Below are 120,576 nucleotides of genomic sequence, written 5' to 3'. Positions count from 1 at the left end.
CCATTCTTTTGTGCTCTAACATGGAAAGGGTATTACAGCTTTGGCTCTATGTTGGCAACTACTTTCAAGGAAAGAGTTATCGTGATTCAAAGCGGCATCGGATGTATCGGCAGCTGTCGTATAAACCCTTTTTCTGGTCGGGCATGAAGGATATATGAACTTCGACTTGTCTTCGATTCCTTTTTTCGTTTTTATTTTTGTTTTTTGTAACTGGCCGGTAAATAAATCCACTCGAAAACCAAATCTAACCGCAACAACAAAGCGAAAATAACAAAAAATTGACTTTATTGGTAACATTTCCCCCCTTTTTTTCGGTTTCCCAGCGTATGTCAAAATACTTTGACTCTCTCTCTTTCTCTGTCTGTCTCTGCATCATTCGATGGCATTGTTCGGGAAGCAGAACAGCAACACTTGCAACAACAGCATCAACAGTGCCACATTCTGCATCAGCACCTGCAGCACCATCAGCATCTGTGGCCGTGTCTGCCTCCCACTGGATCTGTGTACGTTTTGGCATTTGCTTTGTGTGTGCCACATTTTGGATTGTGGCCAAAGCCAGGCAGTGTACGGAATTGAGAATCTCATTAAGATGGAAGCTCTTACCAGACAAAATTTCATGCACATTCGTGTGCTCATGGGTTACACTTTAACAACAAATATGTAGATTAGTGGTGAGGTTTAAGACATTCAAAATTCGGAGCATACGTATGAGTGCTCTTCGAATAAATAATGCTCAAAAGGCAAGAGGATACTCTTAATTGCGTTCTCTGCCACAATGTTCTCAGTGGGATTCAATGCGAAGAGAAACTCGTAAGACACACAATTTGTGACATGGATAGTTCCTCTATGATTGCTATGCTCAAATTTGTATACATGTATCTAATGCTTAAGATTGATATGCACATCCACAACCCCATTAAAAGCTCATCTTCAATAGCTGCCACATTGTCCCGCAACATCGCCTCTCCGACATGTATCCAGTGGTTCATTCGATTCATTCAAAATTCCTACTCCGAGTAATTCCACAAATCATTCTCTCCTAAGTCAACATAATCCAGTGCCAAACAATTTGTCACTTCGAAAAGGCTTAGCTGATAATTTATGCTGTCCAGGGCTGGTCACCACCATTCAAAAAAAAAAAATAATAATGATATTAATAGAGATTTATATATTTATGTGTTTTTTATTTGTTTGCTTGTTTTTGTTCTTTTGGGTTCCGCTTCGCTTGTCAAACATTTTCCGTTTGTTTTCATGTTTCCACAGAGTTTAATTTGATTTTTATGCTGATGACGTAAGGCTCTTACAGTTCCAGCCAACAGAAATCCGTTGATCTATTTTAATTCAATTGAAATGGACTAACATTTACTTTGGGCCAGAGCTTCGCGCTGCCCTGTCCGTCTGTTTGCCGCCAGAAAGCCATTGAAAATCAATTAAAAATTTACATTTATGTAAAAGAGCAGACATTCCGCCTGTTATTTTCTTCTGACCACAAATTATAGAATTTTAATTAGGTTGCTAGTGCCCTGGTAAATGCATTTGCTATTTGGCGGTAATTATGCGGCGATTGCAATTTAAGCGATTTTAATTGTCAGTTGGTGGGTTTGGCCATCGGTTTGATTCAATTATGTTTTGCACACGGCACAATTATGGAGCGAACAGAGCGCAAAGGAAAGTGCCTGCCCTGCAGTCATCGATGTAACGAAGATATTGGTCGGCCTCTAATTTAATTTCGAATTCATTTTGGAATGCTGTTTGGAAATGGGACGATTGCATGTAGACCATACCCATGAATTCCTCAATTTGGTTATTAATTTTGCAGGATATTCAGAAAGTGTATCGAAAAATATTCCATCGATCGTTTTTGTTCAAGAGCATTCTTTTGGCATGCCTCACCTTTACACAGAATGCACCTTGAGCAGCAAGTCACGCTCACCAAAAACAACAATCGCAGCTTCAGTCTCCCGAAGCAGAAACAACAACAACAACAACAACAGGAGCAGCGCTCTCACCCGCAGGGCTGCGACAACGTGCTCCGAGTATAATAAGCGAAACCGCAAATGAGCGGCTAAAGAGCGCACTAATGGCATCGCGCTGCGGAGAGGAGAATTGAAAGAGAGGGAGGCTTTGTTTTGACAGGGGGCCTCGCCTTGCATTTCTTGCATTTCTGTGTGGGCGTGCACTCTCCCATCTATCTTGTTCCACTTGAGGCCACTTCTAGCTCTCTCTCTCGTTCGCTCGGGCTGAGCTTAATTAAAGCGTAGGGTCACGTAGCCACGTAGTCGTTGTCTAATCCAATCCCGGGTCCTCCACCCGCTAATGTTGTTGTTTTTGCCGCTGCTGCTACTGAGTCTGCTTCCTCTTTTGCCTGTCACTCTTTGGCAATTCTTTGGCTTATGCCCGATGGCATTTGACTACTTTGTGCGGGCAAAAAAGCCAAAAATAAAAGCGGAGAAGGAACACACACAAAGAGAGAGATTGCTTCGACACGTGTGATACCCGCTACTTGATCCGAAGAACAACAAATGCTACTTGTGGATTTTCTACGTACATACATATATCGAGTATTAACAGCAGGCCTTTTCTATAAGAGTTCTAAAATATCAAATGTAAAATAATGTCGAAACGCATCCTCCTGGCATCGAATAGAACATACCCTCGTTCTTTGCAAAAGGAGTCAACGAAAAGCTAATTTTCGTTTTCTTATTGCTCTTTGCATTTCCTTTGGCCCGACTGTCGGTGGCAGACCAGACCACGCCGCTCCGTGACGTTCCACTTCCCGCTGTCGACTGTGTCAAAGTGCATGCCAAATGGAGAGAATTGCATTTCCAAACATTTGCGCAACATTAATTGCATAAATTTTGGAACGTTCTCTCTCCGTGGCGGAGGTGCACACCAAATTAAAGAGCTGCCAGGCAAAAAGGAAAAGTCATTAAAATGTTGTCACAGCACGCACCCTTGACGGCGCCACCATCGTCTGTCTGTCTCTTCCTTCCCTGCCGTCTTCCCTCAATCTGTGGCATCCGACTGTCTGCAGCTCTGTTATAATTTTATGCCTAACTGTGTCAACTTCTGGCTTTCTGCTCCCCAGCACTCGGCAAGTGCTCATGCATAACGCATTTTGCGCAGCTAAAAAGTATGCTATGAAAGTGTAACTCATACCTGTTGCCCCGCCCCCTGCCCCACCCACAAGGCACCCGCCCAAAAGCTTACATTCCACCCAGGCTTTAAATCAGTCGTCATTTCATTAAAATGCACGCACAGCACAGCAGGAGGGGGCCATGGAACAGCGGCAGCGGCAGCGGCAGCTTTTACCGTAATTTTTAATGCAGTGCAGCATTTGGCCCGAGCGGATATTAAATTTACCGTTATTAAAACATTTTTCATGCTCATCATTTCACGGGGAGCGGCGCAGAGCGGGGATTTCTGAATATAATGTAATGTTTTTGCGGTTCAAAAGGCGCTTTTTGTGCACTTTTTTTTTTATGTGAGAGAAGCATTAGCGGTGCGGTAACATATGAATGGAGTATGTACATAAAAGTATCATATATATAGGGTAAAGAACCTAAAGAACAGATGGGAAAATATCAATATATCATGCTGCTTTCATAGTTCCTATGAGCAATGAACTATACTATTCTCTACAATCCAAATACCCTATATGCTGGATCGGGTTCCATTTCCCACCACCAGGTGGATGGCTCCACGACTCATTGTGGATTCCCAGCCAGTCCGCTCATCCATTTACGCGCTTCGTTGGAACATTCGATTGAAATCATTTTGGAAACCAAAGTAAAACTGTTTTTCCTTTCTGTTATTATATTCTTGTGACATTTTCGCAAACAATTCCCCCCCACCCATCAGCCTGTCTGCTCAAGAGTTTCCCTCATTTTCTTTCGATACGCACACACACACACACACACACACACACACCATTAGACCATAATTTTCAATAAATAGTTCTTCTTGTGGAGCTGTTGGGGAAATCATATCGCGGGCGCTAGTTTTGAAATCATCTTACGAACATGGGGCACCGGCACCGGCACCGCCTGCCACTGATGTCCGGAACGTGACTGCGACTCCGCATGAGGCGCTTACGGGAGGTAGCACGGAAGTCAGCGACAATAAAAAGGAGATTCGGGTAGCATTTTGCAGTTCCTTATGCTCTCCTTCTTGACTCTCCTCCTCCTTTTTTTTACTCGTATGCCACTTGTCGTTGACACAGCAAATGGATGGCAAAACAACATTTATTATTAGAGCAGCGATTTGGCTGGTTCTTCTAGAGAGTACTGTGGGCTATGACAGATGTTTTGAACCATCGTATTTTAAAGATCTAATGGGAATGTTCTATCGTTCGACAAATCTTTATGCTATGGATAATGCTTTAATTATGGAGCGATGGTTCTGGAAAGGGTATAAACAGTTTCGACCCTCAAACCCCAAAAGGACAGCTTCTTCTTTCTGTTTATTCCCTGTTTTTTTTTATCGAAGAAACACACTAAGTGAATAGGAAAAAATACTGGTATTGCTAGGCTTAAGCCTTGAACTGCTTGGAAAACAGTGAAAGAAACTGACACAGGAATAAACACAAAACTACGAAACTACGACAGCCATTAGCCCGTCAGGCAATTAAAATGCAGAGGTCAGAGGTCGAGGACGATGAGAAAAACTCGTGGAAAGGCAAAGGCAAAATAAAGAACAAAAGTCAGAGATCAGAAGTGCACATTGGTTGAACATCAAGCGGAAAGACATTTCAGCAGCAATCGGATGAGTTCATTCATCGTTTATTTGATTGAAACACCATTGAATCAGGACATCAATTAGCCCTCGTTCGCTGTGTATCCAAACTTATTCCATTACATTTGGAGCCCACTGTGCAATGAAGACGGAGACATGTCCCAGGTAGCAGAAGCCCAGAAAATCCCCGATATACGGGAAGGAACGGAAGCCGTGTCGAAGGGGGGACGGCCTGTGTCGCCCTCCACATAATTCCAAGAAATTCCGTACCATCCAAGGAACGCTGTGTCAGGCAGCTGGGGGAGCGTGAATTCAGCTAAATATAAACTGCATACACAAAAATTATTTAGGAAAAAGGTGGCGGCATAGTGGGGGGGGGAAAGCGAGCATGGAAAATTGCTAATTACGCGATGGCCGTGATTCTCGCTCGTCGGGCATTGCATATTTCAAGATGCTGCCTGCAGTTGTCGCCTGCCATTCGTGCCACATTCAGCTGCTTATGGGGAGGGGGATCTCCACTAAATGGGGAATATTGCAAATATTTAATAAACATTGCAGCTACAAATTAAGCACAAATATTTGAACGCTCGAATGGCGGGTGAGTGGCGGACTGACGGACTGACGGAGGCGGCACTCAAATATCAAATTTATTATTAAATTTTTGTCTTACGTTTTATTGCTTGTTCATGTTCCACGAGGGAACATTGAGGGAAAACATTTTCACTATGAATATACTCGCCCGTACAGTTAATATTCGTTTTGTTGTTCATTTTCATTAAAATATTATATTTTCTGTCCAAAAAGAGTGCTAATTCGCTTTCAACATGTTTTTTATCTAATCGATTATTCAATTAAATTTATTTTATTATTAAGAATGTGGGTTTTCTGATTCTACAAGCCGCTTTTGGACCAATCCTTTCCAAGGCTCAGCAGGAAATTGGTAACCGATTTGTGTCCCTTTAAAAGTCAGAAAAACCCTTAAATATTAAGTATTTTTAAGTAAGAGAAACCCTTAAATATTAAATATTTTTAAGTAAGAGAAACCCTTAAAGATTATAAGATGTAAAGAGTGGATTTAATACAATTGGATTAAAATTAGGACTTGCATATTTATGTATTATTTTTCATTGAATAATTTAATGTTCTTATATGATAAAATATATAAAATTTGTAAGTTTAAGAGATCACCAAAGAGATGCAAGTAATTCTTGATCTCTGTCCGCATCATCGGATCTTCACTGTGGCTTGCGCTGCAGAGCACGAGACAGCGCCATTCACATTCACCCTCTCGGAAACAAAAATATAATAAAAATATAAGCATAATAAAAACGACAACTCATTTAGTTGTATAGAATCATGCCTCAGTTGACGTGAATCACTCACTCAGCAGAGCCGTGGCAGCGGCAGGGGGGCTACAAGGGGGTGAGGGCTGGGGAAAAACTATTTTTGCTGCTGCTCCGCTCCGCTCCACCAAGACCAAGGCCTATTAGCCAAGTGGGTGCCACGGTGGCAGGGAGGGCAAACTCTTCTGTCCCTCTTCCTTCGCCCGACTCTCAAGCTGTCACTTAAGACGGTCTAAGTGGGGGTTCTTCTGTGCGGTGAAGGCAAAGGCAAAGTGTGCATAACAACCAGAGAGCGGAGAAAATGAAAATGAAAATGAAAACTTTTCTGAATTGCTCATTAGACACTCTAGTGCGGGGGAGGGGGAGGGGGAGGGAGGGAAGGGCAGTTGTCGGGTGTTGGGGAGCAGGAAAATGCCATTATGGGCGGATTTCTGTCATGTCGAGGGTCTGACGCATACGATCTAATGAGGCTACAGCATGTCAGAAATCGGGGGAAAAAACATCGAGAAGCCAACAACATAATCAATTGCAACTTCTGGCTAATAAATCAAGCCATCAAAATGCCCAAAAACCCACAGAAAGCGAAACTATTTTCCTTTCACCGACAATATTGGCAACATGGCTGAAGGGGAAAAAAAAGCATTCTCTGCTTTGTTGCATTTCATGTCAAGGTTTTTGCAGAATCACCCCCCCCCCCCCTTCCCCCCTCCCCCCCACAATTTATTTTGTATGCCACTGTTTTCTGTTCCACTCGACAGACGAGTATTTGTTTTTTCCAATGCCCTTTCTGTGGCATCGTTGGGTATGGCGGATATGTGAGGCGGAAGGGTTCCGGCAAATCCCATTCTAAAGGAGTTGTGGGGGCTAGGGGGTATTCTATAGTCGCATTGGCATATCATATCATAATTCCTATTTTTGTACGAGTTTATACGATTCCACTGTCCGCACAATTGTGTGATACACTCGAGAACTTTTCTGTTGCATGGCGGCCAATGCCGAGGGCCCTTGGGAGTAGAATGCATTGATGGTGTCGCCACGGCGAGGGATTTTCGAGTGCCCCCCTTATCGTGGGCAGTCGTCAGCTTTGCCGCTCCGATGCTTTGATGTTGCAAGTACAAAACTCGTGCCAGCAACTGGGTTAATGGCACAAACGTTGCTTCTGCCTCTACCTCTGATATTGCCTCTGTTGTTGTCGTGTTGAACAAATCCCCGTGCCAGGTCCCAGCAGGAAAACGACACCCACGTGGCAGCCTCAGCTCAGGGATGGAGAGCGGCGTCGGGGCAACAGCAGCGGAAGGAGCCGTGAAAGTTCTCTGGGTCCCCCAAATAAAACACATTTATCATGTTCAAATTTTCAGTGTTGTTCTTGTTTTTCGTTGACAGGAAATATTAAATTCCATGTTCCATGAGGCGCAACAGAGAAAGTGACAGAATGTGCCACAGACACGAGGGACAGGGAGGCACAGAGGAGGACTGTCGTCCCATCACCAGCAGGCGACACATACGAGTCTGAGAATCAAGCTCTTGCTCTGGCAGTACCTGTGTACCTTGTCAGGATCTAGGATCTACGAGGAACAACATCTAAAGTAGCCAGCAAATAAATGAAAAACAAATTGTGGCCTTGTGGCAAGAGGAAATTCAAATACTCTACAAGAAGGCGGAAAAGGAAGATCACAACTTGGCGAAAACTTTACAATAATCCGCGAAATAAACTCTTAAGCCGGAGAAAAACTAAGGCGAAGCAAGCATACATTTATTGTCTATCAAATCTCTGTAGGGCAGGATTTTCTTCGACAACAAACACGACCACCTAATACAGACTCCCTATCTTTGGAAGAGTATTACATTTTTTGGATTTCCAGCTCAGGAAAGCACAAAAAAATGCCAACCAGATTGACAGTTAATAAAGTGGCGACAAGTTGCCACCTGCGTGGCTCCTGTTACCTCCCCTCCTCGGACCCCGGGGGTGGGTTAACAACAAAAAAAAATAATAATCCGTGGGAGGGAAAAAGGCAAGGGCAAAGGCAAAGGCAAAGGCACGAGGAAACATGGCAACAGTGCCGTTGACAACTTGACTCCCAAATGTGTGTGACAACTGGTCGGCGGCAAAAAGTTTCAAATTCCAGGGGCAGAAATTAAAAAGATCAAAGTTGTCAATATATTTCACCCGCCCCACACTTTCCGGGGGGGGATGGGGGGGTCATCAATCAGAAAGGTAAGCGGAGCGGGAATCGGAAGAGCTCTTTGATTGGTTTCCAAATTCCGATTAGTGCCAAGAAAGGAATAAAAAGAGAGAATGACTAATCACACCCAAGTAAAATATCAATAAAGGACTTACTTGCCTCTGAGAGAGACTCGCATCGAAGATTTATTTCCATTTTCTCAGATTTTCCTGTATTATCCACCGCTCCCAATTTGAGTGGACTGGAAGTAAAAGAGAAAAAAAGGTGAAATGTCAAACTTTGACATGGTCCTTCAGAGCACCTATGTAGTCGATCCTCGCCAGCTCCAGCTTTAGCTCCAGCTCCTTCTAGATACTTTAAAATACTCCAAATTTGGCAGCATTAAACACAGCTAATGTATTGGCCAAATTGCTAGAGAAGCACAACATAAAAATTAGCATTAAATGTGCATAAATAATGTCATATTAGGGTGAATAATTACCGTTTGTCAGCTTACAGTCCACAAAAAGGGGCAATTAAAGCTGAAAAGGCAGCCAACAAAACAGCAGAAAGGACGCAGAAGTGGCAGGACATGGGGCGGTGGGCGGGGGGCGTGGCGAATGTGAATGAATCCTTGATAATTACAGCATGCAAAAGTGTTTCCTCCAGTGTGTCGGCCAAGTGTAACCCAATATAAATGCCATTTATCATGGTGCGTGTGTAGGACCAGTGCCCGGACAGGGGGGGTGGGTGGGTGGACCACTGCCGCTAATAAATTACAGCGTTTTGTGGACATGTGCCGCCGCCAGCAGCAGTCGACCCACACCCACAAGCGGGAGCCCCCAGGCCCCCAGAATGTCGGGTGCTGCCCGGTGCTGCCTGTCGTTGACAGTTTCAAATGGCCAAAGCGTTGGCGGTTTCAAGTTCTCCTGCTGCTGCTGCTGCTGGCCCCCTTGGCCAAGCTAATTAAGCCCGAAACTAACACTTGGCAAATGCATCTGTGGGCTGCTGTCATAATTTCCACTACTTATGGGCTTTTTAATTGGCCGAGACTATTGCGGCAGAGAGGATCCTTCGCTCCAACAAATGGTACCCTAAAAATCGAATTTCTACTCTCTGTGACCCAATCGACACTTGACATCACCTTTGAGCTATTTATTTATTTATTTGCACATTCGGGCGGCCCCAAACTGGGCTCATTTTTCATTTGCCAGCCTCTCGAGTTACGCCAATTACAGCCCCCACTCAAGGGGGAAGCGGATGTGAACGCACTGAGAGAAAAAAGGTATAGTACAAAGAACAGAGACCTTTTAAAATTAAATATTCCCAGAATAGCCTTTACTATAAATAGAATCGGAAACGTTGAGCTTTCCAGGGCTATCAAACAATTAATCTCCTGAGAATCGCGACGCGATGATTCTTTCGTTCGCAGGAAACAGCAACAGAGAATAATCGAGCAGTCGGCTTTCGAATAAGTATGCCTGAGAGCGGGCTTCCTTACGAGTGAGTAATACTACACTCAGCATCAAGAGGCGTAACGGGAGACGGAAATGGTGGGAGTTAGGCAACGGAACGGAACGGAACGGAACATTGCGTGGTTCCGTGTCGGCAAGCCAAAAAAAATTGTGTACCCAAATTACAAATTAAACTGTGTACAAATTAAACTTGTATGAAATGTTTGCGTTTCTTTGTTCCTCATTTCTTATCCCTGAAACCACAATGTATGCGAAACGGGGCAGGTTACAGCTAGTGTGAATAAATTTAAATCAAATTGTCGCATTTCCCAGCCTAATATTCCCCAGCCCCACGTAAGTCCCATTTATTGTTCACTGTTTGCCCTACCCACTGTACATATGTAAATAGTACTGTTGTTGCACTGCATACATATGTACATATGTTTACGCACTGCAGCGGCCGCTCTTTCGTCTCTTTATAACGCCTTCTTCGTTTCGTTACGGCAGCGCAGCATCTAAGCTGCTATTCGTGTTCGTGCTCTAACTCTCTCTCTTTCTTTCGCCCTCTAGGGCATGGGTAAGTCATAAGGTGACGTCGGCCGCTTTCAGCGCGCTCTCTCGGCTCTCGGAGAAACAAACACTAGAAAGAGACAACAAACGTTCTGCCACCTTGGTTTCGCTTGCTGTTAGTTAGTTTTGAGCTGATCGTGATTTTCGCACTCATTTCTTTGGTCTTGCTTCGTACTGAGTTATCTTTTTTGTCTTCACACAGACTGAGTTTATCCAACATCGATGTATAAATTCATTATGTGTCTCAGGTGCAATCGGCAACAGATTGTGCAAGATAAACCAAAGCAGCTTCCGATTTAACTGTCATTGGGGTATAGCCCTATCTATATCACTCTGGTCCACACAACAAGTGCTAAGGTGTGCTTCCTACATTTCTATATTCACACAACCCACAAAAAAAGGATCTGAGCTTCGAGAAGGTTCTGTTGATACAAGATGATCGCGACGGTCCATCGGCGATGGGCGAAGACCCATTGCTCGATGTACGGTCTGGTTCTGGGGTCACTTATATTGCTTGTGCTGGCTCAGGAGCCCGATGGAAATGAAGGTCCAAGCGAAGCCACAACGAATGTGGAAGGCGATGATGAAGAAGGAACCCCATCCTGGTGGCGCGCAGGATACGCGGGCGATGGCACGACGCACGAACAGGTTGGACAGCTGCACTGGCCTTCTGCCGAGTACACGCAGTACAAAAGGCGTACCAACTACACCGGGGAACTGACCGCACCAACCAAAACCCTGGGTTTCTTCGTCAATATTACCCATAGTCTCTTCCAGCTGGTGTTAACCGACGATCCGCCACTGCCAGAGAGTGAGTATCAACCACGAACAACCTCCACCATCCGAGGCTATAACCATCCTGTCCTATAGAATACATTGTGTTGTTGGGCGATGACTTGGTGGCTCTGGGCCCCAAGGTGGAGCGGAACGATTGGACCGATCTGTTGGCTCGCTACTGGTTGCTGCTTTTCTTTGTGATATTCCTCTTGGCCGGCATCATTCTCATCCCGTGTATTGGGTAAGTAAGGACTCATTCTCTGAGAGGAAGACCCAGCATTTGCATCCTATTGGCATCCTATCCTACTTGCAGTGTATGCTATTGCTGCCTCTGCTGCTGTCGACGGTGCAAGCAGGGATGTCCGACATGCACTGTCGCAAGGGACTTCAAGCGGCGCATCTGTTGCGGCATATGCCTAGCGATACTTATCTTGGGCCTATGGTGAGTCTTGGTCTGGGTCTGGGTCTGGATCTGAGTGTAATCGCCCTAGTAATGTGTTCGGAATGTCCGCAGCCTTGGCGCCTATATTGCGATTGCGTCGAACAAGTTTTTGGAGCAGGGATTTGATGATACCGCAATGACAATGCGGAGCGGCAGCGAGGACACCTGCGTCTTTTTGAAGGATGTGGCTGATCACATCACGCATCTTTTTTTGAAAAACTTTATGGAATTGGAGACGCACGTAACCGATTTATTGGAGAGTAAGTTCATTCAAATTGTGCGCCTTCCGCATTTGAGACCTGCTTTCCGCCGTCTGTAGAAGCGGATACCCACATCTTTCTGGATCTCATGGATACATCCGACAGTAATGCGTTGACTGAATTGGAGCGCATCTTAGACAACATGCCAGAGGCTCTAATCATCATGCGTAATCTGGATACGTTGGAGAAGGAATTACGCTATGAAGGGTCCCAATATCGAGACTGTAACTATGCAAATAACCCGTTGCCTAATTAGGACTCGAATGTATCCGCTCCTTTCAGGTCTTCGAGGATTGAAGCGGGACCTATACCATGCAACCGGTGTTTTATGTCAAACGAGTCATAGCAAAAACTTCCACTATATGCACATGATTTCTATCCTTGGCTATGCGAAATGCCTGCACTACGATCAGGTATTATATTACCATTGAGTACGTGACACACTACCGCTATTTACTACGTTTACTTTAGATCCCCAATACAACTGTCTATGTGGAGGGTATCGAGCAGATTATTGAGGAGAAGTATTTTGAAATACCAAAGAGGGCCTTTGCTCGTCTAGAAACAGTTAGTGACAAAATCCGGAAACAGATGTCACTCATCATCCCGCCATTGCAGCGAGAAATCGACAAGGGACGTGATGTGCTTTCGAAATATGCCTCAAAAATACGCAGCATAATTGAGGCTGTGATTACTGACATCCACGCCAATACCACACGTGCGACAAAGACGTACGGCGATGTCTACGACCAGTTTGGCCAAGACCGCGATCATATTTTCAAATTCACATACGTCTTAATCGTCATAGTAAGTAAACTTGCCTGTCCTTGGCTTTATCCCTCGCTTATGCTTCCATCGCAGCTTATTATAGTCCTGATATCGGGCCTTGTGTGCGGCTGCTTCGGGCCAAGTCGGACGGCAGCTGGTGGACTTGGATTCTGCAGCAAGTCAACGGGCGCCTCCTGTCTGCTAATGTGAGTGCGCGGCCATAAAGACCCGTCATTATATTTCATGTTTCTGCATTTTACAGGGCCATGATTATAGTATTTTGTATTTACTCGTTCGTTACGCTGGTTGGACTGTTCTACTTGTTCATCGGTCTGGTTACTTATGAGGGTGCCTGCTCCCCGACGAGCGACAACGATAGGAATTCACTCTTTCGGAAGCTGGACGCCGAGCTCGATGTAAACAGATTGTTGTCGCCCGCAGGTGGTGATCTCGTATTGGCTCCCATGCGTATGTCGAATGCCATCAGGAACTGCCAGGCAAATGAGTCCATCTTTCACATGCTGCGAGCGAATAATCTTTTCAATGTCGATGACTTGACACGGCTGCCTATGTTCCTCAATGAACCCGACAAAGCGACAAAGTTTACCGACGATCTATCTAGGATCTACCTCTTGACTGAGGAGGAAAAAACACTGCTTCGTGAGATGCGTGACGGCAATCTCTCGACCTACCACGCCAGCTCATACCTACCATTTCTGTGCCAACAATATACGTCCAACAGCATGTTAGATAAAATTCAGGGTATGAAGGAAGTCGCCGAAAAAGCCCTTGACAGTGACTTTAATTATTGGACGTACGAAGATGGCGCAACGCCCGACTCTGCAGGTACCACCAAAGGCACCTACCATTATTACTACTGGAATTGCCACGTGGCCTTTCATAACTGTCGCGTTGATGCCGAAGCATATTACAACCAATTTAACGACAAACTAACTGAAACAACGCTTAAAATGAAAAACGACGTTAAGAAGATCAGTGAGCTTATTTTGTACGAAAACTTAGATTTTGGCGAATCGATTAATGTCTTGCTCAACGGGCTACTAAGGGCTGAGAAGTTTATCCAAAGACGAGGCAAGGAGTATATCAACAATCTTGCCCAGAACCTTACCGACGCCATCAACAGCCAGATCCGCGACTACATAGATATGATAATTAGTGAATCCAACAAGAATGTCGGACATTGCCAGCCGCTCGCCTACATTTACTATCGGGGCATTAATTACGTTTGTGAGCGCCTGGTGAATCCCCTAGTGAGTACAGACATCCCAGCCAATACTCTGATCGAGCTGATCTTCTTGTTGTCCTATGTTTATCTTTGCAGAATAGCGCCTGGTTGGGCTTGCTGCTGTGCTCCTTGCTCTTCCTGCCGATACTCTACGTATGCCATCGTCTGATGTGCTTGTACCTTGTAATATACCCTGCGGCCACAGTGGAAGATGCTGACGATGGCCACAAATGTCCAGTCTTCACAGCTCGATCAGAGTACACCCCACGTCCGCCTGGTTCTGATTTCCCCGTGGGCCTTGACCGCCCCCCAAGGCATTTGCAGCAGCACCCGCCAGCACTGGCGGAGATGCATGTGGAGAACAGCAAGCAGAAGAGAGAGTAGAAGGATCGCTCACCCCCTGTTGTTGTTGTTGAATTTTAAAGGAAATTTATAAAATATATTTAAGATAGAGCAAATATTCGGGGCTCTGGGTGTGGCTGTATCCTTGAGGGCGAACGCATGGCGCAAAAGAATATGAAAAGCTGCTGTGTTGCCTAGGACCCCCAATAATCTATGACCCAGAACCATCAAAGTGCGCCTCTCCCTGCCAAAAGTCCTGAAGTCCTTTTCCCCTATAGAGGGGATAGGGGGAGTGATACTTCAATTGGACATATGTATTCATACAATATACATATCGAATCATACTCGAATGTGTGTGTGTGTTTGGCATCTGTTTAGGGGATTACTATGGAAAATACACACATTAAAAATTCATTGCTGTGGTAGGTAATCGCATTATTTTTGCCCCCAGCCACTACCTCGATGGCTATACGTATGCGTATCAGATCCCATCAGAAATAAATTAGCGTCTGATGTACGGGATTTACAAATTTCCCGGAATGTTCTTCAAATATTTGAACGTCGGCAAAAGCTTGGACAGAAACCATTCCCAGATTCTTTCTGTTCACATTTTTGTTTGTTCAACTCAAGAAATTCCATTATTACTCGACGAGTTTATCCACTTATTGCATTTTTAATATAACAATTTCCTAAGGATGGAAAGCGGCCAAGCGGATTGCATTTTCCGTTGGCAGGGGGGGAGTACGATACCATTCTTCCAGGCCCCTTCTTCCAATCAAAGCAACTCTGTGTTGACCCCTCCTGAGAAAGGAAATCTCTTATGGCATTTCTCAGCAAATAAATTATACAAATTTGTTGCCAGCCGAAAGGAGCAGAATTTCTGTCACTTTTTTAGCAAGAAATGTGTACTTGGAGATTATTTGAACGAGCTTAGTACCAGAAGTCGACTATGAATGGCAAAATGTTGTAAAAAAGCAGTGGCTGAAGACAAATGGCCATTTGATAGACTTCGAAGGTAATTAAATTTACATTTGAGATGCGCGTTTGGCCGCGAATCCGCTGACAGACGAGCGGACACGATGTATAGAATGTCAGCCACACAACACACAACATATGAATAAATTATTCAAATTCATGACTAGCTTCCACTTCCACTCCCCGGGACGTGGGGGACACGCACACAGGCACACAGGCACACCGCACACAGGCAGACAGCGCACACAGTTGCCGCGAAAAGTTTGCGCATTAGCCAAACTGTCGAGTGAACTTTGTCGTCGGCAAATGTAATTTATCAGAGCGGAAATAAGTAAATCAAAAACAATTTAAAGCCCGTCTCTGCCATCATCATTAGCAGAAGCTGCTGAATCGGTGGGGGTCCCGAGTGCTGAGTCGTCCTCAGTCGTGAGGGAGTCTCCCGGCTCGAAAGTGTGGGGCGGGGGGTGCAGCTGTCAGGCAGTATGCTTTAACTTAATTAGCCTGGCGTCTCAGCCAAATAGAAATGCTTGCCTACAAAAGTCACTCACAAACAGACGATGGATCCACCCCAATCCGAAGCCCCCTTCCACACACACACACGCCACCCCCGACCCACCCACAAAACACTGAAGCTCAAAGCTCAGAAAACTTCTACACAAGAGTTAATGAAATTTTCGAAAATTTCCAACACGCAGCGGACCAGCGAACCTCAAAAGCAATTAATCACCTGCATTAAAGCGTGTTAGGTGCCGACATCCGAGACACTCCTCCCTGCCCCACCGCCGCTCCCTTTCTCACTGTAGCAGTGTGTGTTATATAATGATGTTTGAGGAAAAGGACAGAAGGAACCACCCGCAGAGGCAGAGCCCTCCTGCCTCCAAAAAGGCTCCAGAAAGCTGAGTGCTTTGTGTTATTGTTTGCGTAGGAGACCAGCAGCAGCCACAGCCAATTGTGTTTGCTTTTTTGGTACTTAATCCTATTAATTACCTGGTCTCTCGTTCTCTCCCTGTCCGTGTCCCTGTCCCTTACTCTTTTATTTCCCATACTTTCTTGTTAATATTAGTGCCAGGTGAAAAAGTACTTGATGGATGAGACCTTGAGACCGCATTCACAAAATAGTATGTATATTCGAAAATATGGAAAACTACAGCAGAGATACGTATGCAATACGTCCTGTATATAGCGGATACCATTTGTGATTGGTCTTACATCTACTACTACAAATTCTATCATACAAATTGCTTATTTTGAAGACCGCACCTTTGTTAAAATCCTAATACAATCGTTTAACAAAATCCCAAAACTAAAAAGAGCTCCACATATTGTGCAACCTTTGAAAATTTCAGAAAACTGGGCTAGTACTTCCAAGTGGTTCCCCCTTTAATCGGAGTGGAGATTAACTATTTGCTTATCACTAATCAAAAACAAGCCCTCGACTCGACCATTATACCCGATACTCAGTCACTATGTGGGCTGCTATACCGCTCTGCTCTGCCAGAGCGCGCACACTGCACGAGGTAGAGTGTGTGAAAGAGAGAGGGAAAGATTGAGTAATCTCGTCGGAGGCGGTTGGGTAGCCACTGCAATTTCATTTGATCCGATTTGGTAATCTGGTAGATATGGTCATTATCTATCATTTTGCGTTTTCGGTTTTCTTGTATCTTTAAATATTTATGCACCTCTATATTCCTCGAGTACCGCTGTAAAACTATCAAAAATGTACGAGAAAATCGGGAAAAACCCGTATAAACTGTACATCCAAGCAAAAAGACCCACCTGTTCCTATGTGTAATACGATAGTGTAGCGTTGAATATTACTTGCTGTTTCCTTTTGTTGCTGTCTGCTTTCCGCTCTTCATATGTGTAGTTCCTGCAATCCTTTTTTTTTCTTTTATTTGCCAATCACTTTCACTCACTTTTCGCCCCCTTGTTGCATCTTCTTCGCCTGCTTTCCACTTAAATGAGTGCTGGAAGCCCCGGCGATTCATTGACTTTTTTCGATCCTTTTTCACACATTGCAATTTTTTCAATTGTTCCTTATATTTTGGTTGTCCGCACAAATGCACTTTCATTTTCCGGGCTTTTTTCACAACTTTTCATCACTTCTCCGTATTTTTACAACATTTTTCTTCACTTTTCCGGCAAATTTTCCTTCTAAACACTTTTACAATAATTTTCCGAACTTAATCCTCTATTTTTCAAGACCCTTTACACCATGACAGAAAAAACATGCGCCTCCGCTGGGATCTTAGTGTACATGTAGATATGTGAAGGTTAGATCAAAATATGTAAGCTCATTATGTCATTTACTGTCTTTCACAGTATGACCATTTTTTCTCTCCTTTACATCTAATGTTATCGAAGCGCTTAAATTCACAAAACAACACAATGTCTTCCATACCCAAATCCTTCCTGCGATGACAGATCCTCCAGGCACAGATAGACATCCATCTCTCCAAATTGCCAAACACTTGAGCCCCAGTTGAGTAAGTATGAATGTTCAAATTAAATTGTATTGGAATTCGGATCTGTTTGCATTGCGACACGTCAAACAGCAAATTACTCCGCGGGGAAACTGTGTGGGCAGGACTCCAATTAATTACATGGCGACTACAGGGCAACTACACATTTGCTACAAAATGGGACAACAGGCAAAACGGCCCAGAAAATGCAACGCCTACAAGGTAAAATCCACCTCTTGCTCTTATATACCTTGAGTACCTTTGAGTGTTGTCCATACCCCTTTCAATAGCCCATTCAAATTGATGCTCTCCCAAAGACACGCTCTTTCCCTTTCTAACCCACGCACATTGCCGCAGAGGAACGCTCTTCTTCTTCTTGTCGCTTTTGATCCTCTCTGAGCGAGTTTTCTTTCTCCCTAAGCACTCTCCCACACCTATAGGACAGACAGTGGACAACAACCAACGGTAAATCGTAAAAAAAGCACATGCAGCGCGCTGCATCGTTTACAACGAACTTTAAACATTTTAAGAGAAAAACAACATGAGCGATGCCGAAAGTAAATACAATTTAAGATCTCTCATGCTCTCTTTTGCACCCTTCACATTTACTCATTCCATTTCACTCAGCAAATTCTGCTCCAGCTTGCCTTTACTCGGTGAATCCTTTGCTGTTTACAGTACAAACACACACTACGACGAGAAGCGCACGAAAACAAATTAGTTGCGTGTAATTTAATTTGAAAAAGCGAGTGCGTTTTTCAAACAAAATGAAAACTGTGAATTTGTGAATTAAAGCAAACAGCGGAAACTCCGACTAAGCGCAAGGGCTTCCCGGTTGACTCCGAGATACCCTTTCACGCAACCCACGAAACCCGACCCATAGAACATTTGATTAGCCTATAGCTTAAAGGAGCATAGATTTCCAGACCTTCTAACTGCGCTATTTTCTAATGGCAGCTTTCTTCTCATCTGATTAAAGCCAATATACCTACCGTCTGTAAGTGTATACAGAAGAACGAGCAACAACAAAGCGTGCCACCGCACAAGTGGAGAAAATACGCTAATTGGATTCCATTGAAGCATTCAGAGCATCTCGCGCTGTTCCTGCGTACCCCGTAGCGTGCTCCTTTAACCCTTCCCTCCAGCCACCACCCACCCCCATCGTTTGATGGCCCAGTTAATAAACATTATACGCAATTATGATTCGTGGTTAAGATGTCATTGTAGTCGCTGGTGCTTTGTTCCTGTTGGTGCCGTTGTTTTGCTCGAATCTTGTGTTATTTTGTTTATTTGGGGAATAATTACGGATTACGGGTTTTAATTACAATGGGACCAGGATTACGTGGCAGTAAGGCTAGACCTATTTGAGTGAGAATTTTTTAAGTTTTTACAGGCCAAATACTTGAGAAGTCATTATGAGAAAACTATAGAACAGAGTCTATTCTAAACTAGTTCTAGGCTTTAAATCTGTTTACCTTTACTCTGAATACTTGCAACTACTCCTAAGATATTCCTGGCTTTGCCCGTACCTTTGCCGTCCTTAGGGCACTTTTCCTTAAACTGGCACAAAACTTCTGCTCGCCCGTTGCCCCATGGCCAGCTTAATTATAACTTTTGTAAGCGCCAAAGTCAAAGTTGGTCAAAGGTGTTCCGGCTCCTATAAAGTGAGGGCGCTAAAAAGTGGTCTAGCATTTCCCAACATACTATTATGCATACATATTTACATAGTATATACGCGCATATACCCTCTCTCTGCCTGTGTTTCTGTGTGTGTGTTTTACCGTGTTTGTTGCGGTCATGCCAGCCAGCGAGAGTCAGACCACCACAGAATCCCAAGCATCTGCCGCATAATTGCATACACATAGCATATGCCACGCGGATGCAGAGTGGGTGGAGGGGGCAGGGGTATGGGCATGGGATCGTTTCCCGAACGACAGCATAAATCCTGGGCTTCTGTCTTCCTGGTTATTGTTTATCATGCACACACCGTATGTGGCCCGCAACAGAGGCAGCAGCCGCATACAATAACGCATACGCCATGTGTGCTCTGCTCCTCCTAACCATCCACCTCCATGGCAGCAAATATAAATATTTTAAAGTGCCGACCCAAGCAGACTCAAGCTCTAATTTAGCCAAGTGAACAGCCAGGTGCCGGTGAGCCAGCCATCCATCTAATTACCCAATTCAATGGCTAATTTCAAACTCATTTGCGGGCTTCACTCAGGAAACAATCACGAACAATATATATGAGTACTTATGGCTTTCGTTGAGGCATAACTGAATAGGGAGTGGCTTGAAGCGATAACAAGATTATGTCGTTTGCTGTTCAACTTGTTCGGCATCCATAAGGCAACTTTAAACCAACCTTAACCACTATCAGCGGTTAAATATATTCCACGTAGCTCTGATTAACTATAGATCATTCTCAATGCCTTCCATTCTTATTCGGAAATGGCCTGGGAAAATAGTTAGATGGACACTATATTCAACAAACTATTCTTTGAAGCTTGTCTATGGCAGTTAAACGAACTGTTAAATAGCGCCAAAAATACACAAAAAATAAATTAAATTTGTGGATTCACCCCTTTTGCCGGATCCAGACCCAGTGGGGCCGTGGTCCAAATTGAAATGCAAGCTGTCGCCGGCTCCATTTCACGTTCCAGTGTCTTTCGCCACTCGGTTGTAGCTTCTGGTGGTGGTGCTGCTTTTCCCGCTGCTGTTGACAAATGCAAAACCATTTGCCAAATAAATAAGCAGCTCAACGTAAATAAATATGCTTTCGCCACGCGCATTTACACTCAATAAAGATGCTCCAAAGCTGGCCCCCAGACGACGCTACGTCGTGGATGCGAGTACGGATGCGGATGCGGATGATGATGATGATGATGCCAGTGGAAGTGGCAATGGCAATGGCAATGGGATTGGGATTGGAAATGGAGGTGGAGATGGCAGTGGCAGTGGCGGTGGCGATGCGGGAGTCAAAGGATAAGTCTGGCATAAAAATTGTATTTTAATGCCATCGCATAAATAACACAAACAGGACACTGGTCCCACGCTCTCAGACATGGACACGGACGCGGACGCGGACGCAGGACGTGGCTGACAGCATTGGTATTTTATCAAAAGGAAAAATCCCAGCAGTTTAGCCCAGCCCCACCCCCAACCACCCAACCCACTGGCACTAATTTAGGTGCCGAAAAATCAACAGGAAACAAACATGCCAAGGAAGAGGAATAGCCAGGGATCCATCCTGGACGAAGGACAACCGGGCACGCCTCGCTGCACAGGCGACATCAGGAGAGCAGGAGGCAAAAGGACCAGGAAATGAAGGAGGGTTGGGAGAAGCATCTTCATCATCTGGGGCGAAGGCGGCGGCATATGTTAGCGTTAGGCGCTGGGGCCAGACGCTGGCGCTCATCAATAAAATCATCGGGGTCATTAAGTGGATTAACTGCAGCCATCAGAAGCATGTGGTGCCCAGGACTCAAAACGCAAAACGCCAAACGCGCACACACACACAGACAAACAGATATACACACACACACAAAAGGGAAGGGGGGAAGGGGGGAAGGGGGGAAGGGAGGGAGGTTCACACAGTCAGTTTTATCATTATCCCTGCTTTACACTTCATAACAGAGCGGCAGAGGCACAGTGGAAGGCAGAAGTCAGACAAGTGGCATAAACAAAAGGAAGCACTGGTCTAGTCCCAAAACATATTAAGCCCACTGTGCGGTGTCCCCATCACGTCTGGGCAATGGCAAAATGTTTTTGTACGAGTATGTGCTTCCTTCGGCGTCTCCTTCATCTTGGGAACATTCTTTCGAGCAGAAGCAAAGCAAAAGGCAGAAGGCAGAAGGCAGAAGGCAGCAGACAGAAGGCGGCAAGGGATGGCATCTCTTGTCCTGATGTGCTGTTGTTATTGACATGTACGAATTAGGTTAAATTTATTTACTGTCAGTTCAGTGAACTGCAAATGGTTTTAGTTTATTAAATTTACCATCCCACACTCGCCAGACTCAGACACAATCTGTTTTAAGTTGGTTAAATGCAAGATGGCAGAGAAATCAAGATTGAGCCATCTCGAGAGCATCACTCGGAGCTCAACTTTTAATTTGCACAGTTGTAAAGACCGATTGCCGTTTGATTAATCACCTCTGCACAGTTCTGTGGAGGCAGGAGTGGAGGCAGCAACTCGAACTGTATTAATCAGCGCACGTTGAACGCTGCTCATTTATTTGAAAATGCGCAAAAAACGATAGCCAAAGAGGGGTATGGCCTGGTTCGGTTCGGTTTGCATGGGATCAAATCATTTAGGAAGGGATTTCTAGTCGTTTCATACACGATATTCTTAGCTTGCAAGGGTATACCCTACTGGTGGCATCAACATTTTCAAAGCGATTCAATAAATCCCCCATTTGGGTGGGTATGCGTTCTGCCTCTTAGCTGCCTTTCCCTATTAAATGCTGCTCTTAAATGAGAGTCTATTGTTCTCTCTCTCTAAAAGCAGAGTACAGGGCACCTTCAAGTCGAAATATTCCTTCATATTCGCTGCTTTCTATTTATTTTTTTTTTTGGTTAAAACCACTTCAACAAATGGCTGTGGCAGTCAAAGTTAAGCTGGCAAAGCGGCAAATAAAAAATGACTGAGCGCGTCCTTCCTAAAAGCTTTTCGCAAAAGTTTGCTTGGCATTGGGCGGAGGAATGGAAAGGGGAAACGGAAGGCTGCCACATCGAGCGTTTGCGCTGGAAATCAATTAAATTGAAATTACGCATACGACATGTGTGCCAATCGCAAACAGCTTTCGCTTTTGCGCTGAGGCGACTTTTCCCCGGAATTATCGCTGGCAAATTGAATTCGAAATTCGTTCTGCTCCACCCGCCCCATAAGCGCCACCCCCCCACCACGCCTTTGTACAGTCAAAATCTGCAGAACGTGATGTTTGAAACTGGAACAAAGTTGTTTCAATATTTGCCAGAGTTCTTAGTGGGGAGAGTAGTTTATACGACTACGAATATGCTTGGGAAACGAAATTCGCTGGCCATAAATTGTATTTAAGCAGTTGAAAATTGAATTCAATCACAAACTCCTTCTCCAGTCTTATCCGTTTCATTTAGAAGCATTTCAAGCAGCTAAATGTATTAAGATATTATGTAACATATAAAGTATAAATCAAAAGCTTGAGGTGCTTTTCAAATTGGTTATCTTAGAGAGCTCCTTAAGCTCCTTCTTTGATATATTATAAATAATATCAATTACTACCTATAAACAGATTGAACAGATTAACACCATGCACGGCAGTTTCTTCCACTGGTTGATTCTTGAAGAGCTGCCAATGGTGCTAATTAATGGAGGGCTTTAAAGAATTAACGTTAATATTGCCCATGCCACACAGCTTACCACAGACACACCCACTCTACCACTGGACATTGTCACACTTGGTGCATTAATTAAATTTGTCGATAATTGCAGGCACCGAAGAGTCCGGACAAAGACAAGGCCCAGCCTCAGGGCCGGGCAACAAAAAATACCCGCTTTCCCCAATAAAAATATGAACAGTTCAAGCCAAAGAACTAAGTAGGTAATAACAAATTAAAATAAATAAGTACAGACACTTTCCTGCTAAAAGACCCGAAATCTAGGTATTGTGTGCATCCCTGGCTTCAGGCAGAAGGCACATTTAAGTGTCGTTTTTAAATTGATTAAAAAACTGCAGTTCCTCTGCTCCCTATATACCCTGTACTCAAAGCGTTTCCGACCTGAAGATCAAGGAAAATATGTTGAAAAAATGGAACTTGGCCACGATACAGAGTACTTTAATGGAACATGGAACCAATCCAGGAATTAAGCATCAACAAATTAAGAAACCGAAGAAAAAGTGCGACTCTTGTTTTTAATATTTTCTTGTGGAAAGATTTCTCGATTTTTGGTTATGGGAAATGTCGACTATAGCCTTTTTGTTTGGCGCTGGACAGTATTTAATTAACAAGGCGTAGGCGTCGTTTTGGCTGGGCGACATTTTTAATTTCCTTTTTTCGGAAGCACAGGAAGTGCCGTCACATAAACCGGAAGTGGGGAGCGCCACACACACACACAGCGTCAGTCGAAAAGCGTCAAAGAGGCGCATAATTAACTTGTTGCCACGCCCACGAGCAGCACTTGTAAAGAAAGGGAAAAAAACGCCGGAACACTCGGAAAACTGTGGAAAGCGGAAGGAGGAAGGACTCAACTTTCACTGCGGCCCGGCCAAAGCTTGCCAAAGAAATGAACAGACATTGACTGCGAGACGGAGTCGAAGTCCTAGTCCGAGACGTGGCTGAAACTTTTGCCATTGCTCGAACATAATTATAAAAGTTTCGACAAGTATTTGGCCAGGTGGGCAAGGAGCAGTTCCATACAGAAACAAAACGAAACGGATGCCGCAGGAGAGAGAAGGAAACCAAAACTGGACCAAGGTTTGGCGGAGGGACCTGCGCCATCGTCGCCAAGTGGCAATTGCCAAGTGCCACGAGCGGCGGCAACTTTGTTCGCACTCTGCACCAAAGTACTCACCTCGAGCCAGCCACCATCTACCGTCCATGAATCCTTCCATTCGGTTTCCAACTAATTAGCCTGCTATTGGCATTTTTGCTTAAACGCTTAATGAGCTCGTTGAAATCGGTAGGCAGCCTTGGCCGTGGCACCTTAAGCCACCTTCTGGACTTCATTCCGTTATGATGTGTCCTGCGGAAGAGGTATCAAAAGTTGGTACAAACAGTGGATATGACTTAGAAGCTATCTGGAGATAGCGCCCAGAGAAAAAAGCCTTGAGGCCCGAATAGTTACACTTAGATTTACGAGTATATATGTGCTTTTTGAACAAAGGTTGGAAATATCTACTGTCAAGACCTTAAAGAAAAGTCTAGACAGGGACAATTATGTCTTCTATTATTATGGCTAGACCCACGAAAAGGATACATCGTCACATGATTGCATGCCTACATAAGTGATATTTTGCGACTACATATATTGTATAAGTGTTTTCTACCCTTTGTAGTCGTACTTTTATGGGCTTACAGATATTTTCTCCGCCCACATCCGGGCATTCATAAATATCTTCAGTTAAATTTAGGGATCGGTAAGTGAACGTGCATAGAATCTTGTTCTGTGTTCATGTTTGAACATTACAATAAACATTTGCATATTTAATAAATATATTTAAATCAAACCGAATTCTATTTAACTTCTGTATAATCTGCCACTTTTCATCTCAGTGTAAGAGATCGTCTATGATGATCGATTGCGAAACTCAATATCCATTTAAAGAGAGATCTCGACAAATATGATGAGACTGTTCTACGGTTCTCGAATGACACGAATGACGTTCGTACCCATACTGATTCCGATTTTATGATACATACTCGTATGTCTGGACACATTCGGTATTTGATCTTTTTTATGGCTAATGTGAAAACATTGTGTATTTTGGGAAGCATAACAAATTATCAAATTGGATCAGAATTGTCCACAATTCCTTTAGAATTCAACAGCAACCACATGGGGGAAGCGATCCTTCTACGCTTTCTTCCGCTTGCGCTTCTCCACATTCATCTGCACCACTGCTGGCTGCTGGTTCAGCAAACGTCTTGGGGGGTGGGGAATGCCAACGGGGAAATCAGTACCAAGCGGACGTGGGGTATATGCTCGAGCTCTGCACCTTGGACAATCGTGGCCATCTGTCACTGGGCCCCCAGGATATATTACCAGGTACAAGCACATCAGACGATGGCATACGTAGAGTATCGGCAGGAAGAGAAAGGAGCACAGCAGCAACCCCACCCAGGCACTATTCTGCATGGATAAACATGAGACAACAAGAAGATCAGCTCGAAACTAGTATGTGGGATGTGATGTGATGTGATGTCTGTACTCACTAGAGGATTCACTAGGCGCTCACAAACGAAACGAACGCCACGATAGTAAATGTAGGCGAGGTGCTGGCAATGTCCGACATTCTTGTTGGATTCACTAATTATCATATCTATGTAATCGTGGATCTGGCTGTTGATGGCGTCGGTAAGATTCTGGGCAAGATTGTTGATAAACTCCTTGCCTCGTTCTTGGATAAACTTCTCAGCCCTTAATATCCTAGAGAGCAAGATATCAATTGAATCGCCAAAATCTAAGTTTTCGTACAAAATAAGTTCACTGATCTTCTTAACCTCGCGCTTCATCGTATTCGTTGTCTGTACTAGTCTGTCGTTATATGTGTTATACATTTTTTCGACATCAATGCGACTGTTATGGAAAGACACGTGAGCATTCCAGTAGTAATAATGGTAGGTGCTATATCCCTTATAGTCGGGCGGGTCCGCATCATGGTACGTATAATAATTTAATTTACTGACAAGGACTGCTTCGGCGATTTCTCGCAACTGATTCGCAATATTGGGTACCAAAGGGTAAGTTGAATAACGAGTGCACAGATGTGGTAGGTATGAGCTGCCGTGGTAGGTGGAGAGATTGCCGTCACGCATCTCACGAAGTTGCTTTTTTTCCTCGGCAGTCAAGAGGTACAGCATTGACAGATCGTCGGTAAACTGCTTAGTTTCTTTGGGGTCATCGAGTGACAGCTGCAGGCGTGTCAAGTCGTCGACATTGAACAGATTATTCGCTTGCAGCAGGTGAAAGATGGACTCATTTGCCTGGCAGTTCCTGATGGCATTCGACATACGCATGGGAGGCAAAACGAAATCTTCACCTGTGAGCGACAACAATCCGCTTACACCTAGCTTTGCGTCCAGCACCCGAAAGAGTGTATTCCTATCGCCTTCGCTCGTCGGGGCGCAGGCTCCCTCATAGGTAACCACCCCGATGAGCAAGTAGAACAGTCCAACCAGCGTAACGAACGAGTAAATACAAAATATTAGAATCATGGCCCTGAAATATGCACAAGCATAAAAGATAACGATAGAGATAAACCTCTAAAGGCAGCGCACTCACATTAGCAGACAGGAGGCGCCCGTTGACTTGCTGCAGAATCCAAGTCCACCAGCTGCCGTCCGACTTGGCCCGATGCAGCCGCACAAGAGTGCCAATATCAGGATTATAATAAGCTGCAATGCAAGCACTTTGCTCGTATAAGCGAGGTATGAGGCCAAGGAAGGGCAAGTTTACTTACTATGAAGGTTAAGATGCATGTTATTTCGTAAATATTATCGCGATCTTGGCCAAGCTTTTCGTAGACATCGTCGTAAGTCTTTGTGGAACGCATGATATTGAGGTGAATATCACTGATCACTGCCTCAATTATGTTGCGTATTTTTGAGGCATATCCAAAAAGGGTACCATGCCCCCTGCCGATATCTCGCTTCAATGGCGGGATGATGAGTTCCATCTGTTTCCGGATTTTGTCACTTACTTCTTTCAGGCGAACCAAGGCCCTCTTCGGTATTTCAAAATATTTCTCTTTTATAATCGTTTCGATACCCTCCACATAGACAGTTGTATTGGGAATCTGCAAAAAACGTAGTCAGTAGCGGTAGGGTGTCACGTATTTCTCAATAGAAGATAATACCTGATCAAAGTGTAGGCATTTCGCATAGCCTAATTCCGGAATTTCGTTATAGCGGTTGAAAGACCAGGTGTCGGTTCTTTGGCATAAAACGGCGCATGCATGGTTAATGTCTCGTTTCACTCCTCGAAGACCTGAAAGGAGAGGATAAATTCGAGTTGGCCAACATGTTATTTGCATAGTTACAGTCTCGATATTGGGACCCATACAAGCGTAATTCCTTCTCCAACCTATCCAGATTACGCATGATGATTAGAGCTTCTGGCATGTTGTCTAAGATGCGCTCTAATTCAGCCAGCGCATTGCTGTCGGAAGTATCCGCGAGGTCAAGGAAGATGTGTTTATCCGCATCTACAGAAGGGGGAAAGGAGGCGTCAAATGCGAAGGGCGCAACAAGGCACAAAGAGATGGCAATTCTGAATGAACTTACTTTCCAATACATCGATAATGTGCGTCTCCAATTCCATAAAGTTTTTCAAAAAAAGATGCGTGAGGTGATTAGCCACATCCTTCAGAAAGGAGCAAGTGTCCTCGCTGCCGCGCCGCATTGTCATTGCAGTATCATTAAATCCCCGATCCAAAAACTTGTTCGAAACAAACGCAATATAGACGCCAAAGCTGCGGACATTCCGAACACATTACTAGGGCGATTACACTCAGATCCAGACCCAGACCCAGACCAAGACTCACCATAGGCCCAAGATAAGTATCGCTAGGCATATGCCGCAACAGATGCGCCGCTTGAAGTCCCTTGCGACAGTGCATGTCGGACATCCCTGCTTGCACCGTCGACAGCAGCAGAGGCAGCAATAGCATACACTGCAGGAAATGGCAATAGGATCCAAATGTCGTATCTTCCTCATAGCGAATGAGTCTTCACTTACCCAATACACGGGATGAGAATGATGCCGGCCATGAAGAATATCACGAAGAACAGCAGCAACCAGTAGCGAGCCAACAGATCGGTCCAATCGTTCCGCTCCACCTTGGGGCCCAGGGCCAGCACGTCATCGCCCAACACCATAATATATTCTATAGCACAGGAGCCCAATTGAAGCATCGGATGGTGGAGTCAGTTCGTGGGTGATACTCACTCTGTGGCAGCGGCGGATCGTCGGTGAACACCAGCCGGAAGAGACTTTTCGTAAAGTTGTAGACAAAATTCAGGGATGTGGTTGGTGAGGTAAAATCCCGGGTGTAGTTGGGACGTCCCTTGTACTTTGTGTACTCGATAGGAGGCCAGTGCAGCTGTCCAAGCTGTTCGTGCGTCGTGCCATCGCCCTCGTAGCCCGGGCGCCACCAGGCTGACTCATCTGTGCCATTATCCGCCTCATCACCACCACCCGCCTCATCCCCACCAGCCGCCGCGGTTGTGTCTTGTCTTGGATATCGTCTACCAAACGCTTCGTTTCTATCGGGCAGCTGAGCCAGGACTGGCATCATTAGTAATGCCAGAACCAGAACGTACACCGGGTTACGGGGCTTCCATCGCCGATGTACCTCTGATGTCATCTTGTGTCAACGAAACCTCAGTTTCGAATACTTCTTGTAGCGCAGATCCTTGTCTTTTTGGTTGTGTGGTCGTGGTAAATATACAAATGTAGGAAGCACACATGAGTACTTGTTTTGTGTTGAGCAGTGTGATATACATAGGGACACTTAAATGACACCAATGACACTTAAATCTGATGCTGGTTTGGTTTTCTTTTCTACAATCGGTTGCTTATTGCTACTGAGACACATAAGAATGTCCTTATCCATGGAAGCCTTTGGTTAAAAGTTCTCAGATTCTGAGATTACATTTCTGATCAAATATTATTACTGCTACACCAGTAAGAAGCCCCAACATCCATAGGAATGATCGCAATATGTGATTCTATCCAGTCTTCGCAATTTTTCAGTCCTTAAGGAATATCCTTTTGAGCGCATCGTCAAGCAAAATCCTCTCTAAGGGTATTAAAAGACAACGAGCGTCCCGGAAAAGTTCACGGCACCCACTTAAGCGATGACTGAGTGGTGGGTCCCTGTGCCTTAGCCTACACCTGACTCGGGTTCTTTACCTGCACCTGGAGCAGGACCTGCGCCTGGGCCTGAACCTGACTCTCGGGGCCACTTGGAAATTGCTTTGAAGAGCTCCTGCTTGCTTTCTTATCTCACTAAAATAGGCATTGTTCCGCCGTTCTCGTGTGCCCGCTGCCCCTTTCTTTTGATTTTTCCCAGGCACGCATGAAAATTGTTTTCTTTTTGTTTGGGCACCAGCAGACAGAAAACAACAACAGCAAAGGTGAAAGGTTGTTGGCAGCAACAGGAACTATAAGAGAGCTAAGTGCGTGCTGAGGGAACGGAATGCGCAGGAAGCCTATATGGTATAGGCACAGACACAAAAAGGCCCCTAATGACAATGATAATGGAGTTCACCGTCGCATGGACCAATTCTGGCAGGTCGAGATTGAAAATTGGCAAAAATGGCGAGCAAAGCGGAAGGGGTGTTGTGTTGAATGAATGGCAGCCGGAAACTGTGCCAGTGGTTGATGCTGTCATGAGTGCTTTGTGCCACTTTAAGGGTAGCCTCAAATCGTGATAAAGCTCTACCCTTTATCCAGAGCCAGAGAGCCCGAGATCTTCAGAGCCTCGATTGTTCCACCACTAGCCACACGATAGATTAACAAATCTATAAATATAATCGCATTGAATGCATGCCAGGCCAATTCCAAAGTGGCTAAAGGATGCTGCTTGGCATCATGACAGAAGACGATTTATAATCGCATTAAAATTTGTGTAAATCTTGGGACACATACATATATCTATGTATAATCGTGCATATCTATTACCATACGGAATCAGAGGTATATATCTACTTATCCAAAGCAATCTAGCGCGAGAGACAAACGGCAGCCACTTAAATGCTGTCGCATGTGAAAAACCGCAAGCTGCATTCTTCACCAGGATTGGGGATGGGGAAATGGCATAGGGTATAGGTTAGAGGGTGTGGGATTTAGGGAGATTGAAAACGAATGGGATGGCGAAAGTAGAGACAGCTAAGAAAGACATTATGCGACGGCATGGAACCACAAGCACACACACACACACACAACAATTTCACAGACAATGAATACATTGGCAAAATGAGCAGAACGCGGGTGGGGGGGGGGGGGGGGGGGGATTGGTAGCAAAGGGCAAGATGCAGTAATACAAGGTGAGGCAGGGAGTAAACAAGCTTCTCCAAGCGCTGGAATGCCGCACCTAATATTAACACACCTTGGACAGCAGGACAAAGAAATTTAAATAAATGCATGTACACGAATTGCACAGAAAAAAATCACAACAATTGGCCACACGAGTGGTTGGGTGGAGAAGGAGACGCAGAAGGCAGCATAAAGAGATTTGGAGAGGGTTGGGGGCGGTATAAGCACTCGAGGACAACGGGCGAGCGATGACTTTGCATTTTGCATTACATTTTGCTTGTTGCAACAAAGCAGTTTGTAAATTATTGCTGAATCCCTCCACCTACCAGGAAGGCTAACACCAGGCTCCTTCTTGCTGTTTTTGTTTTCTTCCTCTTGGGTTTGGCAAGCACATTTGCAATAGCGGTATTCCCATAGAAGAGTTTGATGCTCCGAATGCAGGAACAAGCAGAGCGGAGCGTGTAACAACAGAAAGCCTACTTTTCCCTGTCTACTCCTATCTGATTGATCCCACCGCACTCCTAATCTAGGCACTTTCAAATCTTGGCCATCGGCCAGCTTACTCGCGGGTCCAACGACGCGACGTGGCGTCTGTGTCGACTGTGTGTTTGTCGTTGCACTCCTCGATCTCCCGGTCCTGGTCCTCTGCTGCCGCTGCACCGAGAATTCGACTCTTCGTTCTCGCCAAGCTGGCGTTCGAAGTCGTCTTTTCGGCTCAACGGTACTTCTTCGAAAGAGAGTCATATCGGTGCTTGGGCTCGCCGCTGATCTCTCTGTATGGGTGGCTGAGCACTTAATGCATCGTGTTCGTGAGTTTCGGTGTTGGTGTTCGGCTGCTCTTCGCTCTCTGCTGTTGTCCACTCCTTTGCTTGTTGCTTTATTCCGCTGCTGCTTTTGTTCTATGGGTGAGCTGTTCATTTAGCGGATTTTGGGTATTATTTCTCCTTTCCCAGTAAGGTTCCTCACAACGTATATATTTTACATTTTATACATCATTGGAATGGTCATTGGGATGCCTGTCACCTAGCAGCACCTTAGGGAAAACATCACAGAAGCCGGATTCGCTTTGATCTGATGGTAAGAAATATTAAAATTTTACTCAGGAATACGAGTACCACTAATGTTGAGTGCTGGAGTTATTTTAAGCCATCCTTGTTGTTGCTGCTTACACACGCAAATGTCTTATTTATGCTCAGCACTTTTTACCACTAGTTCCCTCTCTTTCACCCTTTCTAGAGAGATACATAGTTGCACCCGCACATGCTAGCGTCAACTTTTTGCGGCTGAATGTCTTCGACTTTGCTGGCTGCTTCTTGCTTCAAACTCTCTCTCTCTCTCTCTCTCTCCTCTTTTTCTCTCAAGTCTGCGTACTCTTATTCTCCTTTTTCCCTGGGTCTGGGTCTTCTTCTTCCTTTAACGGTGCCCTCGCCCTCGCCGCATGTTCATTGTGGCTTCACTTGCAAATGTTGCAAAATAAACTGTAGATGGGTGGAGGAGTGCGTTTGCCCTGCGAAATGCAACTACAGTGGAACCTCCATGGATGGACAGCATATACACACAAAATCTGTGACTGGGAGACAAATATCACTTAGTATAGATATTCAAGGTACCTCTGATCCCTAAATAACACATCCTTAGGGTGTATGTCTTTCCGACCTGCAATAGATAATTCGAAAGAGCTCTTGCTAGACTTTTCACTGTTTCATTTTCTATATTCTCCGACTTGGTCCTTTCTGGTGTGTCCGCAGAAGTTAGTTTCCCGTCTGCTTGTGGACCGTTAGTCGGTGAGTTAGGGGTTTATCAGGGCACTTAGGATTATGAACGCTGTGCAGAATTAAGGGACAGTGCATATGCTGGCATCTCCAAAAGGAATCCCGTTTATTATTCATTTTTAAAGGAGCCAAGGAGCCCAAAAATCCATACACTACCTCATTTTGTAATCCTCCAATCAAATGGCAATCCCAGGCAGAGCGCTTGTTCAGTGCAACACAAAGATCAGATAGCGTTGGCTTCTGCCTCTGCTTCTTCTTCTTCTATTCCTTCGTTTGGTGGCGCTTCCTTGGCAGGACTTCTCTCCGCCCCCGCCCCCGCCCCCGCCCCCGCCCCCGCCCCTGTCTCTGGGCCATACTTCAACTTCAGCTGCGGCTTTCTTATGCAAAAATGCATTGTTGCCGCTTGTTATTTTTGCATAAAAGAAAATTGTTTATTTAGCTTTATATATCTGTATATCTGTATGTAGGTATGTAGCAGCCTATGTACATTTGACTAGGACTGACAATGGAGTGGGGTCCATGAGGATGACTTGCCCCTGCACCGCACATTTTTCGTTCTCTTTTGGTAAATAGAGTGGGGGACCAAAGAGCTGCTTGCCCCGGACTCTAATAGACCCTTGCCCAAGCCTTTTTTATGCTGCTTATTATGGCTGGAGAGGATTCACAGTGGCAGACCACCATTCATCCGCCCTGTATATCCTTCTTATTTATTGTCAGGGAATTTCGAGTCGAGTTTTCATTTTAATATGGTTATAATATACAATAATAACGTTAACTGCGGACTCATCTTCGTCCTTGTCGTCCTCGTCCTCGTCGTCGTGGTTGCCTCTAACTTATTAAGCAGCAAGTTAAAGTTTTTCCAGGGTGGGGAAAAGAGGTCTGCTGGACACGTTATGCAATTTAACACAATTATTTAAAATTCAGCAAACTTCTGTGGAAGTGGGGCATGAAAAGTGTGCGAGAGAAACTTTCCAACCGGGCAACCTGCCCCCAACTGCAGCCCCCCAACTACTACTTGAAACGACGCGATGGGTCAGTCCGTGTAGCACTGGCAACTTTTAAATTAACCCTAATTCAGAATGCAACAGCAGCAGTAGCAACAAAATAAATACAAAAGGAACTAAATACAAAAAAAAAAAATGAATGGGTAGAGGGCAGATCCAGGGAAGGGGAAGGGGAAAGAATAGGGAGAGCGAGCAACTTTGCAATATTCTTGCACATTTTTCAACTTTAACAATTTATTAAATGGGTCAAAAGCCACTAAAACTTCATTTATCATTGCATGAGCAGGCAATGCACCACGCCCCCCCCCCCCCCCGTGCCAACAGAACCACCCACCCACACCCACCCTCAATCCCACAGCCGCCCCCCTTCGAGGCCAACCGGCCAGCACGTCAGCCCGTTGAAATGCCAACAAATCGCAGAGACGAATGAGCTTGGCCAAACTTGAAGCGCTTCCGGAATGCCACAACTATTTTTTTCCACCTACCACTTAGTTGTAGGACCAGAGGTATGCTGGCACTTTGGATACACACGTCATCATGTGCAGGTTGCAGAAAAAACCATCCATTGATCCAGAATGAATCGTAAGTATCTTTTTTATTGAGTCCTTTGGATATAGGATGATGATGAATACACAGTATTTCCTGAGGCATGTACTTATCTCCTTCATTTTTTATTTATATGACTTTTCCAGTCCACTTTTAAAAGAGAATGAAATGAAAAGTTACAGTCATGTGTCGGGGCTTGAAAAGTTACTAAGAATTCCACATCGCGTGATGACCCAGTATATATGTATGTAGATACCAGAATTCCCACTCTGGAAGCGAAGCATGGTTCTAAATTTACACGAAGAAGGCTTTAAGATGACATATCCTTATATCCCTTGAGTCCAGAACATCTACTGGCTTTCATTAGCTTATCCAATCAATCGATTGCCTTTTGAAATGCCAGTTGTTGGACGGTGCGTGGGTGGCCTTGGGGTATTGCCTGTGCTGGGTGTTCGGTCGGGGAACAAAAATACAAGAGTCCTTGTGGGTCGCGTTGTTCCTGGAACAAGTGAGCTTGTGGAAGCTCTTGAGGGCGCAACTGTCGGTTCCTTGAATATGAATTCTAAACGCCTTGTTGTGGACTTCAGAGGAGATCGGGCCCTTGCTGGAGTTGTTGGCTGGGATGGACGCACTTTCGGAACCGATGGCACCCGTGGACGGATCGGTGATCTGGTCCTCAAGGTGGGTCGGATTGTAGGTCGTACGTGCGGTCGCGTCGGTAAGAGTCTTGTGGGCATTCGGGACCAAATCAGAAACGTCCGCGTTGTCCGTATGGCAGTTGTGGAAGACCTTGTCGTTCTGATGCTGGGAATCGCCCGTCTTGTGGTGGTGGCTACTGGGGATCTTCTGGTTGTGCGCACTGGTTGAGATCTTGGTTTTGGTGTCGTCCGTCTAAGGGTCGGTCTTTGGTTAACTGGTAAACGTCTCGTTGGTTTCAGTGGAACTGGGGGTCTTCTAGTGGGTCTTGGAGCCGGTCTGAATGGCGCTGGAGCTCGCCCAAGTGAATCGGGAAGAGATATGGATGGTGCTGCTGGGGGCTTGGGTGGTGAGGAGGCCGTTCCATTTCCCTGAACAGCCAAGCAGACTCCCAAGAACACGATCCCCAACGCGTGGCGCATTGTCAGTGTTCTGTGCGACGGGATTACGGATTTATTTATACTCGTAGGGGAATCTGGCGACGAGTCTGGAAAGGAAGAAGAGTCTTTCAGTTCGAGTAAACACAGCTGGGGAAAGGTAAGACAATAGGTGTCCGATTTGGCTGTTGTTTTCTGTGACTTATTTTCTTCACTCGGTTGTTAAACGTTTATTAAACATACATAAATACATACTCGTAGTTACATGATTTCTTGTGTTTGTTCGGTTCGATTTTGGGGATCGGTATGTATATATTTTTAATTATATAGTATAGTATAGTATAGTATATCGTATCTATGTATATAGAAAGAGGTTTAGCTCAACAAACATAACGCGAGTGCCATTGTACAGTATGCATAATACTAAAGTTCATTTACCCGAAAATCTGGTGCTGTACACAAGAACTAGCATAGGTATCTTTATAATGTAATAATCATAACTCGAAAATAACAATATCTTTTATGTATACAGTATTTATATAGATAGCTATAGATGAAATCAGTAAAAATATCTCCTAGGTACAGATACAGTGTAGTTTCCTCTTCGATTTTGGTGCATCAACTTCCATATACTATATATATGTATATATATATGTATATTTCATATAATTATCTTTTGCATTCTGGTTGCTTTCGTAGGTATTTGAAAATATGTACGTCTGTCTCCTCAACATTCTTGTCTATCATTTTTGTTCCTATATCTTGTTGTGTGTAAAAATTAAAATATTCAACAGTTGATTGCAATGAGGCGGATTTTCATAATATCATTCGTTACAATATCCTTGGGTCTCCTTCACTTCTTCACTTTTGTTTTTCTACTTTGGTTATTCGTTTTAGTTGCCTTTTTTTTAGTTTTAGTTGTGTTTAATGCTTTCTTTCGTTTAATTAGTAAATATTCCTTTATGGAGCTATGATTTTAATTTTGGTTATTTAAGTGTTTCCTACTCTCGTTTTGTTTGTTTGTGTTACACGATTTATAGGTACTTTATGTGTGATTTTATGAGTGATTTGATTGGTGATTTCATGCGTGATTTGATTGGTGATCGCCCAACAAAAAGGTTGCACTGGCTGGTGGCGGCTAGAGCTTCCAGTGCGTTGCAAATGAAATATAACAGGCCTATAAATATTATAGATTGCACAGAGCTGTTTCTATATATTTTGTATAGTATTGTATTACTTATGTATTTGTATTGCCAGCAGCTATGAGAAAATTCTTTCAAAATTTCATCTGTTTTATCAACTGCAATCACGGTGTCATTATAAATTAAGTATTATAGAATATATTCTATATTTTAACTAAGAAATACATCAAAACTACAGGAAAATGTACCTAAATATTTGTATTTTTTAAAGAAACTATTGAATTACCAATCGGAAATGTTTGCAACCGTAACCGCCCACCGTTTAGTCGTACAATATCCATATTTATACCCGATGTGGATGCTTCCCTTCCTGCCCTGCCTATATGGTATTTCCTATATAAAATATATGTGTATGTGTGGTTTTTGTTGTATATTGTATTCTATGCTATTTGCAGATCGTATATTGATTGCACAACAAATCAAAATAAAGCGTTATGCGTTATGCAATTTATATTGCAGGCCAATGTCCAAGATATGTTTGCGGTTATATTTGTTGTTGTTCTTTCGTTCATTCATTTTCGGATTACATGAGTGACTGTGACTGTACTGGGGGGACTGCACTGTACTGTGTGTCCTTACTGCGCGAATGGATTGTGCGGATTGGCGCCGGGAATGTCCAGATTGCCGCCAGTGGTCTGATAGGTGCCGTAGGGTCCGCCATTGGGATTCATCTCGTTCAGACGGGAGTTGGAGAGGGCCCGTGGTATGGGATTGCTGGGCACCCCATGCGGCGCCAGATGCGAGGTTTCTTCGGCCACCTGGAGGCAAGACAAGATTAGCGGATTGGTAGCTCATTGGCATTGGGTAAACTCACCTGATGCGGATCCTCGGTGACGGGTATGTCTGAGATGAAGCCCTGCTCCTTGCGATAGAAGTTGACGAAAATAAAGAGGCCGAGCACCAGGAGGCAGGCAATACCATACCAACGGAAGGTAGCAGTAGTACCGTAGTAGGTGACGAACATTCCCCCAATAATGGCGCCACAGCCGCGACCGAGCCCATGGTGGATGCCCTGGAGCACGCCCTGGCCGGAGGCACGCAGGTGCTTGGGCGTGTTGTGGGCAATGTACGAGCAGCAGGCAGCCCAGACGGCGGCATGGGTGATGCCCTGCATCAGCTCGAAGGGGAGCACCATCCAGGGATTGGTCAGGTACGAGATGTACAGGAATCGCAGGACATTGCCGATCAGGCCCAGGCAAAGGACCTTGACGTGGCCGATCTGGGTGATCAGACGGAAGCTGAAGAAGTAGGCAAAGATCTCGGACACGTGATTGATCACGGACGCCACACCGAAGAGGGTGGGCGTGCCGCCATAGTCCTGCAGGTGCCAGAACAGAAAGGTGAAGATCAGGCCGATCCCGAAGCCCATGAACCAGGCAACGAACAGAAACGAGGCCGTCTTCACGTCCTTGAAGTGCGTGAGCACCGTCATCCACTCGGGCAGCTCCTTGGCCGTCTGCGCGAACACCTTGGACTCGGCCCCAATGTGCGGCTGTGGCTGATGGCCGCCGGCCGGGAAACTACTGGCGCCCCCTGAGGCGGCGCTGCCGCTACCCACTGCCAGTGATGGTAGATTGAGCTGAGCGGCCAGCTGGTTCATCGACTCATCCTCGGCGGCCTTCTTGCTGGGGTCCACAAACTGTGCGGAGGCCTGCTGCTGCTGCTCGTCCAGCGGATCGTACTTGAAGGTGATCTTCGAGGCCGAGATGATGGCGCAGGTCATCAGCACCGAGAAGATGGAGAAGCAGATGTTGTAGTTCTTCTCCTTGTTGCCCGCACCGCAGGGATGGTTGGAGAACGAGGTAGAGTGGTCGAGGGCAATGCCCACCAGGAACATGGAGATGCCCCAGCCCAGCGAGCCGAACATGCGCTGGTGTCCATACTTGTCCGCATCCTCGCCCAGCAGCGTTATCACCGCCGAGTCCGCCAGAGTGATGGCCGGGGCACTGAAGAACTCCCCAATGAGGATCACCAGCAGCAGCAGAAAGAAGGCCTTTTGGATATCCTAAAAGAAGCGAAGATCAAGAGGTCAGTAATCATCGTGGCAGATTGTCTCTTCCTGTCTCTGTCCCCACCGGCGTCCTGTAGACCATGGAACTGAAGATGGGCGTCACATAGTCGCGATGGTACTTGTCGTCGTAGTTGCTCACAAAGTTGATGTGCACCGGCGAGATGCCCGCATCGATTCTGGGCAACAGCAGGGATCTCTTGCTCCGGCTGTGAGCGGCCTCGGCCTCCTCCAGGGCCTCCTCCGCGGGCATAGTGCCCTGATCTGTGGAAAATCATTCGATATTATCAAAGTACTAATATTATGCTCTGATATTGCAGGAAACTAGAGATCACTAGAACTAGAGAACGAAATACATTTGGCAGGAAAGATGTAGATCTACCTACCCTGATCCCAGTCGTACATGGCCGAGAGATCGCGCTTGGTACGCGTGTAGGTCAGGACAAAGTCCGTGGCATTCCGGCGCTCGATGCAGTTGATGGCCTCCGGCCGGATGAAGCTCAGCGGAATGGTGAAGAGCACCCAGCAGGCCAGCGAGCCCAGCAGCAGCTTCTTGCCCTGGCGACAGCGATCTGCGTAGGATCCCCAGAAGGGGGCCGACAGGAACTCGACGAACGGCCGCATGCCCACCAGGATGCCGCACTGGCCCGGATTCATGCCCATCTGCTTGAAGTAGACGCCCATCAGCGGGAAGAGCGAGCCGAAGGCCGCGTAGAAGAAAAAGTAGAAGCTCTTAACCGGTATCAACTCCCGTTCGGTGCTCGCCCCGAAGAACATTTCCAGAATGTCCGAGTGGCCGCGTATTTTGTGCGTTGATTCCTTGGCCTCCGGATATCTGCAAATGGGGAAAGTATCTTGTTCAGTATCTCGCGGAGCCGCTCTGTGGGGGGGTTACTTACAAATTGGGATCCACCTCGCCGGTCGCCTCCACATCCACGCGAGGCCTGGCCCCTGCGGGACCGTATCCAGCTGCCTGCTGCTCCACCCCGTAGTTGCCCTGGTCGTAGCCACCTGTTGACTGCTGCTCATAGCCGTAGCCCGCACCCTGCTGGCCATAGCCAGGTGCTGCCGCTGATGGCGCCCCAAAGGGATTGGGTGCAGCTCCGCCTCCTCCTCCAGCATTGTAGGGATTCATTGTGGTGTTTAGTTCCTTGGTATAGCCCTCGCTCTTTCCTCCCCTTCAACCGCTTTCCTTCAGTGCTCTCTCTTGGTTATTTGGCTCTCGGTTCCACTTCCTTCGTCCCAGTGGGTTCGTTCTTTGCTTTTTTTCCCCCACTTACAGTCTCATCATCACTTTCATTATCATTCGGCAGCTGTGGAATACAGAATACAATAGAGGAGGATGTCAAACGTTTTGTCTCTTTGCCGAACCCTGCTCCTCCCGCTAGCCCCCACAGATCAAAGAGAGCATCCTTTTCCCATACTAAAGTACACCGGTGGGCAAAATAGGGGGCATGGTGTGCAGATTAAACATTCACAGATAGACAATTAGACTCAAAGAGATACAGGATCTATCCTGTGAGCCATTCCCGACACTCTTCTTTGTTTTGTTAAGCAGTGCAATTATGGTCTCTCCAATTTGGGATTAGAGGAACCCAAAACGGAAATAGCTCATGTCCTACCGACTTCCTTTGTCCTTTGTATGCAGAAGATGTCTGTAATTACAATTGTCAGCTGCTTCCTTTTCACATTTCTCCCACTCTTTCGCTTTTCGCCTTTCTCTTTTCGCTTCTCCTTCCGCTTCAAATGCGAGCAAAAGACTCGGAGAATGGCTGAACCTGCAGCTACACGATAGGTTTTTCCACCAGGTCATATTTTAAATGGGAAAATGTGGGCATTCTGGCAGACTCATTTAAAGTCAGCCATTTAATAAGGAAAACGTGCTTGTTTTTCCTCTATTTCCAGAACCATTTAATCACCATAGTGCCTTGAATATTTCCCTCTCCTCTAGTCTTGTCGGTGCAAAACACATCGTGCAAGCACAGGTTGAGACTCGGAGAGAGCTAAACAAACCGCGCTCTCCCTCTGCCAAGAGAGAGCTCAATTCAGTTGAGTGGATTGCATTAGCTTTGAGCTTTTCCTGCGACATGAGCGAATGAGTAATTTCTATTCAATTTTTTTCGTTCACTTGGCACGCTGCAAATGTGGGTGAATGGTGTCTGTATATACATACATACATACATATGTATCTGCCACCATCCATATATAGAACAGACTTGTTGTTGCTCTATGTACCATTCATACATACATACATCTAAATATGTATGTATTTATAAAGAAAAGGGCCTTTGAAACATACATAATGTGATGAAATTAAAGCCTTAAAATCCCAAGTCGAAAGCTTTGTAGATTCAAAACAGTAATCAGAAAAAGCAGTTTTTTTAAATATGTTAAGGAGTATTGCGTAGATTAAAAGTCCTTGGTAACTTGTACAACAATTTACAAGGGATCTGGCGATATTCTAAATCTGTAATCCATTTTCTATGGCACACACGTGAGGATGTATCTCTGTCTATATACTCGTACATACACAATATATTTTTTCACACACTTCTTTGAAGGCCAAAGCCAGAGACAGAGACACTTGAGACGAGCCTTGTTCCACAGATAATTATGTAAACTTTAAATCTTTAATTCAAGTAAATATCATAGGATTACACACACCCAAAATACTGTTTTTAATTGTTTGTAACTTTTGCACGACGACGACACTGGCCTTTCGGTTGAGGGGAAAATGTGTGTTACGTGCGTAATCGATAAGCAGAGTTTTCCTCGCGTCTGGCCTCTACACGAACGTTTGACGAGCTGCCCAAGAATTTTCCAAAAGAGCCCCCAAAAAGAAAATGTTGCGCTCAAAGCGGAAAAGCTCGCTCAAGCGCGTTTCGTTTCGTTTTCGGTCTCTGGTGCGTGCGTGTGTGTATGTGTCTGCTCCGTCTAATGAGATTTGACGCGGCTGGTGTTCCACACAGGAAGGACCTCAAACAGAGAGAATTTGAAAGAGAGAGAGAGAGAACACCCAAGTGAAAGTGACAGCTAGGCGCCAAAATTAGTTGTATTTAAAAAAGACCTGGATGTACCTGTTGGAAAACCGCTTCAGAGAACTAAAGAAACGGTACATCGTACATCGATCGAGATGATTACTGATGGGAATCACTTACCAGACCACTATCTCGTCTACATCATTGACATTGTCGCAATATGAGACGATTTGCGCTGATAAACTTGTAGAATCCCCGTCGCGGAGGCGCCCAGCAGCGCTATATAAAGTGAAGCATTTCCATCGATCGGCATTCAGTTCGATCTGTTCGGACCTGCCAAAATGAAGTTCAGTCTCGTTTTCCTGCTGCTCGCCTGCATTTGGGCCCTGGCCGCTGCCACTCCTGGAAAGCCGCGCCCCAGCAATCCACGGCCCACCTCCCATCCACGCCCCATCCGAGTGCGCCGCGAGGCACTGCACATCGCCGATCGTTTGGGACTAATCCAGCCCGCTGTCGCTGCCATGAGTCCCCCAATTCGGTCGGCTTGATGGTATGCCGCTAATCTCAAGAGGGGAAAAACCCAACCAAACATTTGTTTTGTTTGAATAAATTGTCTCCCGAAATATACAAATTTTTGTAAAATAAAAATAAACAAAAAATTATAATAAAGAAGTACAAACAAATTTCTAGGGGATTTCTGTGCGTTATCTCCCAAAAGGCGCTGATAAGAGCCGGGCCTGTGGATGCTCAGACCCTCAAAGGGCCACGTCTGAGGCATCAAAGCAAATCACAATTGAATGTAAGATCATTATGGATTTACTAGACTTTTCTACTCGTAATACGTATACACTCTAGGAATTTTAAGATCAATTAATAATTATCAGGCTATCAGCAAACAAAATCCTCATTTCTAAGAAGAGACAAAATAAACGTGACTTTTTATGCTAAAAACACTTAACAAACTATTCCCAACTATTCCACTTTGTATACTCCGTTTGTATATCTCCCATTAATCAAGGGAATTTTTCTCAGTGCAAACTTTTCGTTGACATCCAAGGCGCCAAAGTTTCACACGCCGCGCTCTCGGCTGGCATCCTTTCAGCCTGCTCCTGCGCACAGAATTCAATTAGGACTTGGCCGAAACTTCACTCAAGCGAGTACGCGTCCTACGACTCTCTTTCACTCATTATGAAACACCACCCACCACCACCCATCGCCTGCGATAAGAGCTCCTATATATTGATAAAACGGGACATCAATTGAGGAATGTGTTATGATATCGCTTATAACTGTCAGAATCTGTCGTGCGCAAGATAAAGCACTTCTCCTCCATTAAGCCCACAAAGGCAGTCACTTGAAGCTGTCAAGTCGGCCAAAGGGCCTGGGGGCTGAGATCGACACAAAAGGAGCAACAAGTGGCGTCGATGATGCGACCAGGAAGGAGGAGGTGTAGCGTGGAGAGGTCAGAACAGGCCACACAGAAATAATATGTAAAAGTAAATCACCAAAGAGACCTGAGGCGGGGAATTTCTAGCTGATAAGACAGATGGAGGCAGATGAGTCTTGTGAATCACAAGACGAGTGATTCCCCACTCGCGCCAGGGGTTTGCTTTTACGTTTGGAAAAACTTTTCGCTATAAAAGCGAAAGGTGAGCCGCGATCAGGCATCAGTCAGCGTTCGTTCGTTCCAAAGCCAATACAAGACAACATGCAGAAGGGAAGCATTTTCATCGTGGCAATCGTTGCCCTGGCAGCCATAGCAGAGGCTGTGCCTCAGTATTATCAGACCTTGCCCTACTATCCACCTCCGTCACCACCACCACGTCTCATGCGTGCCCGCCGTCAGGTTCTCGGAGGTTCGTTGGCCTCCAATCCGGCTGGGGGCTCTGATGCCCGCCTTGATCTGACCAAAGGCATTGGCAATCCCGATCACAATGTGGTGGGTCAGGTCTTTGCCGCCGGCAACACGAAATCGGGTCCAGTCACCACAGGTGGAACTGTGGCCTACAACAAGTAAGTCAATCGGAAGAAGAACGTATTAGTAGAAAAGTGACTAAACGAAATTCTCTCATTCTATACAGCCACGGACATGGTGCCTCTCTAACCAGGACCCACACTCCCGGCGTGAAGGACGTCTTCCAGCAGGAGGTGCATGCCAATCTCTTCAACAACGGCGTACACAATCTCGATGCCAAGGCCTTCGCCTCGCAGAACAAGCTGGCCAATGGCTTCGAGTTCCAACGCAATGGCGCCGCCCTAGATTACTCACACGTCAAAGGTCATGGCGCCAGCCTGACGCACAGCAATTTCCCCGGCATTGGTCGTCAGCTGGGGGCCGAGGCACGAGCCAACCTCTGGTCCTCGGCCGATCGGAATACGCACTTGGACCTGTCTGGATCAGCCAACAAGTGGATGAGTGGCCCATTCGCCAATCAGAGGACGGACTTTGGCGCTGGTCTGGGTCTTACCCATCACTTCCGTGGTTAGGGCTGCCTTCAACATTATTCAAATATTTATTTCTTAAATTAATAAAATTTTAAATTGTTTTAAAATATTTAAAATGGTTGATCTCCAACGAGAACAATGGGAGGCCTGATTGAAGCAAGGACCATCAAAGGAATCAACATTACAAAATAGTGCGAGTACGTAGATCCCTATGAGGCCTAGTAGAACGATCAGGATCGAAATACACCCTCATCTAACCGATTGGAAATTGACTTTACATATTTATCGAGCTGCCTGTTAGATTTGTTTTATTAAGTAGTTAATTGAATATTTTTGCTTAGTATACCGCACGCGCGCAAACAATTCGATTCCATAAAATGATTAATAATTTGTCTTATGTTAGATAATGGTTTCCGCTTTGTGTTCTGGTTGAGGTTGGGGTTGGGGTTTGCTGTTGCTATTTTTGCCAATTGATTGATTTATATTGTTTGCGCAGAAACTAAAAAGTTGTTTGGCTTGGAATCGGCATGAGAATTGTTAATTTGTTGTAACAGAAAAAGAAAGCCAAAAGAAACTATGAAATGTCTGCTAGTTATGCTGATATCATGTTGAATTTGAATAATGTCTCCTCCACTACCAGCCAGTTTACGAAAGCTTCTTGGCCTTCTGATAGAGTGTGTCCACCACCTTGCCCATGCTCTGAATGGTCGCCAGCACACGCTCGTAGGTCTTGTCCACGGCCGTCTCCTCGAACACAATCAGTACACCTTCTCCCTGATCGAGAATGCCACTGAACTTCTTGTCGAGTATCATTTGAGACAACTTCTTCTCCACCTGCGCCTTGGGCAGATGAATGCTCTCAGCGACGTGGGCAACCTGCACACGGGAATAGGGCTCAATGATGCGGCACAGATTCTGCTCCAGCATGGTGTCATAGAGCGTTCCCAAATGCGCCTGCACAATCACATCCTCGGCCAGTTCCTTTTTGTACTCCTTGAGGGCGTTTTGGAAGTCGGCGAGGGAGCGTTTGTGTGAGGCTTCTGCTACCGCTTTCATGGCATCCACATCGCGGCCCGAATAGGTAATGGCCTGGTTTACAGAAGAACATTTATTTAACGATTATTCTTAATTATTTCAACTCAATTTACTTACCAGCTTGCCGCTGACAATCTGATTTACATCATCCGAGTGTCCCAGCATAATCTTGCACAGCAACATGTACTTTAAAGAGGTCAGGGCCTTGACGCTGTCAACGCTGTCGAAGCCTTCGAAGGCTTCATAGAAATAGGAGAAGGCGGTTTTGAAGTCACGCTCATCGGCCGCATGCAGAATGCCAGACTGGAGATCGAGGGCACCCTGTACCTTGGGGGGACAGTAGATGGCATTGGCCGTGGTCCGAGCCGAGGTGAGGGCAGCTCTGGCCTTGGGCAGATTACTCAATGCATGGTAGGTTTTGCTCTCTAGCAGCTGAACTTCCACCAGCAAATTCTTGTCGTCCAACTTTTTGAGCTCCTTTAGCAGTTGCGAGCCTAATGCCAGAGCCTCTGTGTACAAAGCGGTGTCGAAGTACAAAGCAATCAGACGGGCCTCCAGAGATTGCCGCAGAAAGGTCCGCTTCTCCTGCTTGGCCCACTCAATGCAGTCTTTGCAAAGTTGCACCTTTGGGTAAATGGGATCTTGTGTAAAGGCAATGTTTTGCTAATAGAGAAACCCAAGACTCACCTCAATTCCAGTGCCCGCATCCATGTCGAGGAACATGTCTACCAATGAGCGCACCAGTTTCGCTGCCTTGGCCTTGCTAATCGAGCTCAAGAACGGACGCGTCACTTTGATGAGGTCGGCCAACTCTTTTGCCTTCCCCTCCTGTTTGTAGAGCTCACCCTGCTGCATGATGCCCTGCTCCTTGATGCGTATGCGTTCTTCATCGTTCTCAGCACCTTCCTGATCCCGCACTATTTTATTCAGCAGTGAGCTGTCCTCTTCGCGATTCACACTGGACAAGGCCTGTGCACGCTCGAAAAGTGTAGCTCCGGCCATTTTGCGACTTTGAATATGGATAACGCTCGACTTTACGACAAAATTTTGTAAGCAATCAAACAGCAAACTGTGTTACAACTACAGCACTATACGTATTCCTTTTTCTCTTTGTGTATTATATGTATATTCAGTATTTAATGCGTACTAGGTGTTTTATTCTGACTTTTTTCACCTTTTCGTCGTTGTTATTAAGCGCCAGTCACGATTAGAGTTGGCCCGACTTCGATAAGTGTTATCGCAATGTTGAAAATATACTATCGATGTATCTTTATAAAAATATCGCAAACTATCGCGTGTGAAGTACTGGAAAACGCCATCACACTCGAACAGCTGTTCCAATCAAATTCAATAAATTAAACAATGCCAGCCGAAGAAACAATCAATTCCACTCAAAACAAAACGCGGACGAAGACTACGCGTCCCAAGGCCGTTTACCAGTGGACGGTAAGCGACGTGCTGAAATGGTATCGTCGCCACTGTGGCGAATACTCGCAATACGACCAGCTATTCGTCCAGGTAAAAAGTGCTTCCTGAGACTTACCAAGGTTTTCCTTGTTCATATTCTCTTTCTCTCTGTAGCACCTCCGCGTTAAAATAACTTCCTACTGATCTTGTATCTTTTTACATTCCAGCACGACATCACTGGGCGAGCTCTGCTACGCATTACGGACACCTCGCTGCAGCGCATGGGTGTGACGGACAATCGGGATCGTGAGGCCATTTGGCGCGAGATTGTCAAGCAGCGCCTCAAAACAGATATAATGGAGATCCGCGATATGGAACGTCTCAACATACGCTAGGACACCTGAAGTAGCAGCTCCTGGCGTTCGAATCAGTATTTAGTTCAAGCTTTATTATATAGAAGTCTTATTGTTAGAATAAACTACATTTAAGATGAGATATGGACTTTTAATGGAATATCATCGTTTCTTAAAGTCAGAGATCGCTCTTACTATATCAATTAGACCTCCTTCTCCTGCTTTGGCGTGACTAGTTGAACATCACCGTCCGCTGCAGGTTTTGGTGCCGGGCCTCCCCCGACGATGGCAGTGCTGCTGCTGCTGGTACTGCAGTTGACTGGCGTGGAGGATGGGGCCGTAATCACCTTTGGCAAGGAATTGGTTGTGAGTATATGTGGCATGGTGACGGTACCATTGCCCATGGGCAGAGCTGTGGTGAACAGCAGCTTAGGCGGCTGCAGGCGCTGGGCAGTAGTTGATGGAGTAGCCACTGGGGCAGGCTGCACCAGGTTTGGGAGCAACGACAGCAGGCGATCCCCCATCGACCGCTCCCAGTCCAGACGCTCGCGCTCCAGTGACAGGCGATTATGCTGGATCTCATTCGCCTCGTTCTGGGAATTAAGCAGCTGCCGGAGTAGGATTCTCATAGCTGTAATGGTGGATGGTAGGTTTATAAATAGCTGAATGGAGTTGGATGGAATTATTTTATACTGACTTGTCATGTGTCGCCTGGACTGCGATTCCTCTCTCTGCCTCTCTCGGCGGTTCTCGTCCTTCTCCTGTTGAATTCTCTTTTCCTTCTGTCGCTGCTGGCGCTGCTGCAGCTGTTGCTCCTGCTGGAGGTTTTGCTGTTGCAGTTTCTGTTGTTGCTGCTGCTGTTGTTGGTGTTGCTGTTGTTGGTGTTGCTGCTGCTGCTGCTGTGCTATGGCCTGAGCCTGGGCCGTGGCCAGTGGTAGCGTTGCTGCTGATTTCCCCACAGCAGCCACGGCTGCCGCTGCCTTGGCCTGCTCGGTATTCACTAGGACAAACTTAACACCGCCGGGAGCAGTGGCCACCAGCCCGGCATTGCTTGGCTGTGCCGGTGCAGAGGCCGATCCGCTAATCATCAAACGGGCTCCCTGGTTGATGGCGCTCTGCAGCAGCTGTAGCTGTGGAGCAGATCCGTTGGCTGCCACGGGACTAGGTCCCACAGTGGCTGGCAGCTTGGACTGCATCAGGAAATTGGTGGGCACCAAGGAGATCTTGCCCGGCTGCAGCATGCCCGCATTGCTGCAAAGTGTGCTAGTGCTTTGAATGGGCACCGAGCAACTGGTCGAAGTGGTGCCGCTCGCTGAGATGATGACATTGCCTGTCGCGTACGACATGAGATTGCCTGGGTTCCTCGGCCGCTGCAAAATATTCGCCAGAGTGGACATGACGGGACTAGGAGACTTCTCGCTGGGTGAATCATCGCCAGCATCCACATCGATGGGCTCCTCCTTGGTCTGGGGCAGCAGCATGCAATCGTCGTCGTCGTCGTCGTCCTCCTGTTCGGACTCCACCGGTGCAGCAACGGGAGCAGGTCCTGGCTCATGGCCCGGCTCAGTCTTGATGCTAGGGGAGGCCAAGACCGACTGACCGATATCCACATCCGGCTCGGTTGAGCGTTTGCGTCGCTTGGAGGCGATGGCATCAAGGGTCTGCTCATTCAAATCTGTGTCCACCCCAAGGCAGGCGGCCTCCACTTCCTTACGGGGCGTGTCTTCCTTGCCTTTGGACACCAGAGAGGAGAGCAACATGTCGTCCTCCTCGTTATCGCTCTCGGACAACTCCTCGCCGTTGGCCAGCCGCCGGCTGCGCTGCTCCGCATGCTCCTCCAGGGCCTGCTCCAGTTGATATTTCAGCGATGGGGCTGGCACCTCATTGGGCCGTACACTGAAGATGGGCCGCGTCATGATGGCATCCATTTCGGCGAAATGCTTCCAGCTGGGCTCCGAATCGGAGGTGGCGCCGCACTCCTTGTCCTTCTTAAGGCGATTGTAGAAGCACTTGAGATTCTTGATCCGAGTGGTTATCTCCTCCGGGGACCGGTGGTAGCCGTACTCTTGCATCTTGGCCGCCAGTTGGCAGATCACAGCGTGCTTCTTGTGCGTGGTGATGAGGGTGCGCTGCAGCTTGGGATCGCCCCACAGCTGAATCAGCAGCTTCGTCTCGTCCGTATCAAAGTTGGGATTGCGTCCCGCGTAGCTGTGCTTCTTGTGCTTTTCGGAGCTGCACAGGCTCTGGTTGCAGTTGTAGTTACTTGTTGGGGGGACGGTACTGCCATTTCCATTCCCATTACCATGACTGTTGCCACTGCCACTGCCATTCGCATTGCCACTTCCACTACCATTCCCACTTCCACTTCCATTCCCGGTTGCAGCAGCAGCTCCAGTTGAAAAGGTAGCGGCGGCCGCGTCCGAGCGGCGCTTCTTGATTCGGGCACTGGACTTGAGACTCATGCTGGGGCTGTTTAACAAATTGAAAATTTAAATGCACTTTTAGCAACAGAAAATCAATATTTCCTCAGCGTCTGTAAACTAATTCAATCGAGGCTCTGCCTCCCTCTGCTCTGTCGTCGTGTCCAGGTCCGTTCGCCACTGCAAAGCGTCTGCCAGTGAAAACGAAAGGTAAGCCACTGCGCAACTCCGCGGGCAACCATCGAAAGCAACCCCTAACAACCCTCCACACCCCCGGGCACGGGCCAGAGAAGAGGCTAAGCCAAGTGCATTACCACCCAACGAAGCAGCCACATGCGCAGTGCAATCACTCTCTCCCTCAACTCCAATTGTCATGCGCACTATGTATATAGATGGCTTTCTCATTGATTTGTGCACCTTTTGAGCCTCTATCCCTACGGACAGTCCAATAAAATAGGATGTCAGGCTCCTTCTGCCTGCAAGTGCCTCCTACTGGGATATAAATATTTCCTTTTTTTTAACCAGAAAATGGCACATAGTCGGCGTACAAGAGATACATATGCGCAGAAAACTTTACAGGACATGCGCCATGGTGGAGAGTGTGGTAGACAGGGCAACGGGGGTAGTGAGTCTGTGTATGGATATATGTATAACCCTGTATTGGCGGGGGTGGAAAACCACCAACGAAGCAGCAGACTTTGCGGCAAGGACGAGAAACTAAAAAATAATAACAAAGTAGACTGACAACCTACCAGACCTGTAGGTGTACACATAAGTACATTTATAGTAACCGGGTTGGATAAATCCATGGCAAGTGCAAATTGCGGCTTAAAGCACCAGCAGGTTAGTCACGCGATCTGCGCACTTTGCTGGACATGCGCAGTGGGGGAGGGCGGGAGAATGTGATGAGGCCGGCGCATAGACGTTAGCTTATCGATATAGTGATTAGGTACTTTTGGAAAGCGCCAACCAGGAACAACCAAAGTTTAAATCTATTTTCTGTTTAGGGCCGCTGGTCCATATACATATGTAAATATACACACATGTCCGACTTCTTTTGGTTAAAGACGTCTTAGCAATATATATTTAGAAAATCAACAAATTTATATCGATTTCAATTTCAAGCCAATGTCACAGCATTGAGAAAAATTGCGATTGCTATTTCATTGTGAAAGGAACTAAAGCGTAAAACGAACATTTTGAAAATATCGAGAAACAAAGATGAAATGTTGATTTGTCCATTCGATGCGAGTCATACCATCCGTCGAATTCGCATGGCCGTACACCTGCAGCGCTGCGAAAGGAATCATGCTGGCTCCAAGATGGTTCGCTGTCCTTTCAATAGCACTCACTTAATGGAGGCCGATGAAATTAAGGTAAGTGGTGCCATTCATCATTCAATTATAAAATATTTCAGAAGTGCTTGCATTTCACCTAAAAACATTGCGAAAACTGTCCAGACAAATTGATGTATGAAGATTTTTTAAGCCCGGACAAAAAGCCGAAAGTCGCACTACTCATAATCGATATCAGACCAATGTGCTACATTCAATCATCTATCTATGTCCTCTCTCCTCTCTTATGCTACTTAAAACAATCAATAAAGTCGGCTTTATTAATAGAGGATTTTATGGTGCTATTTCCTGTTTGATTTTGGCAAATGATTTTATCGTTATCAAATTCAGATCGATATATCGAAACTCGCTGTCTATCTAGTGATGGTTAAGTAGTCAAGGTTTCGATAACATCGAAAAGCGAACTTGAATCGGGTAAGGACCTCCTTTAACCGGTTGACAACTTGTAAACCGTGATTTAGTCAAAATACAATACATACAAATACTTAAAAGTAGTTCATCTTGTAGAAAATGTAAAATTATGAGGGCATGTTCTATCTAGCAAATAATATTCCACGGAATATCGAACTTGAATTCGTCAGTATATTTGCGGTATATTTTTAAAATTAAACTGTTTATTTGGTATATTTCTAAGGGTCGGACGGTATATTTAGCGATAAATCCGCAGTCACAGCTGTTGCAGCTAAAATTTTAGTTTGCAAATAAAATGGTTTTAACCAAGGAAGAGGAGGCATTTATCCGCCGCAAGCATGATCATACTCTAAAACTGCGCAATGAGTATTTGAAACAGAGCTCGAATCCCTTCCGCCATGCCACAGGCGAAGGCGGCACTGTGGTATGTAAAAACCAATCTCCTTTCAATGATTATGTCATCAGGCTGGGATAAATATTAATTTCCTCGTTTTGCAGTTCGATGCCGGCCTAGCCCGCTTCCAGGCTATGCGTGTGTCCAACTACGAGCACTTCAAGCCAACCGGAAAGTCTTTCCGCACGGGTCTCTTTGCCGTGGTACTGCCCATTGCCATTTACGCTTGGGCCCTAAAGAGCGAACGCGATGGTCGCGAGGAGAAATACCGAACCGGGCAGGTGGCCTACAAGGATCGCCAGTTCAAGTTTATTTAAGTAATTTCTCTGGTGATGTCGGATTTGTAGTGAAACTAAACAAAACACAAAATCTATTGTTAACTAAATGTAATTGTTTATATTTATAAGTTTGTTGGGTGCTACGACTATTTCTCCTCCATTTGCTTGTCGCGTGCTATGACAAAGTCCTCAAACTTGACCATGTAGGTGGTGCCCTTGTGCCAGTGGGCGGTGACCTTGCAGGGCTATAATAATGATCAAATTAGTGAGAAAGTCTATTCATCATTGGTTTCCCTTACAAATCCGCAGTTTGTAAGCACAGCCTCCACAATTCCAGCCGTAAAGTTGGCACAGTTTAAGGAGCTCTTGTCTTTGGGCACACTTATGAATGTGTTCACCAGCGGCTCCTTCTCTATAATGTAATAGGTGCGCTCATCATCGTTGGCATGTTCCAGCTTCTCCGCCTCCTTGCCAAACAGATTCTTCCACACTGTCGTCTTGACGAAGAGCAGCATTTGTGTCAGCTTAGTCTCTCTCTTGGAGCTCCGCTCGCGCACAAAGTACAAGTCGATAATGCGGGTCCCCACATCCTGGCCGAGGTCGTGGAGCCTGCAAACATATCCACATTAGCTGATGCATTAAGTAGGAGTAGACTAGAGTGGCAGCTACGCGCACCTGGTCTGTAGTTCGGGCACTGTGAAGACACGACTCTGGGAGTACTGGACAATCTCGCTGAAGAGCATAGCCACAATGCTTAGGGAGACCTCTGTTTTTCCCTTGGAGAGCGGCCGATCTAGAATATTACTGCGTGGCCGCATTGAGGATTTTTTAAGAGCTTCCAGTTTTTCCATGCAATAAGTCAAACAAAAAACAGATAAACATATGTTGAGTGTGACGCGGATTTATCGCTAAAATATACCGTCAGAAATATACCAAAATATACCGTCTATATATAAGTATACTGACGGATTCAAGTTCTACATTCCTCGTTTTTGATATTCCGTCGAATATTATTAGATAAAAAGAACCCTCAGCCCTGAACACATAATTTCATCCGAATAATGAATCAATTTTATAGTCGACTGGCTAAGTTTGCGTACTCCTTTTTGTTGATTGTGTCTAAAATAATGTTAAAACAAAAAAACCATTAAAAAAATAGATGCAAAGTATCGATTCAAAAACGAAACAGCTGCTGTTTTAGTGGGTCTGGCAGCACTGTAAGCATTTTAGTACTGTAAATACCGTTTTATTTTAAACTATTTAGAAACACTAAAAAATCTACCTCATGCAGTGACAAGGTCCGACAGTATTAAATTCAACGGACTTAAAAGTGGTCCAATGATCAACCGGCTTTTGCTGCAGCTTCCACATGTAGGCCTGAAAGTGCTCGTATCGGATCTCAAGGCTATTGGGACATCCAATCAGATGATGATAATCACAGGATTGGTCGTGAATCCACTTGCGCTCATGCGGAGTGTCCTTATGAGTCGAATTGGTCCCAAAGATCTGGTCGTCGTACATGGAAGATGTGATGTTGGTGATGGCCTCAGTCATCTTCCCGTTGACTTCGTTGAGGTTCAAAAACTGCAACAGCAGCTCATGGGTTTCTTCGCGGCGCACGAAAAGCATATACCAGAGTGGCATACAATTGAATCGAATGCATTCCACAATCTTCAGGGCGTACGCACGCCGAGTGCTCCAGTCGTGACTCATCCAACGCACCACCATATAGAGCACCTGCAGTGGGAGCAAGGAAATATATGTTTCTTAGATATATACTTGTAAAAGTGTTCAGATTTCCAGGCTAACCTCACATTCCGTATTCAAAGCGATGCTGCTCGAGCTGAGCAAGTAAATCAAGTGATTGTGTGGTAGTTCCAAAAAATCCCTTGTGGCCGCAAAGATGAGGACAAACTTTTGTATACGCGTGAGCATCACATTGCGGACAATATCCAGGGACGGGTGGTACCGCGTCTCTACATACAGAATGCACGCCGTGACCTCATTGAAACATTGAACATCGTCAAAACAAATCCAGCAATGGGCTAGAAGTTGTTTGATCCTCAGGTAAGACGCCGCAATGAACAATTCGACAATGTGCGTGCGATCCAAATAGGGCTCAGCGGTGAGCATCCACTTGTAAATGATCATAAAAGCCTTCGGCGTTACCAGATCCTCAGGCAGCGTCACCATCATCGGTATCTCTTCCAGCTCCATGAAGAACTGCGAGTACACCTGCAGCACCGGCAAGTGACAGTTGAAGTACGAGTTCCTAATTTTAATCACGAGGGTTGTCTTCAGGTGCAACTCCACCGTGTACTGCAGAATGGTGGCCAATTTATCCTTGGGCCACTGTTTCATCTTCGACCAGCCCTGCACATCCTCGAAATTGTAACCAAACTCGATGAGCGACCGATTCTTGCACTCTGCGGAACTCGGTGTATCCTCGTTGCTGAATGCATCCTCGTTGAACCTAGGACTGGCGGAGGCTCCGGTTAATAGCTTTTAAGGATATGATGTGGAAGAGCAAGATAACCCACTTGGTAAAGTTCATGGTGAAGGTGGACCGGCTCTTCGCGGACTGTGCCGACAGCCGCATTAGTTCGTCCATTCCTATGGTTTGTTCTCCTTTTTCTGGAATTATGAGTATAATGGTTTAGTGGTGTTAGATCTGTTTGGAGATATTGAATGAACAGGCAAAGCCCTATGATCCCCCAAACTCACCAGATAAAAAACACCAACGTTTATTTTACATTGTTTATTAAATTGTGTTTTATTTGTTGGTATTTTTCTTGATTTGTTCACATTTTCAAATACATTTACATGAATAAATATATCGTTTATTTTACTTTGACTTTCTCTTCGCCATACCATCCCTTCATAGATTCGTTCTTTTTTAAAATATGAGTATGCATGTATATGCGGATAATTGGGCAAACGTCGTCGATGAATTCTGAAATAGCGGGGTGGTGGTGGTTGTGGTTGTGGTGGTAGTGGGCGCGGCATGGCATCTGTTTAATTCAACTTCAAATACAGAGAAGTTGGCAAAGGGCATTCAATCTCGATATGAGATAATGATTGAATAAATTGTGTGTGTGTTTGCAACAGTTGACACCTGCTATGATCGATCTGTCGATCAGTTCGTTTCGGTTGAGCTACATACAGATTTGTGTAAGTATTGAAAGAGTTTTGGAGAGTATTGGTGGCCAGCAATAACATTCAGAGGTTACCAATTTTGGAAGTAAATTACAGTATATGTACACAAGGTAAGGTAATCGTAAAGTATATATATTCAACAGTTTGTACTTCTTGTTCTGTGTTTTGTATATTTCCTTTAAGTTATTAGTTTTTTTAGTTTTCCTTTCGTTTCGTCAAGTTGCGTAAATATTTTAAATTTTTCAAAGTTTTCACACATAGGTTTCGTAAACGTTTTAAATGTTGTACATACATGGATACATACATACATACTTACAATTTTCCATTTATAGATTAATTTCTTTGTTTTTGTTTTAATATAATATTCTGTTGCTTTTCTTTAATGTGATTTTTTGCACAACCTTTGCTTATTTTTTTTGAATAAATATGCGTTTTTTGTTTTGTTTTGTTTTTCCATTCAAATAGTTTTTTGTTTTTTGTATGAAGTTCTCTTTTGTTTTTCGTCACTGACTTAGTACAACAATATTTATATAGTAAGAAATAAATTAAGTTTTCTTCTTATCATATTATACATTTACATATATAGCTGCATAAAGAGTTTCCTCAATTCTTGTTGTTTTTGTTGTTGAAAACACTTACAATTGTTTATCGTTTATGTTGTTATGTTAGTGTGCGTCCGTTCGTCCAGCCTTTCCACAAAATGCCTTTGCTTTTGGCCATTTTATAAACGGCACAAAAGCGCTCAGCGTTTCCTTCAAAATTACAAATTGTTTTTCGTTCTACAACTATTAATATTAGATTTCAAAAGATTTCACATAGTTCAATGCTGCGGTTCTCGTGTTCCCATACTCATTTTTCATTGATTTGGGTTTGTTTTATTCTGTTTTTTGTTTTCAACATAAACTTTTGGAAATCATATTTTTTGTTTTTTAGCAAAAGAAATATTTTGAATCTTCATGAGCCCTAGAAAGAGTCAAAATCATTCTTTTTCGAAGGCAAACAATTGGGTTAATGCTTTTTTATACAACTTAAGGCTTGTTTAAGTGAACATTTAGTCGAGCAGCCAGGGGACACGAGGGTTGAGCATTGAGCGTTGGGTCTTTTCACAGAGTCAAAAACAATTTGTAACTCCCGCTTAGATGGTGGAAAGGGTTTAAGAACGGGTTATGTTAATGTGTCGTGTCGTGTAAGACGCATCAGGTTGAATTTTTCATGCTTATCGTGCGATTTGAGCGATGGACATTGTGAAAGTCTCATTCACCAATCAAAATATTTGTAAGTCCTTGTTTTTGCCGCTGCCTCGGCGTTAATACTGTTCTCCAAGTTCTCGAATTGTGCACAAATGTGAGTTCCTGTAATCCCTAATCAACTAAAACTAAAATGAAAAAACTTAAGGTATTGTATGGTAGAAAAAAACACGATTCGATACGGATACGGTATACGATATAAATGATACAATTACGATTAAAGTAAATTAAAAAGAATAGCCCGTTTTTACAAAAGTATAATTAAGCGAGAGCGCACTAATAATAAATTACAATTACAATTACAAAATATATATAATATATAAAATACATGCGTCAATTCGCTTGCTATTGTATGTACAATAAATTATGGCAAATCAAATGGAGTACAGTGTATACAGGGATTCGCCAGATTCGCAACTCCCAAAATCGCACAAAAAGCGATACTTCTCATTTAGAACAGCAGGCGGCCGTAGTCGTTTTGGGCCGCCTTGCTGGTACGCGGCTGCATCAGGTACGCCGGCTGCTGCTCCTGCTGTGGGGCACCCAGGCTGTGCGACAGTTCCCAGTTGTAAAAGTGGCGCTGCGATTGAGAGTGCGCCTGGGGCTGGGACTGGCGCGGCCTGGGGCGCCACAGCGTCTGACTTTTGGTGTCTCTGGTCTGCTCGTCTGTCTGACAGCGGTGGTGGTGCTGCTGGTTGTTTAGCTGGTTTTTGCTTTGGTTTGCGTGGTTCGGCTGCTGGTTTTTGTGCTGGAGTTCGCTTCTGGGCCTGGGGTCGTCATCGTACTGTCCCTGCAATCTGGCCTCCAAGTGTCAGACATGCGGTTTGTGCTGGGCGCCGCAGAGACCGCACTGGATACCCATCCAGTGGCAGGCTCGCAGCGGCGGATAACACCAGAGGCAGGGCACGAACAGAGAGAGCACCGCCAGGCCCAGCCAGCGCTTGGTGCAACCGGCCTCGGTGGCGCTGCATTCGCACGGATGCTGGGCCGTCTCGCCCTCGGCATCGCTCATGCAGTGATAGATCATGCACCTGGCACAGCCCATGCCCGAGATGCACTCGTAGCCGGCGCGAAAGGTGTCCGGGGCATATTCGCAGGCCCCGCGCCGATTGAACTCTTCGCTGTACAGCTCGTGACAGTAGCGACACCGCAAGCGCGTCTCCTTCTTGAGTATTTCCGATACGTTTTGCTTCTGCAGCGACTTCCCGCCACCGCCTGTGCCTACAGTTTGGGCTGCCGCCATTGCCTGGGCCGCCTCCAACGCGTTGCGCTTTTTCAGTGCACTGATCGACTCGCGGCGTGCATTGAGCACCTGTGCCCCCACTGGCTGGTCCACCACTGGATAGTTGTAGTCGTGGTGGACCGCTGTCAGCGTCACATACGAGTAATTCTCGCTGGCCGCAATCTGGGCGGCGCCCGGTGCCGGTGCAGCAGACGACGGTGGTCCATCCTGGGTCGTGGTTGTGGTTGATGTCTTGTCCGTGGATATGTAGTGGATTGGTGCCGCTGGCAGCTTCTCCGAATCGGAATTGTTGCTGTAGCTGTCCTTGCTCTCTGCGAATGGAAGGTTTAGCACTCGCCTCGAAATGGCAGACCGCGTCAGCGGAATATTGACGGGGAAGTACGTACTGTGACTTTTCTCGCTGCCCTCGGGGCTTGAATGTATCTTTTGTAAACTCTCGCTCTCCACAGGTAAATCCAGGGTCATGAATACATCATCTTCACCAACCGAATCATATTTGGTCAATGGTGGGCATATAATAGTGGGATTCGATTTGGCCAGTCCTAAACGAAACAAAAAAACTTTAGCAGATGCCAAAAAATCCAAATCCAAAAACAACCACAAGCACATATGTATCTTATACGAGTATATTGGCATAAAGCAACGATTAGTTGAAGCATTTTTAGGTGAAAATTTCAGTTTATATGTAGAAGAAGATAATAGTTGAGATAGAGAGAGCATAGAGCATAGAGCATAGAGAGATCTGGAAATTAAGAAGCTAGCAAATTGACAGACAGGTCCCCAAGAGTGGGGACCTATTTATCTACATATGTATATCCGTGAATGAAGCAAATATTTAAAATAATTTCGAGTATAGCCTCATTAAACACTTACCAATTCGTTTGAATGAGACATTTAAATGATTAGATTGTCGATTTGTTTTGGTTTTTGAAACAAATCGATCAAATTCCAATGATTTGTGTGTTGTTTTACAAATTTTGGTTTGTTTGTTTGGCAAAAAATAGAGCATAAGACATACGAAAAAACGTTATATATTAGTAAACGAAAGCAAATTCGAAAGCAAATTCGAAAGCAGAGGTAAAGAGGGGAAAAGGCATAGGAATCGCAGGCAAAGCTTAAGTTTAAATTAGGATTTCAGAGAGCATAAGATAGCGTGATAGAAAGCAGAGAGGCGGGAGCGTGGCATGGCGTGTGTCGGTTGAGGCATGCAACTACAAGTGTGTCCGGCTCAGTGTCGAGGGACTGGATTTTACCATCAATTAGTTCATTATAGGCGCGCAGCACACCCTTATCGAAGGCTCGCGCATCGGCGGCCGTTTGAAATGTAAGGCCGTTGCGCTGCTTGCCGGCGCGCCAATGATGAAATGTTGGCATTACTTTGTAATACTTTAGATCACGATTGATGATACAGCTCAAGATGACCTGCAGTGAAGAGAAAAATGATTTAAATTTTGAGATCCTTCGATTATTTCAGTGTGCTCGAGAGTACTCACACTTTGATCGGAGATCCTCTGCCCATAGATGATGTAGTCATGACCCGATGCCAGTGGGGATAGTCTAGCCCGTTTCCGTATGGACACATTGGCCAGACCACCCCCGGCCAGCGGTAGCCAGCCCTCGGTACTCTCGTCTCTGGTCATTACCTGTGCGCGTACTGTAACTAAGAATTCGCTGCAAAAAGATACAAGAAGAAAAGAAGAAGAATATTAGTTAGTTAAATCCAATCATTAAAACATACAAATGGAAAGATCCCATAATTATGGATATTCTACCTGCTGGACCTGCGCTTCAAGCTCAATTTGGTGTACGAAACCGTAGCCATTGTGGTAGCCACCAATGTCTGGCAACGAATGTTGTCCAGCAGACCCTCAAGGCTGCCTCTATATCTGCATATATCCCTGACTGTATGGATGATGACCTAAAAGTGTCTCTAATTCGGCTAATTGAATTTTTCGGCCAGCAAAGGAAGCCAAAGCGAGACGGCGCACCTGCTTGCAGGACTGATTCATCAATGGACATGGGCATGGACAAGGACAAGGGAAAGGGCAAGGGCAAGGGCAAGAGCAAACTCATGAGCACCGAAAAAAAAGAGACCAACTAGAGCCCACGGAAACTAAAAATAACTGCAAGTCCTTCGGTTTAAAAATAAACTGCACAGAGCAGAGCAGAGCTGAGAAGAGAAAAGCAACGGCGGGATGCAAAAGAGTGTAAATTAAGGGTAGCTAAAGTGCAAAACAATATTCGATAGTGGATTGGGGCGTACTGGTTCTTGTTATGGTTACGGTCCAGGCATGCATGCATGTACATATTAAGGCTTCCGGTTTGGAATTGAGATTTATTCTCAGCATTCATTCGCAGCACCAGCACCAGCACCAACTCCAATTCGAGTCTTATGAATGACTCCAACGGAAGGGGCCGACAAAACCCCGTCCAGCGACCTGCGCACAAGTTTGAATCCATTTTGTTGTTGAATCGAATCGAGTTCTACTTCTGGAGTTACTCAATGAAAAAAGCTTCAACGAAGTTTCAGCTCCTGAGTGTTTGTGTGTGTGTTCGTTTTCGTGTCTGTGCGCGCGTTGATGTGTCGCCATGCATACACATACTTGTCCTAGTTTCGTTAGTTCTACAGAATGAATTGAATAGAGTCCCCGGAATAGAGTGGACGTCACGGCACCCAGGGACATGTCAAGGACTGGCTGGCAGTGCAGTAGCTTTCATTCAGACTGCACTCCCATGGTAATGCGGAGGCGGGCAACGACGTCAGCAGACCCAAGGATGCCCGAGAGTGTGAATGAATTGGGCTGCAGCCAGTGTTGCATAGCAGCACAGAAACGAATTCTTCGAACGAAAGAAAGCCCTGAAAAATACATAATAGGAGTTGCCACCAAGGGTGTAGCGAAAAAACAGTTAAAACTCCCCCCACCCAAGCCCATAAAATACATAGATATGTACGTATGCAGGCAGACATGTACACACATACGCACACCCATGTAGAAGAGCCTGCCTCAAGCTGAAACTACAAGTCCATCAATATTTGGAAGCTCTCCCCTCTAGTTGGCGCATGCGTAGAAAATAGAGCAAGCGAGATAGACACAGAATGTGGGGGCAGCTCCAGTTGCATGCGTGTGTGTGTGCGCATTGAGGCTGCGGGGGTTGTCGCCCACAAATGTTCTAGTCGAAATAAATTGGACAAGATGCAATTCTATTCACCATTTTCATAGTCTATTCCAAATTTGCATTAATAAACATCTATTTTAGTTCATTTCCAAGCAAAAAAGCTTGTCCCGAACAGTGTTGCCAACTGCGTTTACTGCGTCGACACCCACACAACGGCGCACACACACACAGGTACAGGGCTGCAGCAGGAGCAGCTAAAGATGAATGAACAACGACGCAAGTGTGCGTGTGTGCATGTATTCGAGTTGCGGGGAAGGGGGGGCAGTTGGCCAGTATGTTTGTGTGCTTTGACCACCCACTCAGTCAGTCTCAGTCTCATAGCTCGACGACAATAATAGAACCTTCCAATACACCAATACACAATACACAATACAGTTTACAGCTAAATAGTTGTTCGACAGACAACAACAACTGCGTCAGCATCAATTTGCATGGTGTTGTTGTCGCGTGGTTGTCGTCGGTCATAGGTGCTCTGTGCTGCTCCTCCGACACCGATACCGTTGTCGTTACATTATTCAAATGGCAGTCTATTTCCAATGCAAAAAATACTTTTAAATTCGAATACTGTTTCCGTTTGAAATGTAATACCCATACAGGGTGCTCCATGGTAAATACTACTAGAAACAGCAAAAGATATATGTACATCTATGTATGCATGTGTGGAGAGGCAACGTTGCAAATTAATTCTGTCTACTGTAGCAACGGGAATAGAAGGCAAGAAAGATATGAATGAAACTAGCTGGAGCCTTGGGTGTGATGTATCGTATAGTTTTTGTTGCGCAGGCTTCTTTCCCGCAACGAAAATGTGTACTTAAGAAACACAATAAAAGAGCAATAATAAGCAGACACAATGACATCATCTGCGGATATCGCCGACAATACTTTAAACTGTGGCAAGCAAAAGACAATAATACGACAGGGAAACCACCGCACATGCCATTGCCAGTAGTCCGGGGGCGTTCCATTTCATTCATTAAATGTGGCGACAGACAGACTATGTGGAGACTTGTCCGGCGGACCAGAAAGCACCAAGCACCAAGCAGCAAGCAGCCCAGGCAGACAATGAATCACACACACACACACACCACACAGTCCATTCATGTGGATGCCGTGCCGTGTCTTGTTCATTGAGGGAAAACTGCAACTAAGAAGCGTTTCCATTACGAATTTCGTTCAATTGCAGCAATTAATTGGATACAATTGGAGACGACGCATCAGGCTCGGCTCAAGCCTGCGCCTGCCAACAGTCTGGCAGCACTGGAATCTCGACTTAACTGTGAATGGCCATCTCTTGAGGATAGGGGGATGAGGGGGCAGGGCAGATGATGCTATGGAACTGTAAAATATGTATGGGTATGTATGGTATATGGGAACACTTACCTTTCATGTCCTTCTGTCATGGTTCGTAATCAGAAAGATTTTAATATAGCAGCGTATTGTGTTGGTGTTGTTGTTGTTGGTGGCAAAATACACCATGATTAAAGCATAAAGACATTCAGAGCTGCTGCTGCACAAACTTCCAAAAATAAAAGAAAACCAAAAACAACAGCAGCCACGGCAGACGGGATGGGGAAAAACGGGGAGCACTTCTTCTCCTATTGGGGTTTTTGCAATCAATTGTTCTATTTTTCTTTAACTTTTTTCGTTTAGATTTTGGCACACTTGTTGTTAGAACTGTTTAGTTGAGGTTTATACACTGAAAGAACATTACAAATTAATAAACTGATATTTATTAGGCTTCGACGAGGGCAGCGAGAAAGCACCAGCCAACAGCGCCAACTGCGGAATCACTTCTACTTTCCCAAATACACAAGCAGGGCCACTTATGTGGGCGTGTAGACAGGCACATTGGAAAACTTCACACACACACACACACACACACAGAAGCACGCACGGAGAGGGGATATTTCCAAGCAACAAAAGATGTAACAGGCATCGAAAATTGAGAGGAGAGCGACCAACAAAAGCTGGTCTCTGGAGTCTGTGTGGAAGGAATTTGAGAGACGAGCAGCTGAAGATAAGGGAAAAACCTCGCAGAAAACTAGTCCAACACTTTTCTGATCATTATTGTCTGACATGCTATGTGCTTGTGCTGTCTTCCCTGAGCGCTGACTATAATTAACATAAAATTGGCAAAAGTGAAAATTCATTCATACATTTCCATCAAGGTTGGGGCTCTCTCTCTCTTTCTCCCTTTCTCTCTTTGACTGGAGCACAGCTCGCTCTCCCACACACTCGCTATGCTCTGTATCCATCCGCCTCTGCCTCTGCCTCTGCCACCATCTCCATATCTCTCTCTCGCTCTCGCCTGCCCACTCAGGGCTGGCTTGCGCAGAAAGTTTTTGGGCGATTTCTCCATGTGTGTATATAAAGATTTTCGCCTATGCTGCTGGTGCTGATGATGCTTGCTGTTGCTGCCTTTACATATTTCACATTTACATACACATATACATACATTCATGCAAAAATATTGCACTATAGCTACATATTTTTACAGATTTTCCATCAATGGTTAATTTAATTGTTTGCTGCAGCGTCGCCTTTTCTTGTACTGTTTTTCTTTTTGTTTCTGATTTTCATTTTGCGTAGGTTGCAACTTGACCGAGCTCTGGTGCAAGAGCGGGGGCGATTTTCCTTTCGAAACGAGGCGAAATTAACGTTTTGCAAAATATGTAACTTTTGCTTAATACTTTTGTTTGACTACTCGCAGGCACCCACACTCACACACCAAGGCAGACACAATCATAGAACAACAAGCAACAAAAACGAAATTTCCAAACAATCATGTTCTGCCCCGCCACTCCTACGGCCCGTCCAGTGGCATTTGCTGATGCTGCTCACGCGACTTATTGATAATAGTTATTTTATGGGCGTTGTAACACAATTTACACAAATTTTCCAAGTTTTATTGCGCCGCGACGCGCGATAGCGCCGATTCGAAGGGTTAAGGTTAGAGATGATAAATATACATTGATGTACATCAATATATCGATATATAATATGTTTGTGGGTGATATTTCCTTTGACTGGTAAACTATTAATTATTATAATTAATTATACTATCACCGGAAACGATTTTGAGGTCAGGACTCTATTTTTCTGTTGTTTCACGTCGTTAGATCAGTTGTACATATCTCCGTGACATTTTATTCTACTTCTCGATGCACAGGGTTAGCTTGAACAAAATATCGGTAGTTTTATGCGATAATTGACAAATATTTGGCGGTAACATGGCTATATTTTTAAAATATCAATATTAAAACCGACATCCGACTGTTGCTTTGAATTCAAAATATGAATGATATTGACGCAAAAGATCCACGGATGTTTCGTGCTTTTTATGATTTTATTTTTACTTAATTCTTTTCAACCTCCTCGTCTTGTCGATACCGCCAAAAGTGCTCATTGAACCCCAGCTCCGATCACTCGTTCTCTCATAGTTCTAGTTCGCAGAACTAGAACTATCGGATGATAATTCATATCGATACTTACGATATTTCGTACAACGTTAATAGTAAATAAAAATGTAGGGTTATAATACTAAAATAACCTAACAATGACAATTTTATTATAATCTGTAATCGAATCAACATCGTATTGAAACTGTTTATTTTTCCCGTTTACGGTCACATTGACAATATTCATTTTTTGTGGTATTTTTGTTGAATTTCAGTTTACAGTTATATTAAAAGAATATATATATATATCGATCCTGTACATCGATACGAAAAATCTCGCAAACAACTTGAACAACAGAAGCGAAAAAAAGGCTCGACTGAATCCAGAAAAGTAGTTCCGTTGATAATATATTCCACAAATATATCCATATCCAAATATCCAATAGATTCGCCGCCCAACAAAATATCAGCAATAACATATATCGATTGTACATCAAAATGCATGTAAAAACCCATCCCTAGGCTCTTTTCACTTCGTGCGTTTGTGTTTGATGACGAAAAATTTGCAAATAGATCGTTGAAAATGGCTAAAAAGAAGAGTGAAGACCATTCCGGTGGCGATGCGAACGACAGTGACTACAACGAGGAGCCCAATTTCGAAGATCCGCCCAATTTCGTGGACAATATTAGCGATGATGGTAATTACAAGTTCCGGCTCCGGGCCTGCCAGCGCAGCACACGCGGAAAACTAACCTCAATGTGATGAATGTGCGAAAATATAAATAATTCATTAGTGTTGGGTAAACATTGCTCATTTTGGTGAACATGTTCACTTGTTCTTTTTTAGTAAGTGAGTCAACTCACTCATATTGCTCACTTGCTCTCTTAGATTGCTCAGTTACTCACTTCCTCAGTTGCTCACTTGCTCAGTTGCTCACTTGCTCACTCAGTTGTTCACTATTCATGCACAGATGGTTCCAAATTTCAATATACTTTCGAATTAGCGACATACTGAATTTTTGAAAGAGTAAAGAGCTTTGCCGGTAATACAAAAAGTGTGAAGTAAACGCAAATATGAGCAAAAGCTGCCAGATGAACAACTCTTTTTTTGTTCACTCACTCATGAGCAACACAACACTATAATTCATATAATGTATTGCAGATCTGCTCGGTGACATGCTGGCGCAGCGGCCCTCCGAGGCCGACGGTGTCGAGAGCGTTGTCGTGGTGGACAATATCCCTAAGGTGGAGCCGGTGCGTTTGGAAAAATTGAAATCGGTCATCAACAAGCTCTTCTCGCACTGCGGCGATATTGTGAATGTTGTTTATCCTGTCGACGAGGAGGGCAAGACGAAGGGCTATGCGTTCATGGAGTACAAGCACGCCGGCCAGGCGGAGGAAGCCGTCAAGAAGCTGAACAACCATCGGCTGGATAAGAATCATACGTTTGCTGTGAATTTGTTTACGGATTTCCAGAAGTAAGAACATATTTTCTTACTCAATGGCCCACAAATTAAGTGGTTTTTTTTCGTTTCGAGGTACGAGAACATCCCGGAGAAATGGGAACCACCAACTGTGCAGTCCTTCAAGGTGCAAAACGATCTGTACAACTTCATCAATGACCCCGATGCGTATGACCAATACTGTGTGGCAGCGGAAACTTCCCAGAACTGCGTTCAGGTTGGCTTCTGGCAGAATGTTCTGCCCGAGCCCAACGAGCTGGAGACCCGCGAACGGTTCACGGACACCTTTGTCAAGTGGTCGCCCCTGGGCACCTATGTGGTGACGTTCCACAAGCCCGGCGTGGCCATTTGGGGCGGCAGCAGTTTCCAGAAGATCCAGAAGTTCCCCCACACTGGAACACAGTTTGTAGAGTTCTCGCCCTGCGAAAACTATTTGGTAACCTACGGCCCCACCCCGACAGGTCAGAAGATTATCATTTGGGACATACGCACTGGCGCTGAGAAGCGCTCGTTTGTGGCCGACGGCATGTCGGTCCTGTCTATGTTCCGTTGGTCGCACGACGACAAGTATGTGGCCAGGATGGGCGACAACTCGATCCACATCTATGAAACACCCTCCTTCTATCTGCTGGATCTGAAATCCATCAAGATTCCTGGCATCCGAGGATTCTCCTGGTCGCCCACGGACAATGTGATTGCCTACTGGGTGGAGGAGCAGAATCAAATACCTGCCCGCGTCACCTTAATGGAGATACCCAAGAAGCGGGAGACTCGCAACAAAAACCTATTCCATGTGGCCGATTGCAAGCTCCACTGGCAGAAGTCCGGCGACTATCTGTGCGTCAAAGTAGATCGCTATTCCAAGTTGAAGAAGGACAAGAAGGAGCTGGACGTCAAGTTCCTGGGCATGTTCTACAACTTTGAGATCTTCCACATGCGGGAGAAGGAGGTCCCAGTCGATTCGGTGGAGATTCGCGAGCTCATTCTGGCCTTTGCCTGGGAGCCCATCGGCAACAAGTTCTCTATTATCCACGGAGAGCCCAACTCCGCCAATGTGAGCTTCTACGAGGTTAACAAGGGCGTGAAGCCGAGCCTGGTCAAGCGGCTGGAGAAGAAGTCTTGTACGCATCTGTTCTGGTCACCACGAGGGCAGTTCATAGTGATGGCCAATCTGACCATGGGCACCTTTGAGTTTGTCGATTCGACCAATGACTACATCATCAGTGCGTCGCCTGATCATTTCCGTGCCTCTGAGGTTGAGTGGGATCCCACTGGCCGGTATGTGGTCACTGGCGTCTCTTCCTGGAAGGTCAAGGAGGATACCGGCTTCAACATGTACACGTTCCAGGGGCGCATCATCAAGCGCACCATTCTGAAGAACTTTGTGCAGTTCCTTTGGCGTCCCAGGCCTCCGACCCTCCTCAGCGAGGACAAGCAGAAGGATATCAAGAAGAACTTGAAGAAGTACTATCCCGCCTTCGAGCAGAAGGATCGCCTGCGACTCACCCGCGCCTCCAAGGAGTTGCTCGAGAAGCGTTCCCAACTGCGCGAGACCTTCATGGAGTATCGCAACAAGCGCATTGGCGAATGGAAGGAACAGAAGAGTCGTCGCGTCATGCTGCGAGGACGTAAGTTTTGGACAAAGTTTGCATCTCCGTTTCGTTGTCTTTTATGAAATACTTTTCTTTTTTCAGATATGGACACAGATAACTTGGAAACCGAAGAGGTCGATGAGGAAGTTGTTGAATTTTTAGTCAAGGAAGAAATCACTCTTCTAGAGTAGACGACCCCCACAACACTTTTCGTCGTTTGCCCCATTTCGAAGTGAATCTGTCGTCTCACACTTGCGTGTCCGAGGCGCGTCTACGCCCTGGCCCATACCAGGGCTCCTTATTATCTGGCCAAGTAGCGCGTCTCCTGTAATCAAACCAAGCGGAACACGTTTGCCCATACATACAAAATACATTTACACGTTTATTCTAAGTCCAAAGTAACGTCCCCAAGCCAATAAGAAACCCGTTTGCGAACAACTAGACCTTATTCAAATTATTTTACTAAGCAGTTAACAAGCACAACCATAATATGCCCAAAAGTAGATTTGCAATGTATTTGTATGTAAAAAGCAAAAAGAAAACGAAAACAAAACCTTGATCGTGCATTTATTTTTTTTTTAAGCAGATTTTTATATCAACAATATCCTTTAGAATTTTGGAAACTCGATTAACAGAGTCTCATCTCTATTTTCTATCGATAACTCAATCGATGACCAGTTGCCGTTAGCAACCATTCAATTGTCAAAACAATCCTTTAACTTTAAATTTTTCTGGAATTAATTGTAAACACATCAATTATCAATTATGGAGACGCCTTCTCCACCAAGGCGCGGCAAAAAGAAGCGAAAAACGCAAACCACACGGGCATATCGAAGATGTGAGCAGGAGGTCGAGTCATTGCTGAAAGAAACCAAGTACGAAGATTGCGGCAGCCAAGAACTCGAATTGGAGGCACGGAGCCTGCAGTTCTTTCACGGCGCAGACGATGCGGCGGTCAGAGAGAAGGAGATACCTGTCCAGGAAACAACACCGGAGGAGGAGGGGGATGAGGACAATTCCATTGACGGCGAGGCGGCCACAGAGACAATCGATTCCCCGGCCCAAACATACATAGATATTGAGCTCCAGGAGCCGCCGCTGGTCTGGCCAGGTGTCCACAAACAGATGCACTATTATGACGACAGCCTGCTGTATAGGCCCGCCAATGCCGTGCACTATCAACTGCATCTGAGTGACTGCAATCCGAGGCCCTCGCAAATACGCATGCTGAACCGCTTCCAGGAAGAGGCGAAAGGCGATGGCAGCAAATTAAGCTCCGAACTAGTATCGGAGCTGTGTGATGAAAGTCGTTCCCAATTTGTGACGGACAGCCGCCTGTACCGCACTGTCTGCCATAAGGAGTTTCAAGGCATTTTCCTTGCCCCAGCACCGATCAACCAGTTCATGGGCATACCTACACGTCGCTGCCTCACGTTGACGTTTAAGCAACTCCGCTTTACTGCGCATCCCCTGCTTCTGACAGAGCACCGAATGGCGCAGCAGCTGGAAGATCTCTTCGATCAGTATACTGAAAATCGTAACCGACAGGTATGCCGGAAGCTGAAGGAGGAGCTGGACATAGCCCGCCAAGTGGGTGCCAAGCTCGTCCTCTCTGCACGGCCCGAGCTGACCGACGAGATTCAGCGTCAGCTGCGCCTCACGCAAAAGTTGCGACAACGTTACTATTTGGAATCCACGGCCGAGCGCAATCTCTCCCTACGCCTGCTCCGCGCATGGGCCAAACTGAAGGCGCTCCGCAGCCAGCAGGACTTCCAATGCACCCGCTTTCAGCTGAAACTGCATGTAGGCCATCATCCCAACCTGGAGTCCGCCTACTCGGACTGGAAACAGCAGTTCGAGGACGATCTCGCTGAGGTCTATCGCGAGCAGTTGGAGCTCTTCTACTGCCGACGGCGTCAGTGGGGCGAATCGATGGTCGATGGCGCATCCCCACCGAAGCCGCCACGCAAGCCGAACTTCGAAAAGCTAATGGCCAGCCTCCAGAAGGACTACGATCGTGCCTTCAAGGATCCCGAGGAACCGTTAGTTGATTTAGTGCGTCTGTATGCGGACGAGGCAGCTGCGAAGCTCTTCCTGCCAGCCAGCGAGCAGCTGTCCAAGCGTCGCAACCGCAGCTACTTTCTGAAGCTCTACCTGGACGAGCTCTATGTGGGCCAGACCAGGAGCTACCGCCTGGAGGATGATCTTCATCTGTACATGAACGAGAGCATCGCTGTGCTGCTGGAGCGAACGATGCCGCAGAACCTCAACATTTGGCTCTATGAGAAGTCCACGCTGACCCAGCAAGGACGCCGCCTGGCCGTGATGAGTACGGGGCTGGATCTCAGCCGAAAGGATAAGGCGGTGCATCTAAAGCTAGGCTTCTTGGCCTTCCCATCTTCGCCCAAGATGGCCGGAGATGTCTGCTTGTACTACGACTATGGGCCCACAGAGGTGCGTCAGGGGGCCAGCGATTTGGATGACATACAACCACTGCCCGCTGCCCTGCTTCGGACTCTGTTACCTCCAAGACCCAAGGCTGTAGCTGCCGTCGCTGCCACCACGGAGCCGGCCACGCCCATAGGACCCTGCCACAAGCACAAGAAACACAAGCTGCCAGCTCTGTTGTTTACAGAGCAGGAGCTTCAGTTCTGTCCCATCCGCACGCTGTTCAGCAACAAGCGATACCAGCTGCTCCGCTCGCGGCACCAGCAGCGAAACGTCCACACCAAGCAGCTTCGCTTTATCCCCGCCTTGGAAGAAGAGATAATATCCGACGATGGAGATGCGCTTTCCACCGCTGGCGACTCGAACCAGCTCCTGGAGCCCGGAACCTACTGGAATCCCATCGATCTGCACAAGCATAGGGGCTACAAGTTCCTGAAGCTGCTCTACGAGACTATCGGTAACCAGAGTGCCCATCGGGCCAAGGCCCAGCAGTTGGCGCATCCCCTGCTGTTTCTAGCCGATGGCTTTGATCTCTCTCTTGCCACCGGATGGACGTCTCTCTGGCGTGCCTTGTGCTCGCTCTTTCAAGGACAATCAACCGCGATGACTCGCGAGCCAGCTGCTTGGCAGCCACAGGCCGAGCACGATCAGTATCAGCACTTTGTGGTTTCCCTCCATGTGGTGAGGGCCACTGGGGTCCCGGTGCGTAGCAGTCACCTTCTGAACATCGAGGAGCATCCTAGCTCCGAGGGAGACATGAGCAACAGCCTCTTTGTGACGCAGAGTAAGCCCTGTCTAGGCATCCATGGATTCTTTGAGTATTTAAAGAGCTTCCTTTTCCGTCCCCCCTTTCAGCTCTCATGTACTCCAATGTGCGTCCGTTTGTGTCCTTGAGCTATGGCCAACGACTGAGCCGCAGTCGCTCGGCCGAGGGCAGCAATCCCACCTGGAACGAAGAGCTGCAGCTGCAGCTCACCGGCTGCCAGAAGGATATGCGCGAGGATCTAAAGATCAGCCTGTTCGACGAGGTCATCGAGCGGCAGCTCAGCGACGAGGCATCCGATCTGTACCAGCGTGTCCAATGCAATTGGCTGGGCGATTACCGAGTGCCAGTCAGCAGTCTCCTGATCAGCGGGAAGGTGAGCGATACCATACCCAATCCTTCGTGCCATTCAAATATCAGTTTTCCAGTTTGAGGGATGCATTGAGCTAGCCATACCGAAGGTGCTGATCGGGTACAGGCGACCCCTAATTGAATCTGTGACGAACATGCCCCCCGATCAGTATCCCGAGTTCAAGGAATCCGTGCATATCTGGATCTATCTCACCATCGAGCCGAACCGCTGCGACCTGCCTCCGCTACCCACGAATGTCCTGGCGTGTGCCGAGACGGTGCAGCTGCAGGCATACCTCAATGAGCGCCGCATGGTGCTGCAACAGCTGCTGCCCCAGCCGCAGCGCTATGTGGAGCCTCTGGTCTGCACGGCCTTGGGCAAGCGGGTTTGTGTGACGCGGCTGCTGGAGCAGGTGCCATTGCCAGGAGCGGTGGCCTCCAGCAATAGTGCCCTGGAAAGTGCCTGTCGTTTTGTGGCATTGTTGTGCCAACTGCGCAGCTATGATCCCTGCATGGGCTTCCGTGGGGTCTGGCTGGACAACCAGACGCTGCTGGACAGCACTTGGTGCTCTGTCAAGGATCAGGGCGTCCTGCTCTGCAACTATATGCTGGGCCTGGGGCTCGAGTGCTGGCTGGTCTTGGGCCAATCCTGTCCGTATGGGGAGTGCTGTTTTGTGCTCTATCGCCAGCCGGATACGGCCGAGCTCCTGTTCGTGGATCCTGCCAGCGGCAGGCACTATCAGCTGCAGGATGTCTACTGTCCGCTGAGGCGCGTCTACTGCCTGGTGGGGAAGCAGAACGTAAGTCAAAGAACTACGTAAAACGTGCCCCAGTCTATGATTGCCTTGTTGCAGATGTACTTCAACATACAGGCAGAGACACGCGTCAGCATGACCCACTTTAATCTGCAGGATGCCGCCTGCTGGTTTCCGCTCTTTAACCGCTCTTCAAATCAATCCGCTCCCCAGGGGGGTGTCCAGGAGCTGGACTATACCTACAAGAAGAGCTTCGAGCTGAGCCAGCTGCAGAAAAACATTGAACGTAAGATCATGAAGAAGATCAGGGCCTGGCGCACCACACGGAAAACCAACTTTAATCGGTGGGTATAACCATTGTGTCGGATCAGACGAGACCTCATTCAAGTGATTCTTCCTGCAGGGCTTTTCTACCGCACCTACAGCAGATACTCAGCGGCATGGAAAGTCTGGCCACCTACTCCACGGCTCGCTACGAGGAGCCCGCCTACAGCGAGAAGCTGGAGCGCGCGTTTCCCGACTACAAGGTGCGTAAATATCAGCCATTCCCTACCATCCCCGCCCATCGTCCCATCAATCATTATCAAAGATTAACTTGATTTGTGTCCACAGCTGCACGGCTTCACCCTAAACTTTCCGTACACCAACCTGGCGGCCGTATCTGAGCGCATCCGCACCACCTGCATCCAGTACAACAACAGTCCAACGGTGGAGTTCTGCGTGGCGGTACATCTCAAAGGGTACGCAAACGATGTGATATCTGTGTGGGTGTTCCTGCTAGCCGCAGTCCCACTGGGTGTGAATCAGAGGGGACAATGAATGGGTGCACCCCGCATCTGGGGTCGGGTTCCCTCCGATCCCGATAAGCAATGACACTTTACAAAATTTACGCGGAATCATACGAAATGATTTTTATCAGCGATTTCACCTGAAATCCATTTAATTTGGTTTACAGCCCATAGACGTATACATTCTATGTACAGATATATACAAATATAATGATAAGCAATGAATGAGGTGAGGTCGGCGCCGGTAGCTTGTACCGCGTTTAGTTCACCGCGCACTCTGTGACCGTCGAGACCTTTCGCACAGAAGAACAACGTACCAAAGCATGTTCCAGAAACTGGCCGAGGATTACGAAAAATTTAAGCGCTATGTGAAATGGCTGTACGTCCTCTACGAGCTGAATACACAGATCGCCATCTGTGAGCCTTGGGAGAAAGTGTTTTGTCGTAAGTACATATACCATCCCACCCCGCAACAGGCCCAGACACATTAGCGATTATCAGTTGTACACTGGGCGTTCTGTTTCCATGTTTTGTAAAGACAATAATAGTCTTTACTCATCGATATCTTATCTATACCGGTCACTCTTAGTCACAGAACGAACCGAAACATACGACCTGAGTGCGCCTGTTCTGCCCATGCTGTCTATGGTCTATGCCTATGGTTCTATTGTTTGTTAAAATTTCCACTATTTTCTCACACTTTGTTTTAGACGTACTCCTTGGCAGCTGTCTGTCCCTCATCCTGTACGCCTCATACGCCTTTGTGCCGGGATATTGTCTCACGCTTGTTAAGCTTCTGTGGCCAGCCTCGGACGTACTAAACCCCACCAATGCGTGCAATATAAATGCTGATGTCGTGTGTGGCAACGAAAGTGAGCCATTTCTAACCTAATCTTAGAATAGATTATCTTTTATAATAAATTATTTCAAACGTAACGACTATGACGTTTTTTTCTGGGTCGGTGATATAGCAGGCAGCCTTCTACACATACTAGAACCAGCCATTGTGAACCAACCAACCAATATTAATAGATATAGTATATACTAGGCATGATATAAATAAATAAATGAAGAACTTAAAACAAGCTAGTCAAGTAGAAAATAGGTTCACTAATCGGATCAAATTATGTGGGCATGGCTAAATGTTCTATATAGCTAGTAATAGTCGTCGGAATATCAAAAACGACGAATATGTAAAATATAACTTGAATTCGTCAGTATATTTACGGTATATTTTTTAAATGCAACGGTATGTTTCGGTATTTATTTGAATCGGGTAGAATCTGCAATAACCGGTTGACAGCAATGAGTCCCATTCCATGCACACATACCCTGGGGGAAATGGATGTTATAGAATTGTGAATATGTTTGTCATCCCAGGCAAAAACAATTTATTTTCAATATATTTTAATATTATTCAATATTATTTTCAATATTTCAGCGATATTTTAAGGCTTATTGTCTTCTTGTAGGGACCAAGAATAGGTATCAGGATCGAGATATATATACAAAACACTCATCATATACGTGAATATGTCTAAAAAATGTCAATTTGAGAAGAGGTCTTCATTAGTTACGTTTTATCTTCATATCAATATCTATACTTTCAAATAAAATTAACAAAATAGGGTATACAAAGGCATATATGTACTACGGCTTACACGCAATATAGCACCTCTTTTTTTGTTGAACTTTTTCGTTTAAATCTTTTTTTACAATAAATACAATAAAAGCAAGGATTAAAAACTATCCAATCTTGTAGAAAATTTATTCATCCATGGCATAAAACTACGTGGGCATTGCTGAGAGATTTAGTTAGTCAGCATTATTCAATTGAATATCAAAATTGAGCAATTTCCTTTTTCGTTTGTTTTGATTGACCTATTTCGCTACTTGTTTTTTGTTTGACTTATTTCGCTAAAACCTCTTTTTACGCAAAATGCAATAAAAGCAAGTATTAAGAATACACCAGTTAAATAGAAAATTGATTCATCAATCGTATAAAATTATGTGGGCATGGCTAAATGTTTTATATAGCTAGTAATATTACACGGAATATCAAAAACGAGGAATATGTATATTATAACTTGAATTCGTCAGTATATTTACGGTATACTTTTCAAATGAGACGATATGTGGCGCCACTCGAATGTTTTGAACAGAATGATTCAAAACATCGATACTATCGATAGTGCCATCGATGGTTTGACACCTCTACGATAAATCCTCCTCTAGTTTATTTTGGTTTTAAAGATTTTTGTAAAAAATTTTTAAAGATGTCAAACGACAAACGCACTGTTTATGTGGGAGGCCTGGCTGATGAGGTGACAGAGAGACTGCTCAACAATGCCTTTATTCCCTTCGGAGACATTGCGGACATACAAATGCCAGTGGACTACGAGTCGCAGCGACACCGGGGCTTTGCCTTCATAGAATATGAGCAGGCGGAAGATGCGGCTTCGGCCATCGACAACATGGTAGGTTTCACCAGCGAATTAATGGTCAAAACAAAAGACTAATAAACATATCCACAGAACGATTCGGAGCTCTGCGGCCGAACTATTCGCGTCAATTTGGCCAAACCGGTGCGTGTAAAGGAGGACAGCTTCAAGCCTGTCTGGGCGGATGACGACTGGCTGCAGAAGCACGCCGGCGCCACCTTAGAACCCGCAGAAGCAGGCGAAGCAGAGAAGGAACAAGTGGAGGCGCCATCCACAGGCCCAGCAGTCATTGAAAAGGCAGAGAAGCGCAATCCACAAGTATTCTTTGACATTCGCATTGGAGGCAATGATGCTGGACGTGTTGTGATGCTTTTGAGAGCCGACGTGGTGCCCAAGACCGCGGAAAATTTCCGCCAGCTGTGCACTCATGAGCAGGGCTTTGGCTACAAAGGTTCCACCTTCCACCGCGTGATTCCAGAATTTGTAAGAGATTGGATTTTTAGAGATGTTTCGTTTCGTGTCGTTCACATCCATTTTACTCACTTCAGATGTGCCAAGGAGGAGACTTCACAAACAACAACGGGACTGGCGGCAAGTCCATCTATGGGAAAAAGTTCAACGACGAAAACTTCAATCTGAAACACAACAGTTTCGGCACCCTATCCATGGCCAATTCGGGCACCAACACAAATGGCTCACAGTTTTTTATATGCACCACAAAGTAAGTTAAAACCTGAATAAGAAATGAATTGAATTTAATCATCAATGTATCCAATAGAACCGATTGGCTGGACAACAAGCATGTGGTGTTTGGGCATGTCATCAGCGGAGCCGATGTAGTTCGGAAAATGGAACGCTGTGGCTCGAAAACAGGCACTCCAACGCAAAAGATCATCATCTATGCCTGCGGAGAATTGAAGTGATGTCGAATTAAGGAACGCGACCAACTCAATAAAGAAACTCTTTTTGTATAAATGTATTTTACTCTTCAACGTTCTCATTTTATTGAAAAAAACCACTAAGTCAATGTTAGGAGCACACGCAGTGGGCTCCATTCGGCTGAGGATATCCTCCGTTTTATTGGAAGTAAGTCCTTGGCTTTCTGAACGAGAACAGCTTCCTGTTGCCCTTGTGATGGACACGCTGTACCAGTGGGAACTTGATCTTGGAATCGTGGAACTGCTTGACGTGCACACGGCGCGTCTTGGCGGCAGCGATCGACTCCACCTTGATGATCTGGATGGAGTGAGCACGAGCACGATGACGGGCACCCATGTCGCGGTAGCACTGAGTTACGGCACCGCCAACAGTCAGGTCACGGTACTCGCGGTACATGTTGTGTGTGCCCGAACGGGAATCGTAGCGCAGCCAGATGCCGAAGTTCTTGATCTTAATGGGCGAGGTCTCGTACACCTGCTTGATGGACACAATTTCGCCGGTGGTCTTCTTGAACTTCTTCAGCTGACGCAAAAAGTACCAAAAGCGGGATTTGGCGACAATGTTGTCGGGAGCGAAGATGCGCATCTTGTAGAGAGGCGTCTGGGGCTCCTTCTCGCTGGGCAGCTTGCGGCCCACGACCTCGTATTCCTTCAGCTGAAAAAGGCAATCGTTTTAATGAATTCGTTCGTTGTAAACAAATGCGGCGACAGGCAGGGAAACACACGCACACACACACGCGCGCATGGCACGCACACTTTGGAGGTTATGTTCTGTGGTTTGGAAAAACAACATATTTTCCATGAATTTATTAAATATGATGCCACTATAGAGATGCGCTTTTCACATCATCTTTAAGAATCTCTTGACAACATTGTCGTTTATATTATGTGGCGCTTGTAGCAGCCACATTCATTCTGCCAACGATGTCCACGACACTCCATTTATTTGTCGGGTTTTTACAAATAAATAGCCCATTTCCACACATTCCCACGATCATGTCAGATGCTCGGTGAGTTTGCCTTCCTGTTGCACACATTTCTACCGCAAATGTTTTCAATTTTTGGGTTTATTTCATTAATACTAACCAATCCCTTGGCTCTCATGTTGGACGTTCACGCGAAAAGGAAACGGAAAGAGCTTGTCAAATCGCAATCACACTGAACCATAAGTCAGGGCTGGCAAAGACTATCGATAGGTCTATTCGCATACAAACATTTCATTAAATCGCCCAATCAAAGGCATTAACGTGAAAATTATGCTGTACATTAGTATTAATATTGCGACTTATATATTAAAATCAAGCTGAAACAAAGATTTGATATACCTTTCGAATGATTAGTAGCTCTCGATATTTTACCACTGAACTTTTTCTAGGGTCGCATTTTGGACAGTCACCCCAGGGCCCAGAGCTATCAAATCAATGTCCATCGCTAGCTTCTGCGCGTGTTTCAATGGCTGTAAAAGCAAAAAAATATTGCTAAAAATTATTTTCCACAAGCAGTTTAAGGGACTTAGCTAATAATTATATTGTATACACACCTAATTTACAGTTCAAAAATCTTAGCATGTAATTACAAATAGAAAAGTGCGTAGAAAAAGTGGTCAGAATAAAAAATTCAAAGCGTGGACGACGACGTGCAAAAAGAGGAAAATTTTATACCTAGAATTCGAGACGCGCAAAAAAACAGAAAAATCGACTATTTCCTGGTCGCCGGGACTGAGCTAAGGAATTGCGCGATATTGTAAAATTTGTGAGCCTTTTTCGTGACTCCCAGTGTTTAAATTAATAATAAAAATAAAGCATAAATTGTATAAGCGAACTGTCTGGGGTTGATGTTAGAGCGCTGAGAGGGGTAGGCGAGTCTCGTTCTTGCTCAGTTTCAGCCCATCCGCTGTCCGCTGGGCAAATCTCTCGGTCTCGGTCGCTCTTTCAGTTCTGCCCCGAACTTCCGTGACATCGGTTGTTGTTTTCTCCTTTCTTGTTTTCGCGCGTAAAATTCGTTCCTTCGTTTCCCACCCTGACCGCCTGCTGCAATTTGTGGGAAATTTTGGTACCTAAGCCATAACAACAACTGCAACAACAACAACGCCAACCGCGCAAAGCAGGTAAATAAACGTGCACAATTGTGGTACATGTGATTATAGAGTATCATTCCAAGAATATGTTAAGTAAATTCATTTATTTTTAGCCATTAGTTGCTCTCGCGCGTTTGCTTTTTTGCTCCATTTATTTTGGTATTTTCAATTATTTGGCCAGGGCTGCATACACCATGACCGGTAATTTGTATTTGTTCTGATTCAATGTTTATGCACACGCTTCTGATATCGTGATGTGCAAATAAGTACTTACTGAATAATGCATTTGTGTGCAGCAAATTTCCTTGGGTATATATATATATTTATACCCCTGTATAGCACAATTGTCGCTGAACAAACATATTGCAAGAATATAACGCGCATAAACGTGATGTTTTTCTTCGGTTTCTTCTTTGTGTGTGCCCACCGCCAAACCTAATGCATATTTCATTAAAATGATTTGATGTTGTTACGCTTTCAGCTGCGTAGGAGACGGATGCGAAAGAACAAAGCGCGGACCGGAACGCAATCGAAAAACGGAATGCAAAGGTAATGCAAATAACATTTTTGTCCAGGAAAACTCGATTGATTAACGATTTGATTTTTTTTTGTGTGTTCCTTGCTGTGTGACAGCGCATAAATGCAGAAACGATGATGGAGGCATTGGATCAGCAACAAGCCAAGCTTACGTCTAACATAGATGCCGGTGATGCGGGTGGCACGGGTGACAGAGTCGGAGTCGGCGTGGATGTCGGTACGGGAGCAGCAAGTGGCACTACCAGCGAGGAGGACGATTACGAGGACACTAATAATGCGCTGGGGCTGGCGAAAGAGGAGAGCCCGATGGAGCACAGCGACAACAACAATGCTGACGCTGGCGGTGACGAATGTGGCCTAAAGCGTAAAAAGAGCACCGATGACGTGATAGACTTGACCCTGGCAAACGGCCAGGATAGCAGCCAAATGGAGGCGGCGGATGCAGATGCAGATGCCGAGTCGGAGACGGCAGATAGCGAAAAGTCTGCAGACGAATCGCAAACGGGTGAAAGCGACACTTCAAAGGAATCTCTTCTGGCCGAAGATGCAGACAACGCAGACGAAGTGGGTTTTAGTGAGAGCGAAGATCTTGGGGAGACTCCGAATTGTCCTACGATTGTTATTGAAAGCGACGATGAGCAGCCGACCAGAACATCATCCTCTGCTTCAGGCAATGATTGTGTCGAGCAAGAGCTGGTGGAAGACCTGCTTCCATCTGTGGAGGAGGATTCTGCACAGTCCAGCCCAATCCCAGTAAAAAACGAGTACATAGAAGATCTGCCAGTGAAGACGAAAGAGGAGCTCAAAAGTGATACCGAGACTTTGCCCATATCTGAGCCAGAAGCAGATAATCCTCCCACGATGCTCGGGGAGTCTGCTGTTGCATGTGATGATGATGATCCAGTGGATACCTTGGTGACTCTCAAAGACGAAGAGGAAACACAGCAGGGATCGCCGGCAGTCAAAGAAGTCATTGATGTGACATCGGAGAGCGAAGAGGAGGAAGCAGAGGGATATCTATCAGCGAGAGGAGATCTCGATATCGATACGGAGAGTGAGGAGGAGGATGTGGATTCCTCCCTGTCCATTAAGGAAAACATTAACAAGGCTCCGGCGGCGACTGAGAAAGAGGACGCAGAGCGCTCTTCATCTATTAAAGAGCTTGATGTGGAACCAGATAGTGGGGAGGATGAAGCAGAGGAGCCTCCAGACGTTAAGGGAGATCTTGATATCGATATAGAGAGTGCCGAAGACGATGTAGATTCAACTCTGTCCAAAAAGGCGACTCAGAAAGAGGGTGCAGAACGATCTTCCCCTATGAAAAAGCTGGATGTGGAACCGGAGAGTGGAGAGTACGAAGCAGAGGGAAATCTATCTGTAAAAGGAGATCTGGATATCGATACGGAGAGTGAGGAAGATGAAGAGGATGTTGATGCAGATGCTTCCCTGTCCATTAAGGAAAACCTGAGCAAGGGTCCGGAAACCGGGAAAGTGGACGCAGAGGGATCTCCGTCTAACAAACAACTAGACGAGGAAACTGTTAGTGCCGAGGAGAACGTTTCATTGGCTGTTAAAAAGGATCTTGATGAGGATACAGAGAGTGCGCAGGAGGCACCCTCTCTGCCTATCAAAAATGATCTGGAACTGGATTCGGGCAGTGAGCCGGAGCAGTCGGAAGCCCTGTCTATCAAAAGCAGGGAAAAAGTAGGCAAGAGATCTCCTTCAGTTCAAAAATGTATCGAAATGAATGCCGATAATAACGATTCGGGGACGAGAGATTGTCTGGCTTCAGACGACGAATTCGATGAAAAGGCATCCCATTCCAGCCGCAAATCGTCTGTAGAGGAATCGTCTGATTCAGAGGATTCTGTAACGCTGACCATGGACGTGGATCATCCATGCAGCGTGGATGAGGATGAGGATGCGGATGCATATGCAGTTGCGACGCCAGGAGTCATTAAAATTGAATCAGACTCGGAAGAAGAGCCACAGATGGAGGAAAGCCTCAAATCAACAGCTCCTGCTGTCACTTCCACGGAAGTGGATGTTGTGCCGGTAATCAAAGTGAATGGAACACACGATTCCCCCATTCCCGAGGATAAAGAGCAGGAGGAGCAGCTGGAGAAACGGGAGCTGGAAGAGCGCAACCAATTTTCTGTGATATCAAACCACACTGCGGCGAACGAGGACGGTGAAGAAGAAGGCGCCTCCACGTCACAACAGCCGCCAATGAAGGCACGACCACTGATCCTTCCCGTCCGCAGAAGCCGCAGTCGGAGTACCAGCAGAAGCAGCACAATCAGCTCGGCCTCACAGCCCCAACTGGTCATCGATCATCCGGCCGAGAGTGAACAGAATAATGGTAAGGTGCAAGCCCTGAAGCTGTCGTTCAAGCGCAGGCGCAGCAGCAGAACCAGTACCTCCTCCGAAGCCTCCGTCAGCCAGCCCGATAAAAAAATGAAGCTGGGTAATAACTCCTCGCTGCTCTTGCAACGTCTCCAGGGCAATACCAATACCAATGCCAATGCTGATACCCCTGCGGCGAGCAACCTGTTGTCCTGCAGCAAATGCAATCTCCAGAACATTGAGACCGTTCAGCAGCTAAACGAACACCAGGCGCAATGCAAAATGGCCTCGAAGGTGGAGCCCGAACAGAAGAAGGAGCGTTTCTTTCGCTGCGCACAGTGCGGCACCGTGCATCAGTGCTGGAACTTCTTCAGCCATGTGCGGGATGTCCACCAGAAGTACGTTTGCTTGTACTGCAGCCTCATGTATGCCACTGCGGAGAAGCTGTCGCTGCATCTGGAGAACAAGCATGACATCGATCAGAGGCACCTGTCAATGGATGAGTGGGCCGCGGAGCAGCAGAAGGAGGATCGCGGCAGGGATCTCGTCTGCTGCACATGCCAGACCACATTTCCGCAAGGCTCAGGTTTCGAGAATCACGACTGTTCGGAGCTAATGGAGCCGTGTACTCAATGTGGGGTGAAGGGATGCCATGCCATGGCCTGCAGAACCCAGAAGAAGAAGCCGCTCAAACGGAGGAGAGTACGGAAGCAGCCAGAGCAACAGCAACAGCCGCAGGCGGTGCCATTAACAATCCCAGTGAAACAGCAGGAACCCCTGCAAACGGAGCCAGCGGAAAACAGTAAGTTTTCATCGCTAGCCATGTATTATTCGCACATAATTAATGCTCTTGCAGTTCCAGCGCCAATGCCCATTTGGCCGAACATGACACTCGACCCAGACACTCCTGCACTACCAGCTCCAGTTCCGACACCGTCTCCGGCCATTCCCAAGCTAGTTGTACCTAAAATAATGCTGAGAGTGCCGAAGGAGTTTCAGAAATCTGTGGACGCTGCTCTAAGCAGCACGGATACGGAGGAGGAGGAACCGGATTTGCACACAGCAACTCCCCTGGAACAGGAAACCGAAATGAATCCTTCTTCGTCCCCACAAACACCAGATCCAGCGCCGATGCCGATGTCGCCGCCGCCACGCCACAGTCTAGATGATTCGGATTGTGCAAAGATGATGAGCCTCATGCAAGCCGAAGTGGAGCGCACCGAACTGGAAATACAGCGGATCAAAGCAGACAGGAAACCCGATAGGAAGAAGCACTCCAAGGCCATAGCTCCCGCAGATGTGTTGGACGACGGATTACCGCAGCACGCAGCGGAAGTAAAGGAGCAGCCCCAGCTCCAGGTGCAGGCACTGGTGCAGCAACCCCAGCAGCAAGAGGAACAACGTCGCTGGTCGCTGACGCCGCCCGCTTCGCCACACAACACAACGCAGCCACCGCCCGCAATTATCACGGAGTTCCAAGACCAGTCGGATGCAGCCGATGCAGAAGCATCGTCTGGCCGTCGCAATAGCCTCGGCAGTGATTGCATGGACATTGATGATAGCTTGAACGGACCAACGGCTGCCAGCGACGGAGAATTCGGACCCCCCGAGGGCCCATCGATGGAACAGATGGAGGCGGTGGCGCTGCCACAACCACCGCAGCCCGTTCAGTCGCCTCCTCCACCCTTCGATGGAATTATGGTGGCCGGAGAGGACACGCACACGATCGATCTGCAGCTGGATCGACCCCTGGATCGGTTCTCAATGGTGGAGTTTGTGCGTCTGTGCCTGAAGTCGGTCTACTCCATCTGCCTCTACTGCAATCACGCTCGCCGCATTGCCGTCAATGGCAAGCAGCTGGTGCTGCACATGATTAGCCAGCACCGCTTTACGGCTACGGTGGACAGCATCACGGCCGAGGAGCTGTACGCCGAGACGATTGTGGCAAGGCTGAAGAGCTTTGTGCCCCAGCTGGAGGAGGAGTACCTGAATCTGGCCAGTTGCTGCACCGTGGAGAACGGCAAGTACGCAGAGGTCTTCAACGAGCGGATCTATGAGTGCTTCTCCTGCCGCTACATGGCCGCCACGCACAAAGAGCTGTACACGCACAACCGCAGGATGCATGCCAAGTCGAACATCACGTGCATCATGTGCCGCACCAATTTCTACAGCTACAGTGAGATTCTCTGTCACATCTGTCCGGGCGAGGAGGCCCTCAGCGTATTCGACTTGAAGTTCCGCTGCTGCCTGTGCGAGACGGCGCCGCCGCTGCCCTCCGCCTTCCGTCTGATGGTGCACCTGCGAAAGCAGCATAATGCCTGCGACATCTGCCTGGAGGATTGCGTCACCCAGGCGAAGCTCTCGTCCCACGTGTGGAAGCACAAGCTGCTGCATCTGTGCTACCGGTGCGTCATCGCCTACCGCAACAAGCAGGACATTTCCAAGCATCTGTTCTGGAAGCACGGCACCGAGAGCGCCGGCTGCAAGCGCTGCCTGCAGAAGCGCTGGCCCCATGTCTACCACTTCTGTGTGCCGCCCGTGACGTTCCCCTGCGAGGAGTGCGGCTTCAACTTCAGCAAGGCCATCTACCTGGAGGTCCACAAGCGGATGCATGCCGGCGACTTTCGCTACGCCTGCGCCGAGGAGCTGTGCGACGAGAAGTTCGTCTCGCGCAAGCTGCTGCTGAAGCATGCTAGCACGCATGAGGCGAAGGCGGATTCCCCAGAAACACCCACAGAGCAGAAAGAGAATCAAGCATCGGAGCAGCCACTGGAAGCAATCCAGAAGGAAACGGAGGAGGAGGGAGAGGAAGGGGCACAGCAGGAGGCCGAAACGAAGGCTTCGCCATTTCCCGAGAAGGAACCCAAAACGGAATGCACTAAGGTGGAGGCTGCAGACAAGAAGGAGGCGTCAGAGCCAACTGCTGCCAAATCGGAGACTCGCAAACGACGCAAAAAGTCAAAGCGCACGAAGGAATACCTCGAGGATCTCAACCTGATAGCCCCAAATCTCTCCGAGTCGGACAGCAGCGATAGCAGCGACTCGGATGCGCCGCCGCCGAAAAGTGGCAGCCGTGGTCATGAGCCACTGCCTATGCGATCCTCTGTGGAAGATCTGGATATGCCCAAGGTGATGCTGTCGCCCTCCTCCGAGAGCGATGCAGACGAGCAGCAATCACAGCCAAGCCAGAAGCGGGAAGATCCACTCGAGGAGAAGCCCTTGACGGAGTCAAAAAACCAGGAAGAGGAGACGACGAAGTCAGAGGTGGAGGTGGGAGCGGAGGCGGAGGCAGAGGAGGCCAAAAAGAAGGAGGAACCAGATGATGTCTCTGATATGTGGAAAAATCTACTCCAAAATCAGCCGGTGAACTCCAACACCAATCCGAATTCCAATCTTGAGGAGCAGCCACCAAAGGAGGAGGCGGCACCCGCAGATGTGGAAGTCCGTCAGACGCCCAGCAAGGTGCATGTGGCATGGTCCGATCACGATTACTGCAAGCTGCATCGCACGCCTCCCCCGTCGCCGGCCAAAAAACATTCCACTCCCAAATCGTCGCACTCCGGCAAGCGTGCCTCGAAAAACAACGCCTCCAGTGACAGCGACAGTTCCAGCAGCTCCAGCTCCAACTCGGACTCCGATTCCTCGAGCTGCTCCTGTGGATCCAACTGCAGTTGCAGCTCCAGCAACAGCAGCAGCTCCAGTGACGACTCTGACGATTCCGACAGCTCGAATGCGGCGGCATCGCCGTCGAAGCGTTTGCGCAAGAAATCCCCGAAGCAGAAGAAGAGCGAGTCGCTCCAGCAGGTGCCGCAGCCAGAGCCAGAAGAGGAAGTTAATGTAACCTCTGTGACCGAGGACCAACTAGTGCCGCCTCCGCCCTCACCAAAAGCTCCGCAGTACAACGAATCAGATTTCGATACCGCATTCTCCGACACCGACGAGGAATTCTACGATGCCCATCCCCAGAAGCTGGCCAGCGAGTTGCTGGCCCAGAAGCGCGAGGCCCTGCTCGCCGAGCATCCACCAGTGGGGCCGCGGAACAACTACGACATTGTCGAGAACAGTCGTCCCTCCACGCCGTCCCTGCCAGAGGAGGCTGTTGCCTACGCCGACAAGCCGGAACGGGTCCGCAACAAAAAGAAGAAGCGAGAGCGAAAGTCCACATGTAAATCGGGAAAGCTACAGCTGCTAACGAGCACACCCCTGCCCATGTCCGTGTCGATGGAACCACCCATCGCCACACAGATGCTGCCTGCAGAGTCACCGTCGCTGCTCCCAGTGACACCGCTGACGCATCGCCACCTGCAGCCTGGGGTATTCCTGGGCAGCAGGATGAGCGAGGGCAGCAGCTGCTCCGATGCCGATGGCCAGCTGAAGCGCTCCAAGCGCCAGAGGCGTCCCAACAAGTTCTATGGCTACACCAGCGACGACGAGAATATGGGCACCATCCTGGCCCCGCCGCTCCTGGTGGGAATGCAGCTGATCAAGCCACAGCCGCCGCCTTTGTTGACTTGGGCCAAGGAGGATTTGCCGACGCCGCCGAAGCAGCGCAGCAGAAACAACAACAATAGCAGCAGTGGACATCACCACCATCTGCACAGCAATGGGGGTACGCGAACGCCCCCGACGGGATCCGGATCGAGAAAGCGCAACAGGCAGCGGTCTCAGGCCCCGAGCGCAGGCGGATCGAGTGCGAGTGCTCGCTCTACAAAGCGCCACAAGCCGCACAGGGAAGAAAAGTCATTGCCGCCGATACCCACGCTAAAGATACGGCCCAGCTTCCTGACCTCCATTGCACCGCCGACGGACAGCAGCGATAGCAGTTCGGAAGACGAGGAAGTGAACGTGACCAGCCTAGGGCCGCCTACTCCACAGATTCCTCCCGTTTTTGTAATGCCCCCAGCTCCACCCGTGGTCCTACCGGTCCAGCTGCCACCGCCACCGCCGCCGCCGCCTGCTGCCACCGCATTCAATCAGCCAATTCCGCCGGCTCTACTCCCGAATCCGGACTTTGCCACACTGCAGTACTTCAAGGCGAACAACATACGCTACCCGATCAGACCGCCGGCAGGGGCCCGGCTGGCGCGCGAAGGCGAGTCCGTCTACTGCTACTGTCGCTGTCCCTACGACGAGGTCTCCGAGATGATTGCCTGCGACGGCGACAACTGTCTGATCGAATGGTTCCACTTTGAGTGCGTGGGCATTATGGTGGCGCCACAGGGCAGGTGGTTCTGCGCCGAGTGCAGGCCCAAGTACACCGAAGGCCTCTACCCGGGCGCGACGGCACAGTGACATCATCTTCCAGGAGGAGCTTGGCTAGGATTCCGTGGATCCTCCTCTTCCACACAGTAGCCACAACAACCACGCGATCGAAACCCCACTACAGAATGGAATACGCTTATTAATTAATAAAAATAAAACTGAGGATATCTAAAAGTACTAAATACTACAAATGAAATCTAAATATCGTAAGACATTAAATATATATATATGTACATTTAAAAGGCAAGGCGGTTCGGACACCAGGCTCAAAGTGCACTCTCCCCGGAAAGAGTGTAGATAGGGAAAACATCTTATTAAAGAAAAATAAACGTATATATTATATATATATATATATATCTATATATCATATATAAGGCCAATAAGGCCACACGATTGTGTGTAAATATCGAGAGATGCATATCCAAATTATGCAAAATTGTACCATACTTAGAGATCCATTATAAATAACTACACACCTATGAATAGCACCTCCCAAACCCCCCCCCCTGAGCCGCAACCCAAGCATAGTTCTTAATTAAATCTATCTATGTGTACGTTTACATTTAGTGACTACGAGTAGGTACCCAAAACAAGGATAAACGGAAACAAGCGGATGAATAGCTAATCATTCAATCGATCTTGAGAAAAATACACATACAACTGTGACAAAAAGAAAACAAATAAGTAATACTAAAAGGAATGTTCACGTTTTGTTTTATTATACTTGATACTCAAAATGAGTATTGGGGTATATTAGATTTGTGGTAAAAGTGGATGTGTGTAACGTCCAGAAGGAATCGTTTCCGACCCCATAAAGTATATATATTCTTGATCAGCATCAATAGCCGAGTCGATTGGGCCCTGTCTGTCTGTCTGTCTGTCCGTCTGTCCGTCCGTCCGTCTGTCCGTCCCCTTCAGCGCCTAGTGCTCAAAGACTATAAGAGCTAGAGCAACGATGTTTTGGATCCAGACTTCTGTGATATGTCACTGCTACAAGAATATTTCAAAACTTTGCCCCGCCCACTTCCGCCCCCACAAAGGGCGAAAATCTGTGGCATCCACAATTTCGACGATACGAGAAAACTAAAAACGCAGAATCATAGATAATGATCATATATATCAGATTGCTGAATCTGGATCAGATCAGATCATTTTTATAGCCAAAAGGAACAAATCAATTTGCACTGGCTACGCAGCGCCCGACGTCACGCTCAGACTGATTTTCTGTCTCTCTCGCACGCACTCCTTGTCGTGTCGTTTAATATTAGCGGCGTCTGCCGGAGGAGAGCCATACTGACTTAGTATCGGGTATAACTGTAGAGTTGCGGTGTCCGCAGCAACTCACAACGTTCCCCCTCGTTTTCAATATGGTGGAGGGGCTTATCATCTATAAAGAGATTGAATGTTATCTGTGGCAATCGTCTACAGACAGTAGACAAATTTACGAAATACAGCTTATTTATCTTCAATATTCCAGTGCATACATATGTCTGTTAAAGAGAACCTTCATTCGCATCCATGCTAGCGAAAGATGCAAAGGAAAATGCTGAGAATCAAATACATGTCGTGTCAATGATGATGCACATTGCTGCCCGAATCGAGTCTCGCCGATAAGGATTGTTTTGTTGTTGTTGTTGGACAGCTACAAAATCGAAAGAGCGTGCTTTTTCATTCCTTCTCTTATCGAATCAACCAACCAACCCTTACGATATTGTGGTAACATTTATGTTTGTACCTTGAACATGGGCCCAAAGAATAGGCCAACATTAACCCAGTCGCCTGTGTGCAGGGTTTAATATCCTGAAAACGAATTCCAGCTCCATGCTCTGATTATGGCAAAGTAACGTCAAAAGTAAATGCAAATAAGCCACGACAAGCGGGCTAATGTTGCTGTAGTGGCTACAACCCCGCGTATGAATGGCCACGGAACCACGCCAGGGTCAGTGGTAGGGTCATCCAATTCCAACCACCACCCGCAGGTCCGGCCACTGGCCAGTGGCCACTGACCACCACCCCGTCATCGTGGGTATGGGCGTGGGTTTGTTTACCAAACAGCACGCTGATTTAATTGTTGTTCGGAGGAGGAGGAGGAGGAGGAGCAGGAGCAGGGCTCTGAGCCCGAGCTACGAGAGAGGCGCAACAGCCACAACGAACTTCAATTACAGGTGGCGATTGTGGTCGCCGGACGAGCCAGACGGACGGTGGGAGAGACGAGCGATGGCCGGTGTGGTGTGCGTGAGTAGAAATTACCATAAATCTGAGAGGGCTCGAATAAAAAAGGCTTCTCTGGTGAACTTGGGGCGGCAGTTCGTGTTGAGTTGTCGCGGCGAGCGGTTAACCCGAGGCTCCCACTTTTGACCGGAACTGAGTTTCGAATTTGCGTTCGTCGTTCGCGTGGCAGATCCCGCTGTGTGTGTGCGTGCTCCTTATTCCGTAAGCGATGTCCACGGGACAGCCAGTTGAGCAAACAGAAGTCCAAATAGTCCAATTATCGTCCTCTGCTGGTCACCGGCTAGACCGCTAGGACTTGGTGGCGGCAAACACCATGGTACGTCGAGCATCGAGCGTGCCGCATTTGAATAGCAGCGGCGGTAGCAGCGCCGATAGCGCCAGCACCTCTGGCAATCGGCGGGGCAGAGGCGCCGTTGCCGGCTCACGCGCCAGGAAAGCGCCCACGCCCACGCCCACATCGACGTCCACGTCCACGTCCATGTCCAACCAGCGCCAGAGCTCCGGCAGCAGCAGCAGCATGCCACGGTCCCGCAGTCTCACCAACGGCATGCGTCGCCTCAGTCCCCAGAAGGGAGCAGGGAGCGGCAGCAGTGGCGGAGGAGGAGGCGGAGTCGGAGGCAGCTCCCGCAATACGCCTTATTTTCTACGCTCACGGGAGAACGAGTAAGTGTGGGATAAGGAATGCCGCCACGGCTGCGATTGCGGTACTTCCCACCGTAATCAATAGGCGATAGCTTGCTGACGCTTGAGAAAACAGTGGAAAGCCGCTAAAAAGACTGGGGAACAATATCCGTGCATGAGGGAAAACTTATAAAACATAGATCTCAGAATTCTACACACTGAGGGAAAACAAAGCCACTATTGGGTCTTAAACGTGGAATAACCATTTCTATCGTAACTGCTCACCCCTACCTCTTTTAACAGAGAATTTATGGATATCTAAAGGTTCAAGAACTATTCTGTATTGCCTTTACCCTGATAGTCCTGTGCTACTGTACTGAATATAATTTTTAGGAATTTAAATGGACCCATGAATATTGCATGCGAGTTATCCCTTGTATTTTTTCTAACCTTTCGCAATGTAATGCCACCGCTGCTGTTGTAATTATTAAGTATGTACAAATATCTATAAAGATACACTCGTGTATTGTATGAGCCACTAGGAAAATATATTAATTTTGATCAGTCCATTTGGCTGGGCAGGGCACTTACAAGGAGTGTGAGACTACAACCATTAATAATAACACGACAGGACTGCTCCTGGTCTCCCCGGCTCACCCCTAATCGAAGGAAAGACCCATTAAAAACCCGGCCGAAGGCAAGGAAGGAGCAGACACAAGCCAAACCATAATGACCACGCACAATACGAGTAATCCAAAAGAAGGACAGACAGACAGGCAATCAAATGGACAGAGAGACAGACACACAGACGGACAGACGGACAGACGGACGGACGGACTGGGCATTTTCTTTTAGTTCTTTATTTAAACAATTTTTCGAAAGGAAGGAAGTATCGACAGAGATCTGGGGGTTGAGCAGAGTCGAGCACTAAGCGGACACGACACAAATCGATTTTGCAATTAAAGCCCATTGAAGTCTATATGTGGGATATGACCGGAGTTGAGAGCGAAAGTGGTCATACTCGTGTTTACGAGTCTATGTAGTATTGTTGGGGTTTTTTGAGTTCGATTCCGATGTGGGTAGGGTCCAGGTGGAACGTAACAGACAAACAGCCTAAGGTTAAGGACCCCCAGGTCCCCGAGCTGAGGAACTGGTGACAAGTGGGTTAAGTACAAGTTTGGTTCGGAAGGAATATTAATTATTCAAAACCGAAGAACTTTCTTTTGATGGAATCGAGGCTTGAACTACTTAATATGATGATACGATGGTATCGCAGGTAGCTAATCAAGTCTTTGTTTTCACATCAATTGTGGTACACCTATAATTTCATTAATTTGGATCATTAATATTGGCATTGTGTGGATCCCCCACCCCACCGAAGGAAATGTGCCGACATTTCGTTTATTTTAAGAAGTTTCTTCGATTTATGCTGACATTATAAAGAAGTAACATATTCACAGCTATTACCCAGAAGAGTATGTTTATGTTATTATTGGAACTGGGGAGTGACACACCAGACTTGAGATTCTAGGAACCTATGACTCGTCAGACGCCCGCGCGACAATTTGTTAGAACTTAATCGTAATTAAACATCATTTTCATCAACCTTGAACATAGGTAGCTGGAATACAACCTTTTTCTGTGAATCTGTGGCTCGTTAAGGGGCATTCAGTCCCAAGGTTACGATTCACACCTATGTCGCTTGGAAATTTAATGGATCGCCCTGATATATGGGATTGCCTCTGCCCCCAGCAGGCAATTGGCATTATGGTCGTTATAATTATAATGGGACACGCATATAGACCTATCTTATCAATCATTTTGACTGATGAGTGCGTTGATAGCTGTATGATTGACGACACACATTGGATATATGTACTCCACTTAGACAGCAAAGGCTGTGCTGTGGGTTTTGGAACCAATGCGCAATGGACACTGGGCACTGGGCATTGGGCATTGGCCTTCCCCAAATCCGATCTGTATTCAGGCAACTTTGAAAGTGAATTCGCGTGCGTGACGTGGCTGGAAAAGATTGCAATTTAAAAATCCATATAGACAATATAGCGTATACATTCATATGGATTTTCTGGCATGCACAGCACGAGTTAGGTAATAATTACGCCCCAAAAAAAAGATAATCAAAGTCCACAATTCGTTGCTTAAGCTCTGCATGCTTCATAAATGTCACCAGGAGGTTTCCCAAAACACTCCCACTCCCAATCCGACGCCCACTCTCCGGCATGGGAAATAAAAGTGAGAGTTCCAGTTTCAGACTCGTTTCAGAACTTATTTGTTTCGCAAACATGAGTCGCCGGAAAAAAGAAACCCAGCTGCCTCTTCTGCCCGTAATCCAATCCAATCACGACTGGACAATTAGGAATTTTTGGTCTGAGGTCAGGGTAAATATTATGCATGATAACAAGCTGAGGTGGGTTTCATTTGTTCGGGTCTACAAATACCACCAGGGGAAAGTCAATCTCCTTTAAAAGAAAGCATTATATTCGAAGCGAAAGAGAGAAATATACCCCTAGCAATAATCAGCATTATATTATCACGAACCCTTTCAAGAACAAATCAAAACTTTCGCTCTTAGCTCCCCATTATTCAATTAATTATTTAGTACCAAAAGTTGATTGAACTTTTCCTCAGTGGCCACCCAGTACGGTGTTACTTCCCAGGACCTGCTCCTCCTCAAGACTTAGTTTCTCCTGAGGGTTCGTGTTAATTCTTTCTATTGGCGCCTTTTGAAATATTTACCAAGAGCACACACCACTCACCTCGCACACGCACACATAAAAAGGCCCAACACATGGCTGATTAATGTACGAGTATACGGGTAGACGAGCATACGAAGTTTGGCCATTAGTCTATGAATGTTAACAAGTCATTTATGGCCAAATGTTAAATGTCAGATTGGACATCGCACATACGACTCGTGGTTCAATAAACCAACTATGATTATTTGTATTGGAAACTTCTCCAAATTCCGTTTTGTGCCTTTAGCTGGATAATTATGGGTTCAACTAAAACACAAGGCTAGGTACGACAGTCCAAATCAATAATTTATTGCAGCTTATTTGCATATTCATATTTCCATAAGGGAAAATTCCGCTGAAGAAAATTGTATTAATCACGCTCATCCCCCACATCAAAAAACTAATTGCGATTTAGTGTAAAAGAAAACGCGAAAACCATGAGCTAAGCCATCCCATCCCCAACCACCCTTAACCTTGGCTATTTATAGGGCCAATGGTCAGCGCCAGGCAACGTCAAGTTCAAGGCAAATCCCACGAAATTCCAGGGACTCGCAGTGGCCACAACAAGCGAAACTCACAAAGGAATGAAAGCTTTTTAGATGTTACTCTGATTGATTGGTTGCGATTATTGATATTTCCAATATTTGGGAGGGAATCCATAATCTGAATCCATAATCCATTCCATTTCCATATCGAGTATAAGTTGAAAAACAAACTTCATGCTCTCTAGGATTGGCAGCGCCGATACACTGGAAATTGTAGCCTCCAAGTCCACCGGCAGCGAAGAGTGCTCCACGCCCGAGGACAACATCAATGTGGTGGTGCGTGTGCGTCCGCTCAATGAGAAGGAGAAGCGCGATCGGCACGGCTCTACGCTGACATTTCCCGGCAACGGACAGGTCATAGTAAGTATCTCCACTCCAGAGTATGTTTACCTGTTATGTGACGAATCGTCCCGTCAGATTGAGGGCAACGATGTGGGACAGAAGCGTTCGCACAATCGAGACAGCGTTCGCGTGTTCACGTACAACGTGGTCTTCGAGCCCGGAGCCACCCAGGATGATATACTGGACTATTCGGGCATTAAACGCATCATAGAGATGGGCATCGAGGGATTCAGTTGCACGGCCTTCTGCTACGGTCAGACGGGCTCTGGAAAGACGCACACACTGACAGGACCACCAGACCTGGTGAGTGGGAAGGGGGACCCCCAGACGTTCAGATTGATGAATGTTTCATTTTGCAGTTTGTTGGAAAGCCGAATCCAAAGGATCCCCGACATGGCCTCATCTTCCGCTCGTTTGTGTATCTCTTCCAGTTGATTAAGAACCGAAAGGATGTCAATTATGTGCTCAAGGCTTCGTTCATGGAGATCTACAATGAACGGGTAAGAATGCTACAAAATTATCCATTTCGTATCTCAGTTCTGGAGTCGTTAAAGCTAGAATAATATATTTAATTCAGTTCCTTGAGACGGGGCCTAGTCGCATATTCGATTTAAATTTAAATTGCATTTGCCATAATACTGATTGCTTTCGCTCTGGCTCTGGCCCCATTCAGTTCGGTTCGGTTCAGCAAACATGCATTAGATTGACCTGACCTCTATTAAATGGATGTCAGCACGCTCTCAATGCCCCAGACCCAGTGCGTGGAATGTTTCTGCATTTGGCTTGGCCTTTCAAATGATTTGTTTTCATAGCAGCTCCCACAGCTCCGTTCCTGCACTACCCCTCACCTAATTTCATTATTGGTTTACCAAATTGAATTGAATTTTATATTCCCCGGCCTTCAGGTAATCGATTTGCTCAATCCGGGAAGTGCACGGAAGCCGCTGGCCGTGCGCTGGTCCAAGAAGTCGGGCGGCTTCTTCGTGGAGAACCTATTCACGGTTGACTGCGAGGAACTGGACGATCTGCTGGCCGTTCTGGAAGAGGGTAAGTGCGCTGCATTGATCCTAATCAAAGATTCATTCATCATCCCATTTTGGTTCATCCGTGCAGGAATGAGAAATCGAGCCGTGGGCTCACATGCCATGAACGATCATTCGTCGCGTTCGCACACGATACTTACAGTGCACATCCTGTCGGACCAGCAGACGGATGGGGGAGTGTTCCTCTCCAAGCATGGCAAGATCAATTTCGTCGACCTGGCCGGCAGTGAGCTGACCAAGAAGACGATGAGCGAGGGCAAGACCCTGGAGGAGGCGAACAACATCAACAAGAGCCTGATGGTCCTCGGCTACTGCATATCCTCGCTGAGCGATGCCAAGAAGCGGTCGGGGCACATACCCTACCGGGACAGCCAGCTGACCAAACTCCTGGCCGACAGTCTGGCCGGGAACGGGGTCACGCTGATGATCGCCTGCGTCTCTCCGGCCCACTACAATCACGCAGAGACCTTGAATACCTTGCGCTATGCCTCTAGAGCCAAGCGAATACGCACCAAGCCCGTGATCATGATGGACCCCAGGGAGGCACTGATCCTCAGCCTCAAACGGGATATCCACGCCCTGCAGATGGAGAACGATCATCTGAAGGCGGCCCTCAATTTGCACCATCAGGCGGCCTCCAGTGACGCCGCCACGGACAATCTGCTTGACATGCAGCTGGATCGGCTGAGCAGCGGAGGCGGTGCGCCGGCGCCAGTGCCCAAGGTGGATCTGGAGCGGCTGCCCGAACTGGATGGCTCAGAGCTGGCCGAGCTGGTCAAACTCTACATGGTAGAGAACGAGTCGCTGCGGCAAGAGAACAACCATCTGTTCACCGTGCGCGAGACAATACTCAGGGATCAGGAGATCGTTTGCAGAGAGAACGAGCGGCTGCTCAAGAAGCTGGAGGATGTGAACAAGTGAGTTTCAGTGGCGGGTTAGCGAGCATATAACCGTTTAGGGCTGCATTCGTTTAGGGACCTTCTCGAGGCCTGGCTCATTGTTCTCTCCCATTTCTGACTCGTTCTAGATCGGTACCGAGCGGGGACGAGGACGGGGACAATGGGCCGAGCACCGAGACGCAGACGGACGAGATTGAGGCCCCCGCAGGAGGGAGGACATAATCTCAGATATTTTGATACTTTAAATCCGTATATTTCTAAACGTTTTTTGAAAACAAGCCTAGAGTGTGACTAGTCATATAAGCCTTTGTAATAAAAGTTTGTTTCTGTTCCTATGAATTGAATGAATCATCTGAGAAGTTTACAGAGGCAATTACTGAATATAAAATAATACATTTATGTTATATATTTGTCCGCCTCTTTCTGGTGTACAGGGTTTGTGTACGTTCACCTTTGATACCTGCACGTCCGGCGATATCTCCGACCTCCGGCAAGGAAACGCCCGGCACTGAGATCTGGACAAATCCTGAACTCAACGGCGCTGCAGTCTTGCCGCTGGAGCAGAGAATGTCGGAGAATGCCGATAGGCGGACGGACACGGCCCAGAAACGCATCGATCAGAAGCGCATCGCCAGGAATATTTTGATAATGGCGAATGCTTTCAGGAAGCCGGACGCAGATCTTGCCAAGAAGCTCAATACGGATCCAGAGAATGTTCCGGCGAAGCAATCTACGGACTATATGACGGAGTAAGTGTAAATAACCAGAGACTGAAGGAGTACATACATAATTTCAATTTCTTTCAGCATGCTAACGTAGAAAATGGTTAAGGGTAATGGATGTGGTCTAACAAAGATATATATTTTTGCAACTAATGTACTAAAAAATTGCTCAATACATTTCAAATAAAGTTTTTGCAGTGTAAAGCTAGTTAATTAATTGAAACAATTTTATCTTGGTAGATGGGGTTCCTGCCCCCATCAAGGTAGGAAGAGTCTACTACGAATTTAAAAAATAACCGCCACTTATATTTAATCGCAAGTGGGCAAGTGGAAACTCATTCCATGCACAATGCGGCAACATTAAATTTGTATGGGGCAGACTCAGGTGCCGAGAAAAGAAGCAACATGTCTCGCAACATTCGGAATACCCTAGAAAAAAGGATATTATAGATTGAGGAAATGTGTATCAATAAACTCAGAAACAGAGACTGGTCATACAGCTATTAACGATATTTTGCATTTAGTGGTGCTCTTACAGAGACCAAGAATAAGTATCGGGAATATGTCGATACACAGGAACCTAATAATATTCGGATATTTCAATTTATGAGCAGCACTTGTCCGCTTTAACCGCTGTTTCTTCCTCGCTATCTGATAAAGATCGTATGATAGTTCTTGGTGACTTCAACTTGCCAGGAACTGTTTGGTCTTCGGTAAACGAGTCTAGTATCCTAGTGCCCATGTCACGACATGACTTTGTTGACGGCTTGCTTGACCTATCCCTGTCTCAAGTCAACCATGTGAAAAATTCCTTGGGTCGATTGCTTGATCTGTGCTTTGTATCGGATCCGACCATAGTGTTGTTAACCCGAGCCCTTCCGCTCACTATACCTGAAGACGCCTACCACCCTACTTTCGAGGTGTCGCTAGATATAGGACCAACTGTATTGGATCGGTCGAGTAGGCTGCCCGAACGTGTCCGCTGCTTTCTTAAAGCCGAGTTTGCGAAGCTTAATAACCTTATTAGGGATTTTGATTGGTCCGCTTTGTACTTGTGCACTGATATCATAAAAGGCACAAACATTTTTTACAATGCTCTTGGCACATTTTTCGATTCTTGTGTCCCGCTTTCTTGTCCGACTAGATCTGGAAAACCCCCTTGGTTTACCAAAGAGTTATCCAGTCTAAAAAACTTAAAATCAAGACTTTATAAAAAATTTCAAGAAGTGGGTTCTCCTACTTCTCACTCTCGCTATGTATTAGCTCGGTCAAACTTTTCAGTTCTTAATGCTCAATGCTATAAGAACTACCTATCTCGATGCAGGATACGTTTTTCTCAGGACCCTAAACAGTTTTACAGCTTCGTAAACAGTAAGCGTAGAACGTCCGCACACCCATCCTCGCTATCATTTTGTAATACGTCGGCAAATAATGATCAGGCAATTGCCGATCTTTTTGCCCAATTCTTCCAAACCACCTATTCTGAGGAAAGCTACTCTGGTCATCCGTACCCATACGGTTTACCGATAATATCAGGATTTATTTGGTTCAGAATGTCCACCAAATGGGGAACATGTTTATTAATATTATCCTGGGTGTTGTTGTTTTTTATAGCTCTTATAGTCTTTGAGCACTAGGCGCTGAAAGGGACGGACAGACGGACAGACGGACAGACAGACAGGGCTCGATCGACTCGGCTATTGATGCTGATCAAGAATATACTTTATGGGGTCGGAAACGATTCCTTCTGGACGTTACACACATCCATTTTCACCACAAATCTAATATACCCCAATACTCATTTTGAGTATCGGGTATAAAAACATTAATGGAGTAATGGACTCTCTTCTGGGGAACTTCGATTCGGACTATGTGAACTGCTCGAGCTCAACAGAATTGAGGTGAAAAAACTACGAGAAAAAAGAGGTAAAAAAGTTGTCAAAATTTGACGTTGTCGCTGTCGAAATTGGACGTTGTGAAACATTGAGGTTATTATTAAAAATAGTTTGTTAAACGACGGGTAAAATGTTTGTTTTGATTTTTGATTTAATTTGTTTTAATCTAAAAACACTGTACATTTTTGAGCACTACTCATCGGGGGAACAGCTGTTTGACTCATCATCTGCAAAAAAGGAAAATTTGGGAGATAATTTAATTTAATAATTTAAAAAGTCTACACGCACAACGCACAATATTAACGGATTGAAAATGATTCTGTCGCGCTTGACATTTCTACTCCAGGTTGCAAAGCTGCAGGCAATCCTCGCAACAGCATCATCCAGCGTCGCCACATGTGAAATTATGCCGCGGATTTTAACTTTATAATTTCGTTAACCAAAGGGATTCGTTACCAGGAAGAGCGTGACCCTTCAGACTTATGTGGTGCCCCAGTTCTCCTACGCTTTTTTCCCGAATAATTCAAAGTCTAAGATCTCACGGTTGATCTTGGCCTTTTTAATGTACACAGACTTCTGAGAATCACTCATTTCGCGCCATTTTTGTCCAGAAATTTTGGCCACGGTTGTGGGTTTTATGTTCTTTATGCCCCGTCTTTTCAGATTATCGCGAAACTGATCCAGAAATACAAAATAGGGATTAATCGCCTTCGAGTCGATCATCGTGCAACTTTTAATTTTTACGTATAGATGTGCCTTAGAGAATATTTTGTTTAGAAAATAAATGCGTTGATGTGTAAATGCTTGTCTACATTGATTTATTTTACGAATATATAGATTTATTTGACGGATATCTCAATAGGAAACATTTATAGAGGGGGTGGGGTGGGCTGCTAATTCATTAATATGAATGTCTTTCTCCAAAAAAGAGCTACAGGATACAGGATCGGCAATTGCCGATCTTTTTGCCCAATTCTTCCAAACCACCTATTCTGAGGAAAGCTACTCTGGTCATCCGTACCCATACGGTTTACCGAGGTCGAACGGCATTTTCAGTCCCTTGTTAAATGAATGTTCCCTACTTCATGATCTTCGACTAGTTAAGCCGGTGTTTTCACCGGGTCCAGACGGGGTTCCAGGTTGTGTACTCAGGTACTGCGCCGAGGCTCTGTGTGGACCTTTGCTTAAACTATTCAACCTGTCCATTGATTCTTCTTGCTTCCCCCCGATCTGGAAGGAATCGTTTATAATTCCTCTCCATAAAAAAGGTAGCAAGTCTGATGCAAAAAATTATAGAGGTATAGCAAAGTTATCCGCTATTCCTAAAATGTTTGAGAAGGTTTTAACTCCGCACTTGCAACATCTCTGCAAGTCACTTATATCTCCAACTCAGCATGGATTTATAAGGCGGCGATCAACCACCACGAACTTGTTAGAGCTTACCTCTTTCATTGTTAAAGGCTTTCAATGTAACTTACAGACGGATGTTATTTACACCGACTTTAGTAAAGCATTCGACTCTGTAAACCATTCCCTTTTAGCGCATAAACTTGACCTTTTAGGGTTTCCGCCCAACCTCCTGAGATGGATTTCTAGCTATCTTTGTTCTAGGTCTCAAAGAGTCCTCTTCAAAAACTCCCTCTCTTTACCAGTAAATGTTTCTTCGGGAGTACCACAAGGCAGCCATCTAGGCCCCTTACTCTTCACACTCTTTATTAATGACTTACCTTCAGTATTAACATACTCTCGAGTACTTATGTATGCGGATGATGTTAAACTCTGTGTCCAGTACAAGGACATTTCATTTCATTCTCGCTTACAATCCGATCTCAATAACTTTCAGTCATGGTGTTGTGCAAACTTGTTACACCTTAATGCCTCGAAATGCAAAGTTATGACATTTCATCGTTCTAGCCCTTTGTTGGCTCCCTACACCCTATTTGGTGGTTCTCTTGAGAGAATTACCCTGGTGGATGATCTGGGTGTTATGTTAGACCCCAAGTTAAAGTTTTCCGAACACATTTCTACCATGGTAAATAAGGCCATGGGCGTGCTTGGGTTTATAAAGAGGTGGTCAAAGGAATTTGACGACCCCTATATAACAAAGACTCTCTATACCTCGCTTGTTCGTCCGATCTTAGAATACGGCTCCTGTGTATGGTGCCCTCAGTACAAAGTACACCAGGACCGTATAGAATCAGTACAGAAAAACTTTTTACTCTTTGCTCTGCGGGGCCTTAACTGGGATGCGGGTGTAAGACTCCCATCTTACTCTAGTAGACTACTATTAGTAAACCTCCCATCCTTAGTTAACCGTAGAAAAATGCTTGGTGTGATATTTATGCACAACTTGATCAGGGGTGACATAGACAGCCCTGATCTGTTGAGCCGCATAAACTTCACGATTCCTATTAGACTGCCTAGAAATTTAATACCGTTGTTCCTTCCACTTTGTAGATCGAATTATTCCTTGCATGAACCGTTTAGGGTCTTATGCTCGGATTATAATTCCCTCTACCATATTATATCCACCACTAATTCTCTTCCTCTTATTAAATTATTAATCCTTACACACCTTTCTATTAATTAGTAACTGTAGTGGTATTTGTATTTTGATTGCATGCTTAGTTTCTTAGTAAGTTTAGTACTAATTTTCCTCGAATGTTAGTCTAATAGCTATCTTTCTTGCATGTTCGCGTTTGGTTCGGCTACGCACCGCGCGTCATGCGGCAGCGCCCCTCGGTCGGTTGGGCGGGAGGAGGGCTGCGTTTTGCCTGGGATCCGCGCGTAACAGCCTTCTGCTGGTGTCACACGGGCCACTTGACGGTGCAGTAACTGCATCGCCTCTTGAAAGATGCAGTCATTGCATGTCAACGTCCAAAGAATATGTATAAATAGGTCGAACAAATGTCAATCTGAGAAGAAGTCATTACCAATGTTTCAACTAAGCTTGGAAAACAGAATTTTAATGTGAAATAAATGAAATAGGGTATAAATATGTCCACACTCATACCTGATACCTGTTGACCAGCAACAATGACGTAATGCACTTACGTTTCATTCCGTACACTCTTACGTTTTTGTGCTTTCACTTTATTTGTTTAAAGCTTATTTAAGAAATAATTCATTTAAGAGGAATACTTAAAGTAGCATATCCCTTGGAAAATTCATTCATCAATGGGATTGAACTATGTGGGCAGAGCTGAGGGTTCTACTAGCTAGTAATATTCGGCGGAATATCAAAAACGGGGAATATGGTTTCCAATCCTTGACGGATAACGATTAACCCATTGGTGACAAAGGGGTAATTTAATATTCCACCGTATATAATGAAAATTTAATCATTTGAGCGCAGTTTAGGTGAAACATGTCCTGGCTTTTTTTAAGTAAAGAGGAAGGATAGGATAGATCTACGAGAAGAACATAAATATACACACTAATGTTTAGCGACATTTACCTCAAGTCGTTGAACTGCTTAAATAAAGGGGGCTTAAGTGGGCTAATTTCGTTTTGTCATCGGTATACCTGTTGTTGTATTGATTTTGCAGCGCCCAGAACTTAAAATTCGTGCCTGTGCGTGCCTGTTGCTAGAGGTGAAGACTAATTATTATTGATTAAATTGCACAATTGCCTCGAGCTCAGGACTTTTTATTTTCAGCTGCAACGGTACTCCAAGTAGATTCGCTGGCAAGCCCACTCCGCCCCACCTGCACCACCATAGGTCTCGCCGAGACGGCTGTCCTAGACCTGATGGCTGCCAATTTGCAACAGCAGCGTTCCCTTAATTCCCAACTACGTCGCGAGATGGGAATAGAACGGATTCAGGTCTCTGAAGCGTGTACGCTGATGATGAAGTACATATTGGAGAACGAAGCGGACGACTCTCTGCTGAGCGGATTCAACAGCCAAAACTTGAATCCGTTCCGCGAGAAGAGCTCGTGCAGCATCTTATAAGTAGAATTATAAGTTCGAACTGTGCCACCCCACACACGTTCCTAACAACAGTATTTATTGATATATACAAAAACTACTCATATATTATATTGTACTCAAATAGACCCGCCGAATGGCGGGGAATATGCATGTGTGTATTAGTATAACCTATTGATGTTTGTTGTAAGTATGCTGACCTCAATTATGTCTATAAACTGAATATATACAATGTATAGGGCAGATATTTATGAATGTGTAAACATTCGGGAACCGTCTTGAACAAAAATGCCTGCATAGTATGTATAGATATCGTGTATTTTGCTATCCTGTAGCTCTTTTTTGGAGAAAGACATTCATATTTATGAATTAGCAGCCCACCCCACCCCCTCTATAAATGTTTCCTATTGAGATATCCGTCAAATAAATCTATATATTCGTAAAATAAATCAATGTAGACAAGCATTTACACATCAACGCATTTATTTTCTAAACAAAATATTCTCTAAGGCACATCTATACGTAAAAATTAAAAGTTGCACGATGATCGACTCGAAGGCGATTAATCCCTATTTTGTATTTCTGGATCAGTTTCGCGATAATCTGAAAAGACGGGGCATAAAGAACATAAAACCCACAACCGTGGCCAAAATTTCTGGACAAAAATGGCGCGAAATGAGTGATTCTCAGAAGTCTGTGTACATTAAAAAGGCCAAGATCAACCGTGAGATCTTAGACTTTGAATTATTCGGGAAAAAAGCGTAGGAGAACTGGGGCACCACATAAGTCTGAAGGGTCACGCTCTTCCTGGTAACGAATCCCTTTGGTTAACGAAATTATAAAGTTAAAATCCGCGGCATAATTTCACATGTGGCGACGCTGGATGATGCTGTTGCGAGGATTGCCTGCAGCTTTGCAACCTGGAGTAGAAATGTCAAGCGCGACAGAATCATTTTCAATCCGTTAATATTGTGCGTTGTGCGTGTAGACTTTTTAAATTATTAAATTAAATTATCTCCCAAATTTTCCTTTTTTGCAGATGATGAGTCAAACAGCTGTTCCCCCGATGAGTAGTGCTCAAAAATGTACAGTGTTTTTAGATTAAAACAAATTAAATCAAAAATCAAAACAAACATTTTACCCGTCGTTTAACAAACTATTTTTAATAATAACCTCAATGTTTCACAACGTCCAATTTCGACAGCGACAACGTCAAATTTTGACAACTTTTTTACCTCTTTTTTCTCGTAGTTTTTTCACCTCAATTCTGTTGAGCTCGAGCAGTTCACATAGTCCGAATCGAAGTTCCCCAGAAGAGAGTCCATTACTCCATTAATGTTTTTATACCCGATACTCAAAATGAGTATTGGGGTATATTAGATTTGTGGTGAAAATGGATGTGTGTAACGTCCAGAAGGAATCGTTTCCGACCCCATAAAGTATATTCTTGATCAGCATCAATAGCCGAGTCGATCGAGCCCTGTCTGTCTGTCCGTCTGCCCGTCCCTTTCAGCGCCTAGTGCTCAAAGACTATAAGAGCTATAAACAACAACAACACCCAGGATAATATTAATAAACATGTTCCCCATTTAGTGGACATTCTGAACCAAATAAATCCTGATATTATGGTACAGGGCCATCCAGATGACATACCATTATTCACTCGAATCGTCGGAGTTGGTTGGGCTGACACGCCCAGCCAAACCCACGCCACGTCGTGCTAAACAAAGAGAGACGCGGAAGGATAGTGCGACTGTACTAGACATCCTACAAGCGGGCGGTAGAAAAAGCCCTCCCAGTCCCTGCTCAGGTGCATGGGCCAGAAGGAGGAGCTGGACCCGATTAAGCGGCGGAGCTTAATTCAGCTCATATGCACATATTATAGAGAAAAGAAGCTGCACCTAACATCCAGCGAAATACAAATTATGGAGCGCGAGATTGTGCAAATCTTTCCAAAAGAAAACCGTCAAAACTATCGCACGGGAGAACGGTCTAAAATTGTTATTTTCAACAAAATGTTAAAATAAAGTTGAAATACGCGGCATAATTTGACATTTACCAGAACTGTTTTAATGTCGATAGCCAACACTACTCCAGAAAGACAAAAATTGTGGTGTGCATCAAAAAGTGTATTTGTTAAAATAAAATATGAGTTCAGGCTTTGTAACTGAAGCAGAGGTGGCCGAAGCCCGCCAAAAACGTCAGGAAGAGTGGGAGCGTGTCCGCCAACCAGAGGATCCACTGGAGCGACCAGAGGAACCATATGACGGACGCTCCCTTTACGACCGCCTCAAAGAACAAAAAACCAAAAAGGACATGGAATACGAAGAGGCACACAAGCTAAGTAAGTCTATGAAATGTATGAAAGAGCTCCCCTCTAAGTGCCCTCAAATATAGAGAACCTAATCCGCGGCCTGGACGATGATGAGGTGCAGTTTTTGGAGGCTGTCGATGAGCACAAAATAAACGCGGAGCGTCAACAAATGCGTGATGAGGCCCGTGAACTAGAAGACTTTCGCAATCGAGTGGAGAAGCTGCAAGAGGAAAGCGTTGATAAGGTAAACTGTTCGAGCACCAACATCAATATTCGAATGCATATTAAATTAATGTGATTATACAGAAACTGCAAGCAGAGTTGAAGACCACCGCAAAATCTGTTGGTGCTACGGGGGCCCGAAACACACAAAAATCATTGCTGGGCCACGGAATCAAGCGCAAAAACGGGGAATCGCCCACAACAAGCAAAGTGGCCAAAACGGTGGAGAACGACAGCACTCCAGTGCAGAAGGAGGAGCAAGAAAAAACACAGCCAGCTTTTCAAAGCGGGCTGCAATTAATAGCCACGCTGCCTGGCATTGGGCCTTACACGGAGTCCAGCGACTCTGAGGCTAGCACTGATTCGGACGATCTTGATCGGTTTACTCGTACTGACTTGTGTGGTCGAAAGATACCAAAAAAGAAACAGTGCACAGAGTAGGGTCAATCTTCTTATTGGCGTTCTTAACATGTAATTCTTTCTTGCAGCAGAATATAGCCTAGAGTATAAACATTACGTGTCCCTTTTTTTGTTGCGGTTGCGATTCTTCACATTGGTCATCTCGTAGAAGTTGCTGCCAATCTTCTTGCGCTTCTGGTTTCGTTCTAAGGCACGCTTCTGTTTGGCAGTCAGGCGTGGAGCCTTCGCACTGCTGGGACCGGCGGCGTCATCAGAACTATTGCCCATGTCATCGGAGTCTCCAGGCTGGACCTTGGCCACGCGGAACTTGCCAGACGATGTGATGGCCAATTGTTGGATCTTCTTTGTCTTTGCCTTCTTGTGGACGACACGCTGCAAGTCATCATTGTACTCATCCTCCGAGTAGAAATCGCTGGCTCCATCGCTCGATTCTTCCTCATCGTCGAGATTGAGCTGACGAGCCTTCTTGCGAGCCGCCCGTTCTACCTTCTGCTGCTCCAACAGCTCCAGGTCGATGTGATCAAGCTCCTTGACATCCTGCTGCTCGTATTCTAGACCCACTCGAATCTTTCGGAAGTCCTGAATCTGCTTAAACTCTCGAGCCCTCTTTACCGACTCACTAACAAAGGTTGGAGCCTCAGACTTAGCATCTGAGTTGGCATCGTCGCCAGCTGCCTCTTCTGATACCTTATCCTCGTGGGATTTCGGCGTGGCGAAACCTTCAGGTGGCACATAGAATGGCAGCTTGCCTCTCTGCCAATCATTGAGCACCATACGGGACGTCACCGTAACGTCTGGCTCGCCTCCCTTCAGCAACTTTCCGGACTTCTGGGCCAGCTGCTCGAGGAAGTGTTTCGGCGAGGTCCAGTCATCGATTTTATAGTTTTTGGCAATGTACTCCTTGCGCACACGCTGCAGTACAGTGTCCACATAGTCCTCCGGATTGGTAACTAACTCTACACGCACCACACCCTTGAGCACCTTTTCCGTGTCTGTCTCAGCCGTAGGGTACACCACTCCGGGGCAATCAATCAGGAAAATACGCTTCATTAGTGTTATATATTGCCACACTTTCGTCTCTCCCGCAATGGGAGCCACCTTGCAGACCTTCTTCGAGCGCAGAGCATTGATAACCGAGGATTTTCCAACATTTGGGTAGCCAATAAATCCCACACTGATTTGCTTCTTGTCCAAATGAAGTTTACCCAACTGACGAAACAGATTGATGAGCGCGCCTATAGCGAGAGTCGTAAATGGAATGATTTTCTTGGTTACAAATAAATTAATAAATATATTACTGACCTTTGCCAAATGGATGTTGGAGAGAGGCATGGAACGCGATTGTGGGATACTCTGCACTGAGGATGGCCACCCAACGCTGTGTGACCCAGACAGGCACCAGATCCACTTTGTTCAGAATGAAGAACAAGTGCTTGTGCGGCTTCTCTTTGCGCAGGAACTCCTCGATGTATTTGGAGCGTGTGCCCATGGGATCGCGGGCATCCAAGACCTGAAGCAGGACGTCGGAAGCGTCTACGACCTTATGAAGCTCGTTCCAGATACGTCTGCTCCCTCCAGCACCAAACACCCAATCTCGCACGGCCTTCTTTTCGCCAGTGTCTTCGCGTATCAGATCTATGTCCTTGGTAGAATCGTATTTATCAGCCTGTTCACCCGCCGCCTTGCTCAAATCTTCCAGATCACGCACTTTGAGGCTGACACGTTTGCGTTGCTTCTTGGGCCCGAATACGCTGTCGAAGCTTTCTGTGTCCAGAAGGTGGACGCGCTTGTATTTGGAGGCCTCATTGAGTAGCGTCACTGGCAGCTGTGATGGCTTCATAATGACTTGATAGGGATCCTTGACGGCCTTGCCAATCTCATCCTGGAACTTTTGCAGAGCCGTTTGTGATATCACACGAGAGTTGCTGAACCATTTCGGTGTGGGCTCCACTCTAGCCATTGTACCAGCAGGCAGGCGACCCTAAAAGGAAGAGATTTAGCATGATATACACAGAGAGGGACAAGTGGTGTGTACGCTTTACCTGAAACGGAGCCGGACAGATAATCTTGCCGGTGCGATCGCGCTTGGCCTTGAAGTTGCGATACATCTGGAGCCGTTTAATGGTCCCCTTCGTTCGGGGGTGGGCAACACCTTTTAGTCCATCCTTTGGCCTTTCTGGATTCATCGAATGGTTGGAATGGTTGAACCCCTGGGTCCGGGGCTTGCCCGTTGTGCTGCGTACTTTCGGCATGATTTCTTGGTTAAATCGCGTGCCTTTCAAACAGTTTAAGATATCTGTGCTGCACGGCAAAACCAAAACACACGTGCTTGGCTAAAATTAAAAAACAAAAGGAACTTTGCGGTACTCAGCACTGGTTTACAACAGTGCTGCCAGATTTTGAGAGTCACTGTAAGCTAGATTGAAGAAAAAAATAAGCTAGAATAAACTAAAGATTATGTAAATGTGCAATCATGTGTAATACTGTAGTGTGACTAAAATTTATCAACGAAAAATTACCATGCATTTATACACAAAATTCGATGATATACCAAAATACGAACAACATATATGATTTTTGTCCGATTTCTCGATTACAATACAATTACAATACAAAAAAAAAAATAGTTTTGTACCAAATTTTTATAAGCCAAAATAAGCTAAATGAAATTTTAAATAAGCTGGATTTCAAGCTATAAGCATTTTAATTATTCTTCAAATCGGGTTTACAAGACTATTTACAGCACTGAAAATGTTTACAGTTGCCAGATCCACTAGAACAACAGCATTGATACAAAAAATACATTTTTTTTTAAATAAATATATCCAAAAATTTGAAAACCCACGAGGACTGCTATAAATTAGTATTAAAAATTGCTTAACAATCACCCTTCATTGATACTGCCAATATGTGCAACAAATGCGAAGATATATCCAAGTGGTTCCAAAGCTGGTTTCATACATCCGTGTACATATCCGCTTAGTATTTGTGTTCACACGAGCTTCGGCTGCACTTAATAAAATTACCCGATTAATTTTAATAATGAAAATGTTTCAAGTTAAAAGTGATAATGCAAACGAAACCCTTGTATGCAATCTGTAGTAATTAGTCGAAAACATATTCCGTATTTCCTAAGCCTGTCTTTGGGTTGCGTTGAGTGTTTTGTACATCAATGTATATGTGTTGTGCATGTGTGTGTGTGGCGTTTTGGAATGTTGCCTTGCACGAAATTCAAATTGTGACCCCATCCTTGAGATTGTGCTTTTGAGGCATACCTAAGAAATGGATGAGCATACATTGAATGACCTGTTGGAGTGTTCGGTTTGTCTGGACCGTCTCGATACCACATCGAAGGTGTTACCATGTCAGCATACATTCTGCCGCAAATGTCTGGTGGTGAGTACGAGTGAAATGCTCGTTTTTCCTACTCTCCCATTGACTAATTTTCCCTTTAGGACATTGTGGCCAGCCAACACAAGCTGCGGTGTCCGGAATGCCGCGTCCTGGTCTCGTCCAAAATCGATGAACTGCCTCCGAATGTCTTGCTGATGAGAATATTAGAAGGTAATGAGGGAGTATGAGCCATGAGTGTGCGCAGCCCACGCGGCTATCAGATGACGGTCGCAGCAGCCCACGCGACATTCGGACTAGAATTCTTAAATTGTTGAGTGAGGCACGACGGCAGTGGCCAGATTGTCAGCAAGTGACTCGCCTTTCCCTAGCGATTCTCAACCATTCATAATTATTTCTCTCTCATTCTGCAGGCATGAAACAAACAGCGGCTGCTGTTAAAAACGACAATAAAAGCGAAGAGATCGAAACGCCCCCAGAGAAACCCAAAACCCAACATTTCACGGAGACGGTGGCACCCACAAGCAGTACACAACTGCATCAGCAGCACCCGCACCAGCAGCCACACCAGCAACAGAAATCGCAGACTCAGGTGGCGCGTCAAAAGCAACGACGGTTTCTACTCCCGCACGCCTATGCCCTGTTCGATTTTGTCTCCAGCGAAGCCAACGATCTAAAGTTCAAGAAGGGGGACTTAATATTGCTTAAGCAACGCATCGACAACAATTGGTTCGTGGGCCAGGCCAATGGACAGGAGGGAACCTTCCCCATCAACTATGTCAAAGTGTCCGTCCCCCTGCCCATGCCCCAGTGCATTGCCATGTATGACTTTAAGATGGGACCCAATGATGAAGAAGGCTGCCTCGAGTTCAAGAAGAGCACAGTCATCCAAGTGCTACGGCGTGTGGATCACAATTGGGCTGAAGGTCGAATCGGTCAATCAATCGGAATCTTCCCCATAGCATTTGTGGAGCTAAATGCTGTAGCCAAGAAGCTCCTGGATAGTGGAGTAATGAATCAACAACCGTGCCATCCGCTACAGCAGCAGCCACAACGTGCGCTTCCTCCTGTCCCCATAATTGATCCCACAGTGGTCACGGAATCCAGCTCTGGCTCCTCGAACATAACGCCAGCTAGTAGCAATTCCAGCTCTACTTCCAGCTCGAACAACTGTAGTCCCAATCATCAGTCATCGCTGCCAAATACTCTCCAACACGTGATGCCCTCTGGATCCGGATCTGGATCTGTTCGATTTCGGGATAAAGGAGCTAAGGAGAAGCGGCATTCGTTGAATGCCCTTCTGGGAGGAGGAGCACCTCTTAGTCTACTGCAGACCAACCGCCATTCTGCCGAGATTCTGAGCCTGCCCCATGAGCTGAGTCGCCTGGAGGTGGCAGCCACTCCAGCCGCAGCGGCGGCTGCAAAAGCGACCCCCGCCTCCCAATCTGCACGTGTGCTGAAGACAAATGTGCAGCAACAAATGCCTCCCACTCTGCCCTGGGGATACCTGGCCCTTTTCCCATATAAGCCACTGCAAAATGATGAATTGGAATTGAAGAAAGGCTGCGTGTACATTGTGACCGAGCGTTGTGTCGATGGCTGGTTCAAGGGAAAAAACTGGCTGGACATCACTGGTGTATTCCCGGGAAACTATTTAACGCCATTGCGTACACGCGACCAGCAGCAGTTGATGCACCAGTGGAAATACGTTCCCCAAAGCTCGGATGCGAAGCAGATCCATTCCCAGCAACAGCCAGTGACGCCAGATGTGCGCCTCAACAACATGCTGCCCATGCAGCCACCGGACTTGCCGCCCCGCCAGCTGCAAGCATCGACAACAGCGACTGCGACGACGACCAGCTGCTCGGCCTGGACAAAGCCAGTGGAGGCCTTGTTTAGTAGAAAGTCCGAGCCTAAACAGGATATCTCCATAGCCACTTCGAGCAGCAGTTCCTCGGGCGCAGTCGGACTTATGCGGCGACTAACGCACATGAAAACACGCTCAAAATCCCCAGGAGCTTCGCTGCAGCAAACTCCGAAAGAAGCGATAACAACAACCATTGAAAGCAGTGCTAAGACAACAGTTCCTCTCTTGCACCCAGTGCATGTTAGGTAGGTGCTTCCGCTAATAATCCCATACCATAATCATCACTATCGGTCACTCTTCAGATCCGGATCATGTCCCAGCCAACTCCAGCATAGTCAGCCGCTCAATGAAACGACAACGACAACAACAACAGCTCCTCCGTCCGCAGGTCAACAGCATTTTCAGGGCAACCAACAGCAACTGCCTTCTGCCAGCAGTGGCAGTGTCTCTTATGGTTCGCAACGCGTGAAGAGCAACAAGGATCGGCCACATTTGCTTTGGTTGGTGGAATCTATTGCTGATAGTCGCGCAAAATCAATAACGTATGAATTTTTAACGCAGCGCACGACAGTCCTTGGACGCATCCACATTCCGCAGCATGTATAACAATGCGGCCTCGTCCCCTCCACCGCCTGCATCATCAAAAGCCGCACCAATCTATGCCGGTGGGCAGCAGCCCGGTAGCCAGACGCAGCTGCATGCCAATATGATAATAGCACCGAGTCATCGAAAGTCGCACAGTCTAGATGCTGGCCATGTGCTATGCCCCAGCAGCAATGGTATCACCGAGGCGGCCATAAAAGCCAGTGCAACAACAAAGTCGATTTATTGCACGAGAGAAAGGTTAAATTTCAGGGCGGATACGATAATTCAACTAGATCTTAACCAACTTTTACTTTCACCATTTTCAGTCGCTTTCGTTGCATCGTGCCGTATCCGCCGAACAGCGACATCGAGCTGGAGCTGCATGTTGGCGACATCATCTATGTGCAGCGTAAGCAAAAGAACGGCTGGTATAAGGGCACACATGCGCGCACTCACAAAACCGGACTGTTCCCAGCTTCGTTTGTCGAACCGGATATCTAGGTCCAAGACATTTAAGCATTTGTTAGGTGAAATTCCAAATTACTTGTCAAAATCTATTCAATCGCCGGTCGATTTGGACTTCCAGGCAAGTTGAAGAAACCCGTTTTGCAAATTTGTAATCTCTTCAAAAATGAAATCTTTTGTACTCGAATTTGAACTGGCGGATGTACTTTTTATACGATCTTTAATCAAAATAGGCAACCCATTAGTGCATGCCTTAAGCAACGAGTTACTTAAGCACTTTAAAGCGTAAGTAAGAGAGTGAACTCGATTAAGAAATAATATTTTTGAAACGGCGTGTCCCCCATAAACAATTTGTGCCCAGTTGAAAGTTACATATTTGTAATATACTAAATTGTAATAAAAAATGTATACACACGTAGCCATGTAGATCGTTCATACTTATTTTATTTACTAAGCAAAACTATTGTGGTCACTTTGGAATGACCAACTCAACACAACGCATGGATGCTACGAATGCCATATTTATTCGGCCTTGTCGTATTTGGAGCCATAGATGGGAACGTACTGCAGAACAAGCTTCCAGTCGGTGTAGTACAGCAGAGCCAGGCCAGCGGCCCCACCGAATCCAGCTCCAGAGCGAGCGCTTAAAGATATTGGGAAAACAACATTGTTATTGAATCTGCACGATTATGCAATGTGCCTGTGTGTGCACATTGGGCCGAACTCGAGTAGTCTTATGATGGTCCAACCAGGATGTCATCATTTACTTACAAGGACGACGCGATTTCAGCGTGTTTCTTGCCGAATGGGATGCGGAAAGCCATTTTATTCAGCTAAATTAAATTTTCTGCGGAGTTAAGATTCTCTGTGGCCTTGCCGTATTCTTACACTAGAAATTCCAAAGATATGCAACGCAGCCCTGAACTGCGCTGCTCCGACCCTGGTTATTGAACGGTTGACAGCACTATCTGGAGTACGTGCGAGTAACAATTTGTCATCAAATCAACCACATTAGTTTGCCGTAAAACTAACTCATACATCACAATGAAGGTGTCTATATTTGGTGAACTCAACACGTTTGAGTTGCTCGTCCTGAGCAGCTTATTTCCAGGCGTCTTCGTGTTCCTGTGGACATTAATAACCGGGGATATTAAGGTCGTGCCCAAATCTTATCTCTCACGGAATGTTTGTTTCATGCAATTTTTCTAATACTTTTACAGAACTTTAAGGGAAGCAAGCTGGCCTACTCCGAATTCACCGCGCAGGATCCTGTTAACTGCTACCAGAATTACGGCGAAAAGAAAGATAAGGATTCTTAAGTCGATTGATGCAATTGATGATGGTCATCAAAGATAACTAAAGATATAATGTTTTAAAATTGTAAAAATATTTTGCGGTTCTGGCAATAGAAATAAAGTCAGATTGAACCAAAGGCTCTCTATTGAGAAGAATATTTAAATAATTTTGTAGTTGGAATATTGTTCGATGTTTCTTGCCGTGTCTGGTCACACTAGATATTGGTCGATGTTTGCCAACACTGTTCGACGAGTCAGAGCATTTTATCTCATTTATGAGTTTTTTAATTGTTTAAACCCGATTAACTGCTCCTAAGCTTCACTATCATAGATTTTAGCGTGTCTGTGGCCTTTTCGGTGCACATCCACACAATTACTTTCAGCGTAGGATTCACCCATCGACCAAACAGGCCTCTGGCTAGGAGAAACAACGAAACAAAGGCTGCGGACGACTGCACACAGGCAGGGAACAAAAACAATGTCGGAAACATACGGTTTGTCTCTACACGAATAACTAATTAGAAGAAATTTCTAATTAATTCTGGTTGGTGAAACTCGTCTAGATTACCTGTTCAAGTTCCTGATAATTGGAAGCGCTGGCAGCGGCAAGAGTTGTCTGTTGCATCATTTCATCGAAAGCAAATGTAAGCTTGGTGTTGTAATTTCCCTTTTATGCGTAGTATTAACTACTTGCTCCGTTTGGCAGTCAAAGACGACAGCTCCCACACCATTGGGGTGGAGTTTGGCTCGCGCATTGTAAATGTGGGTGGAAAATCGGTTAAGCTTCAAATATGGGATACAGCCGGACAGGAGAGGTTTCGATCCGTGACCAGGTCCTACTATCGCGGAGCTGCAGGTGCTCTGCTGGTCTACGATGCCACATCGCGGGACTCGTTTAATGCATTGACCAATTGGCTAAATGATGCGAGGACCTTGGCCAGCCCGAACATTGTCATTCTGCTGGTTGGAAACAAGAAGGACTTGGAAGAGGCACGCGACGTAACATTTCTCGAGGCCAGCACCTTTGCCCAAGAGAACGGTTTGTTCTTTTCACTTTTGTGCATTCCCCTTTCCATTTTCACTTTCCGAATGCTTTCGTAGAGCTCATCTTCTTGGAGACGAGCGCCAAGACGGGCGAGAACGTCGAGGAGGCCTTCCTCAAGTGCTCCAAGACCATCCTGGCCAAAATTGAAACTGGCGAGTTGGATCCCGAGCGCATCGGCAGTGGCATACAGTACGGTGGAGCCGCTCTACGCAATCTACAGACTCGGCAACGGAGCATCAACAAGCCAGATTGCACCTGTCGCGTGTAGAGAAACCAGTCTGTCGTGCATCGTGTATCGTGCAGTCGCCAATTACTTACTCCTGGCGTGTATCGTATTATCATAAGCGAGCAAATTAATCTCTATTTTATCCGTACTCGGAATGTGACCGCATTAACCCTAAGTTGTATTGTGTAGGCAGGGCAGGCGTGACGTGTGTGTGCCTGGTCCATCTCATTTCGTTTAGTTTGTGTTTGTCTTGTTAGTTTTAATCATTCCAAATTGTAAGCAAAATGCTTTTCAGATCTTTGGAACATTTAACCATTTGTTGTTTCCTCCAATGTTACTTTACTCTAATTTGTAGTTTCTAAGGCACTTAATATATGTATCTGCAGAGGCCTGAACAGAAGCCACCGCTGTTGCATGGACACTCGGATCAAATGAATGTAGAGTGCACTCTGCACTTTATTGTAAATATAAACAATGGCATTGACGTCGTTGACGATGTAGCCCGCCCATCTAGCCCATTGGAAATCTAGCTAAAACGAGCAAACGCGGTACATGAAATCGCACATATTAAAATAATTTTTAAAAATATAAACAAATTGGTAAAAATGCTTTTTTGTTCATGAAAAGCTTACAAATAATACAGTGACCAATAAAAGTCTAAGCATCACACCCATTTTGAACATTCAGACGTGGAAATGAATTGTACGTATTCAGAATGGATGTCAGGCTTAGACTTTGTGGGTCACGGTCAATGGTATGAAGTTCTATGGATTATGCATCGCACTTAGCCAATTTCTGAAGAGCGCTCTTGGCAGCAGCCAATTTGGCTTGGTCCTTGTTGGAGCCGAAACCAATGACCCGAATGGTCTTCTCCATGCAGGTGAACTGGCAGTACATCATCACAACGTCCTTGTCTACCAGGGGCGGACCGTAGACGGGATTGGCCAGCTTGTGCTCTTGGAGCTGACGGATCGGGCTGATGGGTATATTCTGGGAGAATTCCTTCAGCTCGGGCTCAAACAAATGGTAGATCATCTGCCAGGTTGTCTGCAGATCCCGGCAATCCAGGTAGACGGCCGCGATAAGGGCCTCCAGGACATCGCCTAAAGCCTTGGGGACATCTACGTTTTGCGCCAAGTTGAAAGCACCGATGCGTGGACCGTCTTCCGACTCATTTTCCATGGCCATCTCCACTTCATCGTCCAAGTCCAGAATAACGGGCTGCACATCTCTCTCCTCGAGCAGAAAGCGTACATGATTTGTGACTCTGTGTCCCTGGCTCTCTTGGAATTTCACAAACTTGCTGATGGTTTCAGATAGCAACGCGTTCTCTGCCAGAATGAAGAGGTGCAGATTGTGGCGCACGCAGATGCATCCCAGTGTCGTGTTATTGACCAAGGCCGAGCGCAGATCCGTGAGCTCGCCCGGACGCAGCTTGGTATTGTTTTCGAAAATGTATGCAGAGATGAGAAAATCGAGTATGGCATCGCCAATGAACTCCAGCTCCTGGTAGCAGCCGGTCAAGCGATTGGTGGGAAACGACGGATGCGTCAGGGCCTGCAAGAGGTAGCCCCGATCCCGGAATTTGTAGCCCAGATTCTGTTCTAAATAGGAGTGGTTTATCAGGAAGCCATCAATATCGTCAGGGCTCGCGTTGGCTCGCATCTTGGTGCTCTTTAACTGAAGATCGAGCAGCTGCGACAATGGCTTATCAACGTCCGGCTTGCAAATGCCGAAGTATTCCAGCATGCGGAAGCCATGTTGCAATCCATAGTTTCTCACAACGACTCCCAGAAGGGCCTCCAGAGTGTCAGCCACCACCTTGTTCTGAACAGTGACCTCACCAAACAAGAAGTTCGCGCCGGAGGAGAAGTCTCCACCGTCATAATAGCCTTGCTGATTGCTCTTGCAATCTTGCACAAAGCGACGATAGGTATCCTCGTTGCAACGACCTGCCAGAATCTCCTCGTCACTAAGGGCCAGATTGAAGAGATTTTGGGGACCAATCAGTTTGGCAAAGCTCGGCTGCTCCGTCCACACATCCAAGACATCTTCGGGCAGATTAATGCTGGGCGGAAGCCACGTTAATCTGGGGTCGAACAGACTGCAGCTAATACGACTGGGAATATCCGTCTCCCTGAGGCAATACATCAGGTTCTTGTTGGACACCAGCCTCGACTTGACCTTCGTGAGCGTGCCTTCGTTCCAGTCGGGATACCTGCTGGCCAGGTAAAGACTGGCACTCATCTTGAGAAACGAGTCACCCAACAGCTCCACTCGCTCCATATCATAAACATCGGACGATCCCGCTGTGGTGATGGCCGCCAGGAACTCACCCTGGTGGGCCGGAGTGATGTGATCATCGGAGACGCTCTTCATCAGAACCGGCAACACATTCAACGACTGTGGTTTGGGAGCTGAGCTGGTCTGCGGGAGCAGGGCAGTCCATGCGGCAGGGGGCATTGCTGGACTCCTGGTCTCATAGATGTTCCCTTTAGGCATCTTGAACTGCGTCTCCAGCCAGAACTCCCTGTCGTCCTGCTCCATTTTGTCGACAGACGCCACTTGGCCGGATATAAAATTGTTGTAATAGTTCAACTCCACGGTATAGGCGGACATGATGTTCCGGGGTAGGTCTACGGGTTCCAGGTACTGCTGCCACGAATGTTGTAAGTCGCGTATCTGCAGTGTCTTCATCCCAATCTCAAGTTCTTTGATGGGTAGGGGCTCCAGAATGGAGCGTGAGCCTTCATCATAATCATTGGGAATGGCATTGCCATGGGTATCCACATTGCGGCGCAACGACCAGTCGATCTCCAAGAGCTTTGGCCTATAGTCAACTCCATTTTGAGGCAGATGTTGCAGCCCCAGGTAGGTATTGAAGCGTTGTCGTAATGCCTCAGCATGCAGCATGAAGTGGAGCCGATTCAAGATGCTGGGTAGAAACACTGCTTTTATCCAGAGGTCGCCGGGGAAATCGAAATTAAAGCAGAGCTCCGGAATGAGGATGATCTTGGCCCTGGCCTTGCTCTGGGCCGACGTCTTGCCCCGCTGCTGGACATAGAAGTTCAGTTGCTCCGTAAGCTCGCGCACCTCGATCAGGAACTGGTCCATGCGAACAATTCCTCCGATGTCATCGCCATACTTAGACGTGGTGAACTTGGCATAGCTCGTGTTTTGCTGGTTGCTTCCCATCAGGCTGCTCGGAGTCAGGTCTCTGCGCACCTTGTGCACGAGCATTCGCTTGCTCGCGAAGTTGGCATACCACTGAGTCACAATTTTCCCCTCATAGTCCTCTGGACGCGGCGCTCGCTGTTCCTTGCGCTGCTTCACACTGACAGGCTTCGGGGTGGGCAGACGCTGGAACTGATGGACCAGCGGCCAGTCCACCACATTCTGATGCTCTGCGCCCACGGCTAGAGGCACGATCAGGTAGGAGTTGTCCTTGCCTCGACGATCCAGTACAAAGCAGGGACGCCAGATCTTCAACAGATCGCGGAACAGCATTCCATGGAACTGATGCAGTTGCTCCAGCTGCTCCGCACTTGCAATAACCAGCTCTCGCGGGTGCTCCCTAACCTGCACATGCAATGGGCCCTGATTGCAGAACAGCGGCATCTTCGAGAGAGGTGGCAGCTGCTTCCTCAGCAGCAACGCAAAGTTCCTACCCGACAGCATGTTGTCGTGGATGTGCTCTGTGTAGTCGTTGCGCTCGAACTGCGGCTCCAAAATGATCTCATAGGCATAACAGACTTCACCCACCCGTGGCCGGCAATCGAAGAACTCCGTCGGACAAGAGGTCTTGAAGGTAGTTTGTGTCTCCGGCTTGAGTTTCTGCTTGTTTACCGTATCGATAACTAAAAGCACCCAAGGAGGAGAATGATTAAACAGAATTAGTGGGTATTTGATTGAATAAGACTCACCATCGTCGCTGTATTTCTTCCAGTGGTCAAAGTGAAAGTCGGCTATCGCCGTCACCCGGTCCTTAAGCGTGACGGGTAGGAAACGCTCGTTGAGCTCCCCCGTGGAGTACAGTTTAATGCAGGTCTTAAAGGCTGCCGATATTTTTGCCGCCTTAACGGAAGGCATGGGATCGCTCTGGAATGATTCGAACATGATTACTGACTGTCGACGCTGGGTAGTCCATTTTGGGCTTACATAAATTTTATCCCGCACGGACGAGCTGAGTGGAAGTTCGATAGAGACGACTTCTTTGTTTGCGGCCTGTGTGCCAAAGAGTTTCTGCTTCTGGTCCCAACTGATTAGTGTGATCCAGGGCTCCACAAAGCCGAATGCATCCGAGGGCAGGCTCTGGCAGTAGCGGTGGAGCAGCATCAGGGCACTGCTAGGCAGCAGCACGGCACCTTTTTCGTTTATAAATGGTGGGATCAATTCGTGGAAGTGATCGGCTATCTCTTGCATCAAAGGTTCGGCCCGATCCAGGACGCGATCCTTTAAATACTCTCCGATGTCGGTATGGGCTTGGCGATATTGATTGATTTGTTGGTTGATTTTCATGCGGTCCAAATCTGAGGAAAAAAGCACAAAGTGGGCCTCCTTGGATCGAGCCCGCCCCTTCGTCTGCACGTACATGTTGAATGTCTTTATAGGATCCAGGATCAACACGTAATTGCAGGCCTTTATATCGATGCCTTCCTCCAGAACGCTCGAACAGACCATCAGGTTGGCTTCGCCATCCCTAAATTGGTGAATGGCCTTTGATGGGGATTGCGACAGGGGAGAATAATATACTGTTAATATACTGTTCTGTGCTGAGGCCCGAGGCATAACGTACCGACTTTTGCCACTTGCGCTCCAGGACGCTCTCACAATCCGCTGAAACTGAGTTGCGGCCCACCATAAACTGCGGCACGAGAACATCGCGCAGCGCCGGAATAACCGCAATGAACTTCTTCAACACTTGGTATATGCATTTGCTCGTATACCGGCGCTCAACGAAGACCAAGCAGCAAATATCCTTGGCATCCTTGCCCGAGAACGTTTTCTGCACGTATTGCAAAAATCTCTGCACCTTGGGAGTCGAAAAGTTTATGATGGTTTCTTCCGTGTGGACTGCGTCATCGCGTTCCGTATCATCGTCGACCAAATCGCGAAGCTTTTTCTTTAGCATGTGATTGATCCGGTTACACAGACAGATGGCCAACTTATATATGTGGGTCAGGGCAAGGGTTTCCGACTGATGCAGCTTGATTTCAATCTCTAGAATCACCGATACTATGGCCATGGATGCCGCATATACGCCGTAGTGCTCCAGCTGGTACTGGAAGTCGTTGAGCAGAGTCTTTATATATCCCTTCTTGTGCGGATCGCGGAAGGTCGACAGTCCCTTGGAATAGCGCGTAGGCTGTTTGCCAATCTCCAAATCGTCTAGGATTACGTAGAAGTGCTCTATGCATCGTTGTATGGCGTGCCCGATCTGAAGGCTCCCCACTTGGTTTGGATAAGTCACTAAATACTCCTTGGTTTGGTAGAGTAGCTGCAAAAAATAAATAGAACTGCTATAGCGTGATTTCTTCTATGGAAAGGGCTTAAAAGGTCTCACAGCATCACGTTTTTCAATTCTTCCGTGTCGGACACGGTGATAATATTGCTTCTGTATGTCGTCTCCAGCTCTCTGAGCTTTTGAGCGACCAGCTTAAATTCGTTGCCTTTAATGAGTACACCCGTCAGTCCCACAACGCGCGGCAGTGGCGTGTTCCGGTCAGCGAGTAAAAACAGATGCATGAACTCATGGTAGGGATGGTGGCCAGTGCCATGGTGGCACTCGTCTATAATCACGATGCTCACAGAGCTCAGCTCCAAGTACTTCTGGGTGACCATATTCAACATGACTTGGGCTGTGCCCACCAGAACCTATTGTCGTTGCAAGATATAAGAAAATTCAATTAGAAAAAAAAGCCAGGGCCAAATTTGTAAAGCACTTGGAAGCACAAATACTAGTGCATCCGTTCTATATAAACGAATATCAGAAATGCATATTGGTTTGATGAGGCGTCATGAGCTCGACACTAACTTGGCTATCGCTTATTTCGTGGCTCCATTTTATCTTCGACCAGTCGTCGACGCCCTGCTCCCCCACAAAGAACCCCACTTTGAGATTTGAGAATTTCCTCACGGCCATTGCCTGCTGGCGGGCTAGCTCGACTGTATTGCACATAAATATAGCTCGTTTTCCGCCCTCCTCGATTGATCTGTAGGAGTGTAAACAAATCCGAGAATTCAGTTCAACAGCAAAATATGTATGTATGCTTTGCTTTTTTGCTTATGTATGAGTGTGTTTGCAAAATTCCAGTATGAAAAAAAAATGCAAGCGACTTACTTGTCCATGTCTTTGGAGAATCGCTTCAGGGCCAGGATGGCCACGTATGTCTTGCCAGATCCGGTCGGCAAGTAGATTATCCCATTGTTCTTCGTAATATGATCCACGAGACGCAGCTGATAGCTGCGAGGCTGCAACAAATGCGAATGCATTTTTACAATTCAGCAAAAAGTACAAACTTATGTATATGCACTGGAATTTATCTTATTTATACCTTTATTTCGGATTCCCCATTATGCACGTTGTCTGCCATGATGATCCTATTTGCTCCGGGTGCTAGCTGAAAGTGATGAAATAAAATAAAATTCAGTGAATGCAGGCACAAGCTCGACAACTAAGATGATTGCTGACGTGGCTATAATGACACAGCAGGTTTCTCAGGATGTGACTAGCTACTAGCTGGAAGTACGGGGATTTACATTTTTTTTCCAGTCACCGTTCTCTGTGTGCGGAAAACACCGCGATGGACGCGCAGGTTGACCGGCAAATGTCTCGCCTCACCTTTGTTTTAATTGAACTTTGTTCCACCGATATATTGTATTGAACAAGTATTTGATCAGTTAAGATAATAAATTGCAAGAGTTGAATACATAAATTGCAAAAAAAGAAAAAAAGAGAATAAAGTTCTGTCCCTCAGTATTGTCCGCGGGTTTATCGCTAAAATACACCGTCCGACCCTCAGAAATATACCAAAATATACCATCTCATTTGAAAAATATACCGTAAATATACTGGAGAATTCAAGTTCTATTTTACATATTCCTCGTTTATGATATTCCGTGGAATATTACTAGCTATATAGAACATTTAGCCATGCCCACATAATTTTATCCGATTAGTGAATCTATTTGCGAATTGACTAGTTTATTTAAAACACTTGCTTTTATTGGATCTTGTCTAAAAGAAGGTTTTAGTGAAATAGGTCAACCAAAAAACGGTTTTAGCGAAATAAGTCAAAACAAAAAAACGAAAGAGGCTAGTCGTTCATATTGCTCAATTTAGAGATTTCGTTGAATAATTCTGGCTAACTAAAACCCTTAGTTCGGCTCACATAGTTTTAAGCCGTTGATGTGTAAGATATGAATATTAGTTTATAAGATATGAATATTAGTTTAAGATTTACTCATCGATAGTATTATAAGAAATACCAATGTACTCGATATATCGATACTTGTCCTCGACAAGTATCGATATGCCAACACACATTCATTCGAATACGCCGATCAAGAAAGAAGAACATATAATAAAACCGTGCTATTAAAAGTTTACATATCAGGTGTGGGGTTTGCCCAAAAAAAAAAAAAAAAAAACTCTGCGATGAACAATGCAGACATAAGAGCGAAAACCAAAAGTGAACTTAGCGACATATTGCGTAGCGACATAACGTATATTTTGATCAAGATGCCAACATACACCAATTACGTACAGCAGTGAAAAAAATCATGGAAGACACGCATGAGCTAGGAAATACGGCGCCAAGCGCAGACGAGACTATGCAGGCAGACATTTTTGCAGTCCCGGTTGAGCGCGAGATAGATAGAGACAACCGTAGTGCACAACACGCAGTAAAAGCGGCGCCAGAAGAATATGGTGAAAATGTGCAGAAGGCTCGAGAAGCATTCATGCCGCGACAAGACAACGCTTGTTCGAAATTGACCATGCGATCAGATGAATACGAAGAAGAATCGCGCCGTTTGCAGCAGTTGGAACAATTGTACGTTTCTCGCAAGCGCTTAGCTGATCTAAAATTAAGCATACTGAAAACGGAGAAAGAGGCTATGGAGTTGGAAACGCCGAGAGATTGCATCGACTTGACACACATTGAGGCGTTGATGCGTCCATTTTCTGGAGATGACGACCAGGCTGTAACCAGTTGTATAAGTAACTTTGAGGACATTATGAATTTCCATGGTGTATCCGAGTCCAAATGCTGGATATTAGCGAAGCGGCTGCTAGGCGGATCGGCGAAGGCGTACATCGACCATGTGGCGCCTTTGACTTGGCAATTGATGCGAGCAGAATTGCTCAACGTCTTTGAGCAGAAAGTGACAGCGTGGGACATTGGAAAGCGACTGGAGGCACGGAAAATTGCAAATAATGAAAGCGCATTGCAATATTTCGTCGCAATGTGCAGCATAGCGTCGCAAGCAGACATGGCCACGAGCGATGTGGTCAAATTCATTGTAGAGGGACTGCAGGACAAGACGGGCATGGCAGCATCCATGCTATATTGCAGCACACTCAACGAGTTGCGTGACAAGATGGTCACCTATGATAAGGTCAGAAGAGCTCCTGGCGTCGTAGCAATTCGTAGCGAAGGTATGACAAAGGGAAAACTAAATGTGAGTATGGCAGTTGGGCAGCAGCAAGGTGGTGGCGCAATGCGTTGCTACAACTGTCGGCAATTTGGGCACGTTATGAAGGAATGCAGTCAGCCAAAGAGACCGGATGGGGCATATTTTAACTGTTGGAGTACCAGCCACCTATATTCGCAGTGCCCGAAACGAAAGATGGCCACTAGGGTAGC

The 120,576-nt window shown here is 46.2% G+C and overlaps 26 protein-coding genes, 1 long non-coding RNA gene and 1 pseudogene across 32 annotated transcripts; 16 read left to right on the top strand and 12 right to left on the bottom strand.

Annotated features, from left to right (window-relative positions):
* The first annotated feature begins 10,458 nt into the window (after positions 1 to 10,458).
* LOC108160865 (prominin-like protein) lies at positions 10,459 to 14,195 on the top strand. Its single transcript, XM_017295127.2, has 10 exons — positions 10,459 to 11,074; positions 11,134 to 11,281; positions 11,354 to 11,482; positions 11,555 to 11,742; positions 11,802 to 11,966; positions 12,025 to 12,155; positions 12,214 to 12,549; positions 12,604 to 12,716; positions 12,773 to 13,781; positions 13,853 to 14,195. The coding sequence occupies exons 1-10, from the start codon at positions 10,699 to 10,701 to the stop codon at positions 14,138 to 14,140; spliced, it is 2,883 nt and encodes a 960-aa protein (XP_017150616.1). The 5' UTR covers positions 10,459 to 10,698; the 3' UTR covers positions 14,141 to 14,195.
* A 10,561-nt stretch (positions 14,196 to 24,756) lies between these two features.
* LOC108160973 (prominin-like protein) lies at positions 24,757 to 28,747 on the bottom strand. 3 transcript variants are annotated; one of them, XM_017295270.2, is made up of 10 exons: positions 28,181 to 28,747; positions 27,971 to 28,118; positions 27,777 to 27,905; positions 27,517 to 27,704; positions 27,273 to 27,437; positions 27,090 to 27,220; positions 26,694 to 27,029; positions 26,516 to 26,628; positions 25,447 to 26,452; positions 24,757 to 25,363 (listed from the first exon to the last, which is right to left on the bottom strand). In XM_017295270.2, the coding sequence occupies exons 1-10, from the start codon at positions 28,596 to 28,598 to the stop codon at positions 25,088 to 25,090; spliced, it is 2,910 nt and encodes a 969-aa protein (XP_017150759.1). In that variant the 5' UTR covers positions 28,599 to 28,747; the 3' UTR covers positions 24,757 to 25,087. The 3 variants fall into 3 exon arrangements, with proteins under 3 accessions (XP_017150759.1, XP_017150760.1, XP_017150761.1); XM_017295271.2 differs by lacking the exons at positions 24,757 to 25,363; positions 25,447 to 26,452 and having other exon boundaries at positions 26,546 to 26,642; XM_017295272.2 differs by lacking the exons at positions 24,757 to 25,363; positions 25,447 to 26,452; positions 26,516 to 26,628; positions 26,694 to 27,029 and having other exon boundaries at positions 27,096 to 27,220; positions 27,296 to 27,437.
* Positions 28,748 to 34,881: 6,134 nt separating this feature from the next.
* Positions 34,882 to 40,701, bottom strand: LOC108159945 (major facilitator superfamily domain-containing protein 6). 2 transcript variants are annotated; one of them, XM_017293600.2, is made up of 6 exons: positions 40,541 to 40,701; positions 38,776 to 39,189; positions 38,263 to 38,711; positions 37,944 to 38,140; positions 36,683 to 37,873; positions 34,882 to 36,626 (listed from the first exon to the last, which is right to left on the bottom strand). In XM_017293600.2, the coding sequence occupies exons 2-6, from the start codon at positions 39,009 to 39,011 to the stop codon at positions 36,444 to 36,446; spliced, it is 2,256 nt and encodes a 751-aa protein (XP_017149089.1). In that variant the 5' UTR covers positions 39,012 to 39,189; positions 40,541 to 40,701; the 3' UTR covers positions 34,882 to 36,443. The 2 variants fall into 2 exon arrangements, with proteins under 2 accessions (XP_017149089.1, XP_017149091.1); XM_017293602.2 differs by lacking the exon at positions 40,541 to 40,701 and adding an exon at positions 40,407 to 40,513.
* A 456-nt stretch (positions 40,702 to 41,157) lies between these two features.
* Positions 41,158 to 41,519, top strand: LOC108159950 (drosocin). Its single transcript, XM_017293608.2, has one exon. It carries the CDS (start codon positions 41,196 to 41,198, stop codon positions 41,400 to 41,402), a length of 207 nt encoding a protein of 68 aa, XP_017149097.1. The 5' UTR covers positions 41,158 to 41,195; the 3' UTR covers positions 41,403 to 41,519.
* Positions 41,520 to 42,513: 994 nt separating this feature from the next.
* LOC117187968 (attacin-A-like) lies at positions 42,514 to 43,406 on the top strand. Its single transcript, XM_033391005.1, has 2 exons — positions 42,514 to 42,867; positions 42,936 to 43,406. The coding sequence occupies exons 1-2, from the start codon at positions 42,563 to 42,565 to the stop codon at positions 43,339 to 43,341; spliced, it is 711 nt and encodes a 236-aa protein (XP_033246896.1). The 5' UTR covers positions 42,514 to 42,562; the 3' UTR covers positions 43,342 to 43,406.
* A 174-nt stretch (positions 43,407 to 43,580) lies between these two features.
* LOC108159947 (26S proteasome non-ATPase regulatory subunit 11) lies at positions 43,581 to 45,554 on the bottom strand. Its single transcript, XM_017293605.2, has 3 exons — positions 45,022 to 45,554; positions 44,452 to 44,958; positions 43,581 to 44,388 (listed from the first exon to the last, which is right to left on the bottom strand). The coding sequence occupies exons 1-3, from the start codon at positions 45,334 to 45,336 to the stop codon at positions 43,945 to 43,947; spliced, it is 1,266 nt and encodes a 421-aa protein (XP_017149094.1). The 5' UTR covers positions 45,337 to 45,554; the 3' UTR covers positions 43,581 to 43,944.
* Positions 45,555 to 45,648: 94 nt separating this feature from the next.
* Positions 45,649 to 46,234, top strand: LOC108159949 (protein aveugle). Its single transcript, XM_017293607.2, has 2 exons — positions 45,649 to 45,852; positions 45,969 to 46,234. The coding sequence occupies exons 1-2, from the start codon at positions 45,697 to 45,699 to the stop codon at positions 46,134 to 46,136; spliced, it is 324 nt and encodes a 107-aa protein (XP_017149096.1). The 5' UTR covers positions 45,649 to 45,696; the 3' UTR covers positions 46,137 to 46,234.
* On the bottom strand, positions 46,225 to 48,734 carry LOC117185744 (AF4/FMR2 family member 4). The gene is made up of 2 exons (XM_033391004.1): positions 46,792 to 48,734; positions 46,225 to 46,725 (listed from the first exon to the last, which is right to left on the bottom strand). Exons 1-2 carry the CDS (start codon positions 48,554 to 48,556, stop codon positions 46,298 to 46,300), a joined length of 2,193 nt encoding a protein of 730 aa, XP_033246895.1. The 5' UTR covers positions 48,557 to 48,734; the 3' UTR covers positions 46,225 to 46,297.
* Positions 48,735 to 50,516: 1,782 nt separating this feature from the next.
* On the top strand, positions 50,517 to 51,064 carry LOC108160699. Its single transcript, XM_017294854.2, has 2 exons — positions 50,517 to 50,704; positions 50,779 to 51,064. The coding sequence occupies exons 1-2, from the start codon at positions 50,576 to 50,578 to the stop codon at positions 50,989 to 50,991; spliced, it is 342 nt and encodes a 113-aa protein (XP_017150343.1). The 5' UTR covers positions 50,517 to 50,575; the 3' UTR covers positions 50,992 to 51,064.
* Positions 51,046 to 51,851, bottom strand: LOC108160698 (trafficking protein particle complex subunit 5). Its single transcript, XM_017294853.2, has 3 exons — positions 51,628 to 51,851; positions 51,252 to 51,561; positions 51,046 to 51,197 (listed from the first exon to the last, which is right to left on the bottom strand). The coding sequence occupies exons 1-3, from the start codon at positions 51,801 to 51,803 to the stop codon at positions 51,099 to 51,101; spliced, it is 585 nt and encodes a 194-aa protein (XP_017150342.1). The 5' UTR covers positions 51,804 to 51,851; the 3' UTR covers positions 51,046 to 51,098.
* A 295-nt stretch (positions 51,852 to 52,146) lies between these two features.
* Positions 52,147 to 53,654, bottom strand: LOC108160763 (kelch-like protein 40b). The gene is made up of 3 exons (XM_017294962.2): positions 53,493 to 53,654; positions 52,762 to 53,431; positions 52,147 to 52,689 (listed from the first exon to the last, which is right to left on the bottom strand). Exons 1-3 carry the CDS (start codon positions 53,561 to 53,563, stop codon positions 52,231 to 52,233), a joined length of 1,200 nt encoding a protein of 399 aa, XP_017150451.1. The 5' UTR covers positions 53,564 to 53,654; the 3' UTR covers positions 52,147 to 52,230.
* A 556-nt stretch (positions 53,655 to 54,210) lies between these two features.
* On the bottom strand, positions 54,211 to 62,745 carry LOC108159397 (sprouty-related, EVH1 domain-containing protein 2). The gene is given in 6 exon segments (XM_017292632.2): positions 54,211 to 56,909; positions 56,985 to 57,140; positions 57,852 to 58,020; positions 58,092 to 58,269; positions 61,156 to 61,471; positions 62,665 to 62,745. Coding segments are annotated over 5 exon segments (1,626 nt in total). The 5' UTR covers positions 61,176 to 61,471; positions 62,665 to 62,745; the 3' UTR covers positions 54,211 to 55,806.
* Positions 62,746 to 63,635: 890 nt separating this feature from the next.
* On the top strand, positions 63,636 to 66,781 carry LOC108159399 (eukaryotic translation initiation factor 3 subunit B). Its single transcript, XM_017292636.2, has 4 exons — positions 63,636 to 63,871; positions 64,336 to 64,651; positions 64,712 to 66,264; positions 66,331 to 66,781. The coding sequence occupies exons 1-4, from the start codon at positions 63,757 to 63,759 to the stop codon at positions 66,417 to 66,419; spliced, it is 2,073 nt and encodes a 690-aa protein (XP_017148125.1). The 5' UTR covers positions 63,636 to 63,756; the 3' UTR covers positions 66,420 to 66,781.
* A 76-nt stretch (positions 66,782 to 66,857) lies between these two features.
* Positions 66,858 to 71,406, top strand: LOC108159398 (coiled-coil and C2 domain-containing protein 2A). 2 transcript variants are annotated; one of them, XM_033392464.1, is made up of 6 exons: positions 66,858 to 69,460; positions 69,532 to 69,815; positions 69,868 to 70,575; positions 70,702 to 70,889; positions 70,949 to 71,072; positions 71,158 to 71,406. In XM_033392464.1, the coding sequence occupies exons 1-6, from the start codon at positions 66,994 to 66,996 to the stop codon at positions 71,362 to 71,364; spliced, it is 3,978 nt and encodes a 1,325-aa protein (XP_033248355.1). In that variant the 5' UTR covers positions 66,858 to 66,993; the 3' UTR covers positions 71,365 to 71,406. The 2 variants fall into 2 exon arrangements, with proteins under 2 accessions (XP_033248355.1, XP_017148123.1); XM_017292634.2 differs by having other exon boundaries at positions 69,868 to 70,590; positions 70,645 to 70,889.
* A 154-nt stretch (positions 71,407 to 71,560) lies between these two features.
* LOC117188502 (serine palmitoyltransferase small subunit B) lies at positions 71,561 to 72,269 on the top strand. Its single transcript, XM_033392465.1, has 2 exons — positions 71,561 to 71,777; positions 72,044 to 72,269. Exons 1-2 carry the CDS (start codon positions 71,657 to 71,659, stop codon positions 72,223 to 72,225), a joined length of 303 nt encoding a protein of 100 aa, XP_033248356.1. The 5' UTR covers positions 71,561 to 71,656; the 3' UTR covers positions 72,226 to 72,269.
* A 1,259-nt stretch (positions 72,270 to 73,528) lies between these two features.
* Positions 73,529 to 74,753, top strand: LOC108158392 (peptidyl-prolyl cis-trans isomerase E). Its single transcript, XM_017290650.2, has 4 exons — positions 73,529 to 73,810; positions 73,868 to 74,257; positions 74,323 to 74,495; positions 74,553 to 74,753. Exons 1-4 carry the CDS (start codon positions 73,610 to 73,612, stop codon positions 74,695 to 74,697), a joined length of 909 nt encoding a protein of 302 aa, XP_017146139.1. The 5' UTR covers positions 73,529 to 73,609; the 3' UTR covers positions 74,698 to 74,753.
* Positions 74,750 to 75,903, bottom strand: LOC108158396 (60S ribosomal protein L18a). Its single transcript, XM_017290653.2, has 2 exons — positions 75,799 to 75,903; positions 74,750 to 75,367 (listed from the first exon to the last, which is right to left on the bottom strand). The coding sequence occupies exons 1-2, from the start codon at positions 75,814 to 75,816 to the stop codon at positions 74,852 to 74,854; spliced, it is 534 nt and encodes a 177-aa protein (XP_017146142.1). The 5' UTR covers positions 75,817 to 75,903; the 3' UTR covers positions 74,750 to 74,851.
* A 218-nt stretch (positions 75,904 to 76,121) lies between these two features.
* LOC117187727 lies at positions 76,122 to 85,116 on the top strand. The gene is made up of 4 exons (XM_033390510.1): positions 76,122 to 76,819; positions 77,271 to 77,338; positions 77,423 to 80,474; positions 80,529 to 85,116. The coding sequence occupies exons 3-4, from the start codon at positions 77,441 to 77,443 to the stop codon at positions 84,962 to 84,964; spliced, it is 7,470 nt and encodes a 2,489-aa protein (XP_033246401.1). The 5' UTR covers positions 76,122 to 76,819; positions 77,271 to 77,338; positions 77,423 to 77,440; the 3' UTR covers positions 84,965 to 85,116.
* Positions 85,117 to 87,079: 1,963 nt separating this feature from the next.
* Positions 87,080 to 94,284, top strand: LOC108158389 (kinesin-like protein KIF12). 2 transcript variants are annotated; one of them, XM_033390513.1, is made up of 8 exons: positions 87,080 to 87,829; positions 91,274 to 91,448; positions 91,506 to 91,733; positions 91,790 to 91,930; positions 92,336 to 92,477; positions 92,544 to 93,390; positions 93,807 to 94,121; positions 94,179 to 94,284. In XM_033390513.1, exons 1-8 carry the CDS (start codon positions 87,480 to 87,482, stop codon positions 94,189 to 94,191), a joined length of 2,211 nt encoding a protein of 736 aa, XP_033246404.1. In that variant the 5' UTR covers positions 87,080 to 87,479; the 3' UTR covers positions 94,192 to 94,284. The 2 variants fall into 2 exon arrangements, with proteins under 2 accessions (XP_033246404.1, XP_033246405.1); XM_033390514.1 differs by lacking the exons at positions 93,807 to 94,121; positions 94,179 to 94,284 and adding an exon at positions 93,501 to 93,759.
* Positions 94,285 to 96,122: 1,838 nt separating this feature from the next.
* LOC117187733 lies at positions 96,123 to 96,895 on the bottom strand. Its single transcript, XR_004472334.1, has 2 exons — positions 96,285 to 96,895; positions 96,123 to 96,216 (listed from the first exon to the last, which is right to left on the bottom strand). It is a non-coding gene; the product is annotated as an uncharacterized LOC117187733 (long non-coding RNA).
* Positions 96,896 to 99,474: 2,579 nt separating this feature from the next.
* LOC117187732 (guanine nucleotide-binding protein subunit gamma-1-like) lies at positions 99,475 to 100,390 on the top strand. The gene is made up of 2 exons (XM_033390517.1): positions 99,475 to 99,582; positions 99,648 to 100,390. The coding sequence occupies exon 2, from the start codon at positions 99,740 to 99,742 to the stop codon at positions 99,941 to 99,943; it is 204 nt and encodes a 67-aa protein (XP_033246408.1). The 5' UTR covers positions 99,475 to 99,582; positions 99,648 to 99,739; the 3' UTR covers positions 99,944 to 100,390.
* A 1,603-nt stretch (positions 100,391 to 101,993) lies between these two features.
* On the top strand, positions 101,994 to 102,971 carry LOC117187731 (PSME3-interacting protein). The gene is made up of 3 exons (XM_033390516.1): positions 101,994 to 102,263; positions 102,317 to 102,477; positions 102,540 to 102,971. The coding sequence occupies exons 1-3, from the start codon at positions 102,068 to 102,070 to the stop codon at positions 102,894 to 102,896; spliced, it is 714 nt and encodes a 237-aa protein (XP_033246407.1). The 5' UTR covers positions 101,994 to 102,067; the 3' UTR covers positions 102,897 to 102,971.
* Positions 102,894 to 105,234, bottom strand: LOC108158390 (nucleolar GTP-binding protein 2). Its single transcript, XM_017290647.2, has 3 exons — positions 104,918 to 105,234; positions 104,178 to 104,856; positions 102,894 to 104,110 (listed from the first exon to the last, which is right to left on the bottom strand). Exons 1-3 carry the CDS (start codon positions 105,125 to 105,127, stop codon positions 102,969 to 102,971), a joined length of 2,031 nt encoding a protein of 676 aa, XP_017146136.1. The 5' UTR covers positions 105,128 to 105,234; the 3' UTR covers positions 102,894 to 102,968.
* A 390-nt stretch (positions 105,235 to 105,624) lies between these two features.
* Positions 105,625 to 109,561, top strand: LOC108158388 (E3 ubiquitin-protein ligase SH3RF1). Its single transcript, XM_017290643.2, has 6 exons — positions 105,625 to 106,271; positions 106,331 to 106,439; positions 106,640 to 108,338; positions 108,396 to 108,593; positions 108,655 to 108,936; positions 109,005 to 109,561. The coding sequence occupies exons 1-6, from the start codon at positions 106,158 to 106,160 to the stop codon at positions 109,177 to 109,179; spliced, it is 2,577 nt and encodes an 858-aa protein (XP_017146132.1). The 5' UTR covers positions 105,625 to 106,157; the 3' UTR covers positions 109,180 to 109,561.
* A 6-nt stretch (positions 109,562 to 109,567) lies between these two features.
* Positions 109,568 to 110,039, bottom strand: LOC108158399. The gene is made up of 2 exons (XM_017290657.2): positions 109,915 to 110,039; positions 109,568 to 109,786 (listed from the first exon to the last, which is right to left on the bottom strand). Exons 1-2 carry the CDS (start codon positions 109,965 to 109,967, stop codon positions 109,666 to 109,668), a joined length of 174 nt encoding a protein of 57 aa, XP_017146146.1. The 5' UTR covers positions 109,968 to 110,039; the 3' UTR covers positions 109,568 to 109,665.
* A 52-nt stretch (positions 110,040 to 110,091) lies between these two features.
* LOC108158397 lies at positions 110,092 to 110,575 on the top strand. Its single transcript, XM_017290654.2, has 2 exons — positions 110,092 to 110,298; positions 110,364 to 110,575. The coding sequence occupies exons 1-2, from the start codon at positions 110,188 to 110,190 to the stop codon at positions 110,460 to 110,462; spliced, it is 210 nt and encodes a 69-aa protein (XP_017146143.1). The 5' UTR covers positions 110,092 to 110,187; the 3' UTR covers positions 110,463 to 110,575.
* An 85-nt stretch (positions 110,576 to 110,660) lies between these two features.
* On the top strand, positions 110,661 to 112,222 carry LOC108158395 (ras-related protein Rab-4B). The gene is made up of 4 exons (XM_017290652.2): positions 110,661 to 110,932; positions 111,002 to 111,082; positions 111,145 to 111,477; positions 111,540 to 112,222. The coding sequence occupies exons 1-4, from the start codon at positions 110,917 to 110,919 to the stop codon at positions 111,749 to 111,751; spliced, it is 642 nt and encodes a 213-aa protein (XP_017146141.1). The 5' UTR covers positions 110,661 to 110,916; the 3' UTR covers positions 111,752 to 112,222.
* Positions 112,142 to 118,487, bottom strand: LOC117187729 (annotated as a pseudogene).
* Positions 118,488 to 120,576: the final 2,089 nt, after the last annotated feature.

Source organism: Drosophila miranda, chromosome 3 (genome assembly GCF_003369915.1).
Source record: "Drosophila miranda strain MSH22 chromosome 3, D.miranda_PacBio2.1, whole genome shotgun sequence".
NCBI classification, from domain to species: domain Eukaryota; kingdom Metazoa; phylum Arthropoda; class Insecta; order Diptera; family Drosophilidae; genus Drosophila; species Drosophila miranda.
The sequence above is the reverse complement of the archived record's forward strand: the minus strand, read 5'-3'. Positions and strand labels throughout refer to the sequence as shown.

Excerpts from the sequence above, each read along its gene's own strand:
- LOC108158388 (XM_017290643.2), top strand. The coding sequence starts at position 106,158 with ATGGATGAGCATACATTGAATGACCTGTTGGAGTGTTCGGTTTGTCTG. Across the intron at positions 106,272-106,330 it reads TCTGCCGCAAATGTCTGGTG|GACATTGTGGCCAGCCAACA; the intron begins GTGAGTACGAGT and ends TTTTCCCTTTAG. Across the intron at positions 108,594-108,654 it reads GATCGGCCACATTTGCTTTG|CGCACGACAGTCCTTGGACG; the intron begins GTTGGTGGAATC and ends TTTTTAACGCAG.
- LOC108160763 (XM_017294962.2), bottom strand. The coding sequence starts at position 53,563 with ATGGACGAACTAATGCGGCTGTCGGCACAGTCCGCGAAGAGCCGGTCC. Across the intron at positions 53,432-53,492 it reads TTCACCATGAACTTTACCAA|TCCTAGGTTCAACGAGGATG; the intron begins GTGGGTTATCTT and ends AGCCTCCGCCAG. Across the intron at positions 52,690-52,761 it reads CTTTGAATACGGAATGTGAG|GTGCTCTATATGGTGGTGCG; the intron begins GTTAGCCTGGAA and ends CTCCCACTGCAG.
- LOC117187731 (XM_033390516.1), top strand. The coding sequence starts at position 102,068 with ATGAGTTCAGGCTTTGTAACTGAAGCAGAGGTGGCCGAAGCCCGCCAA. Across the intron at positions 102,264-102,316 it reads CGAAGAGGCACACAAGCTAA|AGAACCTAATCCGCGGCCTG; the intron begins GTAAGTCTATGA and ends CCTCAAATATAG. Across the intron at positions 102,478-102,539 it reads AAGAGGAAAGCGTTGATAAG|AAACTGCAAGCAGAGTTGAA; the intron begins GTAAACTGTTCG and ends GTGATTATACAG.
- LOC117187732 (XM_033390517.1), top strand. The coding sequence starts at position 99,740 with ATGGCTGCCAATTTGCAACAGCAGCGTTCCCTTAATTCCCAACTACGT.
- LOC117188502 (XM_033392465.1), top strand. The coding sequence starts at position 71,657 with ATGTTCCAGAAACTGGCCGAGGATTACGAAAAATTTAAGCGCTATGTG. Across the intron at positions 71,778-72,043 it reads TTGGGAGAAAGTGTTTTGTC|ACGTACTCCTTGGCAGCTGT; the intron begins GTAAGTACATAT and ends ACTTTGTTTTAG.
- LOC108158389 (XM_033390513.1), top strand. The coding sequence starts at position 87,480 with ATGGTACGTCGAGCATCGAGCGTGCCGCATTTGAATAGCAGCGGCGGT. Across the intron at positions 91,449-91,505 it reads CCGGCAACGGACAGGTCATA|ATTGAGGGCAACGATGTGGG; the intron begins GTAAGTATCTCC and ends TCGTCCCGTCAG. Across the intron at positions 92,478-92,543 it reads GCTGGCCGTTCTGGAAGAGG|GAATGAGAAATCGAGCCGTG; the intron begins GTAAGTGCGCTG and ends TCATCCGTGCAG.
- LOC117187968 (XM_033391005.1), top strand. The coding sequence starts at position 42,563 with ATGCAGAAGGGAAGCATTTTCATCGTGGCAATCGTTGCCCTGGCAGCC. Across the intron at positions 42,868-42,935 it reads GGAACTGTGGCCTACAACAA|CCACGGACATGGTGCCTCTC; the intron begins GTAAGTCAATCG and ends CATTCTATACAG.
- LOC108158395 (XM_017290652.2), top strand. Across the intron at positions 111,083-111,144 it reads TCATTTCATCGAAAGCAAAT|TCAAAGACGACAGCTCCCAC; the intron begins GTAAGCTTGGTG and ends TCCGTTTGGCAG. Across the intron at positions 111,478-111,539 it reads CACCTTTGCCCAAGAGAACG|AGCTCATCTTCTTGGAGACG; the intron begins GTTTGTTCTTTT and ends ATGCTTTCGTAG.
- LOC108159399 (XM_017292636.2), top strand. The coding sequence starts at position 63,757 with ATGGCTAAAAAGAAGAGTGAAGACCATTCCGGTGGCGATGCGAACGAC. Across the intron at positions 63,872-64,335 it reads GGACAATATTAGCGATGATG|ATCTGCTCGGTGACATGCTG; the intron begins GTAATTACAAGT and ends AATGTATTGCAG. Across the intron at positions 66,265-66,330 it reads TCGCGTCATGCTGCGAGGAC|ATATGGACACAGATAACTTG; the intron begins GTAAGTTTTGGA and ends TTCTTTTTTCAG.
- LOC108160699 (XM_017294854.2), top strand. The coding sequence starts at position 50,576 with ATGGTTTTAACCAAGGAAGAGGAGGCATTTATCCGCCGCAAGCATGAT. Across the intron at positions 50,705-50,778 it reads CAGGCGAAGGCGGCACTGTG|TTCGATGCCGGCCTAGCCCG; the intron begins GTATGTAAAAAC and ends CTCGTTTTGCAG.
- LOC108160973 (XM_017295270.2), bottom strand. The coding sequence starts at position 28,598 with ATGACATCAGAGGTACATCGGCGATGGAAGCCCCGTAACCCGGTGTAC. Across the intron at positions 27,906-27,970 it reads ATTCTCATCCCGTGTATTGG|TGTATGCTATTGCTGCCTCT; the intron begins GTAAGTGAAGAC and ends CATTTCCTGCAG. Across the intron at positions 26,453-26,515 it reads GGCGCCTCCTGTCTGCTAAT|GGCCATGATTCTAATATTTT; the intron begins GTGAGTGCGCTG and ends TGCATATTTCAG.
- LOC108159945 (XM_017293600.2), bottom strand. The coding sequence starts at position 39,011 with ATGAATCCCTACAATGCTGGAGGAGGAGGCGGAGCTGCACCCAATCCC. Across the intron at positions 38,712-38,775 it reads GGCGAGGTGGATCCCAATTT|ATATCCGGAGGCCAAGGAAT; the intron begins GTAAGTAACCCC and ends CCCCATTTGCAG. Across the intron at positions 36,627-36,682 it reads TCACCGAGGATCCGCATCAG|GTGGCCGAAGAAACCTCGCA; the intron begins GTGAGTTTACCC and ends TCTTGCCTCCAG.
- LOC108158399 (XM_017290657.2), bottom strand. The coding sequence starts at position 109,967 with ATGGCTTTCCGCATCCCATTCGGCAAGAAACACGCTGAAATCGCGTCG. Across the intron at positions 109,787-109,914 it reads GCTGAAATCGCGTCGTCCTT|CGCTCGCTCTGGAGCTGGAT; the intron begins GTAAGTAAATGA and ends AATATCTTTAAG.
- LOC108159947 (XM_017293605.2), bottom strand. The coding sequence starts at position 45,336 with ATGGCCGGAGCTACACTTTTCGAGCGTGCACAGGCCTTGTCCAGTGTG. Across the intron at positions 44,959-45,021 it reads ATGCGGGCACTGGAATTGAG|GTGCAACTTTGCAAAGACTG; the intron begins GTGAGTCTTGGG and ends ATTTACCCAAAG. Across the intron at positions 44,389-44,451 it reads AGATTGTCAGCGGCAAGCTG|GCCATTACCTATTCGGGCCG; the intron begins GTAAGTAAATTG and ends TCTGTAAACCAG.
- LOC108158390 (XM_017290647.2), bottom strand. The coding sequence starts at position 105,127 with ATGCCGAAAGTACGCAGCACAACGGGCAAGCCCCGGACCCAGGGGTTC. Across the intron at positions 104,857-104,917 it reads TCTGTCCGGCTCCGTTTCAG|GGTCGCCTGCCTGCTGGTAC; the intron begins GTAAAGCGTACA and ends TCTTCCTTTTAG. Across the intron at positions 104,111-104,177 it reads CCAACATCCATTTGGCAAAG|GCGCGCTCATCAATCTGTTT; the intron begins GTCAGTAATATA and ends CTCTCGCTATAG.
- LOC108158397 (XM_017290654.2), top strand. The coding sequence starts at position 110,188 with ATGAAGGTGTCTATATTTGGTGAACTCAACACGTTTGAGTTGCTCGTC. Across the intron at positions 110,299-110,363 it reads TAATAACCGGGGATATTAAG|AACTTTAAGGGAAGCAAGCT; the intron begins GTCGTGCCCAAA and ends ATACTTTTACAG.
- LOC108160865 (XM_017295127.2), top strand. The coding sequence starts at position 10,699 with ATGATCGCGACGGTCCATCGGCGATGGGCGAAGACCCATTGCTCGATG. Across the intron at positions 12,717-12,772 it reads GGCGCCTCCTGTCTGCTAAT|GGCCATGATTATAGTATTTT; the intron begins GTGAGTGCGCGG and ends TGCATTTTACAG. Across the intron at positions 13,782-13,852 it reads AGCGCCTGGTGAATCCCCTA|AATAGCGCCTGGTTGGGCTT; the intron begins GTGAGTACAGAC and ends TTATCTTTGCAG.
- LOC108159949 (XM_017293607.2), top strand. The coding sequence starts at position 45,697 with ATGCCAGCCGAAGAAACAATCAATTCCACTCAAAACAAAACGCGGACG. Across the intron at positions 45,853-45,968 it reads ACGACCAGCTATTCGTCCAG|CACGACATCACTGGGCGAGC; the intron begins GTAAAAAGTGCT and ends TTTACATTCCAG.
- LOC108159950 (XM_017293608.2), top strand. The coding sequence starts at position 41,196 with ATGAAGTTCAGTCTCGTTTTCCTGCTGCTCGCCTGCATTTGGGCCCTG.
- LOC117185744 (XM_033391004.1), bottom strand. The coding sequence starts at position 48,556 with ATGAGTCTCAAGTCCAGTGCCCGAATCAAGAAGCGCCGCTCGGACGCG. Across the intron at positions 46,726-46,791 it reads GTCCAGGCGACACATGACAA|CTATGAGAATCCTACTCCGG; the intron begins GTCAGTATAAAA and ends CCACCATTACAG.
- LOC108159398 (XM_017292634.2), top strand. The coding sequence starts at position 66,994 with ATGGAGACGCCTTCTCCACCAAGGCGCGGCAAAAAGAAGCGAAAAACG. Across the intron at positions 69,816-69,867 it reads GTCTCCTGATCAGCGGGAAG|TTTGAGGGATGCATTGAGCT; the intron begins GTGAGCGATACC and ends TCAGTTTTCCAG. Across the intron at positions 71,073-71,157 it reads GCGCGTTTCCCGACTACAAG|CTGCACGGCTTCACCCTAAA; the intron begins GTGCGTAAATAT and ends TTGTGTCCACAG.
- LOC117187727 (XM_033390510.1), top strand. The coding sequence starts at position 77,441 with ATGATGGAGGCATTGGATCAGCAACAAGCCAAGCTTACGTCTAACATA. Across the intron at positions 80,475-80,528 it reads AACGGAGCCAGCGGAAAACA|TTCCAGCGCCAATGCCCATT; the intron begins GTAAGTTTTCAT and ends ATGCTCTTGCAG.
- LOC108158392 (XM_017290650.2), top strand. The coding sequence starts at position 73,610 with ATGTCAAACGACAAACGCACTGTTTATGTGGGAGGCCTGGCTGATGAG. Across the intron at positions 73,811-73,867 it reads CTTCGGCCATCGACAACATG|AACGATTCGGAGCTCTGCGG; the intron begins GTAGGTTTCACC and ends ACATATCCACAG. Across the intron at positions 74,496-74,552 it reads TTTTTTATATGCACCACAAA|AACCGATTGGCTGGACAACA; the intron begins GTAAGTTAAAAC and ends TGTATCCAATAG.
- LOC108160698 (XM_017294853.2), bottom strand. The coding sequence starts at position 51,803 with ATGGAAAAACTGGAAGCTCTTAAAAAATCCTCAATGCGGCCACGCAGT. Across the intron at positions 51,562-51,627 it reads GTGCCCGAACTACAGACCAG|GCTCCACGACCTCGGCCAGG; the intron begins GTGCGCGTAGCT and ends ATATGTTTGCAG. Across the intron at positions 51,198-51,251 it reads TGCTTACAAACTGCGGATTT|CCCTGCAAGGTCACCGCCCA; the intron begins GTAAGGGAAACC and ends TCATTATTATAG.